Source organism: Chenopodium quinoa, unplaced genomic scaffold (genome assembly GCF_001683475.1).
Source record: "Chenopodium quinoa cultivar QQ74 unplaced genomic scaffold, ASM168347v1, whole genome shotgun sequence".
NCBI classification, from domain to species: Eukaryota; Viridiplantae; Streptophyta; class Magnoliopsida; order Caryophyllales; family Amaranthaceae; genus Chenopodium; species Chenopodium quinoa.
In genome coordinates, this window is record NW_018742879.1 from 1,854,352 (window position 1) to 1,988,066 (window position 133,715).

General features: G+C 34.3%; 8 protein-coding genes and 3 long non-coding RNA genes across 13 annotated transcripts; 5 read left to right on the forward strand and 6 right to left on the reverse strand.

Annotated features, from left to right (window-relative positions):
- Positions 1 to 5,675: 5,675 nt before the first annotated feature.
- LOC110726425 (dnaJ homolog subfamily C member 16-like) lies at positions 5,676 to 32,308 on the reverse strand. Its single transcript, XM_021905906.1, has 20 exons — positions 31,475 to 32,308; positions 31,311 to 31,380; positions 23,348 to 23,390; positions 19,888 to 19,965; positions 19,725 to 19,806; positions 19,549 to 19,628; positions 18,993 to 19,050; positions 14,328 to 14,438; positions 13,932 to 13,989; positions 13,683 to 13,779; positions 12,062 to 12,097; positions 11,604 to 11,740; positions 10,745 to 10,815; positions 10,589 to 10,642; positions 10,021 to 10,163; positions 8,859 to 9,002; positions 7,539 to 7,769; positions 7,334 to 7,393; positions 6,832 to 7,092; positions 5,676 to 6,084 (listed from the first exon to the last, which is right to left on the reverse strand). Exons 1-20 carry the CDS (start codon positions 31,677 to 31,679, stop codon positions 5,941 to 5,943), a joined length of 2,163 nt encoding a protein of 720 aa, XP_021761598.1. The 5' UTR covers positions 31,680 to 32,308; the 3' UTR covers positions 5,676 to 5,940.
- Positions 32,309 to 33,793: 1,485 nt separating this feature from the next.
- LOC110726230 lies at positions 33,794 to 34,539 on the forward strand. The gene is made up of 2 exons (XR_002512349.1): positions 33,794 to 34,055; positions 34,133 to 34,539. It is a non-coding gene; the product is annotated as an uncharacterized LOC110726230 (long non-coding RNA).
- Positions 34,540 to 34,664: 125 nt separating this feature from the next.
- On the forward strand, positions 34,665 to 35,805 carry LOC110726286 (titin-like). The gene is made up of 4 exons (XM_021905738.1): positions 34,665 to 34,767; positions 34,862 to 35,019; positions 35,138 to 35,306; positions 35,528 to 35,805. The coding sequence occupies exons 1-4, from the start codon at positions 34,665 to 34,667 to the stop codon at positions 35,803 to 35,805; spliced, it is 708 nt and encodes a 235-aa protein (XP_021761430.1).
- Positions 35,806 to 36,572: 767 nt separating this feature from the next.
- LOC110726287 lies at positions 36,573 to 37,565 on the forward strand. Its single transcript, XM_021905739.1, has 3 exons — positions 36,573 to 37,167; positions 37,266 to 37,337; positions 37,489 to 37,565. Exons 1-3 carry the CDS (start codon positions 36,834 to 36,836, stop codon positions 37,563 to 37,565), a joined length of 483 nt encoding a protein of 160 aa, XP_021761431.1. The 5' UTR covers positions 36,573 to 36,833.
- A 1,467-nt stretch (positions 37,566 to 39,032) lies between these two features.
- Positions 39,033 to 39,487, forward strand: LOC110726231. Its single transcript, XR_002512350.1, has 3 exons — positions 39,033 to 39,085; positions 39,198 to 39,326; positions 39,407 to 39,487. It is a non-coding gene; the product is annotated as an uncharacterized LOC110726231 (long non-coding RNA).
- A 975-nt stretch (positions 39,488 to 40,462) lies between these two features.
- On the reverse strand, positions 40,463 to 41,781 carry LOC110726426. Its single transcript, XM_021905907.1, has 5 exons — positions 41,600 to 41,781; positions 41,437 to 41,526; positions 41,280 to 41,351; positions 41,119 to 41,184; positions 40,463 to 41,028 (listed from the first exon to the last, which is right to left on the reverse strand). The coding sequence occupies exons 4-5, from the start codon at positions 41,164 to 41,166 to the stop codon at positions 40,504 to 40,506; spliced, it is 573 nt and encodes a 190-aa protein (XP_021761599.1). The 5' UTR covers positions 41,167 to 41,184; positions 41,280 to 41,351; positions 41,437 to 41,526; positions 41,600 to 41,781; the 3' UTR covers positions 40,463 to 40,503.
- A 61-nt stretch (positions 41,782 to 41,842) lies between these two features.
- LOC110726288 (protein FAR1-RELATED SEQUENCE 5-like) lies at positions 41,843 to 44,543 on the reverse strand. The gene is made up of 4 exons (XM_021905740.1): positions 44,420 to 44,543; positions 42,719 to 43,826; positions 41,941 to 42,592; positions 41,843 to 41,854 (listed from the first exon to the last, which is right to left on the reverse strand). Exons 1-4 carry the CDS (start codon positions 44,541 to 44,543, stop codon positions 41,843 to 41,845), a joined length of 1,896 nt encoding a protein of 631 aa, XP_021761432.1.
- An 11,635-nt stretch (positions 44,544 to 56,178) lies between these two features.
- On the reverse strand, positions 56,179 to 57,051 carry LOC110726289 (serine/threonine-protein phosphatase 7 long form homolog). The gene is made up of 2 exons (XM_021905741.1): positions 56,803 to 57,051; positions 56,179 to 56,724 (listed from the first exon to the last, which is right to left on the reverse strand). The coding sequence occupies exons 1-2, from the start codon at positions 56,893 to 56,895 to the stop codon at positions 56,179 to 56,181; spliced, it is 639 nt and encodes a 212-aa protein (XP_021761433.1). The 5' UTR covers positions 56,896 to 57,051.
- Positions 57,052 to 57,116: 65 nt separating this feature from the next.
- Positions 57,117 to 57,965, reverse strand: LOC110726291. Its single transcript, XM_021905742.1, has one exon. It carries the CDS (start codon positions 57,963 to 57,965, stop codon positions 57,117 to 57,119), a length of 849 nt encoding a protein of 282 aa, XP_021761434.1.
- A 21,031-nt stretch (positions 57,966 to 78,996) lies between these two features.
- Positions 78,997 to 81,002, reverse strand: LOC110726427 (NAC domain-containing protein 100-like). Its single transcript, XM_021905908.1, has 3 exons — positions 80,482 to 81,002; positions 80,101 to 80,378; positions 78,997 to 79,974 (listed from the first exon to the last, which is right to left on the reverse strand). Exons 1-3 carry the CDS (start codon positions 80,666 to 80,668, stop codon positions 79,354 to 79,356), a joined length of 1,086 nt encoding a protein of 361 aa, XP_021761600.1. The 5' UTR covers positions 80,669 to 81,002; the 3' UTR covers positions 78,997 to 79,353.
- Positions 81,003 to 96,973: 15,971 nt separating this feature from the next.
- Positions 96,974 to 99,945, forward strand: LOC110726429. 3 transcript variants are annotated; one of them, XR_002512367.1, is made up of 6 exons: positions 96,978 to 97,353; positions 98,322 to 98,591; positions 98,872 to 98,966; positions 99,059 to 99,167; positions 99,298 to 99,379; positions 99,730 to 99,945. It is a non-coding gene; the product is annotated as an uncharacterized LOC110726429 (long non-coding RNA). The 3 variants fall into 3 exon arrangements; XR_002512366.1 differs by having other exon boundaries at positions 96,974 to 97,353; positions 98,872 to 99,167; XR_002512368.1 differs by lacking the exon at positions 98,872 to 98,966 and having other exon boundaries at positions 96,984 to 97,353.
- The last annotated feature ends 33,770 nt before the right edge of the window (positions 99,946 to 133,715 follow it).

Consider the following 133,715-nt stretch of genomic DNA (forward strand, 5'->3'; position numbering starts at 1 on the left):
AAAGTCATGCAAGTAACCCCAGCCGGCTTCGCCTGGTCCTAAGTGCTTGACTGGCTGCTCTCGTAGTTGTGCATAGGTCGTGGGCCGGTTGTGTTGCATAGAGCATGGGCTTTTATACAAAGTACACACGACCAGGTGCGATGCTCATCGCCAATTGCACGCTGCTTATTCAAAGTGTACACAGCTGGATGCGATGCCTAGAGCCGGCTGGATGCTTAGCTTGTTAGGTGCATCATATTGCTCTCATGGCCGGCTTCAAGGGCCGCCTCCCCCATGTATAATAGTGACGGCTGACCCCTTAGATAATAAGCTCAAAAAACCGCAACACTTGTACAATCGTTGAGAATGACGCTTGTTGAGAATTATACAACCATTTACTCATGCATATACAACCGTTGACTCATGGCTTCAATCATGTGCGTACAGCCGGGTTTCAATATAATCCTCAAACACCAGCTGGCCTCCTTGATAACCACCACATCAAGACCGTCCCTCATGGACGATAATGCTAGTTGCACGCTTCTTAACACGTATACACACAGTAGACGATAATTCCGGTTGCGTGGCATATAGCTGGCTATACTCATACGGCTGCCATCTCATGAGAGCTTAAGCAAGGTTTCAAGAGTGCATGGCTTTATTGTTCTCATGCATGAGAGTAACCTTCATGAAACTAATAATAGTGGATTGCCCGTGTGGCTAGTAATTTAATAACATGCTACACATGTATAATATGTATTTAAGTGCTACATGCTTTTCTTTTTCCACTAAAATAATCATGCTTTTTTTTGTTTTTTTTTTTTTTTACAATCATAATAATGATATGATAGTAAGAATAGCTTACAATCTTGATCGGCTGACCCTTGACATTCGGTCATGTTTCGCCTGTAGCACTTGACACTCGGCCTTATGACGCCTCCTATATTAGACAGTTGGCCTCACGACGCCTGTGGTACTTGGCTGCTTGGCCGGATGCTCGGAGGCTGATATCATGTCGGCTGTATGTGCTTGAGATAACAAGCCCTTAGCTCTTGCGTTCAAGCCTCATGCGCCTATGCCAGCTGGATGTTTGTGTTGTTTAGTAGCAGGATGCCGGCTGTACCCATTAGATGTCATGCTAGTTGCATATTGCTTGTCCCACATATGCACAGCCGGATGTGTGGTTAGAGCAGGTCGGCTGCCTATGATGCCGCCTGTATGGTATGCTTACTAGGGAGCCTAGGGACGACTGTGTATTAAGCAGCCCCTGCTCACACGCATGGACGTACCAATTGGACTCAACACAAGGTTGTTCAGCAACTTTTAGCAGACGGAGCTGCCTGTCCAGATGTTGGACGCTTTGTACCGCCTGCCCCCTGAGGAGGGCCGGCTACATACATGACTGCCCACACGGCATGTATGGCTGCTGAAGCGCATACTGTGCCGAATGGATTATCTGAGGGCCAGAATGGACGGACAAGCCGCTTGACTAACCCCCTCGGTTTGATTGTGAATGCCTCATTCAGGTATTCTAGAAGCTGTCTGGGTAGGTCGACATTGAAGTCGACTCAGACATTTAAGATGGGGAGGAGGCACCTGGTCTTTGACCTCGACCGTAGGCCGCCTCCTATCAGTAGGCAGTACAGATTGTTGTGAAGCCATCTCAGCAGTACTCTCCCCACAGACGGCGCCAAATGTTTTGGGGTTTTTTGATGTGTCTTGCTGGAGAGTTACAACATCGAGACTGACCTCCGGCTGCCTGTACCTGCAAAACCACGGAGACTCCCAGGGGTGGGAGTTCCGCCTCCGACGATTAAGTTAGAACGCGTATGAGGAGTATAGTGCGGAATGTAAATACTTCTCTCTGATTTAGAGAGAATTCTGCAATGAATATTGCTCGGTTTTTGTGTGGATTGAATGTGTATTCAATAATGAATCCCCCATAAATGAGGATGGTTCCTCTATTTATAGTGAAGGGGATCAGCTCCCCTTCTAGGGTTCAGGTGACACGTGTCAGGAGAGGGTTGGATCCCCCTGGGCCTCTCTGAGGCTGACACGTGTCAGCAGGCCATTGGGACACGTGCTGTATTTGCATTGGTCCATTTGTCAGGGGTATTTTAACCCCCAAACAAGCAGAATAAGATTATCACAAGTAGTAGGAGTCACCTGAAAGAACATGAGGGAGTCATCTGCGAAAAACAGGTGAGATATAGAAGAAGCCCCTCGAGATATACGTATACCCTGAATCAGAGAACGGTCCTCATCCTGTTGCATCATTGTTGAAAGAACCTCCATACATAACACAAACAAATATGACGACAACGGATCACCCTGACAAAGACCGCACCTGGGACGAAATGCTAAAGTTGGATTTCCATTGACCAAAACCTGATAAGAAACGGTCGAAACACACTGCTAAATCAAATGAATCCAATACGGAGGAAACCCATAAACTCGAAGCACCTGAAATAGGAAATCCCAATTAACTCGATCATAGGCCTTTTTCATGTTCAGCTTCAGAGCCGCATAAAAACGTTTCCTGGCATGTGAAGCATTCATAAAGGAAAGAATCTCATGAATAATCAAACTGTTATCCGACATAAGGCGACTAAGAACAAAGGCATTTTGAAAATCGGACACCAAAGAAGGTCAGGCGAATCCTGGCCGTGAGACATTTAGAAATGCATTTATACAAGACATTGCAAAGACCAATTGGTCGGAACTGAGGGACCAGTTCTGGCCGATCCACCTTAGTTAGAAACACCAAAAAAGTCCGATTCCATTCTTTCAAGAAATTACCATGAGCGAAAAAGTACTGAATCGCGCTGACCATAGAAGAACCCATCAACTCCCAATGAGTCTTGAAGAAGTCTGCTGAGAAACCATCCACTCTAGGGGTTTTATTATCATGAATACTGAATAGGACCGCCTGAATTTCTCGAGGTGAAAAAGGAACAAGCAGCTCCTGTTGTTGAATAGTTGACAAGCAAGGAAAATGTAAATCATCCCACCAAGAGGATTCCATCAACGGGGGGGGGGGGGGGGCTACTAGGTAAAAGGAAATGATCATGAACCGAATACGAGCTGGATCTGAAACCCAGGTGAAAATTGGTCCCGAAAAAGGAACATCAATCAAAACCCAATCAAGCCTCCATTAAATAAAATCTAGCTTACCAAGTATAGTATAATTGCCACCCACTTTATCCGAAAGAAATTCTACTTGATTGAAATCACTAAGAAAAATCATTTTTGGGAAGGAAGCAACTAAGTTGCCTATAGTATTCCAAAAATCCAATCTATCAACTAAATGCGGGGCACCATACACAAACATGATATATTTTATTTCATTACCCATCACCAATTTACAAAGGATTACATTTGGAGAAATATATACAAGCACCAAGTCTAACGATGCAAACCAAAATATAAACAAACCACCACTAAGTCCTAAAGCATCAACTTCCTAGCCACACTATCTACAGGGAGTAAAGTTTCCATGAGAAAAACCACATCTAAACCAAAAGAGTGAACTAATGACATGATATAAGGAATTTTAGAGGTGTCCACTTGCCCAAGACCCCTACAATTCCATGCCCCAATCTTCATCCCGAACCCGGTGGCCCTTAAGGGAAGCCACCGATCTCTCAGATGAAGCTGCTTGCAAGTCCGAACCAGAATCAGAACTGCCCCTGCGTTTCTTGTACGGCAGAAGGCATGGAAGACAACCAGAAGGTGGAGCGCGCCGCACTTGATCCTTAGGCACAAGAGGAGCCGAAGGTGCTACTACCGAGCTTGGCCTCTTAGCAGGACACTTGTTCACAACCCAATTCCACATCTTTCGGCCCTTGTCCAAAATATGAACAGATGTCGAAGCATTACCCTTGTCCGATTTGACCACCTAAGCATCAACACTAGACTCCTGCTGCTCGCCTAAAATGATATCCATCGGGACCGCCTCGTCAAACGAGGGCGAAGTAGAGTCAGAAGAAAGTAATTCTGGGCTAGGCGAGTTTGGAGCTTCCTGAACAGGGGAGGGAAAAACAAAAGCTTCCGATGAAGAATCCGCCACATAGCTTGAAAATTCGAACCGATCAGTTGGAAAAGAGCTGGAGAGCGAAGGAGAAGATGAATCCGAATTCGCTGCTGAACCCGCCCAATTACTAGGACCTGCTCCAAATGGGTCTTCAAACATTAGCCCAATTGGACCTAATGGAGGAGGTGAAAAATTCGGAATAATGGGCGAAATATTTGGGACAACTTGATCCAGAAAAGAGGGCCCACTTCCAAAATCAAACTAAGTTGAAACATCTTCGTTTGGCCGGCCCAAATGAGGAAAAAGAATTGAGCTATACTAATTAAAAGGTTGATGCGCTGGTGAACTAATGTGGGATGAGATAATACTAGAGTCCAAAGTCCAACGTAGGTGGGCTGGGCCCAAATGAGAGTGATCAGTACGATTATCTTGACCCATGTTGGGGTAATTTTGAACTTGATTTTGACCAGAAGAAAACAAATGTTGCCGCCCAGATGTGTTCCTGAACATGTGATGTACACATGGACGCTTATCACCACGTGGAGGAGAGTTACGCCAGCCACCCATGTAATGCCACTGACTATCACGAGCCCTTGCATAAACAATGCGTGCCTCATTTCTAGTTTGCTGATTAGGAACCTCTAATTGTTCATTAACCGAGCGATTAATTTCCGAATCACGCTGCCAAACTTCATTAACCGCACTCCGATAAGCACTAGGAAACAGAGGGGGACACAACCCCGAAATCTCACCAACACAACGACAAGAAGCAGATGAACCAGAACGGGAATCCGACGGAGAACGGGGAAAGCCACCCCCATCACTATCATAATCCAAAGGATGCGAATCCGCCGGAAATTCAGAAGGATCATTTTGATCATGAAAGCCAAACCAAAGCTCCGTAGTCCATAACGAAGGAGAAGGAAAAATGCCCCGAATAGCACTTGAATATAAATTAGTATCGGTAGGACCATATAACACACGAGCGCCGCTTTCGTAAAGCGGCGTTCCAAGTGAAAAGCAATAATAGCATCAGATTTTTGACACGAGTTCTGACCGTGTCCGACAAAACCACACTTTTTGCAAAATCTAATTATACCTTCGTATTTAAAACAAACCCACGTGACTCACTTTTCACGTGTTGGAAAATAACAACCCGCAATCAATGGCAAAGACAAATCCACTAGAATTCTAACGCGAGGACAAGGAATTGGAAACTGACCATTGCCTTCATCGACCATAGTAATTTCACCGACATGAAAGAGAACCGCACCCGCAACAGTCAGAGTAGAGTAGCGGATAGGAAGTCCTTGAACACCGACCCACATATTCATTGGATGCAAATTCATGGTGTGCGGCACTGAGTAATCACGAAGCCTTTGGAGAACAACCAAACTACCCAACCTCGCGAATCAAGTTCATCTGCATCCTCCTCCGAGCCACAACAAAACACCAAGTCTTGGTCTTAAGGAAAGACTCGAACTGGTGCACGAAGATGCCAGAACCGCAAAACTAGTCTTTGAAACAAGTCTAAAGTAAAGTCACGATCATCCCAAACACGCCCTATAACACAACAGTCCCAGTGTATAGACTTGTCCTCATCCATAGGTGGAAGATTACTAAATTCCTCACCTACGATGTGAGGATAGACAAAAGTGTGAGGTTGAATATACTGCGGCATGACTATGAACTTAGTTGAACAAACAGTGAAAGAGATAGAAAGCAAAATAAAGTAGGCTAAACTCGAAAAGAAAATAGAGAGGATTCTCTCACTAAAGGTCTTTCTCTCGCTAGAGATTTTTTACTATATAAGCGGATAACTTAATTCATTTACACCAATTTTTGACAATCAGTAATCATGGCCCAGATGCATACTGCCTAACTAGAAAAATTAAATACTCCTGGCAACCGATCTTCCAAGATTGGTGCTAATTATTGTGATTCTCTTCAGAGTCTGAATCTGAAAATTCCATTTGATAAGCATCTTTCGGTTCCACATCAGTTATTGAAGGAGGAATTTCTCCGGTTACACTGTTCCTTCTCCGATTTCTCCACTCTTTAGGGATCTTTTTCTGTCAAAAAGAGTGGAAGATTATTATAAATCGAACCATAAATTCATAGCAACATGAGCAGACTTGTCCGAATGCTCATCACACCAGCTCTTCACAACCATTAAGTGTACAAAGAAAAACACACAACACAATAGCAGAATGTAGTAGTAATGCTTCAATTCGGACCAGTATGCTAAACAAAAGTAGGTAGTTGGATTAAAACAACGAGATGAATAGACTGTCTGCTAAATGCAACATAATAGGCTAGCTAATACCCTTGTTCTGTTCTCCAATAAGTAGCAAAGAATGAAATGGAACTTCGAGGAAAGGGAAGAACATTTCAGACATAATTAATAACGAAAACAACTATTCGCATAAGTTAACAATACTGTTAAATTAGGCACTAGTTTTTTTTTTTTTTTTTTGGTGTTCCACCCGGTTCACCCTTTGGGCTAATCCGGATTCGAGGATCAGTTCTAGGTGGTTAGGTTCCAGTCCCCTCCCAATTGTTACTGCGGGGGATCGAACACGCGTCCTCCCTACCAAGTGTAGCCCCAATCACCAATATACCAACAGCTAATTGGTAGGCACTAGTTTTTTTTAAGTCATGCTGAATGTCGTTATGATTAACTATTCTGTACCTTGTCAAAGATTCAAAAACAGAGATCATATCTGCTGGCTGCTGCAATCATTCCTAAGCATTATAAATATAACTAGGGCTTTGTTGTTATGAATATAACTAGGGTAGCATCCCAAAAGACCTCTCACCTTGGTATGGGCTTGTTGCCACTGACTTGAGTCACTTGATGGAGTTGGCTGACTGCGATGGAGCCATATTCCACCAAATGACAATAATGCTCCAAGAAGTAACAATGGACCAATCCTTGGATCACCAGAAAGATCACGACACCAAGCTATGACTCTCCAAAGTTTATGTTTCATTCCATTTCTAGTGGAAAGAAATTTTTCACCACTAACGAACCAAAGGGGATCAGAGTTCTCGGGAACAAGCTCAGGTGTGTTTGTTCTCTGACAATTAAGATATGGCATTCAATCAGCAAAACAAAAATGGAAAAAAAATAAATTACAAAGCAAGAAATCGTCAGAGCATTGAGCCTGTTACAAATAAATAATAACACCATGACTGAGAGAACAAAATTTCTAAACATGTCAACATGCATAGAATCATGTAAATACGCATGCCTGTGCACTATACAAATGTCCAAATGCACCAAACAACACTATTACAAAGGACAAAAACTTTACTTACATAGAAAGGAAGTTTTGCAGAGTCACCATCTTTGATATTCTTCGAAATCCATTCAATAATCTGCAGTTAGATACAATAATAAGTATGTGCTGAAAACCATTGTTCAGAAGAAAAAGGATGGAATTAACGGCTCTAATGCCTAGTAAAGATAGTTCTAGGACAATTAAACTGCTGAAATTAAAACTTATGAGCCAGACAAATTGACCTGTAAAGGCTCAGCAGAGCCATTGTATCGTGCTACCAGTTGAGATACAGGATCTACATCATCTTTAAGACTGTCCAGTAAACTTGAGGGGGATCTTTTATCCTTAGGATCTTCAACGGAATCATTTCTCATGTAACGCACCATAACAACCTGAGGAGCATCTTCAATGCCTCTTCTTGGACCACAACATTCCAAGCTAAGCTCACCACCAATGTAGAACATGCACAAATTCTAAGATCAAGAAATCACAATAAGCATAATTATAACTTTTTTAGAAAAAGAAATATATGCAGTGACATCAAATATTGTAAAAATAATACAAAAGGAAACATTAAGCATAACTATACTACTTCCTCTATTTCTTTCTAGTTGCATCACGTTAAAAATTGCAGGCTCCTAGGCAATCAATTTTTGGAGATGAGAGAGATGGAGAGAAAGAAAAAAGTACTCGTGATAGGAGAGAGATAGAGAGAGTATTAATTAAATAGGAAAGTGATGCATCTAAATCAAAACTTTCTTTTTAAAAAATGATGAATCTAAAAAACGGAGGAAGTATTATTTTAATTTCATGCAGTGAAGATATATTTTAAAATCATGCATAGGTACCTGTATATACAAGGCCAAAGGCTTATTATGATTGAAACTGATGAGTAACGGCAACATTGTCAAGTCAGACTTGAGTGTGACGGAAAAATAAATAGATATTCGCAGCTGTTGGCACACGTGCCCATTTTGACTGATGCACTATTATAATCAGAGGGAGTATTCCCTTAATGGTTAAAGCTTGAATTTTAAGCTTCCTTTATGCTCTACTTTTTTGCAGGATTCGGTCGACAATAGCTTATTATATCAATTAGACTGTTACAAGTGGTAGAAAAAAGTGATTGCTCTACAGCAAGGACTACACTTAACTGAATGAATGTCTGACAGACAAGGGCTTGTTGCAAAAAAGATATAATTTCAAACTAATATTTTAAATGACCGCTATGAATGGTCCATAGAGCTTCCATAATCATAATTAATCGGTCAGATCTAGTGGGTGTACAACTATAAACCCGTCACTATCAACTGAAGGTGACACATAGTAAAATGTATCATATACCAATCGAAGCCCCCCTCCCCACAAAAATCAATAATTAAGTATTAAAATCATAGCATACAATCATAGTGAAACCTTGATTGTGGCACTGATAATATATGCAGTATCGTTCCCAAAACCTAATCACAAAGGACTAAGGGAGGTTATCATACAACTGGACTTGTAAACTATAAGTTGGTAGCTGAACAAACAATTAGTGGAGAAAGTGAAGAGATACGAACCTTTTGTACCTCTCCATCCATCCAAGTTAAAGTTAATCGCTTGTCTTTAAGTGCAATGGCTGCATGTGCTGCCAACTCGTTGGAATGGGGTGCAACATCCTGATAGCTCTTTTCTGATAAAGTTTGTTGGGCCCTGCGCAGAACCTAAAGCCTCAAGATAATTCAACAGTCGAAGTCAGGATAAAAAAAAAGGAAAAAAAAAAGGAAAAAAAAAAAAAAAAACAATCAGCTTTATCAATTGAGAGTGCACAAACATAAGTCATGAAACATCGTTTATAGGAGAGTCATGGAGAAGTCTATTATAGAAGTCTGTTGGACAAGTTCACATTTCACAATTATATAGATATACAACTCAAATCAAACAAATTGTAGGATTCCATTAAGACAGGAAAACACATTTTAAAATACTGTGGTCTGTGGATTTACTATTAGGACAACACAGATTCTATAAAGACAACAAAAGTCTTGCTAGCAGCATTCAGATAACATTAATTCTTGGCTTAAATCATGCTTCTCTTTGAAAATCTATACTTTTGTTAATTTTCTCTGTTATCTGTCGCTCTCAGGAAATATACCAGTCTCCCTGCAAAAATTGAAAAGCCTATTAAACTAGTAAGATCCTCTTAATTCCGATCTTGACAATTCTCTTCAAATGGAAATTCCAAGTGACAGAATGAGAGAAGCCATTCCGCACCAAGAAATTAAATAGGCCTATACAGATTTGAAACAAGAATTTATGTGCTTGTTTTCAGCCCAAGCCTTCTTGCATAACAAGTCCCCCACTCCACCCCCACCCCCCACCCCCCACCCCCCCCCCCCCCCCAAAAAAAAAAAAAGAAAAAACCTAATAAAAAAATTGTACCTTGGAGTTCATCGTTTCACCATCATTTCATTTATCACAATGTATTTGGTCAAAAATATATTTGATTACGATGGTTAATTTTCCAAAACAAATTTAGAAACATTGGTTACAAAAAATTTCTTTCATTTGGTAAAAATCGTTGCAAATAGCACGAATCCCATTTTACATTACAATTTAGAGTTTAACAAAGTTTGAAGCGTCTTTAGACATATGTACATTGATTAGAGAATAAAAACCATTCATGAAGTACATCCTTTCATTTTACAGGAAACTGTATATATTGCGAAGTGGACAACTCACCTCACGCATTTCATTCATTTCTGGGCTTGGCCTTCCAATAACGACGACACAATACCAAATCGTAGTACTTGTCCCTGCTCGGGAATAGCCACGTGAATCGCAACCCAACTCCACTGATGTCATGGTCCTCAATTGTGGAAGCTCTAGAAACATAAAATATTCAGCATCAGGATACCTCATATTACAGCACCTAGAAGAATATTCTTTCAAGTATACAAAATTCACAGCATATATCAGAAACGAAGCAGTGTAATTCTTATTGGAAAGATATTGCAGATTTATTGCATGATTAGCAAACAGAATCTGATTATTGGTAAATCAACAAATGAAGTATTGAATATATAGATTCTATATGTAGTTCAATCATGAGCTTAGAGAGATTGGAATTAAGACAAAAAAGGGGAAATACAACTTTAAACAACAATGTAGACACCTCCTCCGACAAGCGTGTTGCTATGGCTAAACAACTTATGGACAAGCCACTCATAAAAATTATTATAACTACATACACCACCACCAAAACCTAAAAGAATGAAAAAGGAAAATAAACCCTGAACAGGAGCATTACCGTGCAGTCTATTATCTTCCATTACATCCACAAACCATGAACTGTTTACAGCCCCTGCATGATGATAAGAATGAAGAGAAATGATGATAAAAGAAACTGTTTGAAAACTAATAATCAAATAACAGATATGAGACAGCAGTAGAAATTGGTATATACCATATAACACCAAAGGTTTAGTGCCTGGATCCCTCAAAAAGACAGTGGCCGGAGCTGATTCCACATCATATCTGTAACCACCAATAACAATTAAAAAAAAATTCTAAGATTAAGATAGAAATAACTGAAACACAGTATAGCTGCAGCATCAGATTGGCACCATTATATAGAGTATAAATTGGTAACGCGAGAGTGTCCTAAGTGCAGTATAAATGAGATTTCTCTATAAATGCAATATATTATTACCTATCTCTTAAATCAGCCCATTAGCAGATATGTGGCTAATGAAAGAAGAGATTATTGTTCAGAAAGGTTATAACAATGCATAAGACATTAAAAAAGCCACTTTTGTGTAATATGCCCAAGATTCTCAGAAAATGCAGACTTGGACTGGTATTATACAGTTAATAATACACCCATCATAGAAGCAGCTAAACAAGCATTTTAGATTTGGGTATGCGAATATTACTCCCTTAGGCTAAGTTTAGTTCACCTTATTTTTGCTAATCTGATCAGAAATTATTTTTTCTGATCGGAATTTATTTTTCTGATAATATACAATCAGATTTGAATTCCTTATTTGACTAAACTTGTACCTTAAAGGATAAAATATATCAAATGAGATCTTATTTTCCAAATATGTACTTTTCATAATTTTTTCAAAAAACTGCTTGACAGTTGACATCTCTCCTCAATCCCAAAGAATTTTTCAATAAATGGGCAATTACACAAGTTACACACTAACCACAAATCTAGAGCTCAGTACTGACCAAAGAAGTAAAAATATAGCAAACTCTGCAAAGTAGAGGCTTCAGTCATATAAACAATTAGCCTTAAACTGTACAACATAAGCACATACATAGATGACCAATAGGAAAATTCCTCTTCCCTCCAAAGAACACATGCAAAGGAAGCATAATCCTGATAATTCCTGGCAGTTTGACGAATGAATGGTGTTGCACGCATCCCTGTGTCCGAGAAGAACATGACTTTTACCTGTGAACCAAAAACAATATGCAAAATAAGTCCAAATTAAGCCATCAATCATGTTCATATTTAACTAGTATAATTACTCAAAGATCAGAGCACAAAGTACAAGTATCCAATAATCTACAAGGATCAACAAGAAGCATGACGCATATAGAACAATATTTTAGCAGACCATATGCAAGCAGCCTCCATAATGGAAGGCCTTACCTACAAACTCAGGAAAGCATGCTCACATTAGAATTATATTATGATTTAAGATGTCTTTTTAGATCCAATCATACATATAATAAAAATAAATAAATAAAAGAAAAAAGGAAAAGAGCATACCTTATTATAACTACTCTTAGCCAGAAATCTTGGTCCCTAAAAATAGGAGAAATAAATGGTAAGAATACAACTGTTCATGTACATAATAAAAGTAACTAGAAAAAAATACTACTCGTAACATTTACTAGTACAAATACATATCACTGAAAAACAAAACAACCTCATTTTATACAAACATAAATACAGTGTGTACAAGCTTAATACCAATCCGATCTCCAAAAGGTTCAGACAACATAGGGAGATTGGATGCAAATGATTTTCAAAGCCAAAAACTGGGTCGTTTAATTTTCTAGACTTTTCAGTTATCATGAAGGCAAAGATGCAAAAGTTCAATCCCTTTACCCATTGGTAAGATCCTCTTCCGAGACATTGGAGTAATGTCGATAATGATGTAAAATAAATACTACTAAAACAAGAGTTGCCAACACTCAAATGTCATATAAATTAGACCTCTGCTTTGAAAGTTTTTGACAACTTCTATTGTTGTCCATTTCAGAAAGTTGTTAACACTTTTATTATATTTCATTTAAAAAAATAAAATAAAAATAAAAAACCCAGTTACCACCATACCCTTCTAGCCCCACAATACTTACACATATGACATATGCACTCACTCTCTCCCTCTCTCTCTTACTTTATCCACCTTTATCTTACACCCATCCACCTTTTTCCACATACTCTCTTACTTAATCTACCTTTTTCTTCACCCATTTATCACATCAACACTCTCTCCAATTGCCATAATTTGCGAGCAAACAGTAAATGTCAAGAAAGTTCATAATGTATGTAGTATGCGTTTGGATATGAACGTTTGAGCTCTAAACACCTTTCAAATTAAGTTGTACAGAAAATTTTTAAAAAACTCAAGGATGAAGCTTCAGAAAACAGATTAGAAGTATTTTTCAGAATTGGATAATGGAAGTTAAGAAGGGAATCTAAGGAGAGGAGGGAAAGGGGGTTCCTTTCAAGAATCTGAAGTGCTTGGATTCCTATAATCCCTTTTCGAACTATTTCTTATGACGATTCATGTTAGCCAACCCACATCATTTTTGGACTAAGGCTTGGTTGTGGTTGTTGTTGTAGTAAGTGAGGCATCAAGACAAACACAATACAAGAGAGAATGATTGAGACCTTCCTAGGACTCAAGGCACTAAAAAAACGTTAAAAAAATTAATAATAAATAAAATAAAACTTCTTCAGTCACTCAATGAAAAAGCATATATGCGAATTTATGTCCTTTTATGCACCATTATCTAATTGTTTTTTTAAAGGTACACATATCATACTGTACTAACAGATCCATATCACAGGGGCAGAAGATGGAAGGGCACACAAATTGAATCCGTATCACATGGGCAGAAATGGAAGTGTACGCCACACCTTTCCACTTACTGACTCTCATGTTTAATTTTTTGTAGGCACTGTAGATGCATATCAGATATCACATCCTTTTCTTTTTTTTTTAATCAGTGAACTCTTGGCCGATGGACAATGATAGGTATTTAGTATCAAGTTGGAAATCTTTTTAGGTGGTATACCAGTTAAAAAAAAATAAAAAATTTAAAAAACTAACACAAGAAGCCGTCAAACATCTAATTACAATGAAAAAAGATCAACATACCAATGTGTCCTTTGTGTAATAAGGAATGCGAGGTAACTTCAGTATCATTACTGCAAACCAATCTGTAACTGCATCAACCGAGAGATCTCCTTCATACCTACACAAACATTAAGCTCATGATCCAATGGCAAAATATTACAAATGCTAGGCATATAACTCCAACAGAAAATTAACAGCACTTGAATAAGAAAGCTTCATAACAACAGAGCACTCCTTTTATTTGTCAAACATACATGACTCAGAGCTTACCTAATAAGACAGCTGGAACTTTTACACCCTTGAGGAAATGCAATCAAAGAAGGAAGACCTGTAAACAAAATAGGTAAGAGCCAAGAAGAAACACATAGATGCTTGAGAGTTCAAAGTATGACTAACAAGCAATATGTGAAGATAATGGAATATAATCCTGATAGAACCCCTAAAAATAGCAAAACGAAACTAAATATTAGGCTGAGGCTTGATAACTAGTACAATGGCTAAGTGCCCCCACCATAGTGGAGTAGAAGCTGCAAACATTTTGGTACCTTCTCCACAACATGAGTCAGCTTGATGTTAATGTGACATGTCTATCGCATAAAAATTTAGAGCATATCCAATACAGCTAATTTCAAACACAAACCATAACTTAACGAGATTATTGTTTACCATTTCGGAAGAAAAGTTGCCCTGTTGTTTTCTTCTCTGCAAGTTGAGAGGCAAGTTTGATTTCCCCAAGCTCCACTACACCAGTATCAGCAATCTCACCCAGCAAAGTAGCTGCTCATAATGTATGGAGTCAAAAATTAACAACGCAACTGCTTTTAAGTATAAATAAAAAGAGTAATGTCATGAAGACATACTGCATCAATTGCAAACAATCAGACAACAGTTTCAAACACATCAGACAAGGAGCATGTGGAAAAAATACTGCACATTTAGCCAAAAATGAGATATGAACCCAAATTTGAATGCCAGGAATTTTGCTAATTGTACGGCCAGCTTACTAAAGGCAGAGTTCTTCAACAACACAACTTTGCAGACATGGAAAACAATAACCAGCATTCAAACTAACATCGAGGTGGCAAATTTGCCAAGCCAAAAAGATGTCCATAAATTAAAATTGAGAAAGTTTTTGTGTTATTATTCATGTGCATAAGTGATGTGTCAAATGCATGATGTAAACAAAAAATTTGAAGAAGCTCCCATTTTAACAAGATTAATTGTCTGTTGCATCTTGCAAGTGATCAAAGGAGCTGAAACAATGGTTCTTCTTTCTTGAACAAAGTATTCTCTACTTACTGTTGACAACCTGACACCGAAATTTTGTTAACTTTTAGGTGTCAAATAGATGTAAATAAGGAGATAATATCAAAAAAAAAATATAAGATTATCCTTCGAATCTCGCAAATTATATTATAATTTTTCTTCTCCATTCTACGACTCTCTAAATAAAGAGGGTCGTTTCAGGAGGCTTAGATGGAATAAGTCACAAAGACCCCATCTCCTACGTACTACCAAACATTGTAGGTACATAGTATGGATTAAGCAGATAAGGCCCCATACTATAAACACATCAAAACCCTAACCCTTTGAGAGAGGAATCAAGAGATCTACGAGAATTGTAACCCACAAATTATCATTAAAATATTGTTTCTGTATATTTTCTTCCCTCTGTATTTGCATATAGCAGGTTTGAATTTTTATGGTTTACACTTACATCTCTTGTCTTCTATTTTATATATTTTAAAGTAACCTTATTCCTAAACAATCAATGCAATGATCTAAGTCAGGAAAATTTAATTCCACTCTCACATAAATATGATTGCATATCATAATATGTTCAGCTTCTTCCCTATGAATCAGAGCTTCAAAACAACAATTAAGGCCTGAAATTATGGCCAAACGATTGCAAATAAGACAAGAATCATTATTAGAATGTTTGCAAAACACATCTTCAAACTAACAAACCTCTCGATCTAATGCTTAGAAAACATAGGATATCCAAACAAGTCCGTAATATTGGGTGCTTATCCTAAATTGTAATCATTACATTAAGACCTTTCCTATCCACGTTGTGATTGGGATAACAAGCATCAAACATAGCAGTCAAAGGGAGAGAAAACAAAAAAAACCAACAGCCTGAGTGAATTTAGTGCAAAACCCTGTTGAGTTTAACAAAAAAATCATTTCATACTTGAAATGTGATATGTCTATTTTATATAGTGATTTACCCCCATCCCTTGGTCATATTTAGGAGTATTTTTAGCTCTACGGAGCTATTTTTATTACTAATATGCGTCTTCTAGTGTTTTCGTAGCTTAAGTATTGTTTTATAGGAAATTGCGGATTTAGAGCATTTCCCGGAGTTATTTGAGCCACTTCTATCATTGGATGTGGAGCGCACTCATGTGACCATTTTCCGTAGCCCAAGGACCGTGTTAGAGTGATCAAACCGACGATTAAGGGCTCGACAAAGAAGAAAAAACCAAACCAAGGCAATGGACCAGAGTTGAAAAGATCCAAGGAGGAAAAGCTCGGATTGGGCCATGCAAGGAGCCCAATCGAGGAGTCCAAGCACATGCCTGGTGCACTCGCCCCAGGAGAGAAAGAGAAGTGTTGTTGCCAGGAGGCGCACGCGGCCGGGCGCATGTTTCTGAAAGCGATTAGGAGCATTTTTTTACTTTCTTTTGTTTAGGATTTTCTGGCTTTAATATAAATACTTTTTTGTTAAGTACGTTTAGGACGTCATTCATGAATTAAATTCCAGATTTTAGAGTTTAAGATTTCTTAGCAATTTGTTCTCTCAAGATTCTTTGGTTTTTATGCAATTCATGATTTCCGTTTATTTTGGTAATGATTTTCTTCCCTTTTATTTCTAGTAATTTTATTGCTTTGATTAATTATGTCTTGTTTAATTGCTTTGTTTAGTTTATATTTAATTATACGTGAGTAGTTTATTTCCTAGGGTTCTTGGGGATCCGTAAATAATATGAAGGAATGATTTATTATTGTTGATTGTTGGTATTTGAGTTAATTTCCTATTGATCGATTTAATGCTATGCAATTAAATTAGGCCTGGTTTAATTGGTTTAATTGTATGAGTTATGCAATATTGATTCGAGATTCGACAGATGAGAATTGATGTTTAGGCTTAGTTCAATAGGTAGGTTAATTTATAAATGGTTAAGTCAAGATTCGAGAGATGTGATTTAATACCGCTAGATTAATTCTATGATTGTAATACGTAGCGAAAGCCCTTTATAATCAGATAAATTCATGCATTGATAATCATCCCGAAATATTATTTATTGGTGAACCTATGCCCTAAGCTTTATTATATTGATTTTATTCCCTTTATTTTACATGCTTATTTAATTAGTTCCCTTAAATTCATACTTGTTACTTGATAATTTAGATTATAATAATTATTTAGGAATAGATGAACACTGTTTCCCTGTAGATTCGACCCTACTTCCCTATCTGCTTTAGTTAGAGGACTTAGGTATTTCTTTTAATTAGGTGATACGACTAGATACTGTCAAAATGATGACTTAATTTCTGAACCAAAGCAAGTAAAATAGTTTTTCTAGGTCAAATATCAAAACTATGGGAATGTTAAAAGGCCCCAGAGGGGTGTTAATCAAGTTCAAAATTTGGCTATAATAAAAAAGAAGCATTCACTAAGCTATTGTGAAACATTGCTTCTACAGACTCAAGAAAATTCAAATGTCACTCACCGTTCAAAATTCACTCCAATCCCCCTAACAATGAATAGCCTCAAGATAAGAAAATTTAACCTTTAACTTGAGCAAGCTTTACCCTCAAAGAATCTGCTGGTTTCTTTCTTTTCAGGTACACAACAACAAAAGGCCAACAGAACCATCTCCGCATCCCACCATTAGCTATCCCACCCAAGCCAAGAAAAAACCAACTCAACCAAAACAATGCTATATGACAATGGGATGTAACCCTAGGGCAAATGAGTACTAGGTGATCAATGCGACTCTTACAGTCTTATCTCTTACTTTTCTTCATATAAGTGTCAAGCCATCAATGCTTGCACAAATCAAATCTCTTTTTAAATTTATATCCATTCAGCATCTTTTTCTTAACTAAAGGCCCATCCAAAAAAGGTAACAGCATGTTTAGGATGAGCATTTATCTTCCAAATAGCAAGAAACTCGAAAAAAAAAAATCCATCAAAAAAAAGTTAAGAAAAGACTTGACAAAACTTCCACCAAAAAATTCGCAGTGGGATCAACCTCAATGAACAGTAGTACTTCCAATAGGGAACTACCCCCAGTGGAAATGCCGGAAAGAGTTTACATCAACTCGCCTGATATGGTCCAAACCTTAACTTCCACTAGAAACATTCCTAATGCAAAATATAACAATATTGCAACATAATATATGTCCATCAAGAACGACAAAGCAAAAAGGAAGCCTAGCACTATATAAACTAACATTTACGGCACACTAATTATTGCTTTCGTTCGCTTTAAATATGACAAAATCAAAGACAATAATCATGCTACATGAAATTTGACAAACCGAAAGTAGCACAGCAGTAGGAAGGCATGAGATTTGTAATGTGGAATGAAAGAGAATGGTAACCTAAAGTTACTAAGAGAGTGATAACCTAAAGTTATCAAAGAGAGAAATAGCCTAAAGCTATTAACCTATCATTCTGTATTTAATAATATTAGGCTAAGTTGTCTTCACCTTACTTTCAAATTTTCAAGACGTACTACTTATTCTTGTTAAAATCAAACCACCTCAGACCTGAAACAGTGAGAACAGAACAGACTTTATTTCTATCTACTTATTACAAATAATTTTGAAGTGAGTATTAGATCATTGGCAAATACACATTAATAAGATTCTAACAAGACCCCACGTGATAATGTGTTCTTAGAACTAAACATCAATCATATAATAGGCCAGATATAAATCCAAATAAGTTCAGACTAGAACATTATCTTCTAGGTGAAAGGAAAAAAAAAAGATGTACATTTACAGGCAAAGATTAAAGCAATATCTAACCACATTTACAGGCTAGAGGCTTTATTTATTTACTTTTAAACAATAGCAGTATATAGCAACTTAGCAGTTCAAAGATCTAAACATATTTTGTATAGAAATTATGACAGTAAATTTAAAACTATACTGCCTAAAGAAAACCCCTTTTTCTTCTTTTCTGTAGGCATGGATGGTGAGCAATATAAGAAAATTAGAGTAACTCAAATATTTACATCAAAAATTGATTTATTTTAAAAGTCAGCATCAAAGAGGAAAGTGAACATTTTCTAATGTATCAAATGGAAAGTTTACCAATTTTCTTCCATTTGCTTGAAAATTGTTTGCATAAATTGCTCCCATTTGAATATACCTGAACATAAACTAATATTCTGTCAGTAAAATCATGGAATTACACCAGTAATATAATTTTCTTACACTGTATAACAGAATGGATAATGGAGCAGATAGAGTCATCATTGACAATATTTCAGCTTTGTGTTACAAAATTATCATGGACTGAATGGCCCAATAAGCTTCCTCTGCTTGATAATTGCAGAGAAGTTGTTGACAGTCAATGCAGGGACAAGGTCAGCATCAATCTAAATTCCGTACAACAAGTAGGTAGGATTGTAGGAACGTCATTCAGGCACTTGAGTATTATTTACAATTACAATTATTGTCAAGAATTTATAGGCAATTTTATTAGACTGCATATATGACATATATGATAATACTCCCCTTGAGTGAGTCAGGAGTCAGGACAATGCAGATGGAGGCTAAAAGAAAGTAGGGCAAGTAAATGTTTGGTTCCCATCAGTAAAAGTACAAGAGATAAGGCACGCCAGGCTACCAGCATACAGGCAATCACCTGCATTAACCAAGGCCTCTCCCCTACAATTGACTGGATATCACCAGAAGTAATGGATTCAAAATCAATATCATGAGAGTCTGCATAACATAATCATCATTGCAGTCAGTATTCCATATTCCCTATATGGCATATACAACAGGAAGGCGAAGGAGAGAGTGAGAGACACAACTAACCTGTGGAACCAACAAGTAAAGGAAGGTTCACTGAGGAGTACACCTTATTAGAATTCAGCTGCAAAATGTTTTCCAGAACATGCTACAGCCAGAGATAGTTTTAGTGTAAGAAGAAAAACAATGATAAATCCAAAGGATATGTATACAAATACAGGATACCTACTTGATGCTCATCAATGCTAAATAGGTCATAGTCTCTCTTCCATAATGGATCAGTCAGCAACTCATAAGCATATCGAATCTGCAAGAAAAGAACGCATACAATGAGAAAAGCATCATACCATTGCTCGGGTTTTGTTTTAAAGAACAAAGACAGATTAAGCACAAATGCACTCATTCGACCAATAGAAGAAACCTTCTCTGGCTGACAACCATAGACAGCAGATCTTAAAAACTTATTGTCCCACTAAATAGGTTGTTAATTTCTCTTCTACTTTGCAGAGTTCCAGGACCTTAGACCACTGCCATTCATGAGAAAAGGGGGGGGGGGGGGGGGGGGGGGGCTCTACCAATTATCTGACTCCTCTCACCTAATTTCCTCATTGTCTTTTTGGTGATTATTTTTCCCTTCCACTCATGGGCAAATATATATATATAGGGAAAGGCTCACGTGAGAACCCCTTCTTTATGTGAAAACACTTTATGTTCTAAATTTTTAATCGTATGTTCGAAATTTTAAATTTGATGTTCTAAACTTTTCCCAGGTGATCCAAATTAAATCAGATGTTCTAAATTAGTACTCACATGTTCTAAACCATAGTTAAGTTAGATGTTATAAAAATTAAATGACTTATTTCAAAATTTTAACTTATATGTTCTAAATTTTAAAACGTGTGTTTTGAGATTTTTAGTTATATGTTCTATATTTGAAAGCATATGTTCCAATTTTACTATGTTCTAAATTTTTACTCACATTTTCTATATTTTATACGAAGTGTTCTAAATTTTTTATTTACAAGTTCTAAATTGATAAATCAAATGTTCTAAATTTTACTCATATGTTTCATAAAACAGATTTTTTTAATTTTACTCACATGTTCTAATTCTTAAATCAGATGTTCTAAATTATTACTCACAGAGATGTTCTAAATTATTACTCATATGTTCTAAATTTAAATTGGAGTCACATGTTCTAAATTTTTACTCGTATGTTCTAAATTTTTACTCATATGTTCTAAATTATAGATCAGTTTTTGAATTCTCACATATGGACCTATTCTCACCGGATCCCTCCCCTATATATATATATATATATATATATATATAATATCCTACTTTTCACTATACCCACCATAGTTTCTCACTCCTACAAATTAACCTTAATCTATTTATTAATTTCAACAAAAGTAATAAAAATTTCAATACCAGCACTAATAATACTCCCTCTATTTCACAATGATCTTCCATTTACATATATCGATGCAAATCTTTGACCATAAATATCTTTAATCTCACACTAGCAAAAATTTTAAAAGTTGGATATTAATAATGTACTCACCAAGACAAATCAAACTAGACCTCATATAGAGAGAAAATTTTAAAAGTTGGATATTAATAATGTTCTTATATAGAGAGAGAAAATTAGAAGATTTCCTCTCATTTTTAATAGTCAAAAGATTCCAAATGGGAATATCATTGTGTTACGGAGGGAGTGCTAATAGTAGTAAAATAAGTTACTACCTCTGCTTCACATTAGTTGCAACTTTTGGGTATTATTTATAAGACATAAAAAATTCCAAAGTTGCAACAAATATGAAATGGAGGTAGTATTCACTATTCTACTAATAATAATTACAATAGCAATAATAATTTGGTGTGGAGTAGTAGATAACGGAGAAAAAGAATTACGTAGAGAATAAGTGATTTTCGAAAGTATGTCAAAATATAGCAAAATGAGAGTATTTATAGAGAGAAAATAAATTTATGGCCGATGGTAATTTCTTTTTTTAAGAAAAAATTTTAGTAACTCAAATTAGCCAAGTAAAATTTGAAAGTAACATTTTAAAGCCAAAAAATTATGGGACATGTGGTGCAGCCTCAGTGGCCATGCTGACGCACCCCGTAAGCATGCGTTAATTGTTTTCTATTTCTTTTTTGCTTTTTCCAAACTTGCATGGATCCCCTTCCTTCTGCACTGTAGCAAAGGAAATTTCCTCACACCATGAGAAAATCTCCATTTACTCATGAAAATGCAAATTGACCATGAGTATGGGAGTATTTTTTTTTTTTTAATCACTTATTTCTCCTCATGGGCTAAAAACTACCCATGAGTGAGAGTGCTCCTAGGAAGCCAATTATGATTCCCCATGTAAAATTGTAGTTCTATTAACAGCATAAAGAAAGGGGCCAAACAGCATAAGTTGATAAGTTACCTCCTCAAATTGTCTCTACTAACACCCCCAATAGAAAAATAAATAAATTACACAAAGCTTTGCATTAATAAGATTAGTTCTACATGCTCTCCAAAACCTCTTTTTAAGTCATTTTTAACAGCCTCGATACAAATCATCTTTGACCTCCCTCGACTTCTTTGGAAATCCCTATCATCCCAACCTCCAACATACTCACTGGCACATCATCCGGTCGAAATCTCACATGCTCATACTCTAGCTAACTTTCCGAATATCCAAATTCCTGCTCTATCCCTAAAGGTATTTCCCAAACATCAATCTTAACATAAACATGTCTACCAGACCCATCTTAATATGTTCCTTGTTTAATGCCTAAAAAGCTACCTATGTAATAATGCAAATATGATTGTCGATTGATAGATTTCTTTTAACCTTAAACACATGCTACAATCGCACAATAAACGTGGCATTGCTTTCTCCATTTGAACCACCTATATTTGAATTTAAGAGTTACTCCTAAGTCTATACTTCTAATTATTTGTCTCATATACTTAAAACCTTCACTAATGAACAACTCCTTACCATCTGATGTCACAACATCTTTGCTCCACCGCCTCCCAATACTAAAATGGCACTTCACGTAGTCACTTTTACTACGGATTGATATAAACCCTTCGGATTCTAACATTTATCTCCATTGCTCAAACTTAGCATTAATTTTATAATGTCCAACAAAACAAAATCATACGCAAATAACAAACACCACAGTATCTCATCTTGGATTAACAGTGTTACTCCATACAAAACTGTTGCAAAGAGGAAAGGGCTTATAGCATATCCTACGTACTCCTCTACAAGTCTTTTAACATTTGTTCTCACATCAAAGTCCAAATCCTTAAGCAGTTTAAAGTAATGTATAACTCTCCTCCAATCCTTTCATCCTTGCAAATTAAAAACTACTGCCACAGTTATCCAATTAGGTGAATTGGCATTATTTCTCATATCCTTTCAGCTTGACAAGTTTATCCCTATTCTCATAGTTCCCCATCTGGAAAGAAACATCAGCTTCAACCAGGGTGCCTTAGCAATTGGCATTTTAATATAGGTAACTTAAAATGAAGAAACCAATTAAAAACAGGTATCATGAATTTGAATTTGACTTAGAAAAAGTTAAATGAGGACAGAGGGAAAATATAGCACAACACTTCAGGAAGCACTAATTAACAAATAACATAAAGCAAGGCAAGTGAAGTGAAGTGAAGACATAATAACCTTGATAAAATCATTAGTTGTGGGGGGTTTGGCACCTGATTTCCTGAAAATTACCAATATGATCGAATAAAATTAAAACCTGAATTCCTAAAATTACTAAAAAGTATGAAAAAAATTATAAAAATAACATTTTATATAGCACAACAATTGCAAGGGCCAGGTGAAAGGTAAAGAAAGTTTCTATAAGAGCACTTGCAATGGGAGTACTTACCCTCATTTTTCCTCAATTTGGGAGGATACTTCCATTGTGGGTAATTTGGCCAAAGTACTCCATATTGAAGTATTTGAAAGCATACTCCAAATATGGAGTACTACTCTCACAATACTCCTCCTAGCTGGGCCCCCTCCCCTTCCTCCACTATTTGCCACTTGTCACCCTTCCTAGCTAATTTCCTTCCCTTTTTGTTTCCCATGTGACATGTGTCCAACTTCTCCCCCACTCCTCTAAATCACAACCATTTATTTTCTTAATTGCACATATGTATCTGACGGTTTCAAAATCATAATGTTTTTATTTTTAAGATTATTAATGCATGCTATTATATTAATGCAAATTAAACGTATTTCACAATTTGATTTAATTCATATAATAACAATTATGTAATAATTTTAATATTTCACTATTTTAAAATTTAACTAATACGAGGTATATTTTAATTTTACTAACATGTATTTTAAAAATTAATTATACTTAATTAATTAATTTAGTAAATAATTTATAGGTAAAATTTAGTGGGCTATATATATAATACTTATATAAAAGTAGGAGAGAGATAGTAGAAGAGTATCATAAGAGGATCCTCTTGTTGTGAGATATTATAAAGGAGGAGGAAGATGAAGAGTATGTAGATAATAGAAAGTAGGGTATATGACAAAATAGATGATGTGTCAAAAGGAGAAGAGGAGAGAGAGTGAAAAAGTAGGGGAGTAGAGTGCTCCCATTGTTGATGCTCTAAACCTTCAAAAGAATCTTTAAACAACTTCAAATTTCTCCCAAAAAAAAAAAAAAAAGGTAAGATAGTGATATGTGGAAGTTACAGATAAAGAAGTACTAATTAGTGAATACCTTAAAATCTACCAATAATACATCACTCAATTAGGAACTAAAATAATCAAACGATACTTTTTTTTACCTTTCCTTAAGACAGCAAATCATGTTACATTACCATAAAAATTTAAGTCTTCTTATCACATTATGTACATCTAATAAACTTTATAATTTCCATCAGGGTTGTACACTGTACACATGTCCAAAACTGGAGTGGAACTTGTTGGACCGGAAGACTGGAATCTTTCATTTCAGTAGACCAGGACCAGACTGGAACTTTCCTTACACACACCCCACTTAAAAAGGTTTTTTCCTACTTTTCTTACGTGTGTTCCAATAATCACTCTCTCTACAACTCTCCTAATTGTGTATTTAGAGTAGCACTAATAATATAAAAGGAACAGAAGCAATATCCTAATATATTATATTAATATAATACTCCCTCCAATCCTTTAGGTTCTTCTGTTCTTCCGTTTTGGTACATTTCTTTAAATTCTACCCTCTTTTACTTAAAGTAATTTTTTGGCAAATTATTGTTACCATATGGGTCTACTAATACCACTTGAATACTTTCCAACCGCATAATACACTCGCTCTCCTACCCATGTGGGTCCAATACAACCCACTCTTCTTCTTTACCTGTGTTTATGTAGCTACAATTAAGGGGAAGAGCTCAAGGGAACTAGAATATATGCTACTTTACGAAGTACATAAAAGTAATTAGCATGCCTTTTAATTTGAAGTAGTGTGAAGTGAGTAATAGTGAAAGGATGATTTCGTCTAAACTACCTCAATTTGGTACTTTTACAAAAAAAAATTACTCCCTCTGATACTTTTTGTTCTTCCCACTTTTCCTTTTATTATCTCACAAAAAGGATTCACATGAGAAGAACAAAAAGAATCGGAGGGAATAGTATTTTTCATACTACCTCCATCCCCGAAAATTTGATTCACTTCTATTCATACGGTCAAAGTTGATCGTTCATTTGTTCGATTCTTCTCAATGCTAATTTTTAAAGTTAAATAATGCATAATTTGCACTTATACATATTTTAAGATATTAATTAATGGTCAAATATGTGCATGGAAGACAATAAAAGACCTAAGTTCCTTGAACTTTTAGGAATGTAGGGAAAATTTTCATATTTATTAAGAAACAAGCTTTACTTTTTAGTTTTTACTACCTTTGTTATTTTCAGCTCTACCCACTTACTATACATATGCAAACTAAGAAATATTGAAGAATGAGAGTGGGTGTAAAATAAAGTAGGAGAGAGAATGTAAAACAATGGGTTTGATTAAGAAAAATGGTAAACAAAGTAGAATTGTGGGGTATGAGAGGTAAGATGGTAAAGGGGTATGTCAAAAAAAAAGAATAAAGCAAAAAAGAACGACCCTAAATGGAAAGTGAGTAGAATAAATAAATAATTTAAAAGTTTTTTTTTTAAAAAAAAAAAAAAAAAAAAAAAGCCAAAGCGTTCATACTACTATTACATTAAAATAAATGGAATTAAACTTTGAAGTGACTGAGATTTCTTAGTTGAAAGCAAAATATTAATAAAGATAAGTGACTAAACTTTGAGGTTGATACAACGCGATATTTAGATATAGAGATCAATTAAGGATGAAATTAGGTCAATTCTATAACTTAAAGATAGTACTTTTAATAGTCATAAAATGTAATGAAGTGGAGCAAGTAGTAGTCAAAGGATAAATTCTTCAAAACAACCTCACTTTGGCACTTTTTTTTCTAAAAAAAATGTCATTATCTTAATTATAAAATACGACTTAGATGATTGGAGTTGAGAAAGACATAAGGAAGTTACTGAACGAAAGGAAAGGATCATAATTAGTGATTACAAGAGATAAAATCTTGATTCATGACACCAACCACATCTTTGGAATTAAGGTTTTGATTGTTGTTGTTACCATAATTTTATAAACATGCTTGATTTTATAAATATATATATATATATATATATATATATATATATATATATATCACCCAATTAAATCAAATAGAATAAACAAATAATTATATTATGAAGTGACTAACATTTTGTCAATAAAAAGCAAAATGTTATCAAAGATAAGAGACTATCCTTAAGAGGTTGATTTACCATGATATCGAATATGGAAAATTGAGGCTGGAATTTGGTCATTTTTTACTATAGTAAGTTACAAAAGTCATAAAAGGTAGTTATTTATACAATAATGATACTTCCTACGTTCTATATTATTTCCAACATAGCACTTTGGCATATATTTTAAGGAAGAGATTTGAAGGTGTAACGAGCATATTAATAAAAAAAAACAAGCAAGATGGAAATTATATGTTACCCGTGTTTAAATTTATTTTGATTAAAATACTCAAAATCTCTTCTTTACAATGTGTGTTAAATTGCTATGTTGCAACTTGCAAGTAATGGAACGGAAAAGTACACTATAAGTATCTTCCAAAGCAATTATACACTACAATTACAAAATTCTCCCTATAATGTCTTCCAGAAATTTCCTACTCATTTCTCTCTTGGATAACTTGATATCACTCCTCCTCTCACTAGACTTTCACAATTCAGCTGTAGCTGTTGCTGTATAATTAGATTTAAAAATTTCAAATTGGCCCAAACTAACTATAGCTTGAAGCACCCGATCTTTGACTAGTAACTGCCAAATCACCAACTATCGATTGGGATGCAACGCGTGTCATTACTATTCCGCTGGCAACGAGTAATCTTTAATATTTTATAATTATTTTTTTATTTTTACTTTTTTTTCTTTTCATTAACCATATTAACCTTAATTTTCTATATTTCATTTTCAAAAAAATTTTAGTTTAAGTGATTGTATCCTCTTATCAATAAAATTCTAACACTAAAATTCTATTATGCATAAACCTAAAGATTTATCAAGCTTACATTATATGTACTTCCTCCATTTTTTAAAAAGTGCTAACATGTCGTGATGGCACACATTTTAAGGATGTGACTGGAAGATGTAAATGAACAAATTAGCTAATATAATTTGAACACCGTTAAGAGAGACATATTTTGTTAGTGGTGTTTAAATAAATCTAGCTAATTTGTCCGTTTACCTTATCTCTAATCTCTTACTCAAAATGTGTGTCACAAGGACATGGTTTCACTTTAATATATATATATATATATATATATATATATATATATATATATATATATATATATATATATATATATCTCCAAGAAAAATGGTGACATTGATCAAGACGTGGCTCATAGGATTAAGTCAGGGTGGCTTAAATAGAGAACAGCTACAGGAGTGTTATGTGGCCGAAGCATACCTTTACAATTGAAGGGGAAATTCTATAGGACTGCCATAAAATCAGTGTTGTTTTATCATGGATGTACAGGAACAATCTAAGAGATAAAATCATAAATGAAGTTATTCGCAAGAAAGTGGGTGTCGCATTGTAGTCAATTAAGGGAAAATCGTTTGCGTTAGTTCGGACATATAAGACGGAGATCCAAGGGTGCACCAGTATAGTACAAAAATCAAATTGCAGTAACAAAAAGTAACAAAGAAAGAATTAAGATGTTGTAGCTTTATTATAATCTCAAATTCTCAATGACATCTCCACATAAAGATTTCAACTTATCGTCTAGGTTTAGGCCTCTTCACATGGCAATCCATTTCTTTATGATAATGAAAAAAGCGCAATACACCACGACCATCAACAATAAAATCAAGATGCACTTAGTATGGTTCATCTTATTGCAATAATCTAAGATGTCATACTATTTATCAAATAACACGCTATCTAATATACATTTTAATTTAGGTCCTTAGCATTATGATGAGTAGGGGTGAGCAAAAGATCAAAACTGTAGACACCTGATTGTATCTCCCTAAAAACCAAACCCAGTCTCATTTCGTGTCCTTAAAATTGTTCCTTTTGTGTCCAATTTATATAAAAAGTCTACAGCTGATTATTTTGGTTTGTAATCCCAGTCCAATTATTGCTTAGTTGGAGGGAGTTTGAAAAGAGCTTTCCAACGATATATTATAAGCAAAAATCCGACTTAAAACAAATAAGTTTTGGCCAAAATACCAAACCGAGCCTAGGTCCACCTTAGCTACGACCCAATGATTATATAAGGGTCAAAACATAACCCTAACCCGGTTAGGAACTTCTAGAATCCTCTAGAATGTTCTAATTTATCCTTTCTAAAGATAAGGATCAAAAGAGTTCGAAGCCGAATAAAACTTCTCATATGATAGTCTTTATCCCGTTCAAATTAAAAGACGTCCGAATATACTTCACAAATCTAATTCCATTAAAAATCAGACTCCGTAGGGCTTTATTATCTTCATAAATCATCGTAGAACGACAAAACCAATGCAACACGTCAGCTACATCGCGCCACGATAGAGACGGGTGCATCGTGACAATTTTGTCGCCTCGCGTCAAAAAGAGTTCTATTCCGTTCCAAATTCTGATCTTTTCTGATCGTCCGGACTCTCTTTTTTCCCTATAAGTAGAGGTCACTTTCCCGTTTTCAGATTAGCAACAATCATCGATAATTAGCCTTGATAATCCCATCATCAATCATCCCATGTTCTTAGCCTTAGCCTAAACACATCCTTGATACTCTCCCAAATCAGTCACAATACCTCATTTACGAGATTCGAATACTCAAACCTATACTCGACGTTGCCTTCGATCTCGGCGTGAAAGGTTGATTGTTCTGAGGGTTTGGTCTTAAATCTATATTTCAATTCATATTTGATTTATTTGCTTTATTGATTTAACTTTCTAGAAGTTTACTAACGTGTGTATTGTTTTAATAGCAAGAAGGTTCAGGCATCAAAATGAGTAATTCAATCATTCTAATTATTATTCTTTAATTTTGGAGTAGAAATCATGTTTACAATGTTATTATGATTCCTAGTATCATGTTTAGAACGCTTATTATGATTTTAAGTATCATGTTTAGGATAACGCTTTGATTTTGTTATTAGTGACATGCTAGGATTTGTTATTAATACGTTTAGTATCATGCCTAGGAGCTTACTACTAACGATGTTTTGATGATATTCTTATAACGATGATTGTTGTATTAATCATATGTTCCTTGACTATTCATGAGTTTTTGTTATTGCTTGATCACGCCCCTTTTTGCAGGTTTAAAGGAAATTTGTACTTGAAATCACGCCTAATAAGATAATTAATAATTTGATTTAGGCTAATATGATATTAATTCTAGTGATCACCATAATAGATTAGATTGTGCATTAATAATCAACCGACGTAGATTAAACAAGTTCAGGATTAACTTGATGTAAGTATGTTGATCGAAACACATAAATATCATAAGAATTGAGTAGAGGCCTACTTAGGGCGGGTTCAATCTCTTTTAGGTTGGATTCATACCATCATCCCCGAACATCCGGTCATGGTTTCGGACCGCTATGGAATTAGCGATCTCCGTGATCGTAAATGGGGTGTAACCTTCACACCCGTAAACGAATTATAAGTTCTTAAAACTTGTTGGCGACTCTTTTTCTCTAGCTTCTTTTTCCTTGGAACGCCGCCATGCTTAAAAGCATGAACTACAATAGGACTCGAGTTGAAAAATTCTCTACAGGAACCGAAATCTGTTAGGGGACAAAAGGTTCCGGTTCCGTGAAGTAAGCAACATGTTCCGGTTTTTAATTGTTTGGAACCGAAACATGTAGGGTACCTTGTAGCTTGATAAAAGAGTTCACTTAAGTTCAATTTATACACCAATTCTAGCCTGTTTTTTAAATAATAAATATCAAAATACCAATTATAAATATATATATAATAAATTTGCTAAACGACTAGTATCAGTGTATTTTATTTGCGAATTGTAAACATTATAAATTAGTGACAATCTAGTTTTCTTTTAAAAAATTCTCGAGAAGTTATTAATTATATTAAAAGACGAAGAGGAAACGAAACCTATTTCGGTTCCCGTTTTCCAAGAACATGTTCAAGAGGTTCCGATTCCTATTTTGAAAATCTTGTTCAAGAGGTTCCGATTCCTATTACAAGGTTCCCTAAGCTCACCCCATTGATGAGGGTGCATTCTTCATAGCCAACAAGTCCTACCATTATGATTAGGGTGCATTCTTCATAGCTACTAAGGGTGAGCATAACAGGGTACCCTGTAAAAATTCTTGGAACCAGAACCTGTTGCAACGAGACCAGAACATGTTGAACGGGTTCCTAGAAATTAGGAACCGAAATCGAAACCTACCTACCGGTTTCGATTCGCAGTACCCTGTCTTGTAATATACTTACTAATTTTTTGCTGAATTTTTAAAACTAGTTGGTCATTAATTTATAATGTTTACAACTCGTAAAATAAACAAATTAATAGTAGTTGTCTAACAAATTTAATAAGTATATTTATAATTGTGATTTTGATATTTATTATTAAAAAAATAAGTTAAAATTGGTGAATAATTCAAAATTAAGTGATACTTTTAACAGGGTACCCTACAGGTTCCGGTTCCATAAAATTGAGAACCAGAACCGAAACCTATTGCACCAGGTTCTCCATTTTGCTACCCGGAACCTGATCCTCTTGTACAGGTTCAGCGGTTCCTAACATTTTCCAATTCCGGTTCAAGGTACCCTGATTTTTTGCTCACCCTTAATAGCTACCATTGCAGATTTAAACTACAGAATTAGTAATATCCAAACCCCATCATATCTCAGTGGTATCACAAAAGCTATGTTCTTTGAACTAGACGCAAAGTATAAACATCGATTATTCGAAACAAATGAACTTAATAAAAACTTAACAATGCAATTAACAATCAAATTATACATAAGTAAAGTTTATAAATTCATGAATAACAATGTAACATAAATCATAATTGTATTGCATATAAATCGAGGAAATTTACCAGTTGGAAGCTAAATTATCATAAGCCTCTTTCACTTCTTCAATCGAACTAAGTCTACTGATTCCAAGAACTACAAAATTCAAATTAAAAACCAATAAATCAACAAAAATATAAAATTCAAACAATTCGACGCAATTCAAACGAAGGAGAGAGAAATTGAGTACCTTCGTAATGAGAAGGGGGGAAAGCGCTAGGAAGAAAGAAGATTTGAAAGACGAAGAAGAGAATGAAAAGCGTCGCGGGAATCCAATAAGCTTTAATTAACGATGAAATTGGGGGTTCGGAGGGTTTTTTCGGCGCTTTATCTGTTGTTGAAGATGAATTAGTGGAGGAATTGTTCTGGGAAGAAGTAGGGTTAGAATCCGCCATTGTTGAAGGTCGGAGTTACGAAGTAGAAGTTGAGAGTTCACTGGAATCTCTGTTTCTGGTGACAGTGATGCAGGATTCCTTGCTTCAATTTGGGGTTTTATATTTCCAACAAAAAATAATTATTTTAAAATTTAATCATTTGAATGGACTGTTAGTTTATAGAAAGCCCAATATAAAAGCCCAAAAGAGAGAAGTGTTCATGTCCAATATGGAAATTAATGTAATTGTTTATGGCTAGACTCTAGTTTAGCCATTTATCCCTACACCCCCCCTAAACGACGCCGTACCACTACCCCCACACATTCCAGTAACTTCCCTCTAAAACTGCCAGTAACTTCCCACTACCCCACCCATATATATATAATTAAAAAAAAAAAAAAACTTTTCAAATAATCACATTTTTCTTTCTCATCCTCTTTCTCCAATTTCTCACTCAACCTCCATTTTCTCTCTCTACTCCATTTTCGTACATGCAATTAGCAAGTAAAATTGTCTAAAATGTCCGACATAAGAGACGAAATTGCACAATCTCGACAAATTTCAACAACAACAAACCAAAAATCTAATGAGTAAGTATGTTTTACATGTTTAGTGTAAAATTAATTGAAAATTGCGAAACAAAACCCTAATTTTTTGGTATTTTTTCTTTTTGATGATGCTTCAGGAAAAAAATTGAAAATACTGGAGTTCCAGAACAATCAAAGTAAGTATTACTATTTTTTTTGGAATTATAAGCATAAATTTATTTAAATTTGCTCATATTTAAACAAGTTACTGTTTAATTTCAAAATAAACATAATTTTCCTCTATTTCTGAGACGATAATAAAAATTTAAACAAGTTACTGTTAATATTGGAATGTATGCATAATTTTGATTAAATGATCAACCAAAAAAAATATAAAGTATAGTATTGTGAAATATAATGAACAAATACAAAACAGTATATGTTCAAATTGGATTGTGTGCATATATGTGTGCATATATATGTATACATATGTTCAAATTTGTATATTATGTGTACAGCATGCAATTTATGTTTGTTTCTAAATTGTTCATTTCTAAATTTATGTGTATACATTTACTGACATATTAATTGTTCATGTCAAAATTCCATTTTGTACAAATAGAAAACATATACTTTATTCATCTGTGTAGTAAAATGAACATTTACAAAACACTATATTGTCAAAATTCATATTATATTATATATATATCCATATATGTGTATACAAATGTTCATTGCTACAACTATATTGATCATTTATATGAACTATTCTGTACATTTGTCTAACATAGAAACATCATGTCAATTTTTATGATTTACAATATTAATTTACATTGTAGTGATGTACCATTTAAAGTGATACACTTGATGCAATTTGACAATGGAATGTTCAATCCTTATCCTATAATTCATGAGAGAAAAGAATGTTCTGAAATAGACAACAAATTGGATAGAAATGAAGTTATAAAAAAGTGGGAACCCTATTTATTAGGAGACAACCTACATCCCAAGTAAGTTGATATACTTACAAATATTCATATATGTAATATTTAATGTACAATCATTTACTTCAATACTTAATCTCATAATTGAAATAATTTGTAAAATTTTAGTGAACCAAAAAAGTTGAAAGTGAAATTTATAATGTCAAGATCAAGGCCAGAGAAAAATCAATCAATAAGGTATAAATACTTAATAAAAATTCAATAATTAATTTTTATACAGTTACATAATCATACTTTTATGTATTAACATTCGAAAAATTTCAGTGAACAAGAGAAGGAAACTTCAAAAATAGATGATGCATCAACAAATCAAAGGTATATTCTACCTCAATGTGTTTAATGTTCATTTATTTCTTAGTTGTCATACATAATCTAATGATTTGCATTCTCAGAAAAAAAAAAAAACAACTGAAGAGGAAGCAAAAACTGATCACCTACAACAAGAAAAGGCTGGATCAGAATTAGTGAATACAGGGTATTTGATTCCCATAATGTTCATTTTCATATTACTTAATAAACATTTTTAATTATTTGAAATTAATTGATTTTCAGAAATCAATCACCTAAGAAAGACACAAGAGAGGCTGAACAACTACAACCAAAAAAGGATGCAGCAGGGTATTTTCAGAAATCAACTAATGTTCATTTTCATATTAGTTGATAAACATTTTTAATCATTTTCAATTTTTAATTTTCAGAAATCAATCAACTGAAGATGAGCCTCCAAAAGAGGCTACAGCAAAGGATCAGCCTACACAACAAGTGAAGGCTATAGCAGAGGATGAGCCTCCAGCAGAGGAAGAGCCTCCAAAAGAGGATGAGCCTCCAGCAGCAGTTGAAGAAACACATTCATACATAATGCAAAAGTATGAACATATATAACTTATTAAATGTTTCTATTCCACATTTACAATATTATTGATCATAAATTATCTGTTGCCAGGAAAAAATTAAAAGTGTCAACTCAAGGAATACTAAAAAAGCTGACAAAAAACTGAAAAACTGCTCCTGTTAGCAAGGTCATTGCTGCTAAAAAGGCCCCTGCTACAACTGTTGATACTGCTGGAAAAGCCACTGCTGCTGAAATGGCCCCAGCTACAACTACTGAAAAGTCCTCTGCTGCAGAAAAATCCCATGCAGCAAGTTCTGCAAATGCACAACAGAAGGCCCCTGCTGAAATTAAAAAAATCCTATTAGGTAATGTACATAATTGTTAAATTAAATATTAAATTTTTTTAATCAATAACACTTATACTGAAAATGTTCATTTACCAATTTGTAAATGATCTAAATGTATAGGTGGTGAAGAAATTGAGATTGAGGATGAAACAGAAGAAGAATTGGAAAGACAAGAAGAATTGCAAAGGGATGAGGAGTTGACAAGAATATTGAGAGGTATAAAACCTGTTGAAGAGTTAAATTTGTCTCAAAAGAGTGAAGAATCTTCACAAAATTCAAAGCAACCAAGAAGGAAAATGGTTGCAAGGAAAAATCAAAAGAAAAAAGAATTGGAAGAAAATCAGAAAAAACAGGAATATGAACAATCACCAGCAAGAAGAACAAGAAGTAAATCACGAGGTAAATAAAATGTACAATTTCTAATATAACAATGATCATATTAAATAAAATATTACAACTATATTAATATTTATATAACAATGTTTATTTGCAGATGTTAAGTTGCCTGGCATATCAACTATATCAACAGCTGCTGCAGCAATTGCTAAAAACCTACCAGCAGCAACAACACCCAAAAAACCTGGGCGTCCAAGGGCTGCAACTGCAGTTGCAGAGAAACCTGCTGAGAAAACAGGGCGTACAAGGGCTGCAGTTATTGGGAAAGCAGGCCAAAAAGGTAAAAGAACATATCTAAAACAATAAATGTTCAATTACAATCTTACACTTTTAAAATGTTTATTTTACTTAATGTAATTGATCAAATAATTAGGTGGTCAGAAAAGACCTGCTGCATCAGCCAAATGTCCTGCAAAAAAAAAGAAAAGTCATAGATCAAGTGCCTCATGATGAACCATCAGAGGATGAAGAACAAGAAGAAGTCCCTGCAACAAGTTCTGCTCCTGCAGAAAAGAAAATTCTTAAAAAAGTAGAACAAAAAGGTAATGTACATATTAATAAAGTTAAATGTTCAAATACAAACTAGCAATTTACACTTTCATATATATATGTTCATTTTACATATTATAATTGATCAAATGTTTAGGTGGCCAGAAGAGGCCTTCTGCATCAGCTAAAGGCCCTTTGAAGAAAACAAAAATCATTGAAGAACAATCAAAGGAGGAAAATGAAGAAGATGATAAAAGTAATACTGATCGATCAGACAGTGAGGATCCAGCTTTTGATGCTGAAAAAGAAGAAGATGAAGAAAGTGAGGAGGTGGAAGTAGTTCAAGAAAAGAAAACAACATTGAAAAAACCAAAAGCTGAAGAAAAAAGAATGGTTCTATATGAGAGGGAACCAATAAAAAAGATTGTGAAGAGGAAAACTGAATTTTCAGTGGCTAAAAAAAAGAAGAGGAGGAAGAAAAGAATGAAGAGGAAGTTGGAAGTTCGACAAGAGGAGGCCATGTCAAATTCATGCATTGGGTTAAGAAAATGAGTGATACACAGAAGAAATTAGTGCATGAAATAGGACTGGGGCCGTTGTTGGATATAGAACTTCCTCACCTTGACAAACAATTCAGCCATTGGGTTTTAGATAGCTTTGAAGTCAGTAGTTGTAGTTTTGAGCTGCCTAAAGGTGAGAAAATTGAAATTGAGGTGGAGGATGTGAGAATTGTATATGGTTTGCCAATGGGAGACATTCCCATTGTTGAAGCCAAATCAGACAGAGCAAGTGAAGATTTTGGTGTATTTATAAAAAATTGGAGGTCAAAATGGCAAGGCAAAACACCATCTGTAAACCAAATTATTGCTCAATATACAAGTGATAAATTCAAAAACCAAAGGCCAGCAGAAGAAGATTTTCTCACCAACTTTTTGGTAGTTGCTGTGAATTGTTTGATGAAGTGTATTTCAAACAACCAATGCCATTTCAAGTTTCTGTTTTCTATGATGGACAAAGAAAAAATAAAAAAACTTGAATTGGTGTCAGTACGTGTTTGACTCTCTCATCAGTTGCCATGTGACATGGAGAAAGAGTGGAGGAAAAGGATTCTACAATGGACCACTGCAATTTCTGATGGTAAGTTTACAACACACAATAGTAAATTATAAAATGTTCATTTAGTAACAATGAATGTTCATTAACAAAATGTTAAATATCGATTTTGTCTAAAATTTTAATCTTTTATATTAATTGTTCATTTGTATTATATTATATGTTCATTTATAGTAATGGGTTTTGGTGCAGCTGTTCTACTTTGACAGAGTTCAAAGATTGAACAAAAAACAACCAAGAACAATTCCAATAATTTCTTGTTGGAAAAGGGATATGTCACTTGAAAGGATAAAAACAGAAAATGATTTGAACTATGGATATGGAAAAGTCCTTCCAAGAATAGAAGAAAAGCCTGCAGACAATCCTAAGGTACAAAATGATCATTTATAAATTATGAAATGTTCAATATCAAAACACATAATGTCTTATATGATTTTTCTTATATGTTCTATAAATGACAGGTCTTTATGAATGAATTTGCATCAATGGTACAAGAAGTTGGTGCATCTTTGGCAAGACTTTCTACCAAATTGGTTAAGGCAAAAGAGCTCTTCCCTGGGAATCAGTTGGTCAAGAAGGTAGATGAAGTGTTGGGAAAGATGGCAAGAGAACCATCAATTCTCAGCCAAGATGAAGAAATATTTGGATCAGAGGATTTTTTGAATGCCATAGCTCAAATTGAGAAGGAACTGATGGAGGCAAGTGAAGCAGAAGAAAAGAAAATAGGAAATGAGAAGGAATATGATATAAGGAAGGCATTCAGTTTGGGTTGCAACTTAACTCCCCCAACTCCAACAACTGGTAAATATGCTTAATTAAAAACTGTCATTAATTTGAATATCCTTACTTAAAGAGTATAATATAATTAAAGAATTAAAATTTAATTTATTTGAACACAGAAGCACAGATTAATGTTGCAGCCACAACTTCAACAACAACTGATGCAAATGTTTCTTCTAAGCCAGAAGAGGGTAAAGCTTTAATATCTATGTACAATTATGAAAAGTATAATGTTCATTTATAAAATAATAAGCTTGTTTAGTCTAAATATTCAAAAAAGTATATATTCAGAATAACAAATGTTCATTTACATTAACAATTTCATATATTTTAAATCAACAGAAAGAGTTGGAGGTTCAAATTCTGAAGAACCACAAGATGGAGGAAATTCAAAAAAGGTAAAAAGTTCACTTATATAGTATTAAATGAACATTTGTGATTCTAAGATATTCTTCTTTAATGATACTAAGTCTATATATGTGTGAATGCAAATTAATACAAAAAGCATTAAACAAAGGTGAAGGTTCAAAATCTGAAGCATTAGAAGAAAATGTTGAAGGAAATTCAAAGAGTGGTACAATGTTCACATATTACAAATAAATGATCAAATTATTAAGTATAATGTTCATTTCTAGTTATATTAAATTTTTTTCATGTATTTTGTTTGCAGCATCTGATTCAAAAGTTGGTGATCCCAAGACACCAACTGAAAATAGGGAAGCTGCTGGAGATATTTCTACAATCTTGAAATCTCCAGCATGTTCAAGTATGGAAGATATCCTTGATAAATCAAACAAGAAAGGAGGAAGCATGGGGTAAACATGGAAGACCTATCTTGTTAGAAAATATATAATTTTGAATGGACATGTAGAATAAATTTGGTTATAAAGTGTAATTTTTTTGGACAGTTTTTGTTTATGAAGTTAGTAATGGATATGTAGTATAAAATCAGAAGGGAATATTTTGCTTTAGGGTAGGAATGCACAATTTAAGATATGTAAATTATGTATTTTAATTTAAATGTTTTAGTAATATTTTAAGTGTTCATTGTTCAAAAAAGGAGAATAATGTTTTTTTTTATATTAATTACTCTTCATTACTAACCATGATTAATATTTCAGAGAAGACAAGAAGAAACAGATATATGCTTCAAATGTGAAGGAAAGGTAAATGATTATTCCACATATACATGTTCTTTTACATTAAACTGAATAATCATTTATACTATATTTATATTCAGTGAGACAAAAAAGGATTCAAAAGAAATTGAAACAGAGAAGATTCAAATTTCCAAAAACACAACAGGACAAAGGTAAATGGTCTTTACATGTGTATAGATTTATAATGTTCATTATCAATATACTAAATGATCATTCATAATTCAATATTTATTCAGTGACAGAGAGAAGACTTTGGAAAGAAAAAAATCAAGAGAAGCTGAAAAGGCAAAAACTGAGATTGCAAAGGAAAAAGAGATAAGGTATTACTATTTGTTCTTTATATAAATTATTTGTTCATTATTAAAAAAATTCATATTTTTATTAATATATGGTCACATTAACTAGGCCACAAAGGGAAATCCCAAATGTTCCTCTTGCTTTCCGATCTCCATACATGGTCAAGTACAAGGATTTGTTCAAAGATGAAGACACAATGAACAAACTTGTAACAGTATGCTTATAGTGGAAAAGATCAAAGGTATACATCACTTACTTCATTAAAACTTTAACATTATGTTAGTTGTAAACTCATAAAATTTAAAAAATTGATATTTTGCAGTGAGCTACTATACTATGATGGAGTGAATTCGATCAATAGGGAAGAAATGAAAACTCTTGAAGGGGATACATTAGTAGTTAACAATGTGATCGATTCATGGGCAGTAATTCTGAATCAAAAAAGGTCAAAGAACAAGTTATACTTTTCAACATTTCCACATGTAAGTCTTTATTGAAATTACACATGTATACATTGGTGTACTAAAATGATCAATTCACTTATACTAGATGATCATTATGAATATTAAAATGATCCTTGTGCATTATTTGCAGCAAATTATGTATGCAAATACAGTGTGTCCTGAAGGATCATCAATGGAGCTTAGAATTGCATACTTCAAAGAAAGAATAACAAATGAATTGAGGTTATACAAAATCAAGAGTGCAGTTGGATATCAACAGGTATTAATGAACAATATGGAATTATAATATGTTCATTTACATTAATGTGTATATATAATAATATTGTGTACTATGTACAGATTTTTTTTCCAGTGGCCATATATGCACATTTCTATCTTCTATGCATTGATCATATCAATGAGACAATGCATATAATTGACAACAAGAAACTGCCAAAACATCAAACAATTGCAACAAAGTATGAAAACCAACCCCAATTGGTGGTAAGTATATTGTTTAATAGATATATAAATGATCAATTTGTTTATACAAAATGATCAATATTGAAAATTAAAATGATCAATATTAATATGATCCTTTGAATTTTTTTTCTGTATATGTTGCAGTTAAAAGGTTATGCAGAATATTTGAAAGGGTTGGGGTATGAAGATGCAGATTCTATTGAGAAATATAAGGTGGTTTTGCAAAAAATGAAGTGGAGGAGCAACGAAGATTACACCAACTGTGGAGTTTACATTATGAAACATATGGAAACTTTCACTGCTGATCCCAATGAAGAATGGGTTTGTGACCTAAAACCAAACAATGTAAGTAAATTTCAACAAAACAAAAAAATATACTTCATGATCACTTTATAATACATAATGATCATTTATATCCCATTAATGTTCATGTTTATAATAAATTATTTTCTTGGAACAGGTGAACCAAATCAGAAAGCTCACAGTACAATACACTGCTGAACTAATGCTGAATGAAGGAAACAGGCAGTCACAGAACAATAGAAGAGCAGCAAGAAGATTTGCACAAGCTTAATACAATATGTTCATATATAGACATATATATGATCATACTTGCTTTCAGTATTTGTATGGACATAAGTTTTTGTTGTTGTTCAAGTAAAGACAAAATTTATTATCTTTTTAATATTTACAAATAGTAAAGTGTTACATTATAATTGCCAGTTTTAAATCATCTAATATAATTATTCCAATTTAATAATGGTTCTTACTATTTAAAATAGTATATGATCACTTCCAAAAGCAAAAATAATCATTTATAGAACATTTAAGAATAGTTTGAAAAAAAAAAGATTCAAATTACTTAATAAATCAAAATATAAAAAACTTAAAGCACTTGAATCTCTATAAAGTTGAGACAACTAAAAATGTTGATAGTTAAACACCAAAACATAATTGCATATTGATTTACTCTCTTATTTACCATTTGTAGCCAATCTCTTAGCCACACTAGTATCAAAAAACGCTAATAACCTATCATATTTGGTTGAAATCTGTGGAGAACCTCCTTGAGTACTTCTTGAAACAGTAGGAGATCCTTGAACATTCATTGAAACACTAGGAGAAAGTAGAACATTCCTTGAAACACTAGGAGAAACTTGCACATTCCTTGAATTTCCTTGAGTACTTCTTGGAACATTAGGAACATCATGCACATTTCTTGAAATACTAGAATCAACTTGAACATTCCGAAAACAGCCTTGAGTACTTCTTGGAACATTAGAAGGAGCTTGAACTTTCTTCGGAACACTAGAACGAACTTGAACATTTCTTGGAGCTTTTGGAGGATTTTGAACAATGCTAGAAACTTTAGAAGGAGCTTGAGCATTGATTTGAGCATGCACAACTGTGGGAAATTGTACATTTCTTGGTTTCTTTGGTGGCAATTGAGAACTTGTTGGAAAATTATCAACATCATGAGCAATTGCAGCTGTTTTACCCTATTGATCAAAATTAAAATAATTAGTGATCAAATTCAAAATTCATAATGACCTTATACAAAATTAAAAGGTAGATGATTAATATTTCACCTTAACAATAGAAGATATGTCTGGATCAACAGTAACGTTTGATTGCATAGAGCTATATCCATATTCCTATAATAAAATGAAAATTATAAAAACATTATAATCACAACTTAAACTACTAAAATGAACAACTACAATTACATACATAATCATTTACATAATACCTGTTCAAAGTCATTTGAAACACTATCATCTGAAGGGATATCTTCTACAATGGCAGTCTTTTTATTACAAACCTTGAAAAAAAATTAAAAGTAAAAATGTTTAATATTCTAAAGAATTTGATAAAAACAGATAAAAAAAAAGAAAATAAGTTTTTACCTGAGCACTTGGATCTTCAATCACAATTAACTCATTAGGATCAGCCAAAGAATTAGCATAAGATATAGGACACCCATTCTCGTCCAATTCCTAAGGCAAAACAAAAATGTTCAATTCTTGAACATAAATGATCAATAACAAAAACATAAATGTGCATTATTACCTGAACTACTGCTTGACCTTTAGATCTTTTATAAGGAGTGTATACTGACTTTTTCTTCAACCACTGACCCCTGGCTTTGTTATAAGCCTTCTCTAAATTACTCTTAGGCCTATAATTCCTCTCTCCAATAGTTCTTGATTTTGCCGGATTCTTAACTTCATGATCAACAATTTCAATACCTTCAACCGGTTAATAGTACCAGTAACACTCTCAATCTTTTCTTTTAAAAGATTGAAATAACATTCAACCTCTGCTCTAGCATTCAAAGAGTGTTGACAACTTGTTACCAACTTAACAAATTTCCTTAGTGTTTGTGTCCTCCAAACACTTGTAGATACTACATTGGTTTTCATTGTAGGTTCATCAAGGCCATGACTACACATAGCAGCCTTAGTCCACCTCTTACATATATAGTCATCTGGAATCTTATGAACACAATTCATATGATAAATTCGAAGAGCATGACAACAAAGCAAACCCATTTCACTAAACAACATGCATGTACAACATATTGCATGTTTTTCTTTATTAAAAACAACCTCGTGCTTGATCATATCTTTCCCAGGTCTCCACAAATGATAATAATATTCAGGAAAATTCACACCATCATCCTTATGATCACAAGCAGTACCCTTAATGAACTCTTCCTCAAAAAGCACATAAGCTTGAATAGTATACAATGATCTAGCATGAACAAGAATCCCAATGTATGCAAAGGCCAAATGACGATTACCTCTGATTGTATTATAATCTCTCCTTTTTTCTTTGCTTCTCCACTCTTGAACCACATCGAGAAACACTTGATAGAAATCACATAGACCTTGTGTCTTGTTAAGCCTTTGAGAAACTGATTTGTTAGTTGTCTCACTACGTTGAGATGAAAGCACACCTCCTGACCAAAATCTCTTTGAAAAAGCTGGACACCACATCTCTTTGATTTTATATAAATCATTCAACCAATCAACATTTGCACAGTCATATTTCAACAACATTCTGTAAATGAAACATGATCATTAAGCATAACAGTTATGATCATTATAAATAAACATTTATAAAAAACTAAATGTTCATTTTTGTAAAAATTATTTAAGAAGCTAAACAAGTATAAAGCAGAAGTACCTTTTCCAATAATGCTCAAATTCTGGTGGAGTTTCACAATACTTCAGTAAATAACCAAATAAATCAGTGAAACCATCCAAAGCTCTCAACGCCCCAATGTGTTTCTTAGAATTTTGTTCAATATGCCACACACATAATCTATGATGAACACCTTTGGGGAAAATATTTCTTATCCCAGCTGCAATTGCTTGAGCTTGATCAGTCATAATAGTAATAGGACTTCTCCTTCCCATAGAAGTTAGAAAAGTATCAAATAACCACTCAAATGATTCTGTTCTTTCATTAAGTATAAATCCCATGCCAAACATCACATTATTTGCATGATGATTCATACCCACAAATGGAGCACAAATCATACCATATTTGTTAGTCCTATAAGTAGTATCAAAAACTAACAAATCACCAAAGTAATGATAATCTCTCATCATCCTTCCATCTCTCCAAAAGAAATTAACCAATGCACCATTTTCATCTTGTTCAAAATCATAATAGAAATCTGCTTCATCAATTTGTCTCTTAGCAAAAAATTTGATTAGTTGATTGCTGTCACCTCCCCCAAGTTTAGCTGTCTTTTCAACAGAAATAGCATTATAAGCATCAGGAGCTGTAAAACAAAGGTTAGGAGACCCTCCAACCTCCTTTTTCAAAGCTCTCAAAGAATCAGAAACTTTAACTCCACTCAATCTAAGTGTAGAAATGAAATTAATATGTTCCTTAGAAATATCCCTTTGAGACCTTATTAAATGTCTCTTGTCAACAGGAATCATTTCATGATTATGAACCATCTCATGTCTTGTACATGTATATACACCTGAACGGTCAATACTAAACTGCACAAAAGCTAAGCAACCAGCCCTTATGTTAAGTCTCTCATACAGCCTATTATTCCTGCACTTATCATCTTTAAAACCCTCATTTGTACAAACAAATCTTTTCATAGAGAATGAATCATCTCTTCGCCTCTTACTTTTTCCAATTCTAATTCCAAAGCCCTTTCTAAATGCATATTCATTAAACATTTCATAAGCCACATCTTCAGAAGGAAATTGTTTCCCATAAAATTCAGAACTAGCTGCTTCCTCAAATAAAATAACATTCTTTTTTTCCACTGCAATATTAAAATGTAACAAATGAACACAAATAATAGCAATAATGTACAATAACCACAAGTAAACTGTTAATGATCATTTATCATTACATAAATGAACATATATCAAAATGATAATAAAACATATAAATGAACATTTATGATTACATAAATAAATGTAAATTACAGTAATTACACCTATGTTAACGTAAATGTACATATAATCTAACATACATGAGCATTAATTGAATGTCAAATTTTATAAAACTATAGACAATCATTAAAATGCAGAAAACTGGAAAAAAACATCAATCGAATGACAACATTACAAAGAAAAACAATAAAATCACAACAATACATCACAAACTATAAATTAAAATAATCATAAATAAAAATGAAATCAAATATTATAATCGACCATAATTTTGATTTTAATTCATACAATAAGCAATAACAATTAGCTAAACAATAAAATCAAAAATTATAATTGAGCATTATATAAACTATAGTTCATACAATTAGCAAAACTATGAAATCAAAAATCAAAATCGAACTATTACACGCGAAAAATAGAGCATAATCAAAATCGAATGATTGAGGAAAAAATTACTCACATTGTTTCGAAAACGAGTCGACTAAACCAACTCCAGCAGAAAAAATAGAATCACAATCACGATCAAAAGCAATTAAGCTAGAATCACTGTCACGATCAAACGCAATTGAGCTAGAAATTTCCATGGAAGAAGAGAGAGAAAAATTGGGGGAAAAATAAAAAATGCAGGAGAGAGAAAATGAAATAAGTAAAATATGAGATAAATAAAATGGAAATTAGGTTAAGAAAATCATTATATAGTTGCTTGAATAGAAAGTTAACAAAAATGAAAAAAGATGAAGAAAAAAAAATGGCAGAATGGTTCAATATAAAACGACGTAGTAGCATGGGGGTGTAGGAGAAGCTGGCTACCCTAGAGTCTAGGCAAAAATTTGTAAAATTAATGGACTTCATACATTTTTTTTAACAAATTGGACTTGTTATGGCATGTTTAGTTCATTTTATTTTTGTTTATCTGATCTGATCTGGTCTGGTCTGATTTGAAGTGGTCTGATCTGGTCAGATCTTATTATCTGAATTGATCAAACTTTGACCTTATATGAACAATAATATATAAGGAAAAAATGTATCAAATGGGGTCTTATTAGATTTGTAATAATGTGCACTTTAATAATATGTAATTTTCATAATTTTTTTCATTACGAAATTAAAAATATGTAGCAAAAAAAACCGCACATAAAACGATGATCTGATCTGAACTTATTTTTTATTAAATAAATAAAAATAAGTTGAACTGAACAAGGTCTTACATGAAAGGTCTTACATCAAAATAAGTAGTGTGCTTGAAAAATTGTATTTCTCTTTTGTTAGTATAATCCAAGCTCATCGCAATTTTTATTGCTTTTTTTTAATCAAGCTAAGCTTGACTTGGCCTAGAGAAAGCAGAGTGCAAGTTCAACCTCCACTAGAAACAATTAGAGAAAGGAGATTCTCATATCATTCCCCTACACTCCCAAAATGTCAAGCTCGCTAACTCGAGCTAGGTTGAGCCATAAAGGATTCCGAAGATTTTGCCTTTCGATCTGATATGGCCTTTCATTTAACATACAAAAAATGAAATAAAAATACTAACAAAAGAGGAATATACTCTGCATAAGAGTATTTGAAAAATCGAAAGTAAGATTTGATATAATTTGTTTATTCAAACAAACACTAATATGTGAATTTTGTCCACTAATTTGTATGGAGTAATAAGTATTTTTACATCTATAAGTAGTCATAAATAAGATTAATTATACTTTGTTTGTCCAAACAAACACTAATATATTAGTATTTGTTTGAACTTTATATTATATACAAAGTATATACTTTAATTTGTTTGTTCAAACAGACACTAATTTGTTAGTATTTTTGTTCGAACTATGTCCATTTATCTATTTCTCTAATAAAGATAAATTAGTTTTTGTTCGAACTTTGTTTGGACTTGTTACATGGAAATAAAATAAGCAGTGTCCATTTATTTATTTCTCTATTTCTTTAAGGTACATATTATTCCTTATGTTGATAATAAAGATTATTTCCATTTGTAAATTGTAAAATTAATTTTTGTAAGAATATGTTATATAGAGTAATAAATTAATAACTAATAAGAATGCATTTTTCTCTTATAATGAGGTGTTAGAAAATGCAAATTTACATCAACATATATCCAGCGGCCAAAATCAACAAATACATCTCTTAGCTTCATTTTCTTTTGTGTATAGAGCCACAAAAGGCAACGTTATAAACAAAATTTGATCTCGGCTCTCACGTACAACCCCTAATACTTTAAACAACTAATTTACGTTTCCATTGTCCCTTTGCTTCATTTGGATAAACAAAGAAGTTCCTTCATTATCTTAACTTAGCTTACATATAACAACAACAAAGGGTTGAAGTTTTGTATTCCACATAAGATTAAAGCAGCCCTATCTAATTTAACTGATTGAGAAGGTCCACATTTTGCAGCCTAAGAAATAATGGATATACATTATCAAACTTTAATATAATGACTCAAAATAGACCTGTATATAGTTTTATATAATTATGTGTGATATTCATTGCATTGTATAATATTAATATTCTTATAAATTAAACCTCTAATCTTGTAACTGGTCCCAAATAATTTGGGAGTGACACTTGCCCTATCTTTTTCCGGGTATATGTAGCTACAGGTTTCTGCATAGCCCTAATGGAATAATAATCTTTTTATTGATTGTGATTGCCAATTTTTACTGATTTGTTGACTTTTTTTTAGTAAGTGGGTTTGGCCCGTATCTTTTTATAGTGAAACAATTTGTTATTAGTAACATCATTATCAGCCAAAAATGTACAATTAGTAAAATATAATCTAGTTAATTTGATGAATATATATTTGGCTAACTTTTTATGTACATTATATCTTCAACATGCATGTATGGTACCATTGGTACGATTAAGATTATTTACTTGTAATTAAATTATGTGCTCGTATCTTGTGAGCATGCATAGGTTAAATAATGATCTTATATATACCTTGCATTATACAACCAGTTATACATTATATTAGTAGGAGATATATTTAGATCAAATAGTTGTGCATTGGACAATATATGAGTGTACTTTAATTAATGACCATGTAAGATGTTACCCTTTTTCTTTTTGACGATTTTGATATTAATTTTGTCCATATTTGTGATGAAATTAAATCAATCCAATCAATAGATTAAGCCATTGATTTGATTACATGTAAATTTAGTTTAGTGACCTTTGTTTTCCAATTTTGATTTGAAATAATATCGTTTGACCAACTAAGTTAAAGTGCATACGTAGTATATAATATAAAGTTATGATATATTATTAGTATACATCAATTTCATCTAGAAATAATGTGAAGTATTAGTTTCTAGGTCTGGTTAATTCTATGTACACTTGTAAATTGAGCTAATATATGCCTTCTTTGCCCAACTATACAAAACTTTTTTAATTTGATGATTAAGATGTTAATTTTGTTTATATTGAAAAAGAAGATCAATCATATCCCATTGATTTGATTGCACCTATTAAGCTTAGCTTAGTCACATATTTTTAATTGCATCTCCAATTTTGAAACAATTTCCACCAACTCACCGCTTATCTGAATGTGACATTACACAATATAAATTTTTTTTGTAAAAAATAAAATAAAAAAATGCATGAATAATTGAATATGAGTTAAAGATATAGTCTTCTCTTATGTCTCAAATTCTACAGTAATTAGATTTAAATTGATACAATGAGAAGAGTTATTGTCTATGGAGTATTATACCTCGAGAAGCAACATAATCAACGGCATTAAGTAGAATAATTAAATACCTTATACGTACAGAATAACACTATTAATAGAACAAAAATGCATATGTAACTCCAAAATTTGGTAATTGGCCTCGTAGAGTAAAACATTAAACTTAGGATAATCTTATGTAGCCTTATAAAATATCTTTCCTAATATGAAATTCTCTTTGTATTTTAATACTTGCTCCATTTCTCTACGATGGAGTTTTAGGAGGAATATTCAAAAGTAAGTATTCGAAAGGAATATTTGAGTTTTAGGAGGAATATAATGGAAATGGGATTGGTTGAAGAATAGGAATATCTAAAAAAACATATTACCTATGTGAATATAAGTTAGAAGGACAGAGAATATGAAAATTATTAAAATATGATATGAGCGGCCACTAGTGCGGAGGATTATAGTATAATATTGTTAAAAGTTTCCAAAAGGAAATGGAGCAAGTAATAAAATACGGCCGCAAAAGAAAAATGGAGCAAGTAATAAAAGGCGGAGGGAATATTAATTTAAGAATGCATGACAAAATCACGCGCAAGTTAGTTTAATTAATGTTATATTTTCATTTGTTTTTTCCGTTTTTAGCTCCTTATATAAAGCCTTAAAGGCTATGGATAGCATTTTTCATGTAAATAAGAGCAAAAGTAATCCAAAGTAGTTATTGTTGTCGTTGTATTATTATAATTTTCTAACAAAAAAAATATTTCAAGCTCTATAATAAATAAAAAAAATAAAAAAAAATTACTCTAAATAATACCCAGAGCATACTAGTAAGTTGTAAATAATCCGTACGATAACGCTAGATTAAAGAATTAAACTTATTGAATTACGGAGTAATTTACTTTCTTAGCAACATGCACACTATACTTTTATACCAAACGTAACGTCTTTGATCTTATTATACAAATATCAACTTTGTATTTTATTTTATTTTTTAACAAATCGAATTAAAGTATCTACCAGTAGGATTATTGGGAGTTGGTTTATTCGAAATATGTCGCTACACATCGCATGACGGCGGGATATGAGAGCACTACTCGTACTCTCTTCTCTTTAGTCAATTATCAACAATAATAGTGTATTCTTAAGACATTGATTTTTGTGATAAAATACTAGATTGACTCTAAGTTACAATACGAACTATGAGGAAAAGATTGTGTGAATGAGGTAAGAGTTATTAAAGTTTAAGATATAGATGTCCATAGATAAGTTAAATATTTAAGTCAAGATTAACAAATATGCGTTAAATTAATTAATTAAGAATGTCATATATTCAATAGATTCATAATTCTAACGATATTGCGTACCATAGTTGGTAATATAAACGGTTAATGTACTATTTTTGAGATCAAATTACATTTGCAGCAACGCCATCATCTATTTACAGCTAATGACGAGTCATGTTAGATTTTAACTAAAATCGTCATGGTCATTATTAGGCTAAATATCACAATTAAGGATTGGAGTACCTAAGTAAAGAATAAAAGTGTGTTAAATAATTTCATTAAGAATGTCATATACGTAGTATACAAGAAATTCACATATTTTGTGGATGTTACGTAGCATAGATGATAATCTGAAAACAGTGAAATATAATTTTTGAGATTAAATCGCATTTGTAGCAACACTATCACCTATTTACAACTAATCACGAGTCATGTCAGATTTTGACTAAAAGTCGCCATGGCTATTTTTGGATTAAATTTTCTACCTAAGTATAGAATAAAAATGAGCCTGAATAGAGCTAGCCTATAAGCAAAAATTAAATGACCAACGTGTGTTTTGTTAGAAAATTCTACCCTAAATCTTAAGAATGACCCACGATCAAGATGTGTAATTTCCTCATAAAAGTACAAAATCTAATTGTGACTTGTGAGACCTTTTTTTTTTTTTTTTTTTTAATAAACCATTAAAGGTTATTTGCTCACCTCATTTACACTTATTTTATGAAAATAAGTTTAGATGATGCTAAAATTCAAATAAGATGGGTTCAAAATATAAGTTCAAATAGTGCTTCTAATAAAAGTAAATAGAACTGAAAATTAATAATTTATAAAATAATAGGTGGTATAACCCATTTTTTCTCAACCAATAATAAAGAGAACTTGAAAAAAAAAACTTATTCCCAAAATCCTCATATTTTCCACATTAGGAGGGGGGTAGGTGAGTTTGTACTGCCAGCTAATACAACTATTGTACAAAGCATCGTATAAATTCAATTTACGGTTATGTAAAATCTAAGAAGTTAAAAAAAGTTTAGTTAATAGCTTAAATTAGTGAAAACAAGGTAAACAAAATCAAACAATTGTAAGAGTTAACTTCCTTATCACAACCCTAAAGAAAAGGAGGGTCAATTAGCAAATGAAATGCGCAAGTGTGACATTTGACAAATGATAACACATAAGTACATAACTAACCATTGTTAAATCTTAATCGTAAATTACAGCAGCAGAGCGGGTGTTGAAGTCACCATCATTCCACATAGGCTACTACTCAGCTAAAATCAGCTTCAGTACTTAAATAGAAAACAAAATAAAATAAAATAAATACTAATAAAAAGTCTTCTAGAGCACGTGGGCCAGAAAATACAAGACGGCCCAACGTCGCGTTCGATAGGCCCACCAGCCAAAACCAAAAAAATGATGACACTAATAAAACTCTGAAAACAGCAAAGTCCTCATAAAACCAATAATAACCGTTATAAAGACCTAACATTATTATGTCAAACACTCTCTTCTCATTGGTCTCACCCTACTTTTATGACCTCACCTTTTGTAACTAAATCATCTAATGATGCTCTTCTTTTGGTTGTTTTTGCCCCTTTCAACTTGGGCCATATTTGTTGTCCCATGCTACTTGTCAAGCATGTATTCGCGATTTTGTTCTTTACTCTTCATACCTTCGAAATATGTTTGGCTGACTCTACCTCTATCTAATGTTACCAATATGTTTTAATATGTTCGTATGTCATATCTATATATTGAGTATGTACTTAAAATGAGGAATGTTGGGATATTTTATCCTGCTTTCGATGAGTAATAACCTTATTGCGACATTATCATCGGAAAAATTTAGGAGTTGTAGAGGAGTAGAAATTGAAGAGCTTTATCAATCATTAAAGGTCAAATGATGGTTTTATTTAATAGATTAGTTACCAATAAAGGGAATTAGAGTCTTATATGGGAATATTTTATTTTATGTCTACTTTACTTGGATTGCATTTCATCACTATTGGACTATTTGAGATTTATTTCAAATTAAGTTTGGGGTAGGCTTTATTTCTTAGTTGTTTGTCTCTAATTTTAAGGTCATACAAGTAATATATGTCATATTAGATTTAAGGTTCGACTCAACTAAAGCTACAGTTTATTGTGCTCTTTATCTTATATCTATTTATTTATTTTTTTAATTATTATTTCAACCCTTTGAAAGGATATTCAAATTTTCTGTATAAAATTTTCCTCACGGAATTATTAAGAAAAAGATATCGATACTCTTGATGAAATTTTTCTTATAGACCCACATAAACCTAATATATACTTAATCATGCCTTAATATGGTCCATACCAATAAGCCAAATTAATTTCTAAACCATTTTTTGGGAATATAAAGGTGTGGGGGGGGGGGGGGGTGGGGGTGAGGGAGTTGGAGCAAATTTAAGTTTATACCATGCCTTAAAGTTTATTTATCTTCTAAAACTAGATGATAGAAGAAATCAAGAAATAGATACTTCGTAGAAACTATACTCGTTCTCACAAAATTTGACCCAACAATTGCAACATTTGACGCTTTTGCACAATCACTTGAAATACACAAATTAAAATAAGTAGTTGCAAAATTGTCACTAAACATAGATTTAAATTGCAAATGTACAATGTCAAGGAGTCTGGTTTCAAATTTCAATATTGTTGTGCTTGGGCGTACAATATACCTTCTAGTATTAGTACAAATCGAAGTAGAAAATGCAAAGATCCCAATAGTAAAGGTTAAATGACGATATTTTCTCCTAATCAATTACCAATATAAGAAATTCAAAGTCCCTATATAAAATAGTGTTGTATTTTCATCAAATTTATTTAGAATTGGGTTAGGGTTTAGTTTTAGTTGTATCAGTTAGTCATATGTCTCCATTTTTAGGATCGTACCACATATGCAATATATATGCGTCAAACTAGGGATAGGGATAAGCGGAGGATATAGTGACTATAGTGTTATTAGAGTTCTATATACGTTTTCATCTTATGATTTCTGTGTTCAAGGCTAGTATATATCTAGTAAAAAGGATTTTAAAGCTATCTGTTCTAATTTTTCTCTATGAATTAATAAGAAAAAGGGCATTAATAGTCTTGATGGAAATTTCCCTAATCAATCCCACATAAACCTAATATCTAATCATGTCTTAATAAGGTCCCCGCCAAGCTAAATTAAGTTTTAAAATCACTTGTATCGTGAGAGTAAAGCGTATTAGTTGGTTAGAGCTTCCCTCCCAGTTTCATGGGATGCTAGGATCTATTCTTATTATCCGTACTTGTAGCTTTTTAAAGTGATCAAACTATATAGAAATATATACGAAGTATTTTTTTTCCTCATTGAAATTGTAGTGTTTGAAGAGTACTACAAATTCACAAATTCTAAATTGTGTATGATTGAGTTATTAGTTGGGCCCTATTTTAAGAGTTAAATTAAGGTTTTCAAGTCTTAATCTGTACTCTCCACATCAATTCACCCACGTACTCTTAACTATGTGGTCATTAAAATTCAAATCCTTTTATATATTAATCTAAAAGTATTCTTAAATTTTTTGTATATCATACACATATACGATGTATGGACGTAAATTTAATCAAATTAATTAGCTGTGTCAAAAAAAAATATCAAATTAATTAGCTAATTAATTATACGCGTTATTGACGCATGCACTAATAATGTTAGTTAGTACGTATAATTAAACTCTCTCTCTCTCTCCTTTTCAGTTCATCAAACCCATTCATACTTTATACAATCGTACAGATTATAAAAAACATTTTTTTTTTCTGCACAAAACATTAGACACGTGATAAGAAAGAAGAGTATGGAAGAGAGCCCAAAACAGTTAGCAACTTGCATAACCGTTATATTTTGGCATACCCCGTAATTATTGGTGTCACTTGAATAAAAAAAATTAAATAAACAAAAAATAGGAAAAAGGTAAAAGAAGTTAACAAAAATATACAATCGTGGTTGTAAAAAAAAAAAAAAAAAATTACAACCGTACAATTACGTGTTAAATACAAAAATAGATTGCACATGGCATAAACTATTACCAATTACCAAACATAGAATTGAAGAATATTCTTTTGTCATAGAGAGTCTTAAATGGGAATGAACTTAACAACCAATTAGCTAACGGCTTAACGGATAGCCTTAGCATAAGGTATGGGGTGGATGATCATGGATGTAACATTGTCAACGTTTAAATTCCTTGCAACCTTATCGGATTAGTTGGAATTTGATAGGCTAGTGTACTTTATAATGGGACGTAATTTTTTTTTGGAGACGTAGTGTTATTGAAGATCTATTTAGTAATTACTAATTACATAGACAATTAATGAGTGGATTGGAACATATTATGCATAATTGATTTGGTATATAGGGAGAATAGTAGAGATCATCATAATAGTTAGGATTACTATTATTTTCGAGTTAGTAGTGTTTTTGTTTAATTATTTTGACTTATTCCATTTAAAATCAATTCAAACGAAACAAAGTACATATATATGGAATATTGAAATTCCACTTATCTCACAACTCGAGGAATTAAGACATAAATTGCTTAACTTTCAAAGGAAAAATGAAACTACGAGTAGATTTTAAAGTGTCATTCTATCATGCATTATTCATTTTGAAACTACTCATGACTACAAAATTGTAATACAAATTACAAATACGAGATAGGATGTTGGCTGACACAAACTTGTAAATTAAAACTATTGGTTTTGATATAATAATACATTTTTTTTCTTTTCTTAAAAATATACGAAGTATATATATATATATATATATATATATATATATATATATATATATATATATATATATATATATATTTGTATGGAGTAATTTTTTGTATGGAGTAATTTACAGTTCTTATCATCATCACGTGAATATAGTGTTGACATCCAGTTTTTAAAATCTTAGCTCTGCCATTAATTACTTGAATTATGAATACGCCAAAAATAAAATAATAACTTAATTAAAAATTACGGTGTATAAATTTATAAGCATGCAATAAATTACATGCAAAGGGTTTCCCATGCTTTCTAGGACAATTCTCAAAAGAGTAATTGTTAGAATATATTAAAATATATTATTTGAAGCAAATCAACCATTTAAAGTTGGCTCTTGCAAATTGCAACGCTGGTCGGATAGCCTGGAATTTAATTATTGCGACGAAGAAATTGCTGGCCAATTATGAATTTACTTTGCTTATTACGTTTCAATAATTCATGATTCACATGAGTTCACAAATGGATATCTTGTTTCCTCGTACATATGCTTATTAAGTTATTATAATACTTTCTTTTTTAAAAAAAAAGAGTTATTATTATACTCCGTATAATATATACACCAATACTCCTCCAATCTTTTTTAATTTATCCATTTTCCATTTCTAATAAGAGTATCAACTTCTGTTGTTAGATTTATTACCTCTATTTTATCCATAATTTAGTTATTTTTTCTTACACACACTCATCACTTAATTTACTACTCTCCATCTCTCTTCTTTTATTCACCCTATGTCATATTATTGTTATTATTGTTATTATTAATTCTTATAGAATCAAATCATGTTTTATCGGACTTAAAAAATTCAAGTCATATTCGACGATATCTTTTTATATTCATTTTCTTATTGACAAAAATATTGTTAATTAAGCAATACTCCTAGTAAAATTAGATATTTTAAAAACATGCATTACTAATTAATTTACTATAGATTATTCAACAAAAACTCTCTTTGATGATGATGTTTTTTGTTTTATATTCTATGATCAAAATTCAATCAAATCAAGAGATGAAATCTAATCGAGAACTCCTAGAATAATTAGGTAAATATCAGTTTCTATCTTTCGATCATTTAAATTTAATTTCAATAATTAATATTTAATTATTATTAGCACAATTCAATTTTAATCATTAATTTTCAGTTCAATGAAAACTAGATGAATCAAACATGTATTAGGTGAGTAGACCAAAACGGAGTGAGCACATGCAAAGTATTAATACTTCAATTCTTTAATTGAAATAACTAAATTTAAAAAAATGTGTAAAAAAAAGAGTTAAAAAAAAATTATACAAATTATGTACTGATAAAGCTAAATATTTGGACGTTTTTCCAAAGTGAGCCAATTTTGGCAAATATTAACCAAAATGGTTGCGTGGCAAAAGTATTTACCAAACTAAGCTTCCAGGCTAAAACGCTGTCTCGGTCAGCGTTTTATGCCTGGTTTTTTTTTTAAAAAAAAAATCAACCTAAAAACGCTGTCTAAGACAGCGTCTTTGTTCTTGACCTTTTTTTAAAAAATTTTTGTAATTGCCTTTTATTTATAAAAATGTTTTTAAAAAACAAATACCAAAGACGTTGTCCCAAACAGCGCTTTATGTACAAAATTCCTTGTACCTCGCTGTCTCAGACAACGTCTTATTTTCAACCTAAAACGCTGTCTGGGACAGCGTTTCTCTGCTGGTGTGCAAAACAGCAGCAGAATCAGCCTTTTGCCACTGATCTGCCACTTTCTTCTGCCCCCACCCACCACCCCCTGCCATGATTCTTGCCACCACAATCCACCAACAACCCCCACCATCGACCACCATCTGCCACCACTTTTGACCTCCAACAACACTTCAACCAGCTCCACCACCAACCCCAACCATTCAACAACGATAACCACCCACCACAACCAACAACACTAAAACCACCATGAACAACCACATTAACCACCACGGGCCATCCTTTCTTCCCCATTTTCGACTATGGATTCCAAATGTCTGTTGTTTAATGTACATTAGCCCTGAAGGATCTATTTTGACTAACATAAATCCGATTTGGATAAATAAGCAAACAAAACTTCAAAACACAAACAGATTCATTCAACCAGCATGTCTTATATTGATAATGCAATCGTTATATACAGCATTCCAGGAAAAAGGACAAAACAATGATACAATACGTTCACTACTCATCAATTTGGTGTAACCCTTCCCTAGCCTCACTGTCGTCCCTTCGTCTTGGACGACGCCGAGTGTAATGGTGAATGGTGGTGAATGGGTTCCGGCGCGGGGGGGGGGGAGTGAGCTGGCTGGACGATGCGTCCTCCTGGGTTCTGAAGGGTGCAGAACTGTGGAAGATGTACTCCTCTGCCTCTGTGTGCGACGTAGGATCACCTCCACTGCTACTCTGGCCGGGGTCAAACCGCGAATGGATGGAGTGACCATCATCCACGGATATGCTCCCAGTCGTGGTCTAACAGCTGTAGGTAAATAAGCTGCAAGTGGCTCCCTCTCTTGTTGCCAAACAACACGCCGGATATGAGGAAGAACAAGTACGCTCGAGCGTATCTCTGTACTGTGCCGTCATCGGCGTCCGCAGGCAAGCCCTGGAAAGTATCTCGTAACCAGACCGTCCTCAAGGCGGAGCCCCTAACATCGTTGGGACCCGGCTGCACCCCGAGAACCCGCACAACCAATCCAACGGGATCGACTAGAAATGATCCCGTCACCGCAGTCCCCTGTACTGGAAGGCGCGTCAGTATTGCCACGTCCCGCAATGTCACAGTCGCCTCCCCAACTGGTAGGTGGAAGGAGTGCGTCTCCTGCCTCCATCTCTCCACTAACGCCGTGACAAGGTGTCGGTCGATCTCCCTGAATCCCAAGCGATGTACACCGCCAAAGCCAGCGTACGTCACGTACTCAAGGCAGCGATCATGGACAACCCAGGGGGTCCTGTAGTGCCTGCACTGTAGTGGCTTCGCTACGTCACCCTGAAAACACAGGAGCATTTATAAGTAACAAAAGATAGTACATCAAAGAATCCAAAAACGTTAAAGATGAATCATTACCGTCAGGTTCCATACGTCGACGCTCCGATGGGTGTCCTGTAGTGTCAGGACAGAAGGGTCAACAGGTCCGGGTGTCCTATCCCGTACGTCCATGATATCTGTTCATTGAAAACGTTACACACCAAACACTAACACAATATATTGAATACTAATTTCGATTGAAAGGCATAAACAGGAAATCTCGAACATCCAACGTACAAAATAAAATTCATCGAATTGAACACAATAACACATGATGTAGAAAATTATAACTGTTTCATCAAAATAACACCACTACATACTACTATATCAAATAACACATATACACTTAGGTCCTATGTTGGTCTAGATGGACAAGTAGTGCGGTTGTGACCTTGCTGGTGACAACGGCTGCATTTGGTTGGGGGCCGGTTGTTGTCATCCATCTCATTGCGTATGCGCTTCGACTTTGGACGACCTTTTCCACGTATCATTGTGCCGTCCGGAATGAGTTTAGGGCCTACGTACTGTGCCCACTGTGCCCAGGTTGTCTCGCAGGGGATCGACCAGAACTGTGGTGCATAGGTGTTCATGTAGGCGGCCGACTGCAACAGAGGGTCCACCCAAGGCCGTTCTGATAGTGAGTATGTAGCACAGACTGCTAGCACATGAGAACATGGGAGGTGGAATATCTTCGGTTTGTTGCACGTACACGTTCTCAACTGCCAGTTCACCGTATGCTTGTGGCCTCCTTTATTACCAACTCTCTCTCCCCTCTCTGTTGTCACCTGGTAAATATGCAATCGCCGGTTATAGGCATCCACTCTATGATATCTGGCTTTAGCGGTGTTCTTCTCGAGGATGGCAGTGACCTTTGGGGGGTATGGAAGTCCCTGATCAGACCTAGCCTCAGAAGACTCCCTTCTCAAAGTGAAATACTTGTTAACTCTGTGGAAGGTTAACTCGACAAGGGACATAATCGGTAGAAACCGAGCTCCTTTCAGCACATTGTTGAATGTCTCCGAGAAGTTAGTAGTACATATACCATACCTGCGACCACTGTCGTGAAACAGAGACCACATAGGGAACGGGACTTGAGCAATGTACTCAATGGCCTTGGGACAGGCCTTACCAATGAAACACAGATCAGCTTGAAGTTTTCTTTCTTGCCTTTGGTACGCAGCGGCCTTGAACATGTCTCTCATGTCGTTACTTCACACGTGAGTCTTCAAGTTAGAGGCTATGTGGCGGACACAAAACCTGTGATACGCTCGGGGCTGGGTGAATCCAACATTAGGATCATTCATTGCTGCAATGATCCCAGGATGCCGATCATAAATAACACAAAGGCCATCCCGTTGCGTGACACGATCTCGAATACAACCTAGGAACCAAGACCAGCTGGAAGTGTTTTCCCCTTCAACCACCGCAAATGCAATAGGAAATACTTGGAAGCTTGCATCAACACTCGTAGCAACCAACAGTGTTCCTTTATACTTCCCGTACAAGTGCGTCCCATCGATACAGATAACAGGCATACAATGTTTAAAGCCATCGATACAAGGACCGAAGGCCCAAAACACTCGTTCAAACACTTCCATGTTGCTGTAGTATACACCATCCACTAAAGCTTTGTGTTTCCATATGACACATATTCCCGGGTTCGACCGTAGGAGTGCTTGCATGAAGTGGGGAAGTCTGTCATATGAACTCTCCCAATCCCCAAATATCTCAGCTATAGCTTTCTCCTTGGCATACCACGCTCGTCGATACGGGACATCGAAATGAAATTGCTTCGAGATCAGTTCCTGTATGAATTCCACTTTCAACGAAGGATCTTTCCGCACAAAGGACTTCACATACTCGGCTATTACGGACGAATCCAAGTGTGGGTGATCATTAGATAGTACTTCAGTGATACATGTCTCCCGATGCGGGCCTTTGTACGTGACTATGGTAAAACCACGTGAGTGCTCACTCGATTTGGTACCCCGTAGCATCCAACCACATTTCTTCTTGCATCGCAGATGTAGGACACCATCATTCGAGGTCACTGTGGTGTAGAATTGATTCCTCTTAATAGAATACATCTTCACCATTTCTTGAAGCAGTTTCTTGCTCTCAAAATACATTCCCTTCTCAAATTCTCCCCCGGGAACAAAAGAGGTGTGGCTACCCGATTCGGCCCAATACTGATCAACTTCATAGTTCTCGGGTACCTCACTGAACCAAGGTATGGGAGTTCTAACCAACGGCTGACCATCTTCCACCTGTGTAGGTTCATCATCCCCCTCTTCGTTCTCGTCCTCATCATCCATTTCCGCATACACATCATACACCGACAATTCATTATTCACAACATCATCAAAATGATTTGGCTCTTCTCGAAACGGTGAACCATCATCACCTTGCATAGGAGAGTAGCTATGCAATTGCATCGACAAAGATGCCACGGTGTTCGATGACGACGGAGCAGGCTGGCCGAACACTGTCACGCGTCCCCCCGCATGTACTGGTGAAGCTATATGAGAACTAAAAGGCAAGTGAAATTGGTCGTCCTGCATCATTCGAGTGAAAGAACCCATCCCATATGCATTCGATGGAATGTGGTTTGCGGGCTCTTGGAAGGACGCGGTGTTGTAATCAGAGACATATGTAGCTTGCTGTTCTGCCCGAGTACTTTGTTGGGTACATATAGGCACTGTTTCTACATATATCTCATTGGGAAAACCCTTCATTCCTACCATGCTCCTCAAACCTTTTAAATGTCTGTTCGTAGATACAGGTAACACTTGCACCCCATGACCAGTATCACACCTCATTTTAAGGTTCAGTTCAACAGTCATAGGGTTTGAACCAATACAACTGTGAACCTCATTCATCAGATCAGTCATAGTCATGTTCGGTTCAAGTGTTATAAGGTCCATATTCCCTCCACTGTACTCCACATTTGATCCATTACACAAAATTTCACCTCCCCATCGACATAACAACGCTACATTTTGTCCAGCCATATTCTACATAACAACTGTTTCGGGGTTTTCTGATGTCCTGCGGGAGAGTTACAATTCCGAGACTGGAACCGGACGCCTGTACCTGCAAAACAACGGAGACTCCTTGTGGTGAGAGCTCCGCCTCCAACGATCAAGTTAGTACTTGTTTGAGGAGTAATAAATGCGGAAATTAAAGTGATTGGGTCTCTCTAGGTGAGAGTTTTTAATGTGAGTTTTTAGCCTAATCTCCCTTAATGAGGATTAAGGGAGGTATTTATAACCCTGGGAAACGTGCCAATCCTAGGTTTAGGTTAACCTAGGGCTGATTGGGCTTTCCTCGAAACTTGGGCCTGGGTGGCCGGTTATCCCAGGTGTCATGGGAAGGACACGTGTCGTGTCGTAATTGGTCCATGGTGGACGGATCATTGCTTGACACGTGGCAGGCTCCTATTGACCCATGTTACGGACACATGGCGGAACCTGATTGGTCCACTTGTCAGATGGTGATTGGTGGGGAAAAATCCCCTAATCATTTGCCCCTCACAGGTGGCACGTGACTGGTCACGTGTTACCTGTGACAGGTATCGCCCTGTAACAGGCGACGACCTGCTACAGGTGTCACTCGGCGAGAGGCCGAGAGATTCTCCCGCCAAAATTTTGAATTCTGGAAGTGACCCTTCGCCTTCTCACTTCGCCTATATAAAGGAGTGTTGACTTCGGTCATCTTCACACTTGAAAACTTTGTGAGAGAACATTCGGACCCCTGAACTTTCTCTGACATTTTAGACCCTTTCTGCCTACCGCCTGCTCTGACAAGCCGACTGCACAGGATTTTCAAAACTCCATCAACGTCACTCGTTCAGGTAACCGTCGGTTCTCTTACTCTTAATTTTCTTTATTTTATTCTTTTTTGAAATGGCACCACGGAAGCACACGACACGACCTAGGTAAGTGATCAGACGGTCACCGGGGACGGCTGAATCTAAGACTAGGAGTGCCGCATGCCCTTTTCTGGACCCATCTTTGCCCTTTATACAAAGTCCGACTGTATCTGTGTCTATGCAGAGCATGATGGCCAGAACAAAAAAGACTGCCAGGATCTCAAACTCAGACGGCTCCTCCCACAGGGTGCCGATTAGTGAAACATCTGACCAGGCGCCAGATGTGGAAGTGAAACAAAGCGGCTTGAAAGCCGGCAGTTCTGAGGGAGGAGTCAAAGTGACCCCTTCCCCTTTTACAGTTGACAATTCTACATTCTCTCCTGCTCCTTTTAAAGGAGAGGAGGCGGGCCCCTCCGGGAGAGGGGAGGAGTCGTCCTCTTCGGACTCGTCAGAGGACGATTCCGAGTCTAGCTCTTCTGGCCATGCTTCTCTGGACACAGAAGAGAAAAACAGTCGCCTGCAAGAGACGAGGCTTTCTCACGCAGTTGAGAAGGGGGACGATTGGGCGGAGCCATCCGCCTCTCACCGAGAGCAAAATACCCCCTACTACTGCACGGTACCTCGGGGCCGGATCACGGCCATGCAAGAGAAAGTGGAGAGCTTTATCGCAAACCACACAATGGGCCCCGACTTTTTAGTGTTTGTGCCGGATCCAGAAGACACAGTCGTCTGGCCGGCTGGTACCAGTTATGATAGCGCGTGCTTTGGCTGCTACGAGGCGGCCATCAAGGCTGGGCTGCGCTTCCCACTACATCCGGCTGTTCAGCGGATCTTGGATGGGTATGAGTTGGGGTTATGGCAATTAGCCCCGAACTCCTGGGTCAACGTACTCGGCTATGTGGCCGGGTGCGAACTGCACGGGGTGGAGCCGAGCTTCGAGGCTTTCGCCCACATGAACTACCTCAGCCGGACCCCTAAGGCAGGCGGTACCGGCTGGTATCAATTGACGAGCCACAGGGGCTACCTCATGACGAGAGGTAAAGCAAACAAATGGAAGGACTGGCGGAGCACCTTCCTCATCATTGAGAGTTCAGACACAGAGCTGAACAAGCGCTTCAACAGGTGGAACAGGAATCCGCCCCTTCTTGCAGGCGGCCGCAGCATGCCGCCTGTTCCCCCCAAGGCTAAGAAAGAGATCCTAGATAAAGGACTCTTCAAAGTAGAGTCGAAGGTGAACTCTACTTCAGGGGTACGAGAGCAAGTACCCCTGCACTGCGTCCCGAGCTTCAAATAGCTCTACGACGAGTACTTTTTGGCCGCCTGTGGCCTCAGCAATCGGTGCTCAAGAGGTAGCCGGCCTTTCGAATACTCTGTTGTTCCATTCATTTCTTGTTATGACTTTTATTAACTTTGCTATTTGTTTTTGCAGCGGACGGCATGAGCAAAACTACCGCCTCCAAGACTGCGGCGGCCATGTTGCGGGCCTCCATCATGCAACAGTCTTCAACCGACTCCCCCAACAAGGGGGCACCCTTGGTGGGCTTCGAACCTTTCACCCTCTTTTTGGAGTTGTGTTTATGCATATACTGACTTTTCTTCTTTTTTAGACGGGCGCTCTAAGAGCTTCTTCTTCCCAACAGCCGGACCCCAAGGCCCGGAGGACGACTGTTGCGAGCTCTCCTGGTTCTGCCAGGAAACATGCGGCGGCTGAGAAACAGCCGGCCACTTCTTCTAAAACTCCAGCTGGGCCACCTAGAAGTATGAAATTGTCCTTGTAAATTTTAGACTTGCTCCCTTCTTTACTAGGTCTAATCCGTTTGTTTATGCTTGATGCAGCCGGCCCTCAGGAGCCTGACTTGGTCAAGGTGGCCAAGTCTATGATCAAGGTCGTTCCTCCAGCTGAAAGGGAGGCGGTCAGGGGTGTCGGCACCCTTGACCTAGACGGGATTGCAGGGGTCCTTGCTGAGGTATACTTAGCATATTTTTGAGTATTTGATTTCCAGGACGCCTGTTTTCTTTTTGTTTGGAAACTGACGCCTGTTTCCCTTTTTACTTAGGCCCTGCTCTGAGTGAACGGCCTTCGCAAGCCGCTTGACCGGAAGAACAAAGAGGTAAAGGCTGCAAAAGCTATGGCCGCCTCTGACTGTGATAAGGCAATGTTTCAAATTGCCCAAAATGAAGTTCTGACCATTGATATTCTTTATTATCAGGCGCAGGCTACCGCCGCTATCCGGGCTCAGTTAGAGGCGGCCCAGAAGAGGAATAGCGAGCTGGAGGCGACCATCAACAGCCTCAAGGCCGAGCTGAGACCTCTTTGCCAAAAGATGTCCTCATACGAAACCTTGGAGAAATCCTTGGCGAGCGTAAAGGTACGCCTGGTGACCCAGGAGAAGAGTCTTACTCAGGAGCTCTCGGAAAAGGCCGAGCAAGAGAAGAAAGAGCTGGTCCGGGAGATGATGGAAGACTCTGCTCAAATCCAGTGCATGACTTGGGGCCGCCTCTTCCCCAATGCCGACTTTGCCTCATGGGAAAAAACGTACCGCCAGTGTTCTGATACATATAATCAAGAGATCCTGGCGGCTGCTGAGGAAGAGGCGTTGGAGGAAGCGTTGGAGGAGGAGGAGCTGGTAGTGGCGCTTGTGCCACTTGGGGGTAATGCATCAAAGAAGGATGCAGCTGAAGCCGAGTCCAGCAAGAAGAGTGCTGACCAGGCGGCAGCTGCTAATATTGAAGACCTGCCCCCTTCTTAAGCTTTAAGTCTTCTTTCCACGGCCTGCGTGCCGTTTGTTTGTATTTACCCGGCCAGGGGGCCGGGGCTCTGAATATTTTGCCGGTCTTTGATGACCGGCTTCTTTTTAATGAATTTTTTGTTTTGCTTCAAATTTGTTTAAGTATTGAATATTCTGATATCCAATTGTACACTATACCGACTGTTTTACATGGCCGATAGTTGCAGATAGGTACGGATAGTTAGTCACGCCGCCTATGCCCCTGGACGACTGGTTGTCTGTTTCCAGGCTAGACTATCAGTCGGCCATTTATCCAGTTGGTATTCGAACCATTTTAAAGACTGGATCCCCTTTAGGCAGGCGGTCCTGTCATTTGTAAAATTAACCAAGTAGGAAAGTGGTTTGACCAAGTAAACATGATTGTTACCTAGTCGCCAAGTAACTGAGTAGTAGAGGTATCAAGCGGTTGGTACCGGTTGTTCCCCTTTATTCGCCAATGTTTGTTGGCTTTTAACTCATAGGTTGTTAACCTAGCAGGAGTAGTGGTTGAGAGCCCCTGTTTGCTAAAAACAGGCGGACGACTCATACCTTTTAGGCTCCATACTAAGTTTGAGAGAGTGACTATGAGTTAACTTTGGTGTTACTCAGTCGCCGTCACTCCTGCTTGAGTAGTAAAGGCACCAGGCGGCGGAGGCCGGCTGAACCTTTTTATTCGCCAATGTTTGTTGGCTATTAACTCAAGAGGTACCCCCTGCATTTATCCCAAGTAATACAGGCGGTCATCTGACTCAGATGTCAACTGCTACCACTGGTTTGGTTAGTGATAGAGTTATCCTTGTCTCAAAAACGGCTACGTGGTTGCCCTTGGGGACAGTCGTATAGGTGCCGTGTAATTAGTTTATAGAGCAATGTTTCACCCAAAAGGGAGCTGCTCTCTGCGACGAATTTCATCCGGAGGGATGCCGCCGGACGCCTGCTATGATGTTGGGACAGGTCGTATTAGTTTTGAAGATTGGATCAGTTGGCTTGGCGCCTGGTCTGATCATTCGGCCTGTGGCCTTGGTTAGTTCTTGGTGAACGTAGGTGCTAAGTAAAAGGAGGGTAGCCGCCTGTTTAGGCACAGGGTCGGCCAGGCCCTGATCATTTTTAGTTAAGTATAAGGGGGGTGGCTGTGTGTTTGGAACCAGTCGGCCCTCTTCTACGGAGAGTAGCCGACTATATGTCCAGACGGCATGCCCCTATGGTGATAGAGTAAAATATTCAATGGAGAGTAGCCGACTGTAAAGGTACAGGCGGCATGCCCCTCTGAAGATAGAGTAAAATACTCAATGGAGAGTAGCCGACTGTAAAGGTACAGACGGCATGCCCCTCTGAAGATAGAGTTAAATACTCAATGGAGAGTAGCCGACTGTAAAGGTACAGACGACATGCCCCTCTGAAGATAGAGTAAAATACTCAATGGAGAGTAGCCGACTGTAAAGGTACAGACGGCATGCCCCTCTGAAGATAGAGTAAAATACTCAATGGAGAGTAGCCGACTGTAAATGTATAGGCGGCCTGCCCCTCTTAAGTAAGAATAAAAATTAAACATGGAGAGTAGCCGACTGTTTGTTAGTAGGCGTGCCCCTCTTAGTACAAAATTGAATATTAAGTGCAAACTTTTATTAAGTAGCCCTTGACTATTTACATCATTCAAAAGAAATATTTCTTAAGATTATCTACATTCCAAGTTCGAGGCAACGGTTGTCCGTCTGGTGTTCCCAGACGGTAGGTACCGTCCCTGACCTCTTCACAGACTCGGTAGGGTCCTTCCCAGTTGGGAGTTAGTTTGCCAGACTCATTAGCCCTACCAACTGCTTCCATTTTTCTAAGTACAAAGTCCCCCACTTTGAGTGGACGCCTGTGTACTTTTTTGTTGTATGACCTAGTCATTCTCAGGCGGTAAATTTCATGGCGCAAGACAACATTGCCCCTCCTTTCAGGAAGTGAGTCTAATGCCAGGCGCATGGCTTCCCAGTTTGCCTCTTCGTCATATAGCATTACTCGAAGAGTCGGCTCGTAGTGTTCTATTGGGAGAACAGTCCGCACCATAAGTTAGGAGGAATGGAGTTTCTCCAGTCGCCCCTTTTTCAGTCGTCCTAATGGCCCAGAGAACATGTGGTAATTCATCCGCCCATAGGCCGCCTGCTCGTTCAATCTTTTTCTTGAGACCGTCTGAGATGATTTTATTAAAGGCTTCTACCTGGCCGTTTGCTTGTGGACGGCCGACAGATGCAAAGTAGTGTGCAATTCCTTGGTCACCCAACCAGCTTTTGAGAACAGGCGTCTCAAATTGGGGACCATTATCAAAAACCATAGACATGGGAACCCCAAACCGAGTGATGACATTTTTCCAAATGAATGAAATTACATCCTTCGTCTTGATTCCCTTTACAGCCTCCGCCTCTACCCATTTAGTGAAGTAGTCGACGGCAACAAGTATGTACCTTCTTCCGCCTGTAGCAGGCGTATATGGACCCAGAATATCCATGCCCCACTTAGCAAACGGTAGTGGGCTATGAATGGTAGTGAGGTCAGTAGCCGGACGGTGAATTAGTTTGCCAAACTTTTGGCACTTGTCACATTTTTTCACCATCACCATCGCATCTGCTTCTAAAGTAGGCCAAAAGTAGCCCTGCCGCCTTGCCCGTTGAGCAAGCGTCCTACCGCCTATATGGGAAGCACAGTAACCAGAGTGAAGATCGTCTAGAATCTCTCGTCCCTTTTCTAGAGTAACACACTTTAAGAAGGGTTGAAGGTACCCCCTTTTGTGAAGTTCTCCCTTTATTATTTCAAAACTGGTTGCTCGTTTTTTCAGTGCTGCCGCTTGTTGATGATCATCCGGCAGGGTACCGTTTGTCAGATATGCCCTGATTGGATCCATCCAGGTTGAGCTTCTGTCTAGGATTCCAATAGGGTCTTCCTCGATGCTTCTCTTCTCCATTACTTCCCAAAAAACAGTTCGAGGAGTATCACAAGAAGCGGTTGATGCTAATTTTGAAAGTGCATCCGCCTGGTTGTTTTCTGATCTCGGCACTTGAGTCAGACAAAAATATTCAAGGGATCCGATCGCCTGTCGTACTGCCTGTAAATACTTGATCATGGCCGGATGGGTTGCTTCGTATTCGCCATTGTACTGACTCACTATCAATTGTGAATCGGAACAGGCGTCTATTTTTCTTGCCCTTGCCGCCTTGCACATGCGGATTCCGGCTAGTAAAGCTTCATATTCTGCCTCATTGTTTGAGGCCTGAAAACTGAAGCGTAGAGCATACTCGTACCTTTCGCCCTCCGGCGACTGACATATGACGCCTGCTCCACAACCATTTGAAGTAGAGCTTCCGTCCACATATACCTTCCAGACTTGGTCTGTAACTTGAGAGTCCGGAGGACGAGTCATCTCAACAATAAAGTCAGCAAAGGCTTGCCCCTTCACTGCTTTTCTAGGCTCGAAGGTAACTTCGAGGCTCTGTATTTCTATGGCCCATTTGATCATTCGGCCTGACGACTCCATGATGGTCAGTGGCCGCTTGATAGGTTGGTCTGTATACACGACGACTGCATGTGCCAAAAAGTAGGGCTTCAATTTTTTAACAGCCATGAAGAGTGCAAGACCAAATTTCTCCACTAAGGGATACCTCAACTCGGCATTTTTCAGTACATGACTGACAAAGTAAACCGGGAGCTGACAACCATCTCTTTCAGCAAGGAGAACAACACTTAACGCATGATCAGAGACGGCCAGGTACATGTAGAGTACTTCTTTGGGCAAAGGGATGACCAGCCTCGGCAAGGAATGCAAGTGAACTTTCAATTTCTGGAAGGCCGCCTCAGCATCCGGCCCCCATTCAAACCTTGCCTTTTTCTTAATTGCTTGGAAAAAGTATAGGCATTTGTCGCCTGATCGGCTTAGAAATCTTCCCAAGGCCGCCAGACAACCTGTTAACTTCTGAACCTCTCGGATGGTACGAGGCGACTGCATGTCAATGACCGCCTGCACCTTCTCAGGGTTCGCCTCTATTCCTCTCTGATTGATAAGGAATCCGAGAAATTTCCCAGACTCAACTCCAAAGACACATTTCTTAGGATTGAGCATGACATGGTGCCGCCTGAGTGTGGCGAAAGTTTCTCGGAGGTCCGACAGATGATCTTTCTGAAGTTTAGACTTGACAATCATATCATCAATATATGCCTCGATATTTCTCCCAATTTGATCAAAGAACACAGTGTTTATCATTCGCTGGAAAGTGGCCGGGGAATTCTTAAGACCAAACGGCATGACCGTGTAACAGTATAACCCCTTATCAGTGACGAAGGCCGTCTTCTCCTGATCTTTCTTCCATAAAGGAATTTGATGGAAACCAGAGTAGGCGTCCATAAAGCTCATCAAAGCATGGCCGGCTGTTGAGTCGACCAGGTTATCAATTTTAGGCAGAGGGTAACTGTCTTTGGGGCACGCCTTGTTTAAGTCTGTGTAGTCTACACACATTCGCCAGGTGACATTCGGCTTTTTAACAAGCACCACATTTGCCACCCAGTCTGGGAAGTAACATTGACGAATGAACCCTGCATCAAGTAATTTTTTAACTTCGGCGGCTGCCGCCTGACTTCTTTCTTCGCCATGGTTCCGCTTCTTCTGCCGTACCGGCTTCTTTTTCGGATCCACGGCCAGTTTATGTACCGCCAGATCAGGACTAATGCCTGGCATTTCATGGACTTCGAATGCAAAGATGTCCTTGTATTCTTTCAATAGTTTGTGAAAGTCGTCACCAAGGTCTCTCAGAGCAGTTGTCCCAACTTTGACTGTTCGCTCAGGACGTGAGTCGTCTAAGATCAAGTCCGTATGCTCACCAGCCGGCTGAGGGAGGAATTCATCCGACCGCTCCTCTGCCAATGATTGCTATTTTTTGTCTTTTCTTGCGGCCCCCGTCTGGGATGCCTTTCTCTTCTTGCCGCCTGCTTCTTGAACAGGCGCACTCTCCTTGACATTGTCAAGGTCTATTTTTCCACCACTCGACCCAGTGGCCATAACAGTGGGTTTGACATCCGAGAGATAGCACTCTCGGGCCATCCTATGATCTCCCCTTAGGGACCCGACTGTTCCATTATCCCTCTCAAACTTGAGCAACATAAGAGATGGGATTATAACAGCCTTGGAATTATTCAGGGTTGGTCGTCCCAGAATCATGTTGTAGGCCGAGAGTTCTTCTACTACCAGGAACCGGACTACCATGTTTCGTCCTTCCCCTTTTTCGCCCGGGCGGATGGGTAAATCCACTCGTCCCACTGGGTGGACGACTCCTCCTCCAAACCCTACTAATGGGTGGGATGCCGGATGTATGCAATCAGTCTGATATTTTAGTTTCGACAGACATTTGCTACTGATGAGATCTGAGGAGCTTCTGGTATCTATGAGGATTTGGCCAACTCTCTGGTTGGCCACTTTACATTCAATAACGATAGGGTCGTCATGCGGCCCTCTTACCCCTCCTAGATCTTCTTCAGTGATGACAATCTCAGGAAATGAATATTTGGAGGGCCGTTCTTGGTGAACGGAATTTACATCTAACCGCCTGATATTGTCTTTGTTGCCCCTAATAGTGGGGCCGCCTCCTGAGAAGCCGCCTGCAATGGTGTAGACGACTGCATCATCTGTATCGGAACTGTCGGCCTGTTGATTCTTTTTGGCCGACTGCTTTTTTGAGGAAGTGTTCCCCGTAGATTTCTTGACATAAGTGTCAAGATCACCTTGCTCAGCCAGGCGGTCCAGATACCGCATGAGACTGATGCAGTCATTGGTGTGATGACCAACATCTTCATGATAATCACAGAATTTTTCTTGGTTCCGGTTGTTTGCAGAACCCTTCATGGGGACCGGCTTCTCAATTGAGATCCGTCCTTTGATTTCCTTTAGTATAACTTGGCTATCCTTGTTAAACGCATACTTTGGGGAGTATGGTTTGAATTCTTTTTTCTTCTTCTGGGCCGGCTGTTTAGAGGAATCAGCCGCCCAGACCTCTTTTCTCTTCTCGTCTTTGTTTGACGAGTGTTTCTGTCGTCCTTCTCTTTTGTCGGACCTTTTCCCTTCCGACTGTTTTACCGTACTACAAAGATCAGTCGCCTGTATATAGGCTTCTGCTTCAATCAAGGCCTCTTAAAGAGTCGCCACCCTCTTTCGGACCAAATCAAATTTGAAGGTCGACCCGTCTTTGAGACCTCTGAAAAAGTCAGTATAGGCTACTTCATCCGGTAACCCCTGAATCTGTATTCTCATCAGGTTAAACCGCCTGATGTAAGAACGAAGCCCCTCCTTCTCGCCCTGCTGAATTGTTCCTAAATCAAGGGTCGTCTTCTTCGCAGGGATGTTCATGGCGAAGTTGGAGGTGAATAAGTAAGCAAGCGTCCTGAAGCTATTTACACAACCAGTCGGCAGGTTGCCGAACCATTGTTGTGCGATTCCTTTGAGAGTCGCTGGGAAACACTTGCACCAAGTGGGATCATCCAACCCTTGAAGGTACATCAGGTTGGTGAATGCCATCAGATGGTCTTCTGGGTTAGTAGTGCCGTCATAGGCGCCTACTAATACATTTTTCACTTTGGCCGGCTGAGCGGCTTCAGTAATTTCCTTGGAGAAGGCCGACGGCTGTTCACCAAGTCTAAGCAACCGTAGCTGCCAGTCCATAGGTTGGACATTTTTTGCTGCATGTCCACCAAACGGAGGTGGCTGTAAAAAATACTGTTGTTGCGGTACAAACGGTAAGTTTGGTACCGCCTGGTCGCTATGAAAGCCGGACTGACGGGAGGTGCCGCCTGACTGACCCTCATGATACGACTGACGGTAATTTTGCAGACTGTCTTGGAAGTTTGAAGTAGAGGCCGACTCTGACAATCGGTCACTCTTCTTCTGCTCTAGCAGTAGCCGAGCGTCTGTGTATGTTTTCCTCGACCCGTCCGCCTGAATATGACGAACAGGTTTCCTATTTCCTGGAGTAGGAAAACGGTATTTTGTGAAATCAAGGGCAGGTGGCTCCCGCTTCCTAGATTTAGGATGAGGAGTCGCCTCTCGCCCTTGAACTGGCTTCCTCTTCTGTGAAGTGGAGGGTTTCTTAGCCGACTGCTCCTTGTCCAGAGCAGGCGGCTTCTTGTTGATCAACTCTTGAATTTCTCCCTTGAAGTCCCTCATGAAGGTCATGAGTTCACTCTTTGTGATGGGAGCAGACCCATCAGTCGGTTGTTGCCGAACAGGCGGTGCGCCTGCTGGCTCACTTCCAGTTTGAAGATGTTCCCGTTCCCTCCTTTCGGTATGACGGGTACGTCGGGCCCTTAGGGTCCCGTCTGAAGCTGTGTGAGCTTCAACTTCAAATTCACTCTCAGTATCGTGGTCCGACTGAACTTGAGGGTCGTCTAGGGGACGCCTCTCTTCAGGAGTCGGTACAGACTTGGATGCCATCTCAGAAGTACTCTCCCCACAGACGGCGCCAAATGTTTCGGGGTTTTCTGATGTCCTGCGGGAGAGTTACAATTCCGAGACTGGAACCGGACGCCTGTACCTGCAAAACAACGGAGACTCCTTGTGGTGAGAGCTCCGCCTCCAACGATCAAGTTAGTACTTGTTTGAGGAGTAATAAATGCGGAAATTAAAGTGATTGGGTCTCTCTAGGTGAGAGTTTTTAATGTGAGTTTTTAGTCTAATCTCCCTTAATGAGGATTAAGGGAGGTATTTATAACCCTGGGAAACGTGCCAATCCTAGGTTTAGGTTAACCTAGGGCTGATTGGGCTTTCCTCGAAACTTGGGCCTGGGTGGCCGGTTATCCCAGGTGTCATGGGAAGGACACGTGTCGTGTCGTAATTGGTCCATGGTGGACGGATCATTGCTTGACACGTGGCAGGCTCCTATTGGCCCATGTTACGGACACATGGCGGAATCTGATTGGTCCACTTGTCAGATGGTGATTGGTGGGGAAAAATCCCCTAATCAACAACCAAAACACATTTTACGTAAAGCCGTTAAATCATCCCTAAATCACCACAATCAAACAAAAAAATTTTACATACTCTACAAATTAACTACTAAGAACCCCTAAATCACCATTATTACACAACAATGTAGGTAATTACAATTGTTCAAAACCTAATAATTATCAACCATTGTCAACAATTTTCAACAAAACCAACAACAACAATTCAACATTATCCAAACTATTATCAACACTAACAATATCAACACTACCATTATCAACACTAACAATTCAACAATTACCAACACTAATAATTCAACAATACCAACACTAACAATTCAACATTTTTAACACTAACAACTCAACCTCATCAACATTTTAACCCAATTCCAAAAAAATTAAAAATCACCAACATAAACCCTAGAATTTAAAACACAAAGAAAGTTGAATGAATACCTATTTCAGGGTGAGGGGAGTGTATAGTGGGCTACACGGAGGGCGACGGTGGAGGTGACGGCGGGCGACGGTGGAGGTGGCGGCGCCGGCGGCGGTCTACACGGAGGAGCACAAGTATGAGAGAGAGGGGGATTAAGTTAGAGTTTGGGAAAGAAGGGGTTTGAGAATGAAGGAGGAGGAAATGAAATGAAATACGCTGTTGGAGGGAAAAAAAAAATGACAGAAACGCTGTCTCAGACAACGTTTCATTAATAACCTTAAACGCTGTCTGAGACAGCGTTTATAGTTCCAGAGTTAAACGCTGTATGGGACAACATCTTTGGTATAACTGTTTTTTTTTAAAAAACATTTTTATAAATAAAAGGCAATTACAAAAATTTAAAAAAAAAGGTCAACAACAAAGACGTTGTCCCAGACAGCGTTTTTAGGTTGATTTTTTTTTTAAAAAAACCCAGGCATAAAACGCTGACCGAGACAGCGTTTTAGCCTGGAAGCTTAGTTTGGTAAATACTTTTGCCACGCAACCATTTTGGTTAATATTTGCCAAAATTGGCTCACTTTGGAAAAACGTCCTGAATATTTGGCATCGATTGAAACCACCTAAGAGAATGTTTAATCAAAATGTTTAATCACTGGTGCTTAAGTATAATGCAGACACGTGTCATAACTCAATCTGCAGATCTTATGATAATTAAGTGTTTATTGCTTAATGAGGCGGGTTTGTACATTAGTGCAAGATTAGTCCATCATTAACTCCGTCATTTACGATACAAATTACACGTATCATTTTTATTCTTATTTTTGTGTTCTTTGAGAATAAGGCTCTTTTCTATTTATTTGAATAAATCTTTGGAAAAATTGCAAATAATAAAAAAAAACCTTTGCTGTATTTTTTTTTTTTGGCTAAAAATAAGTTTTTATTTTTTAAAATAAGTTGAGTTAACCAAAATAACATGTTAAGGTAAGAAAAAATGGAAATAATTATAGAGATGGTATGAATAATCATCGTAATTATTTTGCCAACGTAGAATAATATACGGCCATATATACCGTATATTGATGTGTGTACAAAATGATAGAGGGTTGTATTGAAATTAATGATGAAAATTGAAGTAAAGTCTTAGAAAGCAACGACTTTTGAGTTTGATTTTGGGAGCAACAATCCTAGCTAAAACCCTTACTAGTTTTAATTTTGAGAGCAACAATCCTTAACAGAGTTCATCACAGATATGTCAATAAAAAAAAAGGTTCATCACTTCAAGCATAAGCTTAATAATTTAATTTTTGTTCCATATATATATAAAACGTCCTACTATGATTGTTGGCATATAATTTAACTAATATATGTATGTAGAAATAATAAATCTAATTTATTTCCCCTATAAGCAAACTAAATAGAAACCCTAATAGTTAATTAATGAACCAAGATAGTTTACTAATTAATTAGCACAACGTTGGAAGCTCAAATCCCATAACTAACACTAAGGCCCTGTTCACTTCTTCTTAAAATAAAATAATATTTAGTAAAAATAATTTTAGTTCAGCAAATATAATTTTAGTTCAGCAAAAATGAATTCAGTTCAGTAAAAATAATTTCACTTCAGTAAAAATCAGTAACTTTAAAGAAGAAATATAACAGAAAATCAATAAAAATAATTTCAGTTAAGCAAAAATATTTTCAGATCAGTAAAATTAATTTCAGTTCAGTAAAAATAATTTAAGTTCAACAAAAAAAAATTTAGTTCAGTAAAAAAAATTTCAGTTCAGCAAAAATAAGGTGAAGTGAACGGGGCCTAAGACAATGATAAAAAATATATTCCCTCTGTTGCTAGATATTTGTCCTATTTTTTTTTATTTTTTTTTAATTTTTTTTGTGTGCAGTTTTTAATGCAATATTATAATTAAAATGTCTCGAGCTACATATTAAAAAAAAACTTAATAATTACATATTTAGGAACTTAAAACTAAGACGGATCAAACAAGAGCTCACATGACTATAAATGAAAGAATTTTTCCTAAAATATCTCATGATTCCGAATGAGACAAATATTTGAAAACAAAGGGAGTCATATAACTCATTTATAAAACCAATGGAGATAGTTATAAAAAAAAAAAGTTCACTTGATTCGCAGTCATCTTTATAATTAACTCATAAACAAGAATTAAATGAATCATTGCCTCAAAAAAAAAAAGAAAAAAAAAAAGAATTAAATGAATCAATAGTAAATTAAAGATGGTATGAATAACATCGGAAATTCCATTTGCATGGGATCTGGTAAATTTAATTTATCTTAGCTTAGGTTTAAAGGATATAGTATATACTCTAACAATTAACAATAGATAACGTTAACCAATGAACAACTTATCACCGGAAATTATTGGGTATGATAAGTGTCAAATCCAATTAGAGGTCAAAGGATTACTTTTTTCCTTGAAAGGCCAGAGTGAAAATTTTATTAAGGTAGAGTTAAACATAATTGGCAACAAGAAATCGTAAATATAAAATAGTCTAATCTTAATTTTTTTTATTTTTTTTTTCTTTCTAGTCTGATTCTAATAGAGTTAGTTAATACACTTCCTCCGTTTCTTAACTACCATCAAGGGTTTGCAAAACAAAAGCTTATGATAAGAATTTCGCAAATATAGACTCGATCTGCTACTAGCTAGTTCATTCAAATCATCATTGATTTCATACGTTCTTTTCCTAATACTCTATACTATATATATATTTTAGTGTCACCACTCATGAAACTTATAATACGTATACCCTGCATAATTTTTAAACGTATATAACTAACTAACTTGTTGATATCACACTATAACTACAAGATAAAAGCGAGCAAGCGAAATTGCTAGGAAAGAGCCTTCATACATCTAAAATAAGATGAAAAATAAGCTAAGTAAAATGTGTTGAACTATTGATGGGTTGGTATCATCCTTCAACAAAGTAACACTCATGCAAGTATGGTGATACTATTCAATTGAAAAAGAAAGAAAAAAAAAGTAACTAAAAGGAACAAATATTTAGCTAGTCAAATGAAAGATAAGACCCTCACGAAGAATTAAGGAGGAAAAAAAAGGTTCAAATTAGTCGAGTAAAAGTCATAAAAGGTTCCAAAAAAAATTTCAGTTACGTGTGTTTTCCATCTTAATCAAAAAATTCAACACTTATTGGTTGTTGCTAGGTGTTTTTTAGCTCATGATATAGTACGTCCATGTGATTTTATTGCCGATTTTGGGTTATATTGTTATATTTTTTATGTTTGCTAATTTATATTCTCACTTGAATTTAGAAATTATATTGTGCTACGTGTGAGATAGTTAGCTCACTCAGCTGACTATTGTATATTTTATTGTCACGTTTAATTTTATTTTACATAATAAAAGTACCAATATATATGAAAATCACAAATGAATGAACGAAATATATTTGTAAAAGGTACGTAACAGATGACATTTCACAGATGATGAGTTTGTTTTGTATGATATGGTATTGTGCAAAAGGTATGACAATATAGGACAACTATCTAAGAGGAAATGAATGAGTAAAATTGTTTGATACTTAATTGGCATGAACATTATAGTTGATCGGGTAATCGTGTCATCGTCTCATTGAATGATAGAAGTTGATTTAGATTAATTATATTTGGGTAACATAGAGATGATAATGATGGTAATTTAATTCATTTTATTTGATATTTTTTCAATTGAAGAATTGCTCGAGCGTGCTCATATTACAAAGTCATCCAATTAGGGAGTTACCTACTCGATTTGAATTGGTTATTTTCAATTTGATGTTAAATTAAATTATTAAATTCCATATACACTTTAATCAATATGGTAAAAATTACAATGTGTTACAACTACTTGCTACCAAGCTAAATTCAAAGCATCTTTTAATTATTTATATGTATATGACTATATTTCTTATTTTATATGTTTATCAGATTTTCATTTATGCTAATACCACTGACTATAAACTTCGCATGTTTAAAGACGAAACATACTAAAAGTGTCAAATGAAAATGTATATGCCTCAAAAATCTACAAATATGCATTATGATGATGAATTATACTAAAGTTTATGTGTTTCATCTATGTAACATGTAATACAAAAGAGGTGTATGAACCATGCAATACACAATTTTTGTAATGCAAAGAGGTGTATTTTTCCTTTCGATATACACGATTGTATGTACCATGCATAGATATGATGCATCAATAGGTGGGCTAGGGTAAAATTGAATTTGTAATAATGTATGCTCGACAATGTTTTATTGGATAAGAAGTTAGACATAAACCTGCAAATGCAATAACATTAAAAACAAAGATTCTTTTTGACGTGTTTGTGGGAATATTCTACCCAGCCTGTTGTGATAGATAGAGTGAAGTGGAGAATACCCAAGTGTTTTTATTTCTGTTTTTTATATTTTTTATTTACTCTTATGTCCATATTTGTTTGTCACTAATTCAGATTTACGATTAATTCAGTGTAGTCATATGAAATCTTGTTAATTTATAATAATACTTACTTTAATATATCACATTTTCTAATTTTGCATATACAGTATACCTTTGAGGTATTTGCTTTATTAGACTTGTTTTTAAAAATAAACCAGACAAATAAATAGAGAGAACGAGAGTATTTATTTATTTTTAGTTTTATATTTTAGGATCTCCCGGGAAAAAAGGGCGGCAAAATTGTTAGTGTACTTCGGAAATGAAAATATGATCTGACCAATTATTTGGTTTTGTCAGCGTAAGAGCCGGCACTTTTTAGGCTAATAAATGTTTTTATTCATATCCGATCCCAATGACCTTTTCCACCTATAATTGTTTTAATCTTTGTTTTGTTATTAATATTCTCTCTTAAAATAACAAATCACAAGACTCGCAACATAAAGTTCAAGTCGGTACATCCCTCAAAAACAATTTATGATTATGTTAGAGAAAAAAAATAAAAATAAAATGAATAATCAAGTTTGATGGTTTTTTTTTTTAATTTTATTTTTAACATAAAAATAATCATGAAATCAAATTGAATAAGATAAGTATATAACCAAGTCTAATTTTTGACACATTTGCTAAGTCAGAGCTCCTCCACTCGAGCAAATAAGAAAAAATGAGCTATAGTGGAGAGCATGGACGACGTAATATTTATAGGTAAAAGGATTTGGGAGAAGAAGGTAAGGTAAAGTTAGGATAAATTTAGAGTGTAATAATCTGCTCTGATGTAAAGTTGGATAAAATTAGGGTACAATCTGCTCTGATTTTAACTGAAATTATTAACTTTAAGTAGGCTTTATTATAACATCTTTTATTTGAATTTATCTTCCTATTTGAATTCATAAGATATAAAATAAGTGAAAACGAGATGAACGGAATAAAGCTTTAGGAGAGGTATGCAAGAATAAGGAGCGGGGATAAGGTGGTTGTGTGGTAGAAAAGATGATCAGAGGAGACCGGAGAATATGGGGATCGTGGTGGTTTGGCTTATCAAATATCTCCATATGTTGAATTTCTTATCATTAACACTAAAGATAAATTTTATTTCCTTTTAATTTTCGGATGGAGACAAAGGATGTAGAATCGTAGGAGTAAAATGACAATACATCAATGTCTTATGTATGTTATTATTTTACAAGTTTTGTGTATGTCTATCGATTATAATTGTTTAACACATAATTTAAAAACTGAATAAGTATCGATCATCTAATAAACTTGGAAAGATGTAGAAATGAAGAAAACATTGTATAACTTGAGCTACCACCACGCTTTACACAATTACACTCATTTGCAAGAGTTCAAGATAAAAAAAAAAAAATTAAGTTCATCAAATCCCTTGTCTTCCCATTCGATCCTAGCTCTGACTCTTAGTGTAACTTCTTTAACCTATTTGTTGAACATGTTCATCAAACATCTAGATATACTTAAATTAAATACAACCAAGAAAAAAAATGTATCGAACATCATGTTTTCTCCGGTTTAGATATTGAAAAGAATGAAACTGACAACTATATTAGTTACATGTGAATGTTATTGAGTATATACTTCGTATGTATGCAAAATACATGCCAAAGTAGTATGTTATTTTATATGCAATAAAGTAGTCTATAATTGATAAAGCAATAGAGAGACTATGTTAGAGATAATTTAGTGTACGTGTAATTCTAACAACAAAACTCTTATATAGTGTTCACAATTGATATTTAGTAACCTTAATTTCATGACATGGGGCGCATTTCAGAAAGGGAAAATAAAGGTTTTGCTTTGCTAAACAAAAACGGCCTTACAACTTTAAAGCTCACCTAGGACCTTTTTTTTTTCTCTCTTCATTTTTCCTAAGTATCTTAATTCAACCTTAATTGAAATAAAATAAATAAAAAGATAAATAGCTTCATAAAGTAATATAGTCATCTTTTCTAAAGCGTTTAACCATCGCTTTAAACTAAAAAAGGCAAAAAAAGATAAGAGAAAATATGGACGGATTCTAAGAGATATGGCAGAAAATTCAAAGAGTGTAATGGTTCTAGTATTACTAGAATTATAATAATCATTTTTTTTCCCATATTTTCCCCATTAATTTGAGGAGAATAAAGACAAATAGAGTAGTAGTAATCCATGAGTCAGGTCATGGAAGTGGTCCTTTCACCAAACTTTATCCTTTGATGGCTGCATATTCATGCATTCTAATGTGGGAAGAAAGAGATTGGGAAGATTGTAATAGCATATTCATTCTAGCTCCCAAAAAACTGCAATTAATGAAAAGTATATGAAAGTAACCTCATTTTTGTATAATCTCACAGTTACATGGCCTAAACTCTAAACACATACACTTCTCGAGTTTTAGGTTAATGGTGAGCCGAATGAGCCCTTTCGTTTTTTTTGTAACGTATCACTAATTGGTATAAGATCATTCTTATTACGGCCTAATTTAACGTGTTTAAACACTCCGCTTTGTGAGTATTGTCACCTGAGGACTACGGTTGCTAGACCGAAATTTCATGGGACAAAAGATGGTATCTTGCACAAACAATAGAGAATAATATGTTAAAAAAAAAAAAATAATAATAATAATATAGAGGCTACTAGTGATAAAAACAATTTTGTGTTAGCAACAGCATAAGAATATTAAGATACATAATCTTAACCTAAAAACAAAAATCAAATCAATGTATATATAAAAACAAACAGCTGAAACTGTACTAATCTGAATCAGTATGCCACTAACCTTCAATAAATCAATTCTAACAAATTACATTCAAAAGACTAACAACCAAATCAAGATATTAAAAAAGAAATTAAGACTAAGAATTTGTTATATTGTATGCTACTAACTATATTATAATACAGAATATATTGTATATTTGATCTGTTTCCTTAATTGGATTCAGTAAATTCTATACATCAAACTATTACAAACCCTTAATAATTCAGTAAGGTAATAGAAAATTGAGACTTTTTTTCTTTTTCATTTTTTCCTCCTAATTTCATCTATGATCACCTCCAGCTGTAAATTTTCTTCTTCAATTTTCTTCAGTAATTCCATAGAGTATCCAAATCTACAGGTCCACCGGACGTCGAAGGTCCATCAGGATCATCGAACGGCCTCCGACTCATGTCGTAATTCGATACGACAGACGAGATTTCAGCATTCATGTCACTGCTTAAACCAGTATCTTGTGAAGCACTATAATTTACCACCTCTGTTTTCATGCTCTGTTTCATCTCTGTTCCATGGTTCTCAAGGATAGCCTTAAGAATATGTTGTTCTGACATCATGTAATTCCCTGAATAATGGCCTGTTTGAGAAGAAGGATAATAAGAACTATTGCCACTTCCAAACCTAAAATAAGGATTATCACTTGGATTCGAGGGAATGGAATTGTAAGGATTGTTTATTAGCCCATCAAAGGAGGGTTGTTGATTAGTGTTATGGTAATGGCTTGTTTGGGCTGTAGTTTCCATGGGGTTGGAGAAGCAGGACACGTGAGGAGCACCATAGTTGGTATTGTAAGGTGATGAGTCCATCAATGGTGGCAGATTACTCGAAGGGTTAAAATCGGCCCCGAACGAGTCCGGTTGTATTAGTCCAGGGAAAGGAATTTTCTTTCCTGCTGCACTCTTTTGGAAAACTCTACAGATCACCCATTCATTCTGCAAAGCACAAAAAATGATCATACATGTTAGAAAATAATAAAAACAGGGGAATAAAACAGAGAAAAACAGGGGAAATTCAGGGGAAATGATCAAAACACCAAATATTAGAAATTTTGTCATCACCTTTGCATTAGAAGGTAAGTTTTGAAGAGATGATTTGCCCTCGAGTCTGTATTCATGCATCACCCAATTCGACTTCGCACCTTTCGGGGCTCGGCCTTTGTAGAAAACTAAGGTTTTCTTCATACCTACAAGGGATTTTCCTCTATAAATTTCCTTGTCTTTTCCAGTTGCTTTCCAATAGCCAGCCTCAGTAGCCCTATTTGTTCTTAATCCAGTTGGGTATTTTCTGTCCCTAACACAGAAGAAGTACCATTCCTTTTCTCCCATTTTCGCCCGCTCTATAATAATCATCAATCGATTCACCAAAACAATTAGTAAAACATATTATTACAAAACCCACAAGAAAAAAAAAATGTTAAGAAAATATGATCAATAACATACTTGGTAAGTCCCAAGGTTCACACTTGTTCAAATCAACTTCTCCAATAGCTCTAGCTGAGAAATTGATGTCAATAACTTTAGGTGCTAAGTAATGACTGATCAACTCCTCGTCGGTCGGGTGAAATCGGAATCCGGGCGGTAAGTCCATTGGTTCTTGATCACCAGCAAGAACACTCATGTTTTCCATTTTTGCCTTACACTTTACCAATCCTAGGACAATAGAAAAAAAGTTGAAAAATTTCCCCTTAATTCTTAACAAGTACCTCTTTTTCAGCAATTGAGTAATTTGATCAACTAATAACTCCTACAATTTCCAATACCCAGCTAATCTTTGGACAAAAAATAGATGGATTTCAACACCAAATTTAAAAGAGTACCTAGAAAATCTAAATTCTTCCCAAATAATGAGTAATCAAAGAAGACTAATCAAATAATTAAGCTATTTTTTTTTTTATATATATAAGATCACTATAATATGAAGAAGAAGCAAAAGAAAGGTGGGAAATTTTTTTTGGACTAGAAAAAATGAAAAGGGTGTTATGAAAATTTGCATAATTGGGCAGAAGACCTCCCTAAATACTGGTGGGTTCAGAGAAGGGAGAGACGTGGGATGCAAGGAAGCTTTCTCATTTGTTGATATTTACAATTTTAACCCTTTTTTTTTTTAAATAAAATTATTATTTATTTATTTTTATAAATTTTGTAAAATTAAGAATTTTTTTTTTATAATTAATATTTAAGGAATTTAATATGGGTTCTAAAATCTGACCAGAGCCAACTCATCTGTTAAGAAAATTCCCAGATGTACAAATAATTAATTACTTAGAATTTGACTTTTGATGTCCTCTCAAATGACTAATTAGTATATTTACTAATTGGATTTTAATAATAAGATTAAAAGTTTTAGATATAATAAAATAATAAGGATGACATCAGCATGAATCAAGACAAAAGGAAGAAGGCTTTTCAAGCACTTTTATTGGTTGTTTTATGTGTGTTAAGCTAGAAATCATCCAAAATTATGCCCATCAAAATTTGGATAAATCCAAACAATACCTCAATTTTTTAATTTCTGAAGAAAATCTTTCTAAATAAAAAAAATTTAAAATGAAAAAGAAAAATAAAAAAATTCCCTTTTATATATTCTTATTGAAGCTTCTAAATGTCTTTATTTAGTTCAAAAGTCTATAAAGTTTTGTAAATTTGTAAAAGTAGCTTTTTTAAATATTTTTTTCTAAAGGTAATTGACCAATTTGGCCCTCCAAATGTCTTATTGTAGAAGTACTTCAAATATTGTCAATTACACTCTGCTTTCAAGCTGTTAGTGTTGATAACCGACTCTTTAGCAACTAGCTGAGATTGGGACCAAGTCCAATTATTCCATTTAATTTTTTAAATGATAATTAATGATGAAAATTAATCAAAATGAGCACAAAAAGGTGTATGCAACATATATATTTATAGTTTCAATTAATAAAATGCTACAAAAGTAGATTTTTATAATAGGTTGGGACAAGATGTTCATAGTACAACTAGTTATACCATCTACATGGTTCAACTAATGTTATATTTTGATCTATTTATTCATTTGAAGCTATCCGAAATGAACACATAAGTTAAGAATAGCTTTGGTTGTACAATGCACATAGTTTAATTGATTGTACAATAACACAATATACATTGTCTAGCAGGTTACGTTGGGGAGAAGAGGGGGAAGGGGAGTCGGATTGGAAATGGGGGAGCTTAATTCATTAGCAATACCATGAACCTTTTGAAATGTATGCGATTATCCGTTATGATAATCAATTAAGTACTAGTAAATTGCTATTAGTGAGTTAATGAATCTGTCTCACATTGCAGAACATTAAATTTTACTCCTAAAATTTATATCAAGTCACTTTTGAAAAAACAAAATATCACCCCTAGCAAACTACGTTACACAACACTGCTTGTCCAAAAAAAAAAAAAAAAAAAAAAAAAAATTACACAACACTGTCTTAAGATTGTAATTAGCATTGCATATAATGCTTGTTTTAGATTGGTTAATTTCCCCCATGAAAACTTAACAATTAAGATTAAAATAAATATATAAATAAAAAATTAGCATATTATAAAAATTTGTTTAGAACTTTTTAAAAAGGGTTCACTTTCTTAATGAACCCTTCAGAAAAATGGATAGCAACTTGTGACTTCTTTTAAAAAAAAAACCAGATTTTGGTACTAGGAAAATACTTTTATAATGTAATGTGAGAGTAAAATATACAAGTTTTCTCCATAAAAAATTGAAGATTCAAGAGTACTTGTCAAAAGAAAGAAAAAATCAAGATTAATTAAACAAAACTATTAAATGGGGAAGTTGAGTATTATATAATTATTGACTTTGGATCTATGTACAAAATTTACACCACAAAAATAAAAAAAGTACACAATTAGCATGAAGTTTGCTAACTTCCCAGAAATTGCTTGACCATTGCTGCTAAATTTTCTTCCTAAATTTTGGTTGATAAGTCACTCTTATTCACTTGATTTAAGGGGAAACAGTCAATTTCAATTTACATTTATTTGAAACATTTCAAACAACATGAAAAAAGGAGGAACAATTTCCCTCAAAATTGCTTAAAGATAAAATAATTTTCTATTTGCGTCGGTTTTAAACCTAATTCCCATCATATTGTCCTTGTAGGATTGGTGGTAGCTTCGTTATTTTTTTTAATTCTGGTTCATTGAAGAATCGCTAACGCTGTATAGAACCGCTATCACCGTTAGCGGTTCTTCTAATTAAGAAAGTGGTAAGATGATTATAACTGTGATATATTTTAATTAGAACTTTAGAAGAACCGCTAATGGTGATAGTGATTTTATTATATAGAACCGCAATCACCGTTAGCGGTTCTTCTAATTAAGAAAGTGGAAAGAAGATTATAAGTGTGTTATATATTTTAAGTAGAAGAACCGCTAACGGTGATAGTGGTTTTATTGTCACCATTAGCAGTTATTCACTAAACCAAAATTAAAAATAAATAATTAAATAAATAACAAAGCTACCACCAAGCCTACGTGGACACTATGGTGGGAATTAGTTTTAAAACCGATGTAAATAGGGAATTAATTTATCTCTAAGCAATTTTTAGGAAAATCGTTCAAAAAGGAGACAATGCAAAAAATAATTTAATTATTTTTTTACTAGAAATAAATTAATTAATTTGATCCTTTACAAAATACAATAAATTTCATTTCTATTTTTACAAGTGATCTAAGTACAATATTTTGTGTATATCACATGGTAAAAAAATAATAATAATCTTTTTTTACACATTAATGCATTTATGCATGTACTGCCTCTCCCTTATTATGTTTTGTTTTACTTATGAATTTTGGAGGAAAATTAAAAGTAGAAATAAAGTAGAGCAAAAAATGTAGAAATGGATTGAAAGAGGAAAAAAGAATGGTAATTTGCTTGATGGAGGGAGGAGTAAAAAGAATATTTCGTACGGAGTATAAAATTTGTTTTATCGATCTTAAAGAAAAGTGATCGAGATGAGAATTTGGGACAACTCTATAAGGAAAATATGGAAAGAAAAATCAAGTGATGAAGAGGCAACTAACGCATGGATGTTTAATGTACTGGCAATACTGCATATAAGATTTTTCTTGACTCGCGTTGAGAGCTCAATACGATAATAAAAATTGTAATAGATAGAGCTTCAAGTGAAAGAGTTAGCACAAATTGAAAGTAAACAACAATTTTGATGTTCTTTTCAATAGTTCTCTCATGTATGAATAGATAAATTGTTTTTGAATGATGATTAAAGAATGAAAATGGAAGAATAGTGACATTTTAAAACTCAAAACTTGTTAGAGATATGATTGAGATATATACTATATTGAAAAATATACGTGAAAAATGTAAGAATACATATACTTTCCGATATTATATATATCTCATATCTCTAACAAAACTGTGTCTCACCATCCGCTAATCAAAATTTGTGATACACTAAGTCACTAACACTAGTGTGTAACTAGCAACTTATTTTTAATCATTTGATTTGAACGTGACATGCATATCCTTAACTTTTCGTTTATATAAGTACATGATAATTATACAGCGGTCATTTGAAAAATGACTACCATATTATTTTAATGATATATAATATGATTGGTTCATTTTTTCATGCTATAAAATAGCCACAATTAGTCTTATAATATCTACAATATAAATATAAATTTGAAAATTTTAATCCAACATAAAATAAATATTTTTTAAGAAACTAAAAAATAAGAATAAAAATTACATAAATGAAACTAAAAATTTGATAAATCAAAAAAAATGTTGATAATACTATTTAATATTATTAATCAAGTAATATAATTAATTATTTGAAAAAATATGTCAATTATGAACTATATAATCATTTAAACATTATGATAGTCATATTTCAAACGACTACTGTAATATTTTTAATGCAATTAAGTATATAATGGGCACCATTAGATCGAAGTTTCGAGTCTAACAAGTGTCCAAAAATAAAAATTGATTGTGTAAAATTTGTATTCATAGGTTTGTGGATGTATCATTTGGTTGGACTCTGATTGCTTTAGGTTGGATGAGCTTATTTTTTTCTAGGATATTAAGTTGGATACTACTTGGATGAACTTCAATTCCATCCAATTTAAGTTAAATTTTTTAAACCAGTTTATTATGAAAAAATATTTACGAAGTCATTTATTTTTGGTTGCATATATCATATCAATCTAAGCCAAAATAAAGTTTTTTGTATTTCAAGTACAATTTGATTTGAGATCACGTTCACTATTTCCAGTGAGTATACATTCCAAGTTGGATCAATTTTTCAAGAAATACCAACAAATAACCAACAAGTACTAGGAAACGAAAATTCTACGTAATAAAATCATAATCTATCAATTGTATTTCACTTTAATTTGATACCGCGCATTGTGCTTTAATTTTCGAACAAATCCCACTTTAAATGAATATATATATTTTTATATTCTATCTTAATTATTAAAATTTTAATGCCTCTTGAACAAATAATTAAAGGAGAAGGTAAATTCTTGACATGTCTCTAGAACCAACTAATACATGGACTATTAAAAATAGAGATTGAGGGCCAAAGCAATAATTGACATTGGTAAGTTAAGACTCAAGACTAAGACTGAACTTCTAATAAAGCCACAAAAATAACATCCTTTCACCATCAATAAATAATAACGTTAATTTTTTTATAAGTTGTAATTGTCTCTTTTGAACAGTTCCACGTGGACTAAGTGTACGTGTTTGGCTCTCTAATCTTTTTGGTAGTGAAGCTTGTTATTATCAAAGAGGGAAGAACTTGGGATAAGTAATAGACTGGTTGATCATGCTTATTGTATTACCCAGTTACTATTGACAACATTAGACGTCACTATGTGGATGTCGACTAGCATAGCTTAGATAATTTAATTAGTCTCGAGGCTAATACTTGAGATAGATGTATGTGGTGGATGATTTTCGTTAATAATATTTTACATTCTATATATACCTACCAAACATTATAGTGTAACAAATATTAAGCTTGCCAATATTTATCAGGCTCAGCTTGACATACATTGATACTCTAAGCTTTAATTGTCTTGAAGATTATTGCAATATCTTTAATTTCCGTGGTTTAGCAGCTAATTGTTACACAAGTAACACAAATCACTCCCCAAATTGCTGGCACCAAACATGAAGAGACAATTTTGGGTTGTTTTTACTAATTATGTTCCATCTTTATTTCCCACTGTAGTACTAATTTTCATTCTAAGTACGTAGTACAATTCACAGTTGTAATGACATGTCAATATTTCATCATATTTACCCAACTTTGTCCATCTCCAAGCATATTGAAGATTGAAAAATAAATAAATTAATAAATAGTACGGGAGTTACTCTGAACAACAACAATATTAAAATTATGATTCCATTAGATGAATATGTAACATAATTGATAAAGGACATTATGATAGATTAGACTCCATATATATTATTAACTTCAATCTACATTCAATTAATAGGATTAACAACAGATGATATTACATAGATATTTTTTCAAGGAATTGAAATCTCTATTAAAGCTTGATTCCTTATTTTGTCGAAATACATATTACTTTGTACTCCGTACTACATACTTCGTATAAATTAAATTTATTGTCACTCCTTGATTATATAACAATATAAGGGGAGATGATATGATGTTGGTTTTTTCTTGAAAAAAGAAAATGATATACGCAATTATAAAGTAAAGTTTTGTTTGTTAAAAAAAAAAAAAATTAATCCATGATTTTTTCCAAATTGCTAAACTAATAGTCTAATACGGATTGGAGTACTTAATATCTAGCCCTTAATAGTGCATGTCTGCATGTATAAAACCAGATTAATGCGCAAATAATATACGTAGTAATTAGCTACTTTATGGGTAGCTAGCATCTCTTGTTGACCTTTTAAGTGTCACTTCCCAAGATACAACTTTCAAAGGACTATATATTGATTCATTTGTTGCACGGTATAATGCTTTAAACTATTCGACGATATTGAAGACCAATTCTTGATGGTCTTATTCTCCAATTTGTGGGGTTTAAGTGACCATTAATAATAGAATTAGCCTAATTTCATTGAATTTTTGAATTAAGAAAAAAAAAAAAAAAACTACTAAACAAATTTCAACCATACATATACATCAAGATTTATCATTAGATAACAACTCGACTCTATTGTGGCCTAACAAGCCAAAAACAATGGGTTTACGAATACATCTATCTATTATAATTTTGAGGTCATGTACAAGGATTGAAATGCTTAATTGTGGTTATCTTTGAGGTGTGGGGATAGGCGACGGATAAAACTGTTCTCCTCGCATTAAAAAAAGTAAATAAACAAAAAGCAACCTTTTCATTTGATATCTCAATTTTAATCAATAATAATTACTCGTAGGTTTTTTTTTTTTTTTGGTAAAATATAAGTAACTCTAAGTCTCTAAATAGAAAATATAATAGTGTTTAGATATAAATATGCTTTGAACAACATACATAAGTTGTAATAGGTAATTAAACAATAGTTTTAATCATTAAATTAATCATAGTGAAGATCGTTTATAGTATATTTGGGACTTAGTCTAACATTATTATACCATGTAAGATTATGAATATATAATGAATCTTCAAATAGAGGAAGGGCTTTTAAATGTCATACATACTTTGTATTACATACAAGTAATTTTTTTTTATTTTTTTTAAATGAGAAATCTAGTATGGAGTAGTACACAATTTAATTACTTATAATCCATCCACAATGCACACATACAATTCAATATTTATTTATATTAGCTTATGAGGAAGCTTGGTTGGTAAGCCTAAATTATTGTCAACCATGACTTAGAGTTGGTCAAGTGAGTTGGTGCATTATCAGGCACAACAGATTCAAATTTAACTCAACTCTACTCGTTTATATCCCTACAAACAAAATAAAGGCGAGTCAAATTATAAATGAATTGAATCTATACAACTTATGAAAAAGTATATCCTTACAAATTCTTTCTGAAGACCAAATTTGGATTGGACCATTCGAATTATCTCATCTATACAATTATACAAAGAGATATCATTGGTGGTAATCCAATTAGGGAAAGCCAAAGTTGGAGATAATCTTTTTCAGTTTTTTTATGCTTCTTCCCCAACTTTGACCCAATTTAAAGGACTAAAGAAATTGAATCCAAAACAAAACAAAAATATAACCAAAAAAGGAAAGTTATCTAACACCTTTCCTCTAAATAACAACAACATGATATAAGTGACATTACTTCCATTGAATTTTCCCCACCATCATTTTGTGACTACTAACTGCTAAGAGTTACCGCTAGTTGTCATTTTCTTAACGTAGTATAGGTTCATATGATTGATTGTATTGAATTGATGAAATAAGTGTTTTTTTTTTATTACTCACTTGTATTATAAACACGGTCTCTAATAAACCATTTTCTCCATTTATGTCATTAGTTGTTTCAATCATAAAAAAATTGATATTAAAATAACAACTTTGAAACAAGTTTACATGAACTCTTAGTAGTTGATCGAATCGTAATTAGTTCTAAGATGTTTTATTGTATCTGTGTTGATATTTTAGATTTTTTAAGAATTGTTTGTAATTTTTCATTAATGAAAAAAAAAAAAAAAAGTTTACAAGATTTTAAATACATGATAATTTTTTTTTTCTTGTATACAAATAACAAATCTATCTATCTATTACATAATACTAAAAGCGAATCTAGGAGGACACTTGGCAAAATACTATTAAAAATTTTCCCTCCAAAAAAACTTTCTTTAAAAAAAAACATTGTTATACAAAAATAAAGTTTGTATTTAAATTATAACTTTTACTTTATACAAAACTTCTTAAATTATCAACTTGCACTTTATAACTATTACATACAAGTATTTAAATATTTTATCTCATATGTTTTTATCGTTTTAATATATTTCATGCATTTTAATACCGGGTGAATCAATTCATTATATTTATATTCTTTTAAATAATTATATTATCATTATAATTATTTAATATTTGTATATTGTACGGGATTTAACCTAGTTAAAGTAATACTAATATAAAATTTTATAACTTTGACCGTATAACATAAAGCAAGTAATAAGGGAGTAGGAAAACCCAAAAATATCATAAAGAATTAAAAAAAAAAAGGGCCTCTTCATTTTGGGATCACCTTTGTTGTGGGCTAATAATGAAAGAAGCTTCTTTTGACACTTGTACACTTTTTTTTTTTTTTTTTTTTCTTCTGGCTGTGTATAAAAAAAAGTTGCATTATATTCGTAAGAGGAGAAAAGGAGGTTTCTATTAGAAAGCAACATATTGCTCATTTGCTCATACTGTGGACTGGCATGCATTTTCCCTTTTATATCAACGAATTGGATAAGTTTGGCTTGAAGATTAGTTAGGATAGTCTAGTTTGCATTATGGGTCTTAGGTCATGCATGTAATGTTCAAAGAAGAAAAACAAGTGAGAATGGAGCTATAATAAATCTGTTGTAGTATGATGCCCATCTTATTAGAGATTTTGCAAATATGATTGGGAGTATATGATTTTGGATTTATCCATAACTCTATATAATATACGAGTGTCGTTTATAATCAATTAAATTTTTTCAATCTATCATGTAAAATATTTCTTTTTTCAGGGACTAGTAGTTCAACAGCTCGTTTTGTGTGCGGCTTGCCACATCATGTGACTACTTGTACAATAACAAGGTAGCCCCTATAACATTAACTGTGTAACCCCTATAGTGCCGACCGAGTAACCTTATAACACTGACCGAGTAACCCTCATAACACTGACGAAATAATCCTGTGACATTGACCGAGTAACCCTTATAACACTAACGAATTAATCCCATAATAGCTAGCCACACGATTTAACCCCTATAAGAATTTGTGGTAATTCAATCTATAAACAACTATCAATTTACATTTTTTTTAATGATATGATACTATGTGTTAGGAAATAAGCTAAACTTACCAAATACCAACGAGATTTATTAGGGAAAAAATATATTATGTATCTTTTATTTATTTCTATCTTTTATGCTTTCCTAGTTTGATGAGGATTGTAATTAGAAAACTAGATAGATTTGAATGATGATTCATCATCATGATGATTTTATTGAGGAGGAAAATCATCAAGAACGTTATTGTCTTATTTTGTAGGAACTTAATTAATAAAACAATATTTTGTTTGAGGAGAGAAAATCTAAATTAATTCATAAACACCGTCTCTTTTATTATAGTGTTTTGCTATTTATTTTATTTTGTGTTTGAGGGTGAGTTCCTAAATCGTTCAATTGCAAACATCTATTGTAAGTCTTATAACACTAAGCATAAATGATCATACTTCGTATTACAAATGCACTCTCTTATACAATGAAATATAAAATTTTATCTTCTATGTTAAACAATTAATTAATGGATATCTTATTAATGACAATCAATAAAATTTCTTGTAGGGATTTGCGCTACGAGCTCCTCAAGTGTTTCTCAACATATTGGAATACAAAGAAAAGAGGTCCGAATTGCCAAAAAATAGAAGATGATAGTGACAATGCGAAATGTAAGAATTATTGTGGGCTGATCACTGCTCAATATTCATATTGCTTTGTCAAGTCTTGCTGTTGTTGTCGACCGGGCATTAATTAAATCTTTGTTCTAATAAACATAGTAAAATTAATAAGACTAATGTTTTTGTAAAAAAAAAAAAATGTTTCACACTCGAGAATATTACAAACATTGTATTAGTATTGCATCATTAACTCTTCGTCTATACTCTCTCACAATAAATATATTGGTTGTATATTACAACCTTAAAGTTGTGGGATCAATCTTCATTTGAGGAGTGGTCGGGAATTCCTTTAACCTTCCTCTTCTCTCACTCTTAAGAGGCCTTGCTTACTAACTCGGACTGAAATAATTATGTGTGAGATTCTATTTCGATAGGACATCTTCACAACCTTACCTACAAAAGAAGAATCAACACAGTTACAAAATGACTCTCAAAGCTTTTGTAAAACCACAATTGAATACGATTAGCGAGCTTAACGTATCATTTTTTTTTCTCATTCCCATTCCATATATGTCATTCAAGTATGTCACATTTAATAAAATGACTTTGACATTCTAAGAGCTACGAGTTAAATGGTGGTAATATCCTCTTCTTCTTTTTTTTTTTTTTTTAAATGGTGGTAATATATAATTCTCTACTCCGTATTAGATAAGCTATAAACTTAGCACATAGTGGCCGAATACTAATATTGGTGTCCAATTTATGAACCAACCACAATGCCCTTTATTCTATTTTATTAATTTTTTAACAAAAAACCTTAATTAGGATTGCAAAGATGGTTGTAAATGGCGCGTGCCTTATACCGAGTCCACTTGCTTTAAGGTTAGTTAGGTCCGACCTTAGCCAAAAACATTCGAGTATTAAATTTAAAATACTTGAATATACGCATAATCCTACACGGAAAATATTTGAGTATTAATTTTAAATACTTGAATGTACGCTTAATCATCGTTTTAATAATCATAGCTTTTGTTTTGATTGTCTTCTATCAAAACTGTTGTAAATCCTTGTAATGTGTACAAATAAGTTATTGATACGTAGTTTTATACTTCAAATTTTTGTTGGATAGTTTTTTCCATCAGTTTATGTAATGCATCATGAAATCATGAATTAGTATTATTTTTCATTAGTAATTAGAACAAGCTAAACAATGAAAGTGGTTAAAATTTAAAAACTCAATTGAGGTTTAAAAAAAAAAAAAAAGTCTTTTCATGTGCACGTACACAACACCAAACCACTGATATAACACAGTAATAACAGTGTAAAAATCTAGTCATTTCGACCAATAACATCAATCAATGTATGTTATGCATTTAGCTTTCTAAATTTCGCATAATACCACAATGATTCAGTTGAATGTGATTATTATGCTTCCTAATCTAGAAAAGGCAGTGTTCGACATTAAGTTGTTTTTATCTCATCTAATTATTGCTTTCACCATACTTATGACTATAAAAAGATCTACTCGGTAATTACTTATTTCCTCATCAAGTAATAGAAAAAGCTATTCTAAAATATAAAATTTCCAATAATAGAAAAGAAAAACAAATTCATCCAACACGTGTCGATCCTCAGTTAGTTTGATGAGACGATGTCTTACAGATGTTTCAACCGTATAGGAAACCATATATAATGATCCATCAAACGCCCTATATATGATTAAGAGGTTTAATCAAATTGGATTAGTCAAAAGTAAATATTTATAACCTTAGGTCTCCCTAATAGGAAATTTGATTGAGATATTCCACCAATTAAACCAATTATTCATATACGTGTCTCCATATTATTTTATGTCAATATGACTGATGAGCTAATGTTTAGTCTAATCTAACTTTTTAACCTAAATGTTTTGTCAATTAAGCATTAAGTGAGTTGGCAAGGATGTGGGCCATGTCTCATCTGTTCCAGCATGTATTTTGCTGGGGGGGACAACCACGTGGCATTCCATCAATGGCTAAAAAGCCCTTAAAATTGGAAGAGGTCTTACATTAATTTGAGATTTAATTAGGTCAACCCTTTTTATTGCTACCCTTAATCCAAGACCCATATGCTGCTTAAAAATTCTACTAAAAGTGCTTGTTTAATGCATGTGAATAGTTTATGAAAAGTTGAGATCAATTATGTTATCCTACACTCTTATTGAAATAGGTCAAAGAGGAAAGGTGACAACTTGATCGGTATAAATGTTTGCTCCAAAGAGATCCTCCCTCAATAAATCAATAAAGAATAGTAAGAGAAAAGAACAATAAAATAACAGTGCGTGATTTTATCATATTAAAAACTATTGTAATTATTCAAAATGGCTGAAAAAATCAAGTGTTGTAATAGTTTATTCGGTAATGAAGGGAATATCCCTTGAATTGTATAGGCCTACCCGCCTATGTAAAGATTCATCACTAGTCCATATTTTTTTTAAAACTAATACAAGTATGCCATTGCTAGAAAGTTGGTATAATCTCATATACAATAATACATAACTTTGTATTAAAGAAAAAGAGAAATACGTAATGCAAAATTAGTTTGGTGTCTTATCAAAATTTTATTATTTAAATTTTTTTTTTTTTTTTTTTTTTTTTAAAAAAAGAGCTTAGGTCCTGCCTGCTATGGAATGAGGCTGCAAGATACGTGGATTTCTGGAGATCACAACTCACAAGGCGGTAGTAATCTATATCAATCACAATGATGATGATGATAGATTGATTATATATAGATAATATAAAGGTATTAAGCAGCAGATTAATATTTATGTATTACTTTAATCATTGATTTAATTTGTTGTTTAGAATTTGATTTAAAGAATGTTTCTTAACTTGTTTGTAAATAATGTACGTTTGCATGGTAAATTAAGATTTCGTCTATATTTTTAAGCTAAAGTTTATCGTGGATTGTTTGTAACTAAATAATTAGATTAGTTGGTAATTAAACTGATCGAGGTATGTAGTATATGATGGGATCTAAGCTCAAGTGTTATTTTTTAATTTCATTGTCACATACGACTTTAATTATATAAAGTACATAAAATAAGTTAAAGCATACATCTTATATAAAAGATAAAAGAAGAAAATTTGACTAGAAGTAATGCTGAATTACAAGAAACCGAAAATTGTAGCTAACTTATGTTGGAGGGAATGGAACAGCCAATTTTTGTACGTGTTTGTTTTTGACTTTGCGTTTTTGTTCACATATAAACGCATATACCAATATACCATACACACTGACTTAAAATGATTTGGTGTTTTTGATCTTCCAAAATAATATCTTAGGCAGCCCTTAGAGATAATTAGATATAACAAGTTTTATAACTAATACAATAAAACTTATAATTCTTTTTTCTTAATGATTATTTGAGTATTTCTCGTTTTCAAGGTCGTAACTAGCTTGTAATAAGTGGATTATTTCATCATACATTTGGATGGATGTCAACTATATATTTGGTTAAAATTTTGAACATGACGGTATAAAAAAAAAAGGTTAGATTTCATATACGGTACAACATTGTTCTACGTTAAACTTTTTGCATATACACACAAAACATATGTGCAACCGACATAAAAGATGCTTGTATTAAACAATATATACGGAGTACTAGAAAAGTCAAAATAAATAATTAATGGGGTGGTCAATATATATCTAAAAATATGCATATTTATTTTAGAGTATTTTCAATTTCTTAATATGATTATAAATTAGTCAATAGCCAAATTCGATTTTGATTTTCATGTTTTTTATAAACTACTTACCTCTGGTTTTTTAGTTGACACGTATTTCTTTTTAGGAAGAAATTTATTTTTAGTTGACACATTTCTTTTTTGGGTAAGTTTTATACTTTGTATTTACTTGTGTACCCCACTTGCTTTGTCATTCTCTCTCCTCTTCTTAATATGTAAGCCTAAATTAAATGCGCCAACTAAATAGAAACGGAGGAAATATAACTTATACTCAGTAAATATCAAATGGAATTATGCTAAAGGACAAACTGGATTAGTCATAATCCATGTTTAGTGTTTTGATTAATACGTATCAAGAAGACTAGATTGAAGAAAAGTTGTTCGTCAAATTAAATCCATTGATATATACTTCGTATATAATTATATAAATTCCAAGACGGAAAAATAAGAATATCCCTCATAAAAGTATAAATAATGACTTTTTTTTTTCAAAATAAATGTCCTATTTTACCGGCATATTAATATAGAAATTTAACAAATTAATTATCAGTAAGTATAAATTAACAAATACTCCCATACAAATACCCACATAACTATGTTTAATTTTTTATGTTATTACACCAACATTAGCCAAAATGGTGTATGCATATGCTCTGCTATAAAGAAGTTGAACATTAAAATATTACCTATGTTTCCAAAGTTGTAAACAATATGAAACGGAGGTAGTATTTTGAAATAAAAAAATAAATTTCTAATCAATAACATAATACTAAAACAGACAGCAGGAATGACACGTGTCATGTCCTGGTGCTATTTTTCCCTCCAAAATCGTTTTTTGTTCTTCTTTTACTTCAACTACTTGTGAAATATTCTTTATAAACATTCATCAAATCATATAATTGTGATTCACTTTCCTAAAAAAATACTTCGTATTTATTTGTGATTCACATATTTTTCATATTTTTTAATTTATTGTATAAATTAGTATTTTATATTTATATTATTCTATGTGTAATCAATATGTATTATATAAAATAGGTTAAGTCCCGTGTCATGCACTGTCATAATTAAAGTTACAACAAATAAATTATAAATAATGGTGTTAATTCAACAATAATTTATCCAAAAATAATATTTGTAACAAAATAACTTGAATTTTAATTTATACAATTACCAAATACGTAAAGATTATTGAATTGGATTGTATAAAATAGTAATAGAAATTTAAGGTTTTATATAAGAGAATGAAAATATTAGCTTAGATTAGTACCCATATACATTTGCCCTTATATTTTGTTGACACACTTTAACTGGCATTATATGAAAATTTAGTTGATTTTATTTTACTTTAGGATAATTAGTATTTCGTAATCAACTTTTTAAAATATATTTTTAGTCAGTAGTAGGGTTTTTTTTTTTTTTTTTTTTTTTTTTTTTTTTTTTTTTTTTTTTTTAATAATCACATAAATGTTTAGAGTAATTAGATTGAATTTTCCAATATATGTTATGTATACTATAACAAAATGATTTTGTTCAATTGTTCTTATAAAAGTTATGTATAATTTAGATTTACACAAAGTATGCTATCAAAATGATTTTTCTTTTTTAATTAAAATAAATTTTATTGTCAAATGATAGAAGTTGAAGAAAAAAATTTGATAAAATTATAATAATCTTGGATAATAATATATTACAAAACCTTATTTTTAATCTATGTTAGTATTTTTGTAACTAAAAGTTTCCTAGTATATACAGTAGAATATATGTAAAAAAAATTAATTGAGCATAATTGGATTAAATATGTTGTCAAGTGGAAATAAGTAATACTGTAGGTTATAAAATGGATGTCACTAAAATTTGGCAAAAAAAAAAAAAAGAAAGAAAGAAAGAAAAAAAGGCAGGTGAATTTTTAACCAGAAAATGACAAGTATTATTTCTGATTTCGCCTTTAGTATAATTATTGATTACATTTATTTTAAAATATATTTTATTGTCTTTGATTAATTCTAAATAATTGATTATATTTCCAATATGATAAATATTTTTCATAGTTTATATGTTTATGAATTTATCAAACACTAACGAAGTATGAAATTTTTTTCGTGGAGGGGGATGTACCATGCATGGTACATCCGGATTTTTAATTTTTTTTTAAAAGGCGGAATGAACATATAGGTTTTGTAATAAACATATAATATAGTTGTTTTGTAATAAACATATAGTTGTTTTGTAAAGAACATATAACTGTTTTTTAAAGAACATCCAACTTTATGTTCTTTTTGTGTATCTAAAGAACATCCGTAATATTAATAAAGAACATGATAATATAATGTAGTGAACATTATTTTTATTCACCCACCATAATCTAAAGACAAAATTTAAAGAACATTTCAAAATAAACAATGAACATTATGTCACAAATAAAAGTACATTATACTGACAATCAAAGAACATGGAGATAGAGGAATAATATTATTTAACAGTATGTTCTTTTCACTCTAGGTATATGTTCATTACATTTTAATAGCATGTTCTTTTCACTCACTAGTGAAAAAAATGCAATTAGCAGCAGCCCTATTAGCAACTGACGTTATATACGCTAGTTACTAAAACACTAATTGTAACTGACCAAAATAATGTCAGTTACAAATACTACATCATGCCATTTGTAACAGGCGTAGAAATGCCCGCTACTAACACTAGGTGAAATAAAAATTGACCAAAATAATTGTAACTTACCTAAAAGTGCCCGCTACTAAAGAACTAAAAGGTTGTTTATGTTGTAGTTTTCGCACAGCCTTACTCCATTTTCTCTCTCCTCTCTCACTCCTTTTCTTCGATATACCCGCCTCTCCATTTTCTCTCTCCTCCATTTTTTCGCACAGCCTCACTCAGCACCACTTTCGCTCTCCTCCATTTTCCCACAACTTCACTTCATTCTCCTCCATTTTTGCACAGCTTCGCTCTCCTCATAGTTTCTGTTCTTGAAGAAAAGGAGGTGGATAATGACAAGAAAACCCTAGATCCTGATGGTGTTGATGGTAAGAGCTGCTGGTGTCAAATTTTTAATAAAATTAACGTTTTTTGTTTGATTCAATTGTGTTAAGTTTGTTTCCCTTTTTTTTTTTTTTTTTTTTTTATAGAATTGTGTCGTTTCTCATGTTACTTCAATACGGGTGTAATGGTGATGGATCTACATCAATGGAGGGTGGGAAATTATCGAACTGAAAAGTAAAGAGAGATAATCGACTGAAGAAAACAACAACAATTAAACAAATAATGTCATCAAAATTACATGAAATTGAGTTGATCGTACTAGCAAGCAATGATGAGATTGTAGAATTAATTTGTAATCAATGATTTTTGGAGAGTTTTTACCTTAATCAGTTGTTTAGAGGAGTTTTTTCTAGAGAGAGAAAGAGGAAGTTTGTAGAGAGAGAAAGGGAAGATAATGGATTGAGAAAGAAGAAGAGCAAATGAGAGCAGAAATGCCAGAAATTTATAGTAGAGCTGACGAGTTGTAGTAGCTCTGTTTTCCCCAAGACAACAGGTTCTTTGCTCAATGATTAAAATCAATAAGCTTAAAATTGAGTAACTGGTTTAATTGTGTGATTGAATAATTTTCAATAAGCTGAATTTTTCATCTGCAAATGTTTCATTGGATTCACTGGCATTTTGTTAGTGTTTTTTTGTTTTTGTGGGAAAATGATTTAATTTTTGGTGGGTTTGTTGGGGTATTGAATTAATTTTTAGTAATGTTAGGTTGGTAAAAAAATTGGGGTTTAATTTTTCAAAGGTATGGTCTATGAATTTGCATTGTGTGCATATAACTTGAAATGCTGATGTTTTGACCATATGGGTTTGCCTTTAAGCTCATTATAAATCTTGGGTTTATTTCCTTTTTCTTAATTTTTTGTTCAATATTTGAGTAATGGATAAATTGGTGTATCTCATAGTTGTGTGCATACACTAATTTGAGATTTAAGCTATAATGTTCTGTCATTGGCAGGGATACTTTCGCTGTCGTGTAGGCGGTATGTTCTGTTACATAGGGTAGTGCTGAATGTGAGCTGACCTCCTTGGGCCATTTGCTAGTCAGGAGCCGAATTGGGTTGTTATTGCTTAATGTGTGCTTAATTATATGTCCATGGAGGCTATTTTGATCCAGATTTTGTGTTGTTTTTCAGAGTTAATTTTGGGTGGAATTGTACAGCCAGTTGAGGCCTATTTCAGAGTTAAGGCTTGGCAACGTTTTTCACGCTGCCAATATCATTTCCAGGTGGGTCTTTTCTTTGAAATCTTAATTCTTTTGAGTGACTGTGCTCCATGTCATTGATATACTGTTAACTTTGATATGTAATTTTTGATGATGAGAGGCTCACTTATACCTGTTTATATGTTACGTATTGGTTTTTTAGATTTTTTGCTTGATTACGGTCATTAGCCACTAAGCTAGAAGCTTCTGTTTTAATAGATGCACTGCAGTGTGTGTGTCATTCTTTGCTGGCTTTACTGCTTAGTGATTTATTCTAAAATACAATGTTTATGAATTTGGCTAGTGATGGATATGCTATGGCTTTCGCCCTAAAATACATTGTATTGCCAGCAGTGATTATGAGGGATTGTAAATGTTTGGGACGTTGCTACTAATCAGGTGGTATTAATAGTTCTAATAAGCTGTTTGTCCCATTAAGCTTGTTCTACATTCTAAGGCTACTGGTTTGGTTTTACTTTGACTTTTGTCAGTAATGCTAACTTCCCTGATAACGGGCTTGGAGCATGATAACGGGCTTGGAGTGTGGACTTTTCGCGTACTGAACCTTCACTGATGGAATCTGGTGGGGATGACTACAAGGTATATAAAGCTAACCTGTCTTTTGGACTACACTTTTGATGATACTGCATAATATGTATCTTACATACATAGGGCTTCTTTTCACAAGAAATTGAATGAAAGATATCTTACCAAAACCCTACGATTGCAGATACCCTAACTTGAAGAGATCTGATCTACAAGAGGGGTTCGGAAAGGTTAACAAGCAGACTGATAACTCCATCATTGAGCAGGTAAATATCAGTTTGGTTCCTTTTGTTTTTTCTCCGGATAATTAAATGATTTTATTGGGTGTAGATGGAATGCATCTTTTTGGAATTACCAAACTTTGTGAAATTACATTTGTTGTTGAGAAATTGCTTTTTCTTTTGTGACTAATTTCATCTTATTTAGTTAAGGTATATGTGGGTGTATGTATTGATGTTGTGTTGTTGGGTTTCATAGTAAAAATCATAGTATATTTCTCTCATTAAAACTCGAAAATCAAGTATCTAGGTTCTTTCTCCTTAGATTTTTGTGCGTTTTTTTTGTTGATTTTTAATTATGTTTAGATGAATATCTAATCTATTGTTGTTTATTGTAGTTTTTGAAGGAAAATGCATGGCTGATTTGGTTTATTTGAGTTGTTCGGTGCTGCTGCTCTTTGCTGCTTATAAATGTTGTTCCCGGGCGCTTTTGTTGTTGTGTTTCTGTAGAAGGCTTATAATTTTTTTTATTTGTAATTAATGTATACTGCATAATTAACATTAAATTTGTTATAAATAGTATATGATATAGTTTGTATATCAATTTCGCAAAATTGCAATTTTTTTTATTTAAAGAAATGACTATTCGCAACTGGCGTACTCCTATGCCAGCTGCTAATAGTTTTTTTTTTAAATATTTTTAAAAAAGGACTATTAGCAGCAGGCCTAGTACTACGCCAGCTGCAAATAAGCACTATTAGCAGCTGACCTAGTACTATGCCAGCTGCGAATAAACAGCAGCTGGCCTAGTATTACGCCAGCTGCGAATAAGTACTATTAGCAATTGGCCAATGCCATTTGCAAATAATATTCTCATGCAATAGCAGCCCCATGCGTCAATTGCTAAAAGTCACTTTTTGTAAATTGCTAATAGCGTTTTGCCCACTAGTGACTTTACGTATATGTTCATTACATTTTAATAATATGTTTTTTTCAATCTAGGTATATATTCATTACATTTTAATAATATGTTCTTTTCACTGTAACTATATGTTCATTACATTCAGGGACCCACTTTAGTTATGTTGGGTCATATGACACAGAATTATTTAAAAAAAAAAAATCAAAAGTAAAACTTGTGAAAGATCATCGGCCTACATTACATACTACTCGTCTAGACGTCTACTTCTACCTAGTACTCCGTAAGTAGTAACTAAAGAGTAAAGACTTCACATGAATATTACAGTAAAACATAAAAGTAAAATAAATAAATATAAATTTTAATGGAAAAAAGGAATTTTTTGTCAGACATTTTGTCTAATTGTCTCCCACTCTCCCTTCTAACCTCCTTACATCTTACTCCACAATTTAGTCTTTACAAAATACTCCCTTCGTTTTTTTTTTCTTTCTTCTTTTGCATCACTTAGAAATGAACAAAGTTTTAGGAGAGTAATATAATATTATGAGTAGGTGAATAAATTATTATACATTTGTAGTAAAAGTAAGATGTGGACCATGGAAGAGAGAGAAATGATAAAATAATTTGAGTAGGGTTTAAAGTACGAGAGAGAAATGATAAAATATAATATAAAGTTATTAAATATAGAAGTGATGCATTTAAAAAAAAACACCCATAAAAAGAAAGTGATACAAATAAAAAAAAATGGAAGGAGTTAAAAAAATAATAATAATAAACACCAAACATTCATGATTCAAGCGCAGCAAGTCACAGTTTTGGGCTTTCGGCACCACTGTTCGATCGATCCGCCGCGCCCGGCCTCCATACTGCCTCTGCGGCTCCGCTAACTACCCATTAACTACAAAACTTAGGTATTACTGACCCTAACTTACTAATTTAGAAATTTGTTTTGGGTATTATAATGAATAATGGGTGTTCTTGCTAACTATTTCCTTATTTTCTTATGTTAATTGTTTAAAAGCTTTATATTATTGTTGATTTGTTGTTCTTATTCAGCTTATAATGCTTATAAATTATTATTTAGAGGTATTGCTTTGAATCGACTATTTGTTACATTCACAATTAGGGTTTTAAATTGATTAATTATTGTATAAATTGTGTAGTTGACTGGTTGTTATCGAAAATTCTATTGAGAATAGTAACTCAAAGTTGCATTGTTATTGTAAATTTTTATCAAATTAAAACATGAAAATTCCTGGAGAGCAATTTTTGTAATAAGTTTAATTACCTTTTTTATTCGTTGTAATATAAATTTGTTTTACTTTATGAAAATGAACCTTTTTATGTATATATATACTTCATATATATGGTTTATTTTTAAAGCTTTGGTTATTGCTTAATATATTATATGCGGTCGTTGGATGATGGGACAACCTATTAATCTAATCTTGAATCTGCCACTGATTACATTTCTGTAATATGTTCTTTCCGCTTATTTTTTTAAAAAATGAAACGTGCATGGTACATACGCCTCTATGATCCAGGCATTGAACGAAGTAAACCCATGATTTGCTCTCTCTTCTGCGTTGGAAGCTGGTTTCTCTAAGGTAATTTGGAGGTGGACTGCCTAATTCTCTACAACAAGCTGAAGAACAGAACTCGTGATTGCAACGCTCTGGGGATTATTTTGAATGATATATATTTTCTTGATAGTTTGTGTATTAGCCTGGAATTCTCGTTTGTGAGAAGAACAGGTAATAGAGTTGCCCATATTCTTGCAAACTCAAGTAGAGATTTTGAGGGTACGATGTGGACTGATTAGATCCCCCCCATGGTGTTTGCTGCTGTTGCTTTTGATGCTTTCTAATTTTATAAATTCTAGTTACTTCCTGTAAAACAAACAAAAAAATAAAAAAAAAATAAAAAAAAATAAAAATAAAAACAAATTATTACTAATTGAATTATCTTCTTCTTTTTTTTTTTTTTTTTTTTTTTTTTTTTTTTTTTAATTTTTCCTATGGGATTAATAGTTTGATTTATAAACCGTACATTGCACAGGCACTATGTTAGTTATTATAACTAAAAATGAATGGAATACTTTGTTTTGGACTTTTGGACTTTGGTTGGCGAGTAGGGTGCAGTCAAAAGAGAAATGGATAAGGATTTTCCTGGAGATAATTTATTGAAAATTATTGTGCTCATACGCAGTTACGCACCTTACCAACCCTAAACTTACGGGTTAGGCCACTTAGGCGTATTCTTTGTATCAGTTGTAGGCTTGTAGCTAGGCGGCAGTCCAATTTTAGTTAATTGTGGCTCTAGCCTTGTTTTAATTTTTATTTTTTCTTTGAGGGAAAAAGCAACTAAAGCTTGCCTTAGTATCAAGTTACGAGTATTATATAAACTTTCTTTATTCTTTATATGATAAAAAAAGAAAAATTTGTTAAGAATAAGCAAATTTTTGCTCGGTCTTTCAAAAATAAGCAAACTTTTTGATAAATTCATAATAAGTTGACCTTTATGGGGTACTAGATGGAAGCCCGTGCGATGCACGGTTTTTTCATCTAAGATTTTTAATTATTTGATTTATTGTATTTAATAATTACAGACAAAATTACAAAAGTTTAATACTTTTTTACTATAATTTATAATGAATTTATTAAATATAAATAAATTGTAAATATGAGATTTTTTCCATTATATAAAATCTTTAATGTGAAATGATAAATTTTTAATAATTTAAATCCTTAATCATTATTACTACATCAATGGATAAATTGAACGGTGAAATGTTAGCCAAACTGAAATTGATATAAATTAAATCTTTACATATATAAAATAAATCAATATATTTACCAATAAATAAAAAATTGTTCCGATATAAAATCAAATCTATGCATTGGAATTTTTTCATCATCTCCAAAAATAACCAAAGCCATCCATATATTAAGTGTACAACATCTAATCGTATGCCATTATATAAACAAATAATCGTTAAGTATCCTAAATAAATACAATGTAACTTATAATTACAAATATAAATTCAAACATAAGATTTTAAAAATTATCCGGACATTGATGACCTAAAACTAACACAAAATTACTAACACAAAATTCGCTTGATGGGGTTTTGTATTGATACGAAATTTTATTTGTGTCGTATGATGTGTTAGATCTGCATGTAAAAAAACATTCTGTAAATAAAACATAAACATATAATCGTTGAGTATCTCAAATTAATACAATGTAAGTAATAATTAGAAATACTAATAAAAACATAGGATTTTAAAAATTAAGCTAAAATTACCCGGCCATTGATGACCAAAAATTAACACAAAATTACTAACACAAAATTCGCTTGATGGGATTTTTTATTGATACGAAATTTTGTTTGTGTCGTATGATGTTCAATTTATAATGGTAGGTATCACAAATTTTAATTTAATTATAATTAACGAACTATTTGTATTTCTTATCATAAATACTATCAAAATTTATCTAAATTAATAAATTTATCTTTTCCTATATTTTTACTTTATATTTTTTCATTAAATAATTTAATTCGTGGATTATAATCTACGTGGCATTAAAATTTTAGATATATCAAATCTAATTCGTTACTTTTATCTAGGTGGCGACATAATTTTTTAATTTAAAAATAAAATACAAATCTTTCTTCTTATTGGTCGAAATAAGTATATTTCTTACGTGGCGCTCCGAATGCTCTCCAAAAATGCCTACTTTATTTATATGTATTAGATATTAGATTTTATCAAAACAAGTCATGACCTGTTTATTTTAAAGGTAACCGGTTGTTTGGGTTGCTTATGACATATGTCATTATGTGGTTGGTTGTTTTTTTTAAAAAAAATTAATTAAAATTTATTATTTTAATTAATTTTTAAATTTTGTAAATATTCTTTTTAAGGAAAAAAACCCTTAATTTTTAGATACCCCCACTACAAGCAGCCCCTCTCCTCGCCCTTGCCCCGTTAGCCATCGTCAACACCTCCCTGAGCATCGAAATCATCTCCACCTCCCATCCCCACCACTGAAATCACCACCCCTCCCACCTCCACCCTCAAAATCCCCACTGAATCCACCACCCCTTGCCTTCCCCACCACCAAAACTACCAATCTACCATCGCATCACATCCCCGCAATCAAAGTCGCAAATCTGCATAACAACAACAACGAGGTGGGTGTTGGGTTTCGAGGTGGATATGGTAATATTCTGGTGGTTAGGGTGGGGAATCGAGGTGTGTGGTGGTTTTTGGGAGGGTTTCTGTTAAATGGAGTTTCGGGGTGGGGTGGTTCAGGTGGGTTTCGGGTTTTATGCACGGGCCGGCATTTAAGGAGGGGAAGGAAGGTCGACCGTCGATGCTCAGGGACCAGGTGAGGCCAAAGAAGATGTGAGTGGAGCGCTGGTATATGGTGGGTTTTTGTTTTTTTTTTAAAAAATACAATTTAATTAATTATCAATTATAAAATAATAAAATTTATTAGAATTAGGAAAAAAAAAAGGTGACCTGTTTGGTAGGTTGTAGGTCATCTAACTCATTTAAAGATAATACCCCATAAAGGTCAACTTATTATGAGTTAATCGAAAGGTTTGCTTATTTTAGGAAGATCGAGCAAAGGTTTGCTTATTTTTGACAAATTTTCCATAAAAAAAATGACTTTCATTATTAAAACTTTATGGTTTACAAAAGTATACTCCATATTATTCAATTCCCTCTAACCCTAAATATATTGATCAACAATCGTCTTTTGATACAACGTAGAAAAATAGTGTCATTTATATAACTTGTACTAATATGATTATGTAACAGACACAAAATGCATATCCACTGTATTTAAGAGGTTACTCCCTCCGTTTTTAAATACTTGCTCCATTTCTCCATGCGCGGAGTTTTAGAAGAAATTGGAAAAAGTAATAAAATATGGAGGTAGTGAGGTAAATGGAATAATAAAAAATTATAAAAAGCAAAAATAGTTGTGAGAATTGGAAGAGAGAGAATATGAAATTAATAAAATATGATTTATGTTGGGTCCACTAGTTGAGAGAAATGAATTAAATATTGTAAAAACTTGCCAAATAAGGAAATGAAACAAGTATTTAAAAACGGTCGAAAATGAAAAGTGAAGCAAGTATTTAAAAACGGAGGGAGTATTTAAGAAGTTACAAACAAAATAAGAATTTTCGTAGCCAAAAAAAAAATCGACACCTTAAGTCTATAACCCCCTTCTCCTAGGGTGACAAGGTTGGGCTATGATCAAACAAAAGTCTTTCCCCGTCACAAATAAAATGTGAAATGACAAGCTAGTCAATCTACAACGAGTATCACGTACTTTCCTCCTCGAATCGCATCTAAATAAAGTTGTACTTAACGTAATTTTTGTCAAACAAGGAATAACAAACATTTACATAAAATATTCATCATTTCAGATATTTGCCATCTTGTGCATATTCATTAATATGGTTGAAGTGTGTATGCATAAGGAACTAATGATTTGATAGCATTTTACTAAATGTGGGCAAAGAACAAAAACATAAAATTATGATGAAACTTCATTTAAGTTACCCTAGCTAAGTGGCTAATTAAATTAAGTGTTATGAATGAGAATTGTAAAAGTAAAAAAGGATGTAAATTATAACATTAATATGATACGCATTAATATGATACGTGGGTTTCTAAAATTCTGAATTTGATATTAATTTAAGAAACATATACGCTTATACGTATATATAATGAGTCTTAATCTATATTAAGAATAACATATACCTAAGCACGGAATGTATTTCCGTACAACATTTGCTTCAAAAAAATGAAAAGAAAATAAAAAATTGAAAGTTGATTTTCATTTGTATGAGAGTGGATACAAAAGTTTTCATAATCAAAATTCAAAACGAATGAAAATAACTCTTAGAAGGTAGGTTAATTGTAACTTTCAATATTTATGATTTGAAAATTTAATTTGTGTATGTTATCATACGGTTCAAATTTTTAGAGATCAGTTTTGTATTAGTGTTCAGAGATATATCAAAACATTCATGCATGATAATACAGTGGCTCACCTTGTAGCTTGGTGGGATACTGGGGTAAATGTGGAAGTTGTACATTTTTCGCCATTCTCCCGAAGCATTACAACTTTGGCGGAGTTGGACATTACTTAATAATATGGCTCTATCTCGTTTTTTCAAAAAAAAAAAAAAAAAAGAAAAAAAAAACACAAACAATAGGTTGTATCTTGATTAGTACTCATACAATAAATGGTATTGCCAAGATTCATCAGATAAATCCAAGGCGATTCAATAATAGAATCATGTAGCAAGCGAATTGTAGGAATGCCGAATTGGATTGATTGGTAGGTTAAAACCTCTAGAATTTACTAATGCTCAAAACGATTCTTCTACGAATTGGAATTATTGAATTAACACGAATCATCCAATAGTTGTATAGTTTTTTTTTTTTTTTTTTTTTTTTGGCTGTCTGTTTGTTTGTTTTGTTTGTACGTGTGTTAATTGGAAGTTTGGAACAACTTTTTGGGTGATTTTTTATTTTTTGTAACTGTAAAAAAAAAAATTGAGCATTGTTGCAAATATATATTATGTTGAATCTATTAACTATTAATTTTAAATAAGAGATATAATTATATATTACTTCATAACTAATGCATATAAGCTAGAGTCTCCTCTCTTCTAGGGTTTCTCCGTATTCTTGGCCGTTTAGGCCGAAAATAGTCTAATTTCTTCGGACTATTTCCGACTCTTTTCCCTTAATTTTCTTTTGTATGCAATTTAAGTTTCAATAAATCTATACGAGTAGTGTAGATATTTGTCCGTCTCCCTATGGTGGAGTCGTTAGTTTTTGTTAGTTTAGTTGTTTGTTTATGTTTAGGGTTTATAAAAAAGGTAATCATATTTTGCCTTATAATCAGTTTGTCGGTAAAGATTTGTTCGGGATTGCAACGGTTGTCAAGTTTTCAAATGTGTTCAAGTGAATCAGATGAAAATCATCTTTACGGCTACAACAAATCGTTAGACCGTCTCTCTGAAAAAGGATGTATATTTCAGCGATGTGTGCGAGAGATGTACCACAATGCAAGATCTATTCAACGATCGTAGCTTTGATGAAGGAAACCCTAATTTGATTCAATTTTATGTATTTGTTAATATAGATTTCATTTGTAGATGTCGTATGACTTTTTATTAATGAATTGATTTGTTTCAAAAAAAAAAACATCTATTAACTATTACTAAAATAGGAAATTGTTGACATCATCATATCCCCAAACTGTATATGTGTCGCTTTCTCAAAAAAAAAAAAAAAATTCCCGCCTAATGCACTTATGATGTCATATATATATTTTAGGTTTTTTAAAATCATTTTCATTTCAATCTTTTGACTGTGTCAATAAATAATAATTGTTTTTTGGTTGGAATAAATAAATTGATATTGAGCTAAAACCTTTAAGGTAACTACGAATATTTTTTTTTATTATTATTTTTATCTTTTTAAGGTTTTAATGTTATTTTGTGTATGTGTGTGTTTTTCCTTTTTACTAAGGATTGTGCAAGCAACCTAACTATGAATTCATGTACTAATAATATGGATGTTTGTTATACAAAAATGAATTAATGTTGTCGGTAAATATTTTCATTGTTTTGTATTACCAAGGTGCATCGATTTATTTAAATTACAAGTATTTTAATTTGTATTTCGAACTCTTAGATGACATATAAATTCATATGCATATGGTTTGATTAGATCAGATTGGTCGGCTTTTATTTTTATATTTTGTTACTTATGTAATTTATGATGATAGATATGTTTTTTTATGATCTAATTTATAAATATGTCCGGAGAAATAAATAACAGAAATAAGGGTTTGTTTGACATTGTTTTTTGTTTTTTTGAAAACTAAAAATCAAAACCAGAAAACAAGAAAAAGGTGTTTTCACTTTTTTGTTGTCAGTTTTCAAAATTATCATGATTTTAATAAGTTTGATTAATGTTTGATTCATTATAGGATATATATCATATAATTTGGAAAACAAAAAACCAAAAAACAGAAAATCACAGTGATACCAAACGAACCCTAAGTTATTTCATTCCAATAATTTTTTTAATCCGTGCATCGCACGAGCCTAATCTAGTGTTATTTTCCAAATTAAAGGGATATTTTAAACTATGGCTTTAGAATATTCCAAAAAAAAAAAACCCATAAATGAATTAAAAAAAAACAAAAAATATATAAATAAAAAAACCTAAAAAAAAGAAATGTTAACGCACAACTCTCGAATTTATACATTTGCTTCTAAATTCGTCATTCAGTACGTACACACATAAAGCCAATGCAAGGAAGCAAACAAATGTTAACGCAACCCCTTCCCTAATTCAACATTAATAATACTTATCAGGTAAGTTAAGATAAGATCTCAATGGTAATTAAGTTATGGTGCGCTAATATACGGAATATATTAGTCCAATAATTATATTTATAAAATATTAATTAATTTATATACTAGTACGGAAGTACCATCTGGCATCTGCCCATTATCAGTTATTAACTTATTATTATGGAGGAATGTCAATAATCTCTGAATTAACCTACTACTGTTTAGAGTAATTGCCGGTGAACCATGAAGAATAATGATGGTTTTGTTTTATCCTTTAATGTGGAAAGAATTGCAAATAAATAATTCAACTCTATAATTTATTAATCTAATTTTATTTAGATACATTGACCAATTATGCCGTTATTTGTGGAAATAAGATTACCATTTACATTATATATTCAAAAATTATTTACAACATGATGATGATGTGCATAATATAATTTAATATATTTAGTACGAGTAATTATCAGTTTGAATTGATGAAATGTTCAAGGAGGGAACAAGGAAGGATACACATTTAATTCTCATCTAAATTCAGAACTTTTGGGAACGGATGGAAACACCGAAACACATGATTAGTTGTTTAGTATTTCTTACATACTTGTATATTATAGGCCTTGTTCACTTCACCTTAAAAAAAAAAAAATATTTAGTAAAAATAATTTTACTTTAATAAATATAAGCTCACTTTAATGACAATAATTTCAATTCAGATTAGTCTCTTATGTGAGTGGTTTAGCTTTTCCTAGGAAACTAAATAATATGTGCAAATTTTTTTTGTAACAACAACTTTTATTTGTGATTATTTGTCCAGTTTTCAACTAATGTATCTTTCATAAAGTTGTCTATGCTTCCTATGCTAGTAAGGCCCTACTCTCTTAATAATATTTTTGTTGAATTGAAATTAAATTATCTATATTTACTTTTTTTTTTTGAGAAAATTATCTATATTTACTTAATTGAAATTAAATTATTTTTATTGAGCATAAATTATTTTTTTATTATATTTATTTTTAAATTTACTAATATAGTGATTAAAACTTATTTTTAATAAAATAAACTTAGGCTCTGTTTTCTTCAACTTATTATTCAATTAATATTCTGTAAAATAATTTCAGTTGAGCAAAAAAAAGTTCAGTTCAATAAAAGTAAACTTTAATCTATATCTTTAAAGAGAAAATATTTAATTGAGTCATTAAAAACAAGTTTAATTAGTTATCTAATTTAAATTCAGTATAAATAATTTCAGTTCAACAAAAAAGGTGACAAGAAATGGGCCTTATATTTCTAAACTTAACTTATTTGTAGTGAATTAAAATTATTTTTTGTAATTTAGGCCTTGTTCTCTTAACCTTATTTTTGCTAGACTGAAATATTTTTACTCAAATTAGATTATTTTATCTAATTTTTTTTAAATCTTATTTTATTGATTCTTTATTTGTTATATTTATTCATTAATTTTAGTTTTACTAAATTAAATTTGCTGAAATTAAATTAATTTTATTAAACATAAATTATTTTTTAGTGAATTATTTGCATTAGGTGAAGAGAACAAGACATTAGTTAGTAAATTGTGCACTATATACGTCTTTGTCACTAAGGAACTCCTTTTTAAGTTTTCGCTCCGCATCCAAGAATGTCTGAGATAGCACTGTTTGTGAAATGAACTCTCTATCCTAATTAAAGATGTGCCCTAGACTCGTATTTAACAACTTGCTTTCCGATTCTCAACCAAAATACTATTATTATTGTTTCTTCATGTTTTTTTAATGATAATGTAGCATTATTTCCCACTATATTTTTCTATTAGGAAGTTTCTTTGGAAATATCATCTTGTCTTATTTAAAAAGTGGACCCTACTGCATTATATCTTTAATTGTATGACATTATTATGTCAAATTAAGAACTAATTAAATTTAGACGAAATATGTAGATATGGACCAACGATAGTAAAATATAAATTTGACTAATTCGAATCTTCATTATTTTGTTTAATATAAACTTTTAGGTTTGATTATTGATTAGGTTGGAGATAACAACACTGGTGACAAGTGTATCCATGTCTCATATCTCCAAGCATTGTGGGCTTGACAAAGACGGCCGCATGATGCTTTTGTAGGTGTTGATCATCCTTTAAGTTTAGAATTGGTATGTATGCATTGGTATGTAATACAATATTAAGAACATATTGCTATATCTCATCCTTCCCTCACTAGCTATGACTTGGCACTACATGAGTATTGACATGAAAAGTCCATAAAAAACGTAAATAACTTATCATCTAAGCTTTATTACTATTTGTGTCTATTTAACAATCCTAACAATAATTCCCTTATATTCCTACTCTCTCCGTTTTTTTTACTTACAATACAGCTTTGTGGCACACACTTTGAAGTCGAGATTATATAACATAAACGAATAAATTATTCAAAATAATTTTTACATGTGATACCTAACCCTACATCCTCATGTTAAAATAATAATAATAATAATTATTATTATTATTATTATTATAAAAAAATAAATAACAAAAACCTACAAAGTCAATCGATTTACAAGAAATTAGTGGGTAGCCGAGATACAATCTGGGCCCCCACCCCTCTAAATATTGCAAATCCGATCCTGTTGAAGATGTGAGCAGCTGCACGAGCACCAATATCCTGAGTCCTAGCGAACGCCTGAACCTGCTTTAGCAACGCAACAACATCCTTCTCTAATTCCCCCAATGAAGAAAAGGAGAAAGGAAGAAAACCATAGCCAATAGCCTTGCAACGCGCCCCATACTTGTCCCACTTCCGCTGAGCCGCAACCGACACAACACGACCAGGAACGAAGGCAGACAACCCATATTGTATTAAAGGAGAAGACCCTGTCAAGTCAACACATACATCAAGGCCTCTGTCCCAAGAATAAAGCAACACATCTGCAGGTTGAAGAGTCCCATCTTTCCCTCCAGTCAACCCAATGTTAACCTCCTTTCTTGCTGAAATCCCAGACCGAAAACAAATATCAACCAGGGCATCACGAACAACGTTATGCCGATGTCTAATACCCACCATCTCAGCACAAGACACTGCATGATCCCCATAAATATCCCCATCAAAAACCCTTGAGCAAGCAGAACATGATGTCGAAATGGAGAATAAAGGAACACCCAACCGATAGCATTAATAATAATAATAATAATAATAATAATAATAATAATAATAATAATAATAATAATAATAATAATAATAATAATAATAATATTATTATTATTATTATTATTATTATTATTATTATTATTATTATTATTATTATTATTATTATTATTATTATAAAATCACTCGTTTACCTGTTTACCACCTTCATTAATCATCTTCTAAAACCGTGTGCCTAAAAGATGTGTTGCAAGTAAAAAAAACAGAGGAAGTATTTAGTATGGAGTAATAATTAATTAACTTATATACGCACTAATACTCCACCATTATTATTTTTCGTTATATGGTATAGGGGTGAGCATGAGTCGGGTACCCGAACCGTTAACACTATCGGTTCGAGTAACCGATAACCAATAATACTAAAAATGATATCCATGAACCGAACAGATAAGTTCGGTACCCGAACTTCAAGTACCCGAATATTCGGATAGGTTATCGAGTAACCAATATGATATCCAATAATGAAAATGAAGACTTAATAATTTAGTCATTATGATATCATTCATCACTAGTTAACAACAATACCTCACGATCTTGACCAAATTACAAATAATATTACTAATCATTCAAATTATAAAGTGATTTTGAAGTAAAGTAAGAGTTTAGATTTTCGATAAATAGATTTAACTGGGAAAAAAAAAAAGAAAAAATTGCTTATCGGATCGGATTGGGTAACCGTTAATTTTAAAATGATACCAAATAAACCGATAACAACTTATCTGATCGGGTACCCGAACCGTTATGGTTATCGGATCGGGTACCCTAATTTTGGGATCGGTTACGTTTCAGTTTTTCGATTTTTCGGATAGTTTTACTCAGCCCTGATATGGTATAATTAATTTTATATTTTAACTACCATATATATATGAAGTATCTCTTTAGAGTTTGGTTCATGCAATAATTTAAATTCGTTGTTATTATAGTATCAAACTACTATATCTCCAACTATCTAAAGATATATACTAATAAATGAAAGTTGTAATGTTATATTGTAACTACTCGTGACACGTTCGGGCCAAAAGCTAATTTATGGTAAACTACGTAATTATACCTTATTCTATTCACCTTATTCAAATTAGCACGACTTAATACACGAGATGCATGCTTGATTTTTCGAATGCATGTATTATTATTAAGAAATTCAAATTTAATATTCTAGCAAAAATAACCGAGCTAGGCAAGTATGATTAATTGATCTTAAGAAAATAGTATATAAATTCAATATATAGTATGAAATTTGTCAAATAATGGCTTAAAAAGTAAATGATGAAGTAAAAAAATATACGGATATGAAGAATCAAATTATTAAAATCAAATTTTACCGATTCCTCCGTTATATATGCTCTTTAGAGTTACTTATTCTACTGTTTTTTACTGATCAAGTGAATTTTTGTAAAAATAAACTATTCATCTTATTTTTACTGAAGTGATTTTTCTTAAAATTCAAATTATTAATCTTATTTTTGCTGAAGTGAATTTTTTTTAAAAATAAACTTAACTTAGTTTGAATTAAATTTATTTTTAGAACCATTTCTCTTCACTTATTTTCTGCTGAATTGAAATTATTTTTACTGAATTGAAATTATTTTTGATGAACTTAAATCAATTTTGCTGAACTGAAATTAATTTTTACTAAATTAAAATTATTTTTACTGATTAAAGTAAAATAGAGAATCAGTAAAATAAGTTTTTAAATAACTTTAGTTCAGTAAAATTAATTCAGTTTTGTAAATAATTTTAATTATTTTTGCTGAACTTTAATTGTTTTTACTGAACTGATATTATTCTTACTAAACTAAATTATTTTTTTACAAATTTTCTATTAAATTTCTTCTTTAAAGTTACTGTTTTTTGCTGAACTGAAATTATTTTTTCTGAATTGAAATTATTTTTACTGAACTGAACTTATTTTTAGTGAACGAAAATTATTTTTGCTAAATTGAAATTATTGTTACTAATTTTTTTTTTTTTTTAAGGTGAAGTGAACAGGGGCTAAGTAGTTTAACCATAAAGAATTTGATTGAACCAATCTTCACTAAAATAAGTTAAAATAAAGTGAAGATAACAAAATCATAATTTAAACTTAAGTTTTTCCAAATGTAATACTTTTTTTTAAAAAAAGATGTAGTAGAAGTATACATTCACACATACATTAACTCAATTCGATGTTGTTTTATCTACTTTGTAATTGTTAGTGATAGTTGGCAGCTTGTTGCCACGATAGCATTAGTTTGCTATAAATTAATTGCATTCTATTGTAACAGAATTTAGAAGGTTCTAGTGTAGGTTGAAAAACTGTAAAATCAGAAATAAAGATTGAATGTGGGCCGATTTTCTTAATGTATGTAAAACGTCGTGACGTGTTAGAAACAATGTCTTAGAAGCAAAATTTGCCCCGACTATGGTGCAATCGGAGATGGCATTGCCCCCCAAGATTTCACACAGTGATCTTCCTTAATGTGCACTCAAAAAGAGAGATTAGGAACTCACAAAATGCTCAGAACAACTGTGGAGGAAAACCGAAAACAAAAGAGGAAGAAGATGAAAGAATTTCCGTGTTCTCAAAAAGCCACAAAAATACCAGTTTTTAAAGAAGAAGAAAACCGTAACTGCTGGAGATAATCAAGCCACGGAAATAATCTTGGAGGAAAATCAGCGAACAGTTACAACGTTTAAAAGATCGAGTCAAACGTTGTTGTTGACTTCGTAACTGAACAATCTCATAAAAACTGGAATGTCAGTTACGACTTAGCCCAAAAAGGTAGACACACCACACTGCGCACGTGCCACGAACACGAACCGGCCGGACAGCGGCGCGTGGGGATGCCCCCTTCTAGCCCACAACAATAGGGAACGCACTTCAAATATCAAAGTATGAACACACATATTTAAACTAAGTAAAATATACTTTTCTCACCAATGTGGGACTAAAACCCCTCTTCTCCCAATATATAAAACAAGTAAAGCTTCCTTATCCCACCAATGTGGGACAAAGGGTTTTCCTCCAAAACAACAAAAAACTTTCCTTAGCATTTATTTCCAACATCTAGTTCCTTAATTGCTTATGTTATAAATAGGCTTAGCTCTTGTAAGATTATTCATTCACAAGATATCTTACAATGAATCTCTCTGATTCTATATAGCTTGTTCTTTGTTTTTCTCTCAAAGTTTTCTAGAAATTTACTTTTTCAATCTGAAAATTATCATGGTGTTAGAGCGGGATCATTGATTCTGGCTCTTTTTCACTGATTACTTCCGTAATCTTTTGCTGATTTTTCTTCTGGATTCTTAGTTTTCTTTGTTTTTGATCGAGTAATCAAAGATTTTTTGGCCTCGATTTTACTTCATCTGATAGTTTTTTTTGCTGAAATTGTCACAAATTTCGTCTGATTCTTAATCTGAAATCAGTTTATCGTTCTATTGAGTGTTTGATTCAGTGCATTTTTCACAATATCTGACTGAAATTTTTTGTGGAAAAGTTGCGATGGCTATTGGAAATTCAGAAACTCACAAAAATTCTAGTGTATTACCTCCTAATCAAGATCCTTCAAGCATCTACTACATTCATTCTTCTAATGCTAATACAGTTCTTGTTTCATTCAAATTCAATGGTGAAGGCTTCACTGGCTGGAAGAGATCGATGCTGCTGACACTCTCAGCTAAGAATAAGATCAAATTCGTTAATGGAAGCATTCCTAAGCTAGTTGCAGGCTTTGATTGAGTGTAGCATACGGGAGAGATGTAATGATCTGGTATGTGCCTTGTCTTTGTTTAATTTTGATGAAGTCATAGCAAAATCTGTTATGTTCTTGAGGTCTGCTTATGAAATCTGGAATGATTTAGAGGAGAGATTTGTGTATGCTTCTATGGCTCAAGTTTACTCACTAGAACAGAAGTTAATTGATGTAAATCAAGGTGATAAATCGGATACTGAATTTTTTACTGAGATTATTAAGACAATTTGGGATGCAATTGAGGAAGCACATCCTTTACCTTACTTTACTTGCAATAATTCTACATGCAATCTGACTAAGAAAATCTATCAGAGACAGCAAGAGAAAATGGTTTTGCAGTTTATGATGAAGTTGAGTGATCAATATGCTACAATTAGAAGAAATATGTTGATGAAGAAGACCTTGCCTAAGGTGACAGAAGCTTTTAGGTATTTGCTCAAGAAGAAAAACACCAGGAGTTGTCAAATTTGGCCACACATTTTGAGTCACTAGCATTTAATTTGTTGTAGAGAGGAAGAAGTTTTGTGGAAATTCTGGTGGTCATAACAGATCATTTAGGTATGAGTTTCAGAAATTTGGTGGAAATTATTCAGGTTCTGGTGGAAACTATTTAGGAAGCTCACAATTTAGTACAGGGAATAAAAGACTAGTAAGACCAGGAGCAAACTATTTTTGCACACATTGTCAGATACCTGATCATAGTGTAGACATGTGTTTTAAGTTATATGGCTTTCCTCCTGGTTTTAAAGGATTCAAGGAAAACAAAGTTGCTGCAATGTCTTTTGGTGAAGAAACCAGTCATGATTGATTTCAAGTCTAGAGCAACACCCTATTCTTCTTCTCAATACCAGCTGATCATGACAATATTGTCAAGACAACATGATAATGCTCATAATGCAGAGAAAACTCCAGATCAATAGGGAAACCTAGCCATGATGGCAGGTAATCTTTGCTTACTAGTGGTGCTTCTGGATCATTTTTGCTATGATTTGGGTTAGTTTTCTACTTATAAACCAGTAGAAAATAGCAACAGTTTCATAAAAATTCCTGATAAGAGAAGGGTTGCTATTAAACATACAAGATCTGTAGTGCTGAATGATTCAATTACTCTGCACAATGTTTTACATGTTCCAAGTTCAAATATAATTGATATCTGTTCATAAATTTTGTAAGGACATGGAGTGTGAATTACATTTCACTTCTGATAAATGTTTTCTCTCATGTCAGAAAGGGAAGTTTATTCCTCTTGGTAGTGTGAGATCAGGTCTATACAATGTGGGTGATAAGAAGGTGATAAAGTCAAGCTCTTTAAAGAATAACAGTTCAATTGCAGCTTGTTTGTCAACTGTAGAAAATGCAAAGTTGTGGCATCTTAAACTAGGGCATATGCTTTTTATGTTGGGGATAATAGTAAACAAGGGAAATTACAAAGAAATATGGAAATGAAAACAGAGAAATTTATCCGAGTTGTGAACGGAATCACTTTCCCAAAAGTGTAATTTCGACCCTAATACTACAACCGGGTTTCACGAAAAATTCACTTAGGAGATAAAATGGAACAATTACAATTTGTTGTAGTCAAATTGTAATCACAATAATTCAAGTGGTTTGTATTTGTGATGATGAAAATTGTCACTTGCAATCGTGTTCAAGAAGAAAAATAATAAAAATGACTTATCTCTTGAAAAAACTCTTATCATATGTTATTAAACATATATATAAAGCATAATACTAAAACCAAACAATGCAATGTAACTTACTGCCAATACCAAAGCCAAACAATGTCGTGAAACTTACTAGTATTGTTTGGCCACCAAACAATGCAATGAAACTTACTAGTATTGTTTGGCCATACAAGCCAAATGACACAAAGCATTGTACATCGGCCACAACCGTCAATTATGATTGATTATTTGCTTTAATTACATATTTAATTAATAATACAACACCTTAACCTAAGTACATTAATTAAATAACATGAAATTAGTCTACCATTCTCTAAATAATTCAACAATCCTCCCCCATGTAGAGAATTATACAAGACTCATTGAAAAAACATCATCATCACAAAACAACTTTATGCATAAATGAGAGTGTACTCAGACTTGAACTCCCACTTAGTGTAGTACACATTCCAAGAATCCGTATCCATTTGGTGTTGCTAAACAATTGAACCAAATTCGACACTTATTGGAGACCTGAAGATACTACACACACAAAGTCTATTACTTGAATACATTTTATACTTGACACTTTAAGCCATGAGTCCATATCTATTCATAAGTACATCAAAGCTATGCCCAAATTAGCTTCTTGAAGCGGCTACATCTCGTACTTACATAGGTAGACTTCCAAAGACCATGCTCCTGTGACAAAGCATTATATTAGGAAATCTATTAAGCGAAGCAACCTCTTATACATCACAGAGAATCCGGAACTTACCTAGGATGAAAAAACAAGTTCCCAATTATCAAATAAGGAAATTGATCTCGTTGAACTTGAGACCCAACGACTTATTGGGCGTCAAGTTGAGATTCCCCCATTTGTAATTATTTAGGGCTCCAATCCTAAACCGATTGCCATCCTTTTATTTACATCTCTAGCCAACGCCTTAGTAAAGCAATCGGCGAGATTAACATTTGTTCGAACATAATCAATAGTAATGACACTATCCTTGATAAGTCCTTGTATGAAGCTACGACGAACTCCAATGTGCCTTGACTTACCATTGTAAACTTGGCTATATGCCTTAGCCAAAGTTGCATTGTTATCACAATGTATCACTATTGGTGATATCGGTTTTGGCAACAAGGGTATCTCATGCATTAAATCCTTCAACCATTCAGCTTCTTTACCAGCTGAATGCAATGCAATGAGCTCCGATGTCATTGTGGAGTCCGCAATGCAAGTTTGTTTCTTGGAAGCCCATGAAATGGCACCTCCTCCATATAGGAATACCCATCCACTTGTGGATGAATGATCTTTATTAGAGATCCAACTTGCATCCGAGTATCCCTCTACAACCGAAGAAAACCCGCTATAACACAAACCATAATTTATGGTTTTCATCAAGTACTTCAACAGACGGCGAATTGCTTGCCAATGTTGCATACTAGGATTACTAGTATATCTACTCAATTGACCTACCGCAAATGCAATATCCGGTCTTGTACTTGTCATGGCATACATCAAACATCCTATAACTCTAGCATACTCCAATTGTGAAATTGCATTACCTTCATTAGGCAATAATTTAATGCTAGGATCCATAGGAGTTGAATAAAGAGATGTTGAACGGTCCTCAACATTAAACTTTTTGAGCACCTTCTCAATATAATGAGATTGTGTCAAAATCAACTTGCCTTGTTCCCTCTTTATTCTTATTCCCAAGATGACATCTGCTTCTCCCATATCTTTCATGGAAAATTTTGAGCTAAGGAAAGCCTTTGTCAACTCAACTTGTGACAAACTAGTTCCAAAGATCAACATGTCATCTACATATAGACAAATTATGACACCTTCACCGTTGTCATCAAATTTGCTATATATACACTTGTCTGAATTGTTCAATTTAAATCCATTAGACAGCACAACCTCATCAAATTTTTAATGCCATTGCTTGGGTGCTTGCTTAAGCCCATACAAAGATTTAATCAACTTGCAAACTTTATGCTCTTGGCCTTCCACAACAAACCCTTCCGGTTGTCGCATGTAAGCCTCTTCTTCCAAATCTCCATTCAAGAATGCGGTCTTGACATCCATTTGATGGATCACAAGATTTTTAATTGCCGCAAGAGCCATTAAAAACCTTATAGTTGAGATTCTTGCAACCGGTGCATATGTATCAAAATAATCGATACCCGGCTTTTGTGTATAGCCTTGTGCAACCAACCGTGCCTTGAACTTATCTATAGTTCCATCAACCTTCAATTTCTTTTTGAAGATCCATTTGCACCCAATAGGTTTACATTTAGGAGGTAAAGTAGCTAATACCCAAGTGTTGTTTCCCATGATGGAGTCCATCTCATCATTAATTGCCTCCTTCCAAAATGGAGCATCATGAGACCTCATAGCCTCATTATATGTCATAGGATCATCTTCTACATTAAAAATGTATGGAAACTTAGTTGAAATCGATTGTCTTGATCCTTCAACTAAATACACATGAAACTTCGGGCCAAAGGATTTTTCTTTCCTTGCCCTCTTACTCCTCCTTGGTTGTGATGATGTAGATGGCTCATCTAAGTGAGCTTGGTCATCTACTTCTTGATCAAAATTAATTTGATCAAAATTTTGAGCTTCCGTACTTGGAGTGACATCTTTTTGTCTAGGAATTGATGAATATCTATTTTCATCAAACAACGCATCCCTAGACTCAATGGTGATATGAACCGACCAATAATCATTTTGTTCCATCACATAGAACCTATAGGATTTTCTATGTTCCGCATATCCTATAAAAATGCATTCCACTCCTCTTTCACCTAACTTTTTACGTTTAGGTTTCGGCACTTTTACTATTGCTCTACAACCCCAAACTTTGAGATAACTCAAGTTTGGTTTCCTTTTGTGCCATAGCTCATATGGAGTTACCTCATTCCCTTTCATAGGAACTCGATTTAAAATGTAACAAGCCGTTAAAACAGCTTCCCCCCAAAATCCATCACTTAAACCCGAATAGGACAACATGGAATTAACCATTTCTTGCAATGTCCTATTCTTCCTTTCCGCTACACCATTTTTTTGTGGTGTATATGATGCGGTTGTTTCATGTATTAATCCTATTGATTGGAAATAACTTGGATTATAGTACTCTCCACCTTTATCAGTTCTTAGCCTTTTTATTTTACCGTTAGTTTGCAATTCTACTTCATTCTTGTAGATTTTAAACTTGTCAAGGGTTTCATCTTTAGAGAATAATAAATAAACATAACAAAACCTTAAATAGTCATCAATAAATGTTACCACATATTTCTTATTCCCTAAAGAAGGAGTGTTATGAAAATCACATAAGTCACTATGCACTAAATCAAGCAATGCATTGTTCTTTTCAACAACATTAGGAAAAGGGATCCTTGTGATTTTTGTCAACATGCATGTTCTACACTTCTCTACACTTGGATCAAAAGTTGGAATTAAAGCATGCTTAGACATAAATTGCAATTTTTTATAATTAACATGACCAAGTCTCAAATGCCATAGAGAAGAGCAATCATTAACAACATACACATTATCTTTCAAAGTATTACAAATACTAAGTTTAAACATTCCATCACACAAGTATCCAAGTCCTACAAACAAACCACCTTTAGATAATACAAACTTGTCTGATTCAAACACTAATTTAAAACCTAAACGATTCAGGATAGCACCGGAGACAAGATTTCTCCTAAGCTCGGGAGCATACAACACACCCCTTAAAATAAGAGATTTTCCCGAACTAAATATTAGCTCAATTTGTCCCTTGCCTAGCACCTTAGCAGTAGAGTCATTGCCCATGTAGAGTATCTCTCCACCATCAACCTCAGTAAAGGTCTTGAACAATGATTTGTCCTTGCAAACATGCCTCGATGCTCCTGAATCGATGTACCACGAACAATTAGCCTGCACACAATTGATTTCAGAAATCATACACACATAATCCATAAAAGAATTAAGTGAAACTTGTGTACAAGAATTACCTTGTTTCTCATGGGATTGGCTTGGCTCGCCTTTCCCATCTTGAGCTTGCTTCTTGCTCACTTTTTTCTTCCATATGGTACAATCTTTCTTAAAGTGACCGGGTTTACCGCAACACCAACAAGCTCATGATTTTTGACCATCACTATCCGCTTTGGGCTTCTTGCCCTTGTTTGTGTTTGAATTACTTCCCCTCCTCTTATTATTAGTCTTACCATCACCCACCATATTTATAGTAGATGAACTAGGATAACCATCCTTTTGACCATCTTGGATTCGGATTCCCTCTTCAATCCGAATGTGGGCTCCTAAATCCTCAAGACTAATAGATTCCTTCTTATGTTTTAGGTCATTCCTATAAGTCTTCCAAGAGTTCGGTAGTTTGTCAATGATAGAAGAGACAATAAAAGTCTCATCTAAATTAATGTTGTGTTGTCTAAAGCTACGCAAAATACTTTGAATTTCATGGTATTGTTCCATAATTGATCTATCATCAACAATTCTAAAACTATTAAACTTGCTAACAAGAAACTTTTTACTTGAAGCATCTTCGGCCATATACTTGGCCTCTAGATCTTCCCAAAGTATTTTAGCAGATTCACTAAATTGATAAACATCAAACAAGACATTAGACATACCGTTAAGTATATGACCACGACATATGTAATCATCATTTTCCCATTTGTTCCTCTTACGAGCGGCATCCAACGTCTCATTTTCCTCCTCCACCGGCTTCGGAGTTGAAAGAACGTAAGCCACACCAAGGGAAGTCAACAAGAAATGCATCTTCTTTTGCCATCTCCTAAAGTCCACACCTTCAAATTTCTCCAATTTCTGAAAATTGGTCATCATTTCCTTCACCGAAGACATCTTTGTAAAGAAAATTACACTTTTGGATTGTTGGGGATAATAGTAAACAAGGGAAATTACAAAGAAATATGGAAATGAAAACAGAGAAATTTATCCAAGTCGTGAACGGAATCACTTTCCCAAAAGTGTAATTTCGACCCTAATACTACAACCGGGTTTCACGAAAAATTCACTTAGGAGATAAAATGGAACAATTACAATTTGTTGTAGTCAAATTGTAATCACAATAATTCAAGTGGTTTGTATTTGTGATGATGAAAATTGTCACTTGCAATCGTATTCAAGAAGAAAAATAATAAAAATGACTTATCTCTTGAAAAAACTCTCATCATATGTTATTAAACATATATATAAAGCATAATACTAAAACCAAACAATACAATGTAACTTACTGCCAATACCAAAGCCAAACAATGCCGTGAAACTTACTAGTATTGTTTGGCCACCAAACAATGCAATGAAACTTACTAGTATTGTTTGGCCATACAAGCCAAATGACACAAAGCATTGTACATCGCCCACAACCGTCAATTATGATTGATTATTTGCTTTAATTACATATTTAATTAATAATACAACACCTTAACCTAAGTAAATTAATTAAATAATATGAAATTAGTCTACCATTCTCTAAATAATTCAACATTTTAGCCAAATAAAGTTGCTTAGGCCTAAGTGTGATGTTGCTACGTGTATGTAGGAAACAGTTTGTTAAGTTTGTCCTGTAGCAAAGTAGACTAGGCTAAGTTTTCCTCACAGTTCAATAAAAACCATTGTACCTTTTGAATTGTTACACATAGATGTAGTGGATTGCTAAACATCGCCTACAAATTACCAACTAAAGCCCACAAAATTCCATTGAATTGACAATATTTCCCTTGACCAAAAAAAAGAAAGAAACACTTTCTCATCACCTTAAAAAAAATCTCACCCAATTTCATTCTACGGTTTTTAAAAAAAAAAAATTCAAAGTACGGCAATGTCGAAGTGGCAAGGCAAGGAATTAGCGGCGGCAGCGGCGGAGGGAAGGAGGTCTCACGGTGGAAAGGTTGGTTTTTTTTCCAAAAAAAAAATAAAAATAAAACAAAAATAGTCGTGGCAAGGCGGGGCGCTTGGGAAGGACGCCACGCCGGTGGTGGTGGCGCCAGGAGCAGACGCTGGAACCACGGCCCAGGCGTCTGGGTAGCACGCCGCCGCCACGGCTCTGGCGTCTGGATCTGGCGCCGCCACCACCGGCGTGGCGTCCTCCCCATGCGCCCGGATTTTTTTTTATGAAAATCAGTTTTTTTTTTTTTTTTTTTTTTTTTGAAAATCAGAATTTTTTTTGTTTTTTGTTTTTTTAAGTAAATTTTTTTTTAAAATTAGAGTTTTTTTTTGTTTTTTGTTTTTTTAAGTTTTTTTTTTTAAAATCAGATTATTTTTATTTTGTTTATTTTTTTGAAAATCATTATTTTTATTTTGATTTTTGTTTTTTGTTTTTTGTTTTTTTCAGTAATTTTTTTTTAAAATTAAAATTTTGTTTTTGTTTTATGTTTTTTTAAGTCTTTTTTTTAAAAAAAAAATCAGAATTTTTTTTGTTTTTGTATATTTTGTTGTTTATTTGTATAAAAAAAATTTCAATTTTGTTGTATTTTTTTTTCGTTTACATTTCTTTGTATGTTTGTTTTGTAAATTTTTTTTTTTATATTTGTTATTGCAATTTGTTAGTACGTTTTTCTGTTTAGTTGATAATGTTTTCGTTTAGTTTATTTTTTTTAACTTTTCTTTTATGTTTATATATATTTTGTATGTGCTGGTTTTTTTTTCTTTGTTTGTGTATATTTTATTCTTTAATTTATTTTAAGTGTTCTGTTAATTTCTTTTTCAGGTTACTTTGCTAGTATTTTTTTAGTTTATTTGATTTGGTTTTTGGTAGTTATTTTTGTTATAATTTTTTTTATGTGTGTACATTGTTTAATTTTTTGAAGGTGTCGCATTTTCGCCATGGTGCGGGGAAGAATCTAGACCTTATTAGAAGTGGAAACTGTTCGATGGAGAGCTCGGGGCCCAGACATCTTAGATCCCGTGGTATTTCGGCCTCGGCTCGAAGAGAACGGGTTCACCATCGGGATGAGGATGAAGATGATGATGATGAGGAGGAGGAGGAGGAGGGCGCATACGAGGATGTGGACGATGGGAGTGGACCATATGATGATTACGGTTCATTCAGTTAGAGGCTAGATGACATGTACGAGACGCATAGGGTAGATGTGCGTAAGGGTAGGGATGGTAGGTTTGTTAGTAGATCTGGCACATCATCTGCGTCCACCGTGTCTGGGGCAAGCAGAAAACGGTCGAGGGCCGTTAATGATTCTTGGGTGGTTAAGGGTGAGGTACCTGGGGGGCCTGTAGACGGGAGTGTGATTTCTAGCTTTCTAGGACACATAACAACCCGTATCTGGGAGGATCAGGAGAGGGGTTTGGTGACGGGCATTTTGAAATGCCAAACCCGGGAAAAGACTTGTACCGTTTTGAGCAGATGGGCTGAGTCTTGGCCGGTGGAGAGCGAGATGTTTGAGCGACTGCAGGGCACTGGGGTGAATCACCTTCATGCCACCATGCATGATAAGATTGACTGGACGCTGATCACGGCTTTCGTTGAGCGATGACAGCCAGATACGAACTCTTTCCACCTTCCATTCGGTGAGATGACGATCATGTTGCATGACGTCGAGGCCATTCTTGGGATTCGCGCAAAGGGTAAACGCCTTTCTGTTGTGACTGATGCGGATCAGGCAAATTTTCTAGCGGAGCTGTTGGCGGTGGACAGGGCTGCGCTGTACACCGGAGCGCTTGGTATTTGGGACCACGACGGTGTGAAGATCGCATCCTTCTTGCAGCGTTGTTTGCACCCCGGTGCACGTAGGACGCACGACGCACAGCTGGCTGCTTATGTTTCTCTTCTCTTCGAGTGTACCTTGTTTTCGGATAAGAGCGGAAACAAGCTCAGGCCACGCGACATAGTTGATGCGTGTGAGCCCGACAGTGTTGGCCAGTTTTCTTGGGGGTCGGCTACGTTGGCATATCTGTATCGCCAACTAGGATTTTCTAGTCGGGCTGACGCGGAAGGTATCACTGGATGTCTGACTTTATTGCAGACCTGGATATACGAGTATTTTCCTGCATTTCGACCACACCGTGACCCGGTTCCTATTGGTGATGGGATGCCCCGTGCCTGTGCATGGAGTCCGCGGTTGGAGAAGAAGTCCGTTGACCGCCTCCGATCGATACGGTTATCGCTTGACAATATGCCCCCCTTAGAGGTAAAGTGTATAAATTATTTCTAAATTTGTACTGTAATGCATTTATTATATGAATCTTAATTACTAATTTGAATAATTTTGTGCAGGTGAACTGGATGCCTTTCGACCAGAACCCTAGTAATAGGGTACCCGGGATGATGCGGAAACGGATATGGGTTAAGGTGTTTGAGTGATGGATTATGTGTTTAGGCTAGGTGTTCCTGTGGGAACTGGGTAATTAAAGAACGAAGTTCCTGACAACGAGGAACTCGGGGGTTGATTAGCAAGGAACACTCGCAATACTAATCAAGGATAAGTATGGTTAGAGTTGAACACTCACTCTACTAACCCATAAACAAGCTAATCCCGAACACTCTGGATTAAACTCACAAACTCGAATCCACGAGTTCAAGCTAAACTCGAATCCACAAGTTTAAAACAAATAAGACATAAAAATATCTTGAGTTGTTGTATTTCATTAAAAGTTTGATAGATGAATGAATTACAACCTAGAATAAAACTTCCTTTTATAGGCTAAGGAAGTAGCTAGTTACATTAATTAACCATTAACTAACATAATTAAAAAGGAACTTTAAAAGTCTCCAACAAAGAACTCAAAAAGTCACCAGGGATACTCTGTGTAACATTTCCCTTGGAAAATTGTTACATAATAAAGACTAGTAACTACCGAAGTTCCTTTAGGTGAGTTCTTGAAGGAACTCGCTGCAGCTGCGTCCAGCTTCTTCCTTGTAACGACTGACTGTTACAGCCTTATTACAGCAACTATAAATTTAGCTAATTACTCCTAGCAACTGAAAATTAAACATATAATTAACTAGTAATAACAAGCAATAAAACTAAGGAGTTTTAAGCTCCAAGAGTGACATCCAAAAGGGTGTGTAACATCCCTCTTAAATGCCCCATCAAAACCAAGCGTAACCTCCTCTTTATTCCCTTGCTTTGGCTGCCTCCTAAACAGCAAGTATCCAAGAAGATCCTTTCCCCAAAGCAAAGAAAGAATCCAAGGCATCCAAGTAAACACCTTCTACGCCTAGTCATCTATCCAAGTCAATCATGACTTGTATAATGACGAAGCAACATCAAAGCCCATGCGTTGCACTTTGTCTAACTTGGACCCATGAACGAACAACCCATGGACAATAGGAACTTGATCTTTTTGGACCCTTGAACGTGTGTTTGGCCCTTTTGAATTGTTAGGTTCATTGGCTTGTATGAGTTCCGGATCATGGATTAATTCCGGATCACAGGACCCTCTACACGGGACTCATACAGTATCGTGAGATCGTGGAGGTGTACATGCCCCAGCGCTGTCTTCGCCAGCTTGGATTCGTCCAAGTTGTCCCACCTCCAGTGGCATGGCCGAGTAAGGCGGTCCGATCTGCATCGTCGAAGGACTACGTCGTCCAATGGCCGGATAGCATGATTGCCACGTGGGAGCAGTTCCCGATGGTTGCCCGCTTATGGACTGCGGAGCTACAGAGGCCTCCTGCTGGGGTGCCTCCCATATGTGACCAGCACTATATGGAATGGTACAACCGGTATTCGCACCCGAGGTTGATTAGAGACCTCGACCATGGCGACGACGCCGATGATCATGATATGCCACCGCCAACTGCCGTAGATGCGGTATGTCTGAACAAAAATTTATTGTTGCGTTTTTTTAAAGTTTTATATATCGTTATTCAATTTCATGTTTTATTTGTTGTTGTGTGTAGTGGATGGGAAAGATAATGCAAGGCGTGCAAAAACTCTCCCTGGAGAAGGACGGCATGAGTGCAGCAGGGAGAGCTGATGTTGATGAGTTGGAACAGACCCTTGCGCATTGGGAGTCGGCGGCAAAGAGGGATTACTGATGTTTTTGGCATTTTATTTGTTGAACATTTTTTACATTATCATATTAGTTTGTGAAATAAGACATTATCTTTGTAGTTTGCAGAATTTAATACAATCGTTTTAGTTTTTAACATTTAAAATTATCGTTTTAGTTTTTAACATTTGAAATTAACGTTTTAGTTTATAACATTTGACATTATCTTTTTAATTTGTAACGCGCAAAGTATGCATGCAAGATATAAATGTAGTCAACAGTACAATACGAGGATAATAAGCAACGCAAAAATAAGGTTACACAGAGATAGTGTACAAAAGAAAAACTAAAAAGCTGCTAGGGTGTTCCATTGATGGATCCGGTCATGATACAGCGCATCCCATCCCTCTACGCTTGCTGTGCGAATGTCGTACCACCGAGGTATGATCGGTGGGACAGGAAAATCGGATGACAGGTCCAGTCGGATGAAATATTTGTATGACGACCCAAGAAATGCAATAGCTAACTCTCTGACCGGTGTAGTGACGACCTCACGCGAAGACCAAGGGAGAACCGTTGTACTAGGATAATAAGCTCGACTATGCAATCCCAGCCCGAAATGCATTACTGCGCACTTGTAAATTTTTGCAACGGCAAAGAGATCTAGTGGCGCGACCCGGAATCCGCAGTTACCATCTCCAACTACATCATTCCAGCCATCCAAGTACGACATGATGATGTTAGGTATCCTATCCTTGTATGGAAACTGGTCAATATCAAATCTTCCTGTTGAACATATCATTAAACACAGTGAACAAGTCAACAGTAAACTCAAAACCATTATAAAACGTAAATTAAAGTAAGTTATTGTACCAGTGTCGGGCATATTCACAGACGAAGAAGATTGGCTACGACTGGATGACGATGTACGACCACGACCACGACAACGAATGTACTTAAACGCACTCCTGTTCCGCCGTTGGTGACCTCTGGGTCGCTCGACCCCTTCAGGTTCCTCGTGATCTAAGCAGGACGTGTTGAACATGTCATGCAGTACGTGAGTAGCATCACGAATAATGGAAGGATGACTGGAGGACACTCGGTCATACATCGAACGAAACTGCTCCAACTCCTCCTGTTCATGGTCGGTCGTCTGCGTATCTGCATGCTCACCAATAACGAGCGTCCGCCAGAATGGATGAACCTGATCAACGTGTAACGATGTCCTATCTTGGGTAATTACGCGGTGAATGGTGCATGCGCAAGGTAATCCATGAGTTACTAATGTAGCACATCCACACCGAACATTAACTTCATCAGCCAACTCCCTCATCCTGTTGTGCTCGGTCAGAATCAACCCCAAGCAGTAGTTTGACACACGCCCATGTAGAATCTTAAATATGAAATGGCTATACATCGTACCATGTCGCCGCCTATAGTCCTCCAGAGAGTTCCTGATGTCGTTCTTCTGAGTTTCAATTGCCTTGTTTATTCTCTCGAACAGTGTATCCATAGCAGCGGTGGAAGAATCAGTCCAGTCCTTCGTAGCTCTATGAGCACTCTCAACTCTGCATGTTGTAGTGTTTCCAAAATGAATTACTTGGTTTGTCCAATATTTAACAAACTTTTCCCTGTGAGGTACATACTGCTGCATCACATAGTTTATCAGTGCCGGACACCATTGGTACGAATCCTTGAAGTTATCCAAGGCTCGATCGTACTCTGCCTCTGTGGTAGCTTGCAGGATCTTCCGCCACTTACCATTTACCAATCTCTCCGCACTTTCCAAATTCTTGTTGAAAAGCTTGTAGGCTTTAACTTTCACACAGTTGTTGATGTGCCATGTGCATAATAAGTGCTTCGATTCTGGAAACAGCTCTGCTATAGGGGCAAAGAGACCTCCCTCACAATCACTAACGATGGCTGATGGCTGAACATTAGGGCCGATGTAGTTTCTCAGCTTCTCCAAAACCCAATAATAACTCGCAACCGTCTCATCCTTGATGACTGCATGACCAATCAGAAAGTTCTGGTTTGTTGGAGTCATCCCAATCATCTCAACCAGTGGGAACCTGTACTTGTTCGTCTTGTACGTTGAATCGATCAAAATCACAGATGGCCAAGACTTGATCATATCAGCACAATCAGGATGCACAGGGAATATATGAGTCACCTCCACTGTATCTTCATCAGAATCATATCAGAACAGGTAATCACGTGCTTGTGCCTGGTGTAGAAGCTGCTGTATAGGGTTCCTTCCCTCTGACCGTTCAAACCTCAGTTGCTGTCTGACGTTGTAGATGTGTCTTTGGTTTGGCTGGTCTTTAGGAAATTTCTCTAGCACAGATGCTAATATTTTAGTAGGCTTCACTTGAGCATCACTCATTTCTTTGACAACCAGTTTTGCAGCAGGACTTAAGCCGCTCAACTATCGATGACCCACTTCATATACTATCATCTCATGGTTGTGATACCCCCATTTGGAGTAACCCTTCACTTCCCAACCTTCACGACTCTCTAGTTGCCGAACCTTTACTCTGAACTCACACCCACAACCTTTCCGCTTTGTATCAAACCGAGTGGCTATACTGAAATCTCTTTCTTCTCTTTTGCGATAACGGTCGCATCTCAAAATGCGATCCATTCTACCATCCCGTTGAGATTTATGACTTGTTACTACCAAGCAAAAACCATAAGTAATTTCAACCTGTTTAGCCTAATCAATCGCTTGTTGAGCATCTTCGAAGGGACCATCATGTACAAATATCCCACTGTAATCATTTCCGTCTCCACCATAATCCTGCATCAATTAGATAGTATATTTAAATACATATAATTATGTAAATCGTAAATTAATACATTTAACACAACATTAACACATAATTAATATCTACATTTTTAATTTGTAAATTTCATTTCAATATTTAACGCATAATACATTAAATTTATATATTTGCACATAATTAACACAAAATTAAAAACATAATTATGTATAACAGTATTCATACACATACAAAATTAAAACATAATCATTTATAAAAGTATTCATACACATACAAAATTAAAACATAATTATGTGTAAAAGTATTCATACACATACAAAATTAAAACATAATTAATTTTTTTGTAAATTATTAACACAAATCTAATTTCCACATAAAAAATTATAAAATAAATTTATTGGCAAATATATAAAACATAATTTCAAGTTATACATTTTTTTTACAATTTAAATTTATCAAATTTATAAACAAAAAAAAAACAAAAAAATTAAAAATCTAATTTTCACATACAAAATTATAAAATAAATTTATTAACAAATATTTTAAAACATAATTTCAAATAAAACATTTTCTTTTTTTTTTAACAATTTCAATTTATCAAATTTATAAACAAAAAAAATTAAAAAAAAAAAGGCAGTGGCGCCTGGCTAGACCACCACCACCATGGCAGTGGCGCCTGGCCAGGACGTTGGCACAGTGGGAGTGGCGCCTGGCCAGGACGCCGGAACCGTGGGAGTGGCGCCTAGCCTGGAAGCCACCACCACGGTTCCGGCGTCCTGGCCAGGCGCCACCCCCGTGGTGTCGGCGTCCTAGCCAGGCGCCACCGCCATGGCACCGGCGTCTTGGCCAGGCGCCCCGACCATGACGGTGGTGGTCCATGCTCACGCCGGCCGTCATACTGTTACAACGACGATGTTTTACCTCGTTTTGTTGCGACGACGACGACTCTTCAGCGTCCCTCGGCTCTCCGATCTCCCGCGGGGACCCAGTACGGCTCCACATTTTTCGATGTCAGAATTTTTCGTTTTTGGTAAGATTTCACAAATGGGCAAAAGTGTCAAACCAAGTGTCTTTTTTAATTTGATTTTTCGATGTCAGAATTTTTCATTTTTGGTAAGATTTCACAAATGGCCAAAAGTGTCAAACCAAGTGTCTTTTTTAATTTGATTTTTCGATGTCAGAATTTTTCGTTTTTGGTAAGATTTCACAAATGGACAAAAGTGTCAAACCAAGTGTATTTTGTTGGCTTTATGTAGTAATTTGTGGGCGATGTTTAACAAATCCCTAGATGTATGGGGTCCTCATTCTGTAAAGACTCCCTCTGGTTGTAACCAAATTTTGACCATTGTAGATGTTTTTTCAAGGTATACTTGGATACACTTGTTGAGAAATAAAAATGATTCTGTTGAGGTTATGACTGGTTTTTTATTATGGTTCATACACAGTTTGGGTTACAATTAAGTATGTAAGGTCTGATAATGCCAGGGAATTGTGTGAAGGGTGAAATGAAGAAATTATATGAAAAACTTGGGATTTTATATCAGACTAGCTGCAGTGATACTCCTCAACAGAATGGGGTTGTTGAGAGGAAACATATGTATCTTTTGGAGACTGCTAGAGCATTGTATATACAGTCTAGGAAACTAGAGAGATTTTGGGGTGAGTGTCTTCAGTGCCGCCTATTTGATAAACAGAATGCCACTTAAGGCAATTAATTCTAATACTCCTTACTTCAGGTTACATAAGAAGGTTCCTGATTTGTCTCATTTGAGGTCTTTTGGGTGTCTTTGTTAAGTTTCAATTAGTAAAGTTGGGAGAAATAAGTTAGATGACAGGGCAAGACCATGTGTGTTTATTGAATACTCTAGTACACAAAAGGGTTATAAAGTTTTGGATATTGACACATACAAAATTCTGGTTTCCGAGGATGTTTACTTTCATGAAAAACATTTTCCTTTTCATCTTTATAGAAAACATATCTCATCTTCCTCAAATTATTCTAATGCAATCTATTTGCCTGCAGCTACTTCTTCTCATATACAACATTTTGATGATCCTGATTACTCTATTCCTGAGACTAATTTTCCTTCTCATAAATATTCACTAATTCCTTCTCATTCTTCTTCTCCTTCTCATGAATATTTTCACCAATTCCTTCTCATTCTTCTTCTCCTTCTCATTCTCATTCTCATTCTTTTGGTTCCCAATCACATTTAGAATCAGTTTCTGTAGATCAACTGGTTGATCTTAGTATTCTTGCAAATAAAACTATAAGAAAATCATCTCGACCTCACAAAACACCTTCCTACATAATTAGTGTTATAGTGCTGTAAATAAGTCAGATCACTTCAATAATGCTCACTAGTGTGGTTTGGTTTCATATTCCCACAAGGCTTTTTTTGTCTTATTCTTGTGATATAAAAGAGCCACTCAATTTTGCTGAAGCTTCTTGTAGTCCTCAATGGGTTGAAGCTATGCAAAAGGAGATAAAAGCCTTAGAGCAGAACAATACTTAGATTTTGGTTGATTTACCTAAAGGTAAAAAGGCAATTGGATGGGTGTTCAAGGTAAAGTTAAAAGCTGATGGATCCTTGGAAAGGTGTAAGGCAGGACTGGTTGCAAAGGGCTTCAATTAGAATTATGGTATTGATTATGAGGAAACTTTTAGTCTAGTGTTTAAAATGAGCACAGTTAGATGCTTGATTGCTTTGGTTGCTAGAAACCATTGGCCGTTATTTTAATTGGATGTCAACAATGCTTTCCTCCATGGAGATTTGAAAGAGGAAGTCTATATGAGAGTACCTGAAGGGGTTGATAATCCCGGTAACAAATTATGCAGGCTTGTCAAGTCTATATATGGTTTAAAGCAGGCATCCAGACAGTGGCATGAGAAGCTAATGAGTTCTCTAGAGAAGCAGGGATTTATTCAAACTAAATATGATTACAGCTTGTTCATTCATCAATAAAGAAGCTGGTCACATTTGCATTGCAGCTGTGTATGTAGATGATGTGATACTTACATGCATCAATATTCATAAGCTAGAAGATCTAAAAGCTTATCTTCACCCGGTATTCAGTATCAAGGACTTGGGAAAGACTGAATTATTTTTTGGGAATTAAAGTTGGTTATACTTCTAAAGGTATAATCCTTAGTCAAAAGAAATTACAAGATAGTTGTGGCATGAGTGTGGTTTTGATCTCAGCAAGAAAGCAATAACACCTTTGCCTCATAATGTTAAACTCTCTACAATTGAAGGAGATTTATATGAAAATGTTGAGCATTACAGATCTTTGGTGGGAAAACTGAAATTTTTTGACTTATACTGGACAAGATCTTTCTTATTCAATTCAATCCCTTAGTCAGTTTTTGCAAAGTTCAAGAGTACCTCACATACATGCTCTGCATCATACTTTGAGGTATTTTGCCCATATAGCAGGACAAGGCATTTTGCTTAAGGCTTCGGATACACTAAGATTACAGGCATTCTCATATTCTGAATGGGCATCTTGTCCTGATTCTAGGAGGTCTATTACAGGTTATATCCTGTTATTTGGTGGTTCACCTATTTCTTGGAAATTTAAGAAACAAAACACAGTCTCAAAATCTTCTACAGAAGCAGAATATAGAGCCATGGCAACAGCAGCTTCAAAAGTAACTTGGGTGGTTCACTTATTGGAAGATTTGG

Coding starts and splice junctions, on each gene's coding strand:
- LOC110726286 (XM_021905738.1), top strand. CDS start 34,665: ATGGTTGCAAGGAAAAATCAAAAGAAAAAAGAATTGGAAGAAAATCAG. Junction 34,768..34,861: donor AACAAGAAGTAAATCACGAG/GTAAATAAAATG, acceptor GTTTATTTGCAG/ATGTTAAGTTGCCTGGCATA. Junction 35,020..35,137: donor CAGGGCGTACAAGGGCTGCA/GTTATTGGGAAA, acceptor TCAAATAATTAG/GTGGTCAGAAAAGACCTGCT.
- LOC110726289 (XM_021905741.1), bottom strand. CDS start 56,895: ATGGACGTACGGGATAGGACACCCGGACCTGTTGACCCTTCTGTCCTG. Junction 56,725..56,802: donor TCGACGTATGGAACCTGACG/GTAATGATTCAT, acceptor CTGTGTTTTCAG/GGTGACGTAGCGAAGCCACT.
- LOC110726425 (XM_021905906.1), bottom strand. CDS start 31,679: ATGGCGGATTCTAACCCTACTTCTTCCCAGAACAATTCCTCCACTAAT. Junction 10,816..11,603: donor TTTTCCTATTGGTCATCTAT/GTATGTGCTTAT, acceptor TGGTGGTTACAG/ATATGATGTGGAATCAGCTC. Junction 6,085..6,831: donor GGCAACAAGCCCATACCAAG/GTGAGAGGTCTT, acceptor TCTTTTTGACAG/AAAAAGATCCCTAAAGAGTG.
- LOC110726426 (XM_021905907.1), bottom strand. CDS start 41,166: ATGCAATCAAACGTTACTGTTGATCCAGACATATCTTCTATTGTTAAG. Junction 41,029..41,118: donor ACATATCTTCTATTGTTAAG/GTGAAATATTAA, acceptor TTTGATCAATAG/GGTAAAACAGCTGCAATTGC.
- LOC110726288 (XM_021905740.1), bottom strand. CDS start 44,543: ATGGAAATTTCTAGCTCAATTGCGTTTGATCGTGACAGTGATTCTAGC. Junction 43,827..44,419: donor CGACTCGTTTTCGAAACAAT/GTGAGTAATTTT, acceptor TTAATATTGCAG/TGGAAAAAAAGAATGTTATT. Junction 42,593..42,718: donor TTTGAGCATTATTGGAAAAG/GTACTTCTGCTT, acceptor TTTCATTTACAG/AATGTTGTTGAAATATGACT.
- LOC110726291 (XM_021905742.1), bottom strand. CDS start 57,965: ATGAGAGACATGTTCAAGGCCGCTGCGTACCAAAGGCAAGAAAGAAAA.
- LOC110726287 (XM_021905739.1), top strand. CDS start 36,834: ATGAATGAATTTGCATCAATGGTACAAGAAGTTGGTGCATCTTTGGCA. Junction 37,168..37,265: donor TCCCCCAACTCCAACAACTG/GTAAATATGCTT, acceptor ATTTGAACACAG/AAGCACAGATTAATGTTGCA. Junction 37,338..37,488: donor TTCTTCTAAGCCAGAAGAGG/GTAAAGCTTTAA, acceptor TTAAATCAACAG/AAAGAGTTGGAGGTTCAAAT.
- LOC110726427 (XM_021905908.1), bottom strand. CDS start 80,668: ATGGAAAACATGAGTGTTCTTGCTGGTGATCAAGAACCAATGGACTTA. Junction 80,379..80,481: donor TGAACCTTGGGACTTACCAA/GTATGTTATTGA, acceptor TGATTATTATAG/AGCGGGCGAAAATGGGAGAA. Junction 79,975..80,100: donor ACTTACCTTCTAATGCAAAG/GTGATGACAAAA, acceptor TGTGCTTTGCAG/AATGAATGGGTGATCTGTAG.